The sequence below is a fragment of the Cynocephalus volans genome, chromosome 8, assembly GCF_027409185.1.
Source record: "Cynocephalus volans isolate mCynVol1 chromosome 8, mCynVol1.pri, whole genome shotgun sequence".
Taxonomy (NCBI): Eukaryota; Metazoa; Chordata; class Mammalia; order Dermoptera; family Cynocephalidae; genus Cynocephalus; species Cynocephalus volans.
Window position 1 is genome coordinate 152,537,884 of NC_084467.1, and position 144,179 is coordinate 152,682,062.

The 144,179-nt window shown below is 35.0% G+C and overlaps 2 protein-coding genes across 2 annotated transcripts; one reads left to right on the plus strand and one right to left on the minus strand.

Annotated features, from left to right (window-relative positions):
- The first annotated feature begins 1,612 nt into the window (after positions 1-1,612).
- CDC73 (cell division cycle 73) lies at positions 1,613-104,898 on the plus strand. Its single transcript, XM_063105020.1, has 17 exons — positions 1,613-1,984; positions 4,457-4,562; positions 7,975-8,044; positions 12,801-12,863; positions 12,948-13,000; positions 16,068-16,156; positions 22,467-22,683; positions 28,536-28,634; positions 30,524-30,602; positions 32,205-32,269; positions 72,084-72,141; positions 79,133-79,168; positions 79,473-79,560; positions 91,801-91,962; positions 95,084-95,184; positions 102,282-102,423; positions 103,309-104,898. Exons 1-17 carry the CDS (start codon positions 1,854-1,856, stop codon positions 103,343-103,345), a joined length of 1,596 nt encoding a protein of 531 aa, XP_062961090.1. The 5' UTR covers positions 1,613-1,853; the 3' UTR covers positions 103,346-104,898.
- On the minus strand, positions 48,366-49,634 carry B3GALT2 (beta-1,3-galactosyltransferase 2). Its single transcript, XM_063103680.1, has one exon. The coding sequence runs from the start codon at positions 49,632-49,634 to the stop codon at positions 48,366-48,368; it is 1,269 nt and encodes a 422-aa protein (XP_062959750.1).
- Positions 104,899-144,179: the final 39,281 nt, after the last annotated feature.

Below are 144,179 nucleotides of genomic sequence, written 5' to 3' on the forward strand. Positions count from 1 at the left end.
AATAAAATTATCATTTGAGGGGACTATAGTTGACTCTTGTATCACGGAAACTCGGCTTCCTTAAACTCACCCATCCATTTATTATTTCAACTTTTACTAGAAGCCTCCATCCATTTATTAATTCAATATTTACTAGTAACCTATTATGTACCAAACAATGTGCTAGACACTAGGATATGACCACACAAGTCTACAGACCTTTAGTTTTGTAGGAGGCAGACAAATGAACTAGTAAGGGAAGTCAAGGATTACTGTGTGCTCTGATACACTTATGAACAGAGCACAGAGTGTGGAGGATTCTTAGTCCTTTACGGCGTGTGTGTTTGGGCTGAGTTCAGGAAGATACCACAGGAGTGAGAACATTTGTGGAGCAGAAAAAATTTAACGAATTCACAGGTCCAAAATGGCTGTAGATAGGAAATCAACAACATACATCTATATCTGTTTTGTTTATTTGGTGGCTAGCCAGTAAGCATCCAAGCCCTTGACCTTGGCGTTATCAACATCACGCTCTAACCAAGTAACCTAACTCGCCAGCCCTTATATCTGTATCTGTAGCCCTATCTCTGTAGCCCTCTGTGCTGCACATAAGGATAATTGCCTCTTTTTTTTGGAAACAGGTCAGGGGATTTGTTTATTGATCACACAATTGCCTTTTTTTTCCTGATAGAGTAAAAGGGAAAAAAAATGGGACCTACAAGATGTTTGGTTAAGGTACACATGACATAGCATATTGAATTTATTTTGCCACTGAGCCTTCTAAATGCCATTTTAAAAACTGGGTAGTCCGAAAGTGTTCTAATTCAGTTTGGGGTTTCTGTTACAGTAACTTTCCCATTAACATCTTGGAACCGAGCCACTTGTGGTCCTTTGGGATTGGCAGGGAGAAGGCGCCAGGATGGAAAAAGTCACCATCCAAGGGAGGGAACAGTAAGATCCAAATTTATGTGACTCTTTCACCTTATTCTCGTATTAACCCCATTTACTGCATTAACCAGCTGCTGCTGTAAGAAGGTAGGTAACTTGACCAAAGTCAAACACCAGTGCCCAGAATGGTCCTCTCCCGGTCTTTTGTACTCTGCGACTCCACAGCACCCCCCCCACCTCCCCTTCCCCAAACAAAACCACCACCACGCCCCCCAATTTCACACCCCCAAGCCTCACCCTTCTAAACAGAGCTTATTCGGATCACTGAGACCTGGAGGCCTTTGGCTAGGCCTGGGTCCGATCTAGACGGGAAGGTAACTGTGGTGTTCCGGAAATCCTTTGCCGAGCTCTACCCTGTCCAGAAGAGTTATCCCAGGGCCCCTGACGACACAAGAGGTGGCTCGTTAAGCACTCGGCGCGCACCCTCGGGCCGCGATCACGGAGCCGCTGGGCAGGTGCGCGCGCACCTGTCGCCGCCGAGTGCGCGCTGCGGAGGACGGGGCCGTGCCCGCGCGCGCGCGGCCGGCAACGTTCTCCGTCCGTGCGCCGTCCGTGGGCGCGGTGTTCGTGCCCCTGCGTTTCGGGAAGGGAGTAGGCTCGGTGCCGAGTGGGAGTCTGGGAGGGCATTTTCCTGGGCGGTCGCGGCTCCCCCTGGCGGCGGCCGCGCCGCGCTGTTGGCGAGCAGTCAGGCGTTCTCCGCGGGCAGCCGGCGGCGGGGCCTTGCCTTCCAGCGCGGGGTCCTCGGCGGCCTGGGTGGCTCCTGCCCCTGCTGCTGGCGTAGGCGAGGACGGCTGGTGGTGCTGCTGCTGTTGGTTCGCGGCGGCGGCGGCGGCGGCGGCGGAGGAAGACGGCGAGGCGACGGGGGACGGAGGCCGGAGCGGCGGCGGCGGCGGCGCCTGGGGCCGGCGGCGGCGAGGGGGGGGAAGATGGCGGACGTGCTCAGCGTCCTGCGACAGTACAACATCCAGAAGAAGGAGATTGTGGTGAAGGGAGACGAAGTGATCTTCGGGGAGTTCTCCTGGCCCAAGAACGTGAAGACCAACTATGTAGTTTGGGGGTAAGTCGGCATGGCCGTGGTCCCGGGGTGGCAGGACAGAGGTGGGCGCCCTCAGGCGACCTCTTTACCAGCCCCTCCCCCCCGTTTCCCTTGGGGATGGGAAGAATGGGTGCTCCGGGGAAAGTTTCTCTTCAGAGCACAAGTTGCACTTGGAGGGTGAGGAGGGTCCTGGAGAGCTGCGTCTGGATCGGTTCATTTCTTTAAGTCTTTGAGAAGCCATTGGGAGCTTCTGACTGTTGCGGTTTGTTCTTACCTGTCCGCGTTGAGCGCGGTCAATGTGTGGGGCTGGCGCGCAGGTGTCCCTGAGCAGAGGTGCACGAGGGAGCGCGGCATCCGGCGCCGGAGCCGGCTTTTCCGTTTTGTCTTGTTTTTCCTGCCTCCGAGGCTGCCGTGCGTTGTATCTATCTCCGCTGGCCTTGCAGCGCCTGGTCTATTTACTCTTCCGCTGTTGGGGAGAGAGAAAGGAATCAGCTCTGCCGAGTTAGGACGGGAAAGGGATTTGTTGAATTTGGAGGAGTCGTTAAAATCTGGGTTAAGGGTGAAGGCAGGAGTTTGTCAGGGAGAAAGTTACTGGTGCGATGGAGTGAGCGTCACAGATCTAAGAAATTGATGGTGTGTACTATTTTGGGAAGTGTGTTTTAAAGAGAAATGTCGAGGAATGTTGACCCACGTGGAGTTTCGTGAATTTAAGTCATTCAGGAAGACATCTAGGGACAGGTCTAATAATCATGAGGGGCTTTTTAAACGATGTGACTTATCATTGATGCTTCAATTGGATACTTAGAACCTTGAGCCAGAACTTCTCTACTCCTTTTGTTTGATTGAATGGAATGAGCTTTCTGCAGAGTCGACGAAGAAGTAGGGCAAATTTAGTTTGTTGGCTTTTAGTGGTTTTTTTCTTTTCCCTTATGACTTAATTAGCATAATTTCTTCATAAAGAAAAGTGGATTAAATGATATTCTGAGAATCCTGCGCTTTACCCTATCAAGGAATTTTGCATAGAGAGGATTACATTTTATTGGATTATTAATTTTTTTCTTTAAAAAATGGTTAAATTGAATCTGAGAAGTAGAAAAATTCCTGATACCCTGGTACTTGCCTCAGAGGAGGTTAACTGAATAGAGGAGGTAAAACAGATAACTTGATGGGAAATGCTTTCTAGCTCTTAAGAGTGCAGTCACTTCTGGTTGGGAGTATTTGAGGGCGGTTCCATAGAAGTGTGTTTGGAATGTTTGCATCCAACAAAGTTTTCTGAATAAGTGACCGAACAAATGAATAAGCTTTAAAGAATGGGTAAGAATTTTGTGGGTGAAATGGGGGAGTAGGTCTTCCAGGATGAAGGAACTGTATGAAATACGTGAGAGCTGGAAAGGAAATGTTTTGACAGCAATTCAGTGAAGCCAGGAAAAAGGAATGCTTAGAACAGTAGATTTCAAACTTTTTCAACAGCGAATCACACCAAGAAGTTATTTTCATTTTCTCAATGTGTGTGTTTGTACACCTGTAAATATGTATATGTATAAACAATACTTTCGTTGCATGCAGTGCATTCTGTTATTTTTCTCTTTTCTATATCCTAAAAAGTCTGGTTGTTAACTCATGTATTGGATTTCATAGTACGTAATTGATATTGATGTGTGGACTGAAATATACGTGCATAGATTTAGAGGAAAAGTGGGATTAGAGGCTGGAAAAGTAGGTTTAGGGCTCATTATTAGTGGGCTGCATTCAGATGAGTTCAAATAATACATTGACATTTCTAGATGGGGAGAATGTAGGAGGACGGGTGGGATTGGACTCTAGATCATATATGTGCCTTCATTAGAGAGCTTGGACCCTTAGACCACGTTGTTTCATCGCAAAGATAACTGCATTTTGTTTTTGCATTATTGGTCTAATTTAAGGGATGTCATAAGAATCATACCTCAGAAATTCATTGCTTTGTTTACTGTAATATTGTTAAGCAGTATCTTGTTCAGTAAGATCCACAGAATAATTTTCTTTTAAGTTTGGCAACAATGATACTTGTGTTTCTCTCTCTTTTTTTTGGCAGCTGGCCCGCATGGGGATCTTCACCCTTGACCTTGGTGTTATAAGGCTGTGCTCTAACCAACTGAGCTAACTGGCCAGCTCTTCTCTTAAGCAGTTTATTTTCTCTATGGATCCATTCCAATCTAACTGGTTAGGTTTTTCTATTGACAAAGCCTAGAACCTTATTTCGGGCCTAATTCTAAAACAGTGTATAGTGCCTTCAAGTACGAATTTTGCTTGCTTTCCCTATTTCTTGCTTTTTGTAATTGCCTTCTTTTGCGTTCCTTTTGCCTTTATACTTTGTGTATATTTTTGATAGACGTGTTGAATCCATTGTTGGGATAGCAAATTGGTTATAGACAAATGAATACATATATTAATTAAGCCCACAGAGTTGAGTTAGAAATGCAAGTAAAAAAAGTTTTGTCTTAATTATTTCAGGACTGGAAAGGAAGGACAACCCAGAGAATACTACACATTGGATTCCATCTTATTTCTACTTAACAATGTGCATCTTTCTCATCCTGTGTATGTCAGACGTGCAGCTGTAAGTAGGATTCATTTTAAAACTTTTTTTTTTAACCTCATCCATAGTAGGTATCATTTGGTGAGGATAACTTCCCTCACAGATTTCAAATCAGAAGAATGAAAGGTTTATATGAAAGTCAGAAGATCAAAATTAGGGTACTGTGTCATTTATACTAATTTTTTAATCTGTGATTTTTTTTCTCTTAAAGTGTGGGTAATGTTTGTAACAACAGAAGTTTTAAAGGCATTTATAGGGATTTAAAAAAATTATAAGCCTATGGAAGAATCAAGAAAACTTTTTGTCATAAGAATCAAGATTAATACTTTTAAAATTATTTTTTAAGCAACTAATACAGCTATTTTCATACTCTGTTGATAAATACATTTGTTTTTAATTTTGCCTGCTTTCTCAGTATTAGAAAATTAATTTATTACTCCAAGGAAGTCTTTAGAAACAACTTGAAAAGAGCTGATTTCACAGAGACTATGATGATGAGATTCTTCACTTGTAGGGGAGCAGTGTATTATCATTGATAGGTAAATAGGTTTCAGAGCTACTTGGGTATGATAGCTGTAACACATGGCAAATTGCCATTAATGCCCAAATAAAATGCCCTAAAGAGATTATGTTTACTTTGTAAAATAAGACTCTCCCTCAGATTACTTTTGGTAGAGTCAAACATAAGATTTTTGGGAGGATATAATGGAAATAATCAAATGTCTGACTTTAATATTTGTTTTAACTTACTTAAAATTAAGTATGTAATGTATTAATTTGGTTGGGCGTGGTGGCGTGTGACTGTAGCCCCAGGTACTCTGGAGTCTGAGGCTGTAGGATCGCTTGAGTCCAGGAGTTCTGGGCTATAGTGTGCTATGCCAATCCAGTGTCCCCACTAAGTTTGGAATCAGTATGGTGACCTTCTAGGAGTGGGAACCCACCTGGTTGCCTAAGGAGAGGTGAAGGACCCACGTTTGAAATGGAGCAGGTCAGAAACTCCCGTGCTGATCAGTAGTGGGATAGTGATTGTGAATAGCTACTGCATTTCAGCCTGGGCAACATAGCGTGGTGGTCTCTTAAAAAAAAAAAAAAAAAAAGATATTAATTTGTAAGCACTGCTTTTTCCCATTCCTTATAGTTCTAAAAACAATTTCATTCAAACTTTTCACAAACATCATAATTGTGTCTTTCATCGCTAGAGCCACTTTTTGAGCTATCTAACACAGCTGGTAGATTGCATTAAGCTGTGTGAAATTTACTTCTATAACCTTCTCCTCCCTCTCCAGTAGTAATAGTTGAGGTTTCTGGCTTACGTTAGGTGTCTACCAAATACCAAACAATACCTTGTTATTTAAAACAATTGAGAAAGTATCCCGTCATCTAATGGGCTTTGTAAGTTTTAAATCATAAGGCTCCTGCTTTTCTGAACAAGAAATACATATTTAGTCTTAAATACTTAAAAAAAAATAAAATTTAGGGTAAAACTACGTGGGACATTGTGGGAAAAATAATGGCATCTCTCTCTTTAAAGTTACTTTAACTCATATTAGATCTTTAAAAACTGAATTAGGCAATTATTAGAGTGTTTTGTTTGATATATCCACTTATTTTGGGGTCATAAAGATGACAGATACTTGGTTTAAATTCCTCATTGTGTTCTTGGGGAACGATGGTAGCACATAACTGATAGCTGTAATTGTTGCTATGGACCCTAGGATACTCGGTCACTTAAGGTTTAACTCTTATTCTTCTTAAGTACTTGCCAAATAAGAAGGGCAGAATTTTATAATTCTAGATTCTACAAATTTGAGGTTGTTGTTTCCTCATTCCTTTGCGTTACTTGCTCTTTCTTGTGAACAGACTGTTCCTGAAATAAGTATTCCTGACCCATACGTCTTTTTTTTTTTTTTTTTTTTTTTTTTTTGTGACCGGTAAGGGGATCGTAACCCTTGGCTTGGCGTCTCCTGCACTGCGCTCAGCCAGTGAGTGCACCGGCCATCCCTCTATAGGATCCGAACCCGCGGCCTTGGTGCTCCCAGCGCCGTACCCTCCCGAGTGAGCCACGGGGTCGGCCCAGACTTACGTCTTTTTTAATTGGCTGTAATGTGTACATGACTCAACAGTGACCAAATGATGAAGTATATTATCAGGCTTAGAAACAATAATTAAAAAAAAATTAGTTCAAATATATATACATAATTATATATATATAATTATATAATTATAATATCATAAATATCAACTATTTATGATATTCCATGTAGCTGGTTTAAAAAAAGAATACAAGCATAAAAGACTCGTGTGCTCTTAAACTTTTGTACTCCTAAGGAGAAACTAAAATTTAGCCTTTTTAAAAAAAAAAAATTAATATTTAAGTGATTAAGTATAGTTCACCCAAATCATTGAGGAGTATGTGCAGAATGTTTGGTGCAGTGAAATGTAATCAGTACTCAGTATAAGGTAATTGGCCAACTATACTAAGGGTTCTTGATGTTACATCATTCTTGCTCATATGAGATAACAAAGTATTTAAAGTATATAATCCCGTAGCCACCAGTGTTTCTTGCACTCTATTGTTAGTTGACATTAGAAAAATGGTAAGAAAAATTGTGATATTCATTGAATTCATGACAATCTATGAATTCATTGAATTCATTCCAAGATGACTTGGTGCCTAATGTATATACTTTTGTTTGCTCACCTCTTAAGAAATTGCTAATGTAGTAGGTGATTAAAGGAAAATTATCCATTTTAGTGAAATGAATAAGCTTTTCAGGTTTAATTTTTAAATTTTTTTCCCCCGCTTACAGAATTTATACACACTCAAGGATAAAAAAGAAATATGTAATGTAGAAGGTAAACAACGACCATTAACATTTTTCTTTATAAATTCCTATACCTTTTCCCATGTCTAAATTACATGTACCTATTGTTAATTATTAAAATTTTGTTTTAGTTTATTTGAAAGAGTTCAGATAGAATATTTTGAAGAGATCTGATTTGTGTGTGAAAAAAGAGCACTTTGAAGACACTGCATAAAGTGAGAAAGCAGTGGGACTATGGGACTAAAAAGAAAATAGACTCACATGAGCAAAACCATCATGAGTGTAATTAAAAACATATGTAGAGTAAGCCAAGGGAAAAAAAGACTGGAACTGATAGTTTGGAAAGGGATAGAGTCATTGCTTCATTTCTAATCATTATCTTTTGTATATCTTCCTGGAATTTCAAAAATAAAATTACCAGAAATTAACATGCCTAAAAAATGTTCAAGATTTTTATTAGGTTCTTTTAGCCTTGTCATTTTTTACAAATGTGATTTTAAATATATGCTATCAATATATTGGAATAAAATTCAGACATTATATGATGCATATCTTTATCAAGTTTCATATAGTTGTTGTTCATTTGATATTTAAAATTTTATCTTCAGACTGAAAATATTCCTGTGGTTAGAAGACCTGACCGAAAAGATCTACTTGGATATCTCAATGGTGAAGCATGTGAGTACTTTTTAAATGCTCTCTCTGCTAAACAGACATTGTTTCTTTATTCCCCCTATGAAATAAGAAGTAGTGGGAAGAGAATTTATATTCTTACCAAAAAATTAATCTAGTTTCAGCTGTGTCATATGCTTGTCCTTCTTTTTTGTTATAGTGAATGTACTATCTTTGCTCCTAAGGCCAGTCACCCCTTCCTTTATGTATGGATTCCATCTCTTTTCACAGTCTCAAAGACTTTGTCTTTGTAAATTGATCTTTCTTGCATCATCAGTTTTCTCCTTTCTTCTGCATCATTTTCTTTTAGAATACATATGGTAAGATCTCTCATCTTTAAAAAGTGTTTTTGACACCACATTCCTACTGTCTGTTACACCATTTGTTTTCTCCCTGTTGCTGCAAAATTCTTTGGAAGAGTTGGTGTGGTATACTGCCTCTTCTTTATCTTTGATTTGTTCTTGAAGCGACTCCAATCTGGCTTTCATCCTCACCATTTCACTAAAATCTCTGTTTGTAAGGTCGACACTGACTTAAGGATTGCCACCTCCTTTGGTTTCTTTTACTTTACTTGACCTTCTAAGAGCATTTGATATTGTTGACCACTCTCTTTTTCTCACTTGGCATTCAGGACACCAGGCTCTTTTGGTTTTCTTCCAACTCATTGTCCACCTCTCATTTTATTTTGGTTATTTCTGTGCCTGACTTCTGGTTCTTGAAGTTTTCCAGGAGTTGACTTTTTTTCTCTTCTTGGAACTCTTAATCTCTAGTGACCTCTTCCAGTTTAATGCTTTAAATACCGTATGTATGCTGATAAATTCCAAACGTTTGTCATCATCATTAACTTTTTCCTGAGCTCCAGATTTATAAATGCATTGTCAACATCTTCCTTTGGATGGTTAGTAGTTATCTGAAATTTAACATATCCAAAATAGAATGTTCAATTCCCTCCATCCCTTCCCCCCCAGAAAAACCAAAAACAAAAACAGCAAGTCTGTTCTTTCCTCATTGTTTCCATCTTAGTAATGAATAATGATACTATTCATGAATTTGCTTAGACCAAAAATCCTAGGTACATCTCACATGCATTCTATCAGCAAATGCTTTTCACTGTCTTTAAAAGTATGACACTTCTTACTGTTTTACCTCGACGGTATTCCATCCTTCCTCTTTAGACTTTTGTATAGCCTTCTCATAGGTCCCACTCTTTATTTCGTACAGTGTAGTCTCTGCCTAGCAGTTAGCAGTAACCTGTTTTTGAAAAAGCACGTAAACTTGATTGTGTCACTCACCTGCTCAAGGACCTCCTGTGGCTTCCCAGCACACTTAGAATAAAGCTCATATTCCTTACCCTGGCCTACGTGACTTTGCTTCTGCCCAAATCTCTGTGACCTCACCTTCTATAGTCTTCCTTTGCTTATAGCAGTCAGTCTCATTGGCCTTTTAGCTGTTCTAATTTTAGAGCTTTGTACTTGTTATTCTCTCTCTCTGGAATTCTATTTCTCTACATTGTGGTATGGCTCACTGTCTCATTCAGATCTGTGCTTAAATGTTCTTCCAAATGTTATTCCATCAGGGAGAACTTCTTTGACTGCTCTAGCTAAAGTATAAAATAGCATTGCGTCTCACCATCCCCCTGTCTGTGTATAGTACCATCCTGCTTTATTTTTCACCACATCCCATACAGCAACATGAAATTTTATATATATGTCTGTATATATATATATATGTTTACTTCCATATTGTCTGGCTTCCCCACTAGAGGGTAAACTTCAAGGGGCAGACAATTGTCTTGTTGATTGTTAAATACCCAGCCTTTAGAATAGTGGTGTATTGTAGGTGCTTAGCTGAACAAATGAATAATTATTAACTTACTGTTTTACAGGGTACAATTAAATTGATATAACAGAACTGTTTGCTCTCACCTTCCCTGGGATGCAGTTTACTACCTTTAAGTCATTAACAGCTTTGTTGTCACATATTCTGCTCCATGGCTTTAAGCAGTAAGATTGATTTACACAGAGTCTTGTGCGTAATGGAAAGATCATCATCAGTAGTGTTTTCTTCCTGTGCTGTCCTCATTTAACAAGTATTTATTGAATTCTTATTCTTTGTTTGTTTGTTTGTTTGTTTGTTTTGGTGGCCAGCCAGTATGGGAATCTGAACCGTTGACCTTGGTGTTAACAGCACTGCACTCTAACCAAGTGAGCTAACTGGCCAACCCCAAATTCTTATTCTTAAAAGTGTTATGCTGAGTGCTGTACAAAATGCAGAATCCCTGTCCTAAACATGTTTACTGTTATGTAAGGGAGACTGATAACACAAAGTGTTAGAACCCTGGGGAGGATCAAGGAGGGATGCCAATTTTCCTGTGAAGAGGATGGGGTTGGGGAGGTCAGGGGAAGGTTTTTCTTGAATCAAAGCAAATTTAATTCTTTGGAGCACTGTTTCCATAACTTCTTAAATCATGAGAGTGATGTGGTATACTTGTTAAATATAGTTTTTTGTTTTTGTTTTTGATTCAGAAGATCTGGTATGGGGTCTAAGATTCTTTAATAAGCATCTCATGTGAGCCTGATAAATGGGCTAGTTTTGGGGGAGTACTTTAGAGCAAATGATTTTTCTTTTAAAGAATCCAAAAAAGGAGTTGCCCTTTACCCATCCACTTCATTTCCTGTAGTCTCTAAAGGACAAATAAATTTAGTCATCAAGTATATTGCTTTGCCATTTTTTAAAATTGTTAATGTAACGGTTTAATGAAAAAGTTGAGCAGATGTTAACACCTTGTTTTTAGGAAGGCATAATGGCTTGAAGATACTAGTTCTTAACATTATTTATACTTTTAACATGATCTCAGTAAAAATCCCTGCAGTTTTTCTTGATTGAGGGGTACAACTAGACAAGGTGATTCAAAGTTTATTGGTAAAAGTAAGTGTCCTAAAAATTTGTAGAAGAGCAATGTGAACAAGACTAGTCATCTAGAGTTTGGAATTTATAATAAGCCCCAATAATTTAAAAACTGTGAGCGAATAGATACACTAATAAAACAACTTTCTTATGTTAGATTAGAAATAGGTGTACGTATGTGATTTTAACGTGAGTAACATGTGAGTCATGTATAAGTAACACGTCGAATCAGTGGGGGAGGAAAGGTGGGATTATTCAGTTAATAAGTTGATAAAAATAAAAATGTTTTGCATTGTGGAAAAACAAAAGACATGACAGACTGGGAAAAGATATTTCAACTCATCACAGATAGAGGGCCAATCTCACTAATATATAAAGTTGTCCTGGAAATATATGCATAAAAGACCAACAGCTCAATGGATTATATTCATACAATTCACAGAAAAGGTGATAAAACCACATGAAAAATGCTTTCGTTAATTCATAATATTTAAACTGTGCAGAGATAGCTTTTTTTTTTTTTTAACCCAATAGTCAAAAATCTAGGAGTTTGATGGTATGCCCTGGTGAGGCTATGAGGAAACAGATATGCTACTACCCTGTTGGTTAAAGTGTCAGTTAAAACAATCAATTAAAAAACAATTGGCAGCAGGGGCCGGCCCGTGACTCACTCGAGAGAGTGCGGTGCTGATAACACCAAGGCCACGGGTTCATATCCCATGTAGAGATAGCTGGTTAGCTCACTGGGTTAGCGTGGTGCTGACAACACCAAGCCAAGGGTTAAGATCCCCTTACCGGTCATCTTTTTTTTAAAAAAAAAACAATTGGCAGCAGTTAGTGCAAACTTGACCTAGAAATCCTGCATCTTAGATTTTATCTTAGAGGTGTACAGTCATGCACCACATAATGACATTTCATCCAACAATGTACTTGATAAGATGATAAATGTGTAGTAGGCTATGCCATCTAGGTTTGTGTGAGTATACTCTGATGTCTACACAATGACAAAATCACCTAATGGAGCATTTGTCAGAGCAACATGTATGACTGTATTTGAAAATGTATGAAATGACATATACATTACGAAGTTATTGTGTCATTGTAATGACAAAACTTTTAGAATTGAACTGTTCATTAATAGGGACCTAGTTAAATAAATTATAATTAATCTATTTAATAGAATACCACTGTAACAGTAAAAGAAGAGTAAGGAAATGCTCCAAATATTGATATGAAGGGATGATGGAGATGCATTGTTAGGTTAAAAAGAAGGGTTCAGAAATGTGTATAGTATGCTACCTTTTGTGTAAAAGAGGGTAAAATAAAAGTATATATATATATATATATATATATTTTTTTTATCTACAGAAAGAAACTCTGGAAGGATATAAAAGAGACTAACAGTGGGTGTTAGGGTGGTGGGAACTAGGTGGATTAGGTTAGGTACACCACCCCTTTTTTATAGTTTTAATGTTTTGAGCCATTCAAAAATCAAGTGATTTAATTTTAAAAATAACTTAAGTTTTCTACCAATGTAACTTAAAATTGCATGCTAAAAGTGAATGCTAATTTAAAAAAAATACTTTTCCTTCTGTATTTATATACATTTATGTATTTAGTTCTTTATGTTAGATACATTTTCAGTGTATGACCAGTTAATTTCAGTCAGATCATCTCAGTAATTTGTAAGCTAAATCAAAATTGTTAAAATTTGTCCTCTTATACACTTTCTAATACAGAAATCACCATATAGAAATAAGAAACATAACAAACCTTGATCATTTTACTTGTAGTAATATCTAAAATATGTGTTTAAATAATTGATCTTCTCGTATAAATCTTTTTAAATCTTCAGCAACATCAGCAAGCATAGACAGAAGTGCCCCCTTAGAAATAGGTCTTCAGCGATCTACTCAAGGTATGTCTTTTCACATATTTATATTGAACTTATTGAAAACCCATTCCCAAACTACACATTTATTTGCTTCTCTTTTTTTAATAGTCAAACGAGCTGCAGATGAAGTTTTAGCAGAAGCAAAGAAGCCACGAATTGAGGTAATAGAACTTCATCTTAAAGGCAATTCATATTGTTAGTGAAATGGGGATTGTGTAGTAACAAGAGTTCTTTGTAGTAATCCTATGAGCTTTTTGTTCGTGGAAAAATTTTTGTAGTAGAAAGAACGGTTGATTAGTAAGTAGCTCGAGCTATAGTTTTAGCTCTCTTGTATACAAGCTATGTGATGGACAAATCATTTTATTTTCTTTGCTTTAATATTCTTATTGATGAAAATATTGGACTTGATTGGGGGTCAAAATTCTTTTTCTATAGAAGACCAGATAGTAAATATTTTAGGCTTTGTGGGCGTACAGTCTCTTGCTATTTCTTGACTCTGCTATTGTAAGGTAAAAGCAGCCTTAGATAATACATGAATGAACAGGCGTGGCTGTGTTCCAATAAAACTGTACAGAATGGATAGCAGCCCATAATTGGCCTTTAGGTTATAGTTTCCCTCCCCCTGGAATAAGGTGGTATGGGGATTTGCATTATTCTTCAGACCTGTGAACATGAAATGCTTATTATAGTTACTGTATTAAAATATTGATATAACAAGTCCCACATTTCTTATAGTATTTTATAGCCAGTAAGTGGAATATTAACATTGGTTAATAAGGATAGTTCATGTGCGATAGAAGCCACATAAGAAGTGCAATTACCTTTAGAAATCTATTGTACTACATGATGACTATGGTTAATAATAATGTATTATATTTTGAAAATCACTAACAGTAGATATTAGGTGTTCTCACCACAAAAACTTAGTATGAGGTAATACATATGTTAGTTAACTTTATTGAGCCATTCCACAATGTGTACATATTTCAAAACGTTATATACGATAACTATATACAATTTGTCAGTTTAAAAAAAAAGAAATGTTATGTTCATCACTTAGCTTGTATGTGAGACAGCTTAATGCAGCTAGTGTACTGCATATGACAATTAAACCTTAGGAATTTTAATTACATGATTATTTATGTAAATCAAGTCTTGAATCAGTTACATATAAACTCCCCTGAAAATGGAGCATGACATGTCAACTAGAGTTGCACTTAAAATCAGAGAAATGATTAAACTGGTCATATGTCAATTAAAACAAAATAAAGATAACACTTAAAATCATCACTAGTGTTAACATTGCTAGAAACCATGAATCTTTTCATTTTAAACTCATGTAAGAATCAAATAGTTATGCATATGGACTTTTGGTCTGCTACATAAATAGCAAAGCATTCACAATTAAGGATAAGAAAAGTAACTAGAAGGGACAGTGTTGGTTGGTACAGTATGTGCAGTAGAATTAGTAACAAAATTTGATGCTAAAATAATATAATTTTAATTAAGCCTATTCTGCAGTGTGGACCTGATATTAAGTAATGAAATAATGATAACTGGCTCATTGTTATTGCTCTGTGCTAGGTGATATTCTAACTACATATGTGTATTAGCATAGGTAATCCTCACCACAACTTCCTGAAGTAGTGGTATGCATTTGATAGTAGTACACATTTCATGTATGAGTCAACAGAGGCTCAGACAGAATAAGTGACATGCTGAGGTTTGTAGAACCAGGATTAGAACCCAGGCAGTCTGGCTCCTAACCATTCTACTATACTGGATATGAATCTTGTGGCAGTAAATCTGAGATTTTCCCCAGTTCTCACTGTTTGAAAGGAGATTGTGAACGACTATGAACAAAGTGAGTGAATTTAGGAGTACTTATAATGAAAAACCTGGACATCACAGTCTAATTATTTGAAAAAATTCTACGTGGCAGAAAAGCTAATTTGCCTGGGTTCCAATAACTTGAAAAATCAGTAGGAAATAGCATAATAAAATTCTTGCCACATCATTTGTAGAGTTAAAATGTGTCATGTAAACAGCTATATGCGTATTACAGGAAGTTTTCAGTTCAGCATGTTTATTCAGGACTTGTAAGGAGCTATGCTAGGAAAGAAACCTCGAAGTCAGGGTTTCTGATTTGGTTAAAATCTAGGCTAGCTGTCTTTAAAATCAGAAGTTTCTTAAGGAATTTGAATAATCTAGGTTATACCTTTGTTACAAATGGCAGAAAAATTAATGCATTTGCTGAAATGTTAACCCTGTATTCATTTCAGCTGATGTGTGATAGATTAATAATAGGCCATGAATTGGAGCCCAGCATTTTTTGGATCTTGAGTATACTGATGATTTTTATACAGTTTCATATTCCATTAACCATAGACATTGACTATGGTCCTCAGTTTTATTTGTTGAATATGGACATTGAACTAGATCATAGTTACCAAGTTTTGTTTTGTTTTGCCTTTTTAAGCAGCCAAACACTTTCCAGATTACGCTTTACTTGACATTTTAATATGTAAATTAGATAAAAGTTGAACTACCAAGGTTGAAATTCAGACAAGATCTTGAAGTGGCCCATGGGAAACTTTGTGGGAAATTCCTAATGATCTAGGGAACATGCTTTGAAAACCATTGAAGTTTCACTTCTAGTGTTTTGATCTATGCTGATCGATTTAGGACCTGTGGCAACAGATGAAGAAAAAAAAAAAAATCCAAAATGAAAGTTTTGACTCTGGTGAAGGCTTCTCATAAAATTTAATTGTAAGCTTTCTCAAAGTAAAGGAATTTACATGTTGTATATCTTTTTGAATAAAGGCACTGTGATATACTATGGTAAGAACACTTAATTGTAGGAAAAAGCGACTAAGCAAATTTTTTTGGTAAGCTTTTAGTTGGTTTCAGTGTTATATCTTCCAACATATACTTATTATTTTTTGTCTTTATATAACTAAAAGTGGTCCTTAGTTGATTTAAGGATGGTGATACCTTGAACTGTACAGGTGGGAATTCTGGTAAGGAAAAGTTATGAGCAGTGTTTTTTCTTTCTGAAAGTTAAATAGAGGCTGGCTGGTTAGTTCAGTTGGTTAGAGTGCAGCCTTATAACACCCGGGTCATAGGTTTGGATCCTTGTAGTAGCTAGCCACCAAAAACCAAAAATGACAACAAAAATAAAAGTTAAATAAAAATTTAAAGCGTTGACTAACCAGTTATTATTTACAGGATGAAGAGTGTGTGCGCCTTGATAAAGAGAGATTGGCTGCTCGTTTGGAGGGTCACAAAGAAGGGATTGTACAGACCGAACAGATTAGGTAAGGATTTTTTGGTAGAAAGGTAGTTTAGTTATACATAAATGTATATGGAAAAGGGAATATTAAAATGCAATTCACATTTACATTTTCCTTTTCTGTTCTTTATACAAAGGTACTTCACCAAGTTTGTAGAAAAATAGCATTAAAAGATAATATGTTTCCATGAATTTTGTGAAGTACCCTCGTAAGTTCAAAAGAATGTGTGTGGGCATGTTTTATGAAAAATAGAATTAAAAGATAATATGAATATTTCCATGAACTTTTTGAAGTACCCTTGTATGTTTCTGTTCCGTAAGTTCAAAAGATATACGTGGGCATGTTTTATGATAGAGATTGGAAACCGTTGTGCTTATTATGCTTTCTGGAAAGCCGCCTTCTTGATTCTATTATCACATTGGTCTTTTTTTAAAAATTACTTCATAATCTGAGATACTCATTTTACCATGTAATCTCTTATTGATTTATAGCACAGGTCAGCAAGGTTTTTCTGGCAAGTGCCACTTATTAAATATTTTTGGCTTTGCAGGCAATAGGTCTCTTTTGAAACTGAACTCTTGTGGTAGGAAGAGCAGCCATAGACATTACCTTAATGGATGGGTATGGTTGAATTTGGACTGTGACCTTCACTTGGTGACCCTTGATGTTTACTGTAATTAGAATCACTTCATAATATTTCCTCAGCACGATATAATCCTTTTGGTTTTATCCAAGTCAAGATAACCAATACAATATCACCCCCTTAAATTTCCTGTGTACCTTTGTAATCCCTCACTTCCATGCTTCCTTCCCCAGGCAACCAATGATCTGCTGTTACTATAGATTAGTTTGTTTTTTTTTTCTAGTATTATTTATAAACAGAATTGTGCAGAATGTACCTTTTTTTTGGAGGGGGGGGTCTGGTTTCTTTCACTTAGCATGATTATTTTGAGATTCATTATGTTGCTGGGTCTTTCAGTAATTTATTCCTTTTTGTTGCTGAGTACTCTTCATTGTATGATGTACCAGTTTGTTTACCCAGTTATCTGTCGATAGCTATTTTAAAGCTTATTGCCATTTATCGGCTATTACAGCTAAAGCTGCTGGGTATGTACAAGTTTTTGAATGGACATGTGCTTTCCTTTCTCTTGGGTAAATACCTGGAAAAGGAGTGGCGGGATCATACGGTAGCATAGGCTTGCTTTTGCTTTTTTCTTTTGCACCTGGCTGGTATAAGAATTGAACCCTGGCCCTTGGTGTGATCAGCACCATGCCCTAAACACCTGAGCTAACTGGCCAGCTTAGATTGAACTAAGAAACTGCCAACTTATTTTCCAAAATGGTGGTGCCATTTTACATTTCTATCAGCGGTGTATAAGAGTGAGTTTTTTCACATCCTTACCAATACCTTGGTATGGTCAGGCTTATAATTCTGGTGATTCTAATAGGTGTGTGGGAGTGTCCCATTATGGTTTAATTTTTCATTTCCCTCACGATTAATGATGTGGTGAGCATATTTTCATGTGCTTATTTGCCATTCTGTATCTTCTTTGGTGAAGTGTCTGCAATATTTTTTTCCTTTTTTTTATTGGGTGGTTTGACTTATTATTATTGAGTTTTGAAAGTTTGTTGTATGTACTGGATATAGGTCGTTTTTCAGACATATGCTTTGCAGACATTTCTCCCTGTCTGTAGCTTGTCTTTTCATTCTCCTCACCACCTTTTGAAGAGCAGAAAATTTTAATTTTTATGAAGTCTGGTTTATCATTGTGTTCTTTTGTGAATTGTACTTTTGGTGTCATTCATATTTAATTTTTCTTCTTGCCTAAGCAAGGTCAACAAATATTGTCCTCTATATTTTCTTGTAGAAGTCTTGTAGTTTTAGGTTTTACAATTGTCTATGATCCACTTTCTGGGTCTCCACTGAATTGCCTTTGCACCTTTGTAAAATATCAGTTGTCCATACATGTTTAGATCTGTTTCTGGACCCATTCTGTTCCATTGATTTATTTGTTTTTTTGCCAATACTGCACTATTTTAATTATAGTATCTTTGTAATAAGTCTTGAATTCAGTTAGTATTAACCTGTCCCGCGCTACCGTCTCGCCAGCAAGAACGACGCGGCACACAAAGGATCCTTCTGCAGATCAGCTTTAATGCATCTTGAGAGGGAGAGCATAAGCTTGCCAAAAATGGAGACCCGGAGCGAGGGAACCCGCGCCCTTTATATAGACTGCTCCTCGCCTAGGACGTGCTCCTACCTTATTGGTGGCTGCCTAATCGGCCCAGGCGTGTTACCGAGCAGCCCTGCCCTCCACCGGAAATCAGCGCCATCTTGTAATGGCGATTTCGGGCAGCTCCTCACATTAACCCTTCAACTTTATTCTGTTTCAAGGGTGTTTTTGCTATTTTATTTTAGGTCCTTTGCGTTTCCATATGAGTTTTGGACGTGATTTGTCAGTTTCTACCAAAAAAGCCTAGGGTTTTGATTGAGATTGAATTGAACTTATAGATCAATTTGGGGAGAATTTACAACTTAAAAACATTGAGTCTTCTGACTTAAGGTGTATTTCTCCATTTATTAATGGAGAGATATTTAGTTCTTTGATTTCTCTCAGCAGTATTTATAATTTTTAGTGTACAGGTTTTATACACCTATTTGTCATATTTATTTATAAATATTTTATATTTTTAATGCTGTCATTTTTTTAAAAATGTCAATTCCTAATTGTTGCTAGTATACAAATAGTTGATTTTTACATATTGCTCTTGTATCTTGTGATCTTGATAAACTCATTGATTAGTTCTTATAATTTTTTTGGTAGATTTTATTGGATTATCTACATGGACAATCATGTTTTCTATACATAAATAATGTCTTCTTTATTTTCAAACTGTATGCCTTTTATTTTTGCCTTATTTTGCTGGCTAGACTCTCATCCACTTGAATGGAACCAGTGAGGTCAGACATTTCTTGTTTTGGTCTTAGGGGAATGCATTCAGTCTTTCACTATTAAGCGTGATGGTAACTTAGAACTTTTGTAGATCGTCTTTATCAGGTTGAGGAAATTTCCTTCTTTTCTAGTCTGCTGAGAAATTTTTTTTTTTTTTTTTTAATCAGAAATGAATGTTGGATAGTGCCAAATGCTTTTTCTGATTCTATTGAAATGATCATAGGTTTTTCTTTTTTAATATGGCAAATTAAGTTGATTTTGTGCAAGTTTGTATTCTATGGATAAACTCTATTTCTCATCTTATTACTTATCTATTGCTGCAGAACACATTAATCCAAAACATAGTGGCTTAAACATATATATTACTTCACAGCTTCTGTGGGTCAGGAGTTTTGGCCTGGCTTGGGTGGCTTTTCTGTATCATGGTCTCTCACTAAGCTGCAGTGAAGATGTTGGCCAGGACTGTGGTTTCATCTGTAGGTTTGATTGGAGAGGATTACTCCTGTGTGTTATCATTTTTTTTTTTTTTTTTTTTAAATGAAATGTGTGGTTTTTTTCTTCTGGCTACTTTAAAATTTTTCTGTATTGCTGGTTTTGAGCTATTTAACTATGGTGTGACCTTGGGTGAGTTTTCTTCATGTTTCTTGTGCTTGAGGTCCATTGAGCTTCCTGGAAGAATTTTTGGGCTTATATTTTAATTAGATTTGGAAAATTTTTGGCATTGTTTCTTCAAATTTTTTTTCTGCTACTGTCTTTTGGGACTCAGTTATTCAAACTCAGCTGGAAGTTGCCTGACAGCTCACTTATGTTCTTTTATTTTTTTGGATTTTTTTTCTAGTTCTATTCCTTTTTTATTCATTTTGGATAGTTTCTTTTGTCAAGTTCATTAGTATTTTCTCTGTAATCCCATCCCATGCATTATACTTTTAGTCTGCAGCATTGTAGTTTGCATCTCTAGAAGTTATTTTTTCTCTTTTTTTGAAAAATATATTCCATATCTCTACTTGTTGAAAATATGGACCATAGTTATAATAATTATTTTAATATCTTTGCAACTGATATTCCTCTTCAGTCTGGCTTATATTATCCTGCTTCTTTGTGTTGCTTGTAGTCTTTGATTAGATATCAGACATTGTGTATTTTAACTTGTTCAGTGCTAAATATTTTTGTGTTTTTCCAAATCTTCTTTAGCTTTGTTTTTGGGACACAGAAATCACTTGGAAATAGTTTGTTATTTTGGGGTCTTGGTTTTATGGTTTATTTGAACACTGGTCAGTTAGACTAGTTATTCTTCACCAACTGCCCAGACAAGACCATTCTGAATATACTCTTCTTAATGCCCCATAAGTGAGAGGTTTTCATTTGACTGATGGTTATAGGTTTTCATTTTGGCTGGTTGTTATAGGTACTATTCTTCACCTTATGTGAGCACTGGACATTTATTCCTCTAATCTTCTTGGGTGGTTCTTTGCCTAGCCTTCTATAGTTTCCTCTCACGTGCTAATCAGTATTCTGCTGTAATACTTGAGGGGGATCTTTTGTGCAGCTCTCTCTTCTCATGTACCCTGGCCTGTGAATTCCCAGTCCACTAAGTTCTGCCCAGGTTCTCCTCCTTATGCCATGCCTTGGAAACTTTCAAGGCACTAATCTGGGCAGTCATTGGTCTCACCTTGTTTGTTTCTCATTGTCAGGGAATCACTGTCCTTCATTGCTTGATATCTAGTATCTAGTAAATCATTGTTTCATGTATTTTGACTGGTCATTTCAAGGTGGGATGGTTAATTCAGTCCCTGTTACTTCCATCTTAGCTGGAAGTTAAAGTTCAGTGTGGGCTTGATTATAGCTTGGATAATGTTTATTCATGTGGGATCTTTTCCAAGCCTGAAATCTTGGATAGTACCAGACTCTAGCCAAGGAACACCAAGGTCACCTTTTCACTTTAAGGAAGCACTTTAGGGTTTCTCTTTGGTGTATCCAAATTGCTCTTGCACTTCGGGGCCATTATTAAGTAAAATAAGGGTTACTTGAACACAAACACTGTGGTAATAACTGCGACAGTTGATTTGATAACCAGGATGGCTACAAAGTGACTAATGGGTGTATGTATAGTGTGGATACTCTGGACAAAGAGATGATTTATATCGTGGCGGGTGGGAATAGAGCTGGGTAGCACAAGATTTTATCTTACTACTCTGAACAGCACGCAATTTAAAACTTATGAATTGTTTATTTATGGAATTTTCCATTTAATATTTTTGGCCACAGTTGACTGTACATAACTGAAACTGCAGAAAGTGAAACTGTGGATAAGGGGGAACTGCTGTGTTTGAATTTGGCTCAAATACTCGTATATGTGGTATGCTTGTAAACTTTAGATTTTTAGGAGAAAGTTGCACGGTATTATACAAAATGATTCAAATATCAGATGCGTATTGAGCATCTGGTATAAAAGTGTTTTCATACCTAATCTAAATAAAATTAGTAGACTGTATAATAATACTGTATTTAGACCTGCAGGAATTTCTGTTCTTTTTCCAGATTTTTTTGTAAAATATTTCAAGATTTTCATCTTGTGACTTAAGTAACTTTTTTTGTCTACTGTTGTTAAGGTACCCAAACACTTTTTAATTCTTTTTCTCATTTTGCATTATAAAAAGACACTATGCTTAAGATTATCTATCATCTTATGAAATCTGTACTTTCAGTGTTAAGTCTTTTTTTATAGTTCTGCAAACATATCCTGTCTTTGCTGTTTTGTTTATTTGAAAATCAAGAAAAGGGAAGAACAAGAAAGCTGTTCAAAATATGGTTTCATCTTCCAGAGATAAAAGGAGTATGTGTTTTGTGGTATTTAAAACCTTCTGTCACCTATAGAATAGGTTGTACACTATGACATACAGGTTTGAAACCTTGACATAAATTTCAGGGAAGACCTAAGCTTTCAAATTCTACAGGATGAATTTTTTTACTCCCCTTCTAAGGAGGCCTCTGTGTGTGTGTGTGTGTGTTTGTGTATATGTGTGTGTCATTTCTGTCGATAGAGGTGGGTTAGCTAATAAAGTCTCAGATAATATAAAGAAAAGCACCCATATGAGTCCTGCTGTTTGGGGGAAGAGATGAAAAAACATGGAGAATTTTGTTGTGTTGATCCTTCTAAGAAGTTGCTGATTTGCTCAGAGTATATCTCTACTGAACTCTTTATCTATAAAAATCTTACACGATTACAAAATATCGAAAGTGTGTCAGTTTTACAGGTAAGAAAACCTTAATTATTGCCACTTAAAGTGTTTTTTACCAGAGACTTATAGATGTAACAAAATATATTTACGATGTGCTAAGGAATCCTTGCAGTGAAAGTTAAAATATGAAAATGCTTTTAGGTCTTTGTCTGAAGCTATGTCAGTGGAAAAAATTGCTGCAATCAAAGCCAAAATTATGGCTAAGAAAAGATCTACTATCAAGACTGATCTGGATGATGATATAACTGCTCTTAAACAGAGGAGTTTTGTGGATGCTGAAGTAGATGTGACCCGAGATATTGTCAGCAGAGAAAGAGTGTGGAGGACACGAACAACTATCTTACAGAGCACAGGAAAGGTAATTAAAATATTTTACTTATTCATTAGAGTCTGTGTGTGTTTAATCTGTGATTGGTTATAGAATTGGTTAAGAATTGCTATTAGGAGAAGGTTTCAAGTTATATGTCTTTGGAAGATCAGTAATAACGTAGATTTCCAAGTGGCCATATTTACCATTCCATTCTTGAATATGGTTGTTGGTCACTAATGAAGCTGATGGAAAAGTTGGAAACAAAATGTGAACCCCTTCATGCATCATTTGTAAATCAAAGAGTGGCCCGATTTTCTTGTTGATGAGATTTTTGCTTATACCTAATGAACAGGGAATATTAATGGCAAGCTCTCTGGTTATTTATATCATTCTTAATGTTCTTCCCCATAAAGTAAGGAACTTATGGAAATCAGTTAGCAAACATTTATTGAGTGTATGTTATGCATTATATTCTGTTGTGTGGATGTAGCAGTATTTTAAAATTAGTTCCTTATTAATAGAGTTTTTTTGTTGTGTTTTTGCTCTAGGATTGTGAGATTTTCCTCTCTCCCTTCTTCTGCCCCTATCTTTTTCCTCCTTGCCTCCTCACCACTTCTTCCTTTTCTCCTCCTTTTCTCCCTTCTTCTCTCTTTCTCCTTCCTTTCCTCTCTTTTCACTATTACAAATAATGCATTAATAACATTCTTGTATTTACACCTTTGTGCGTTTATGTGTTCATAGCTGAAGGATTAACTCTTGGAAATGAGTTGTTGTTCAAAGGAGACTTGCATTTTAAATTTTGAAAGATAAAAATTTGAAAGATACTGGATGACCGGTATTCTAATGGATTTCCAAAAAAGATTCATTAATTGTTTCACATACATATTTTCAGATATTTTCCTTCCCCCATCCCCCAGTTTTCTCCTAAATGTTAATTCTCCACTGACGCACAGTTGTTAATAGTGATGATCTGGTAAGAATGTTTGAAGAAGTGTGTGAGATTACTGATGAAACTGAACTTTAACATTTTTCTAGGCAGACTGGTTTTGGTGATAGAATTCTGGGATCTTAGCTTTACATTTTCTGTGCTAACGTTTTAGTTAGGGATAAAGCTACCAGGAAAAAGTGTATGAAAAAAAGAATTATTTCTTTTTCTTTTGTACTTTTACAAAGTACTTGAGGTTGAGATTAAGGATCATTCTGCAGATCTTAGAATTTATAGAGCAATCTGAGGATATGAGTAAACTTCATTTTCTGGTTTTGTTATTTACAGTAAAATGATCTGTTTATTCATTTTCACTGCCTGATATGACTAATACTTGAATAGTATTGTGACATATTGATCCCACCAGTGTTCATTATAATCACTGAAAAACCTGAAACTCATGGTAAAGGAATAAAATAGGTGATATATTGTCTACCTTACTTTTAGACCAAATATTACATTTTCAAATAACGGAGATGAACAATTTTCTTTGAGCTCTAGGTGGCAGGATTGTACCACCATTTCAACACTTAGTGTTCTAATTTAATTTAATATTATTGGTACCACTGTATCTTTTTTTAAAACAAGTTAATGATTTAAGAATTGTTTGAGAACTGAGGTTACCAGAGGTGGGAAACAGGGAGGGAGCAGTAAAGGGAGTAATTGGTAAAGGGTCTTGAAAAATGACTGCATTGTATAATGTTGAATATGTTAATTATCCTGATTTGAGCATCATGTATTGCTGTAGATATTGATATTCAACTGTGTAGCCCACAGATATGTACAACTCTACCTATACATACAAAAAAAAAAGAATTGTTTGGTAACTAGGTTTGTTTCTATGAGTATTAACATTTTTAAAAATCAGAAACAAATATTTTGACTGATAGTTTCTCTGTGTACTGTTTTCATCCACTACACTCTTAAGAATACTCTAAGGTACTGTAGTGGATTGAATTATGTCCCCACAAATTCATTGAAACTTGAATTGTGTCCCACAAGTTTTATGTGTTAGAAACTTAGCCCCCACTGTGACTGTTAAGAGGGTGGGAAATCCTATTATGGCAGTTGAAAGGTGGAGCCTTGAAGAGGTGATTGGATTGTAGGACCGTGCAGTAGTGAATGGATTAAAAATGGTGGTCATGGGAGTGTTTCTGAGGGCTTTAAAAGTGGAGAGTAGGTCTTTCTCTCCCTCTGCTTCTACCATGTTACAATGTGAGACCCTTGGGTCACTGTCACTTTCACCAGATTGACTTTGGACTTTCCAGCCTCACAAACTATGAGCAATAAATTTCATTTACTTATAAATTACCCAGTTCCAGGTATTTCTGTTATAGCAACACAAAATGGACTAATACAGGTACCTACAGTTCTATAGATTTGAGATAGACCTACATTGTTACCAGTTATCAGGGCCTTGTTATTTTATGAGTTTTAGGAACAAAAGACAGGTTCAAGATTCCATGAGAAACATTAATATGTCTTTTATTATATTCTTATTTTTGCAAATACTCCAGATAAAGCAACCTGATTTTATAATGCCGTTCAAAAATATACGTTTAAAGTTATATGAGTTAGCGTTATGTTCATTGTTGAAAAATTGAGAGATCAGTAAAAGGAAGATAATTATCACCTATAATTCTACAATGCAGAAAAAGCTGTTAACATTTTGACTGATTCTTCTAGAGTTTGTCTTTCTTAATACTTTATTATTTTTAAAGTAGTGAGATTTAATTTTCATATATTTTCAACTACGTTCATAATAGGGCTAAGATTATATTTGCATTTTTCACTGTGTCGATTTTTGCAGGGATGTTTCAAAAGCAGTGGCTGGTAAAACTGCTGGTACCATGGTGTGAATCAAGGAAGTGGCACCAAATTTTACTAGTAGCCATTATGTTTGTTCTTCATAATACAGTCTTTGATGAAGTTTTAAAATTAGTTAATTTTATGAAACCTTGACCTTTGAATATGTCTTTTTAGTATTTTGTGTGATAAAATTGGAATGTATAAAGCACCTCTGCATACCAAAATATGATGGTTATCTTTATGAACACCACTTGTGCCATTGTTTAAGTTGTGAGCTGAATCAGCTGCTTTTTCACAAAGACAACCTTTTTTTCATTTGAATAGCTATGTTTTTCAGAATTGGGTATTTGACAGAAGTTTTTAAAAAATGTAGGAAGTAAGTCTGTTCCTTCAAGGAGAGCAACTGACAATATTTGTTGCCAGTATAAGATGTGAGCTTTCATGAGAAAATTAGAATTTTGGGAGGTTTCTTTCTGCTACTGTGACCTTAACAGCTTTCTAATTCTCAAAGACCCTTTTGATGAGTCTTTTACAAATGACGATATTGACAAATGTAATTTGTTGGTATTATGTAATGCAACTTGCTAATATTTGGAAAATCTGCATAACTCAGTGATTGATATTTTCCTTATGGCCAGTGAATGCTGTTAGGAAATCATGCATGGGTGAAAAATCTATTTAAAGTGTAAGAGGGACTGATGGATTTTAAAGAAACAATGCAAAAAGTTTATGGATGTGGTTCCTACATTGTATTAACCTTTAAGAAATTACAGATTATATATTGAAAGTTTTGAGGAGTCAGTGTGCACTTTTCAAAGCTTTGTAAGTTGGAAAGTACTTTCATTGAATTTTATTGGATTTTGATAAGATATCACCATTATATCAACATAAGAATATCCACCATTATCGGAAAAGCTATCATAGTGTTCCTCGCTTTCTCACTGTCTTTATGAGGCTAGATTTTCTTTATATTCTTTGATCAAGTAAGATAGCAGAACAAAGAAGTACAGCTATCTTCTATTAAGCCAGACATGAAGGAAATTTGTAAACATTTAAAACAGTGCCATTCTTTCTTGTCACTACTTTTTGTGCATTTTAGAAAGCTTTTTCATAAAATGTCATTTATGTCTACGTGGAATCTGTTTTTCTTATTTTTAAAGGAATTATATTTTGTTAATTTCTCAGTTTTAATTTTTAATATGATAAATATTGTAACTTACACAAAGTGAAGCTGTTTGGGTCTTCAGTACTTTCTAAGAGTGCAAAGGGATTCTGAGACCTGTATTTGTTGCTATCAAGAATTATAGGAACTAGTTAGTACTGTAACTGGTGCGGTGGTAATAGTTATGTTTCAAGCCATCTCTCATTTTGTGTACATACTTATTTGTATAATATTTATTTAACACCTATAAATGAGGCAAGTGCTAGGCACTGACTAGAGATGCATTGGTCATAGCTCTCACAAAGATTATATTCTTTAGCAGAAGACAGAAAATTAAATAAGAAGTAATTGTGACATGCTTTATAGGGTAGACACCCAGCAAGGACAGCTAACTTAATCGAGAGTAAAGGGGAGAGAATAATACCTAAAGTGTAAAAACTAGTGTGGTAGGTGAAGGGGTAAGCTGCGAAGAGTGGTCCAAGCCAAGGAAACAAAATGCTTAATTATCTAGAGATGATAAATCATGTTACATTTGAGGTTCGTGAAGGAAGGGGCCATGTCTCCCCTGATCTTCATTATATCCAAGTGCCAAGCAAAGTATTTGGCTTATAGTAGATTCTTAATACATATTCCTTAAAATGTTTAGTGACTGACAGGCAGAATATGAAAATCCTCAGAAAGAACCGTTACACATTTTGGGGAAAATCCAAGAGAGAGTAGTGTCACAGAGGCCAAGTGTCTTAGTCCCTTTTCTGCTGCTGTAACAGGATACCACAGACTGGGTAATTTATAAAAAAAAAGAAGGAATTTATTTCTTACAATTCTGGAGGTTGGGAAGTCCAAGAGCATGGCACCGGCATTTGGTGGGGGTCATCCCATGGTGGAAAGGCGGATGGCTGGAAGTGAGCAGGTGAGACAGAGAGAAATGGGGTCAAACTTATTACCCTTTTATCAGGAACCCACTCTTAGAACAACAGCATTAATCCATCCATGAGGGCTCGTACCTTATCACCTCCTAAAGGCCCTACCTCTTAACACTGTTACAGTGGCAGTTAGATTTTAACATGATCTTTGGCAGGGACATTCAAACTATAGCATCAAAGAAGGAGTAGTCAAATTAGTTAGCTGTGTCGAGTGTTGCTAAGATTGTTAATGTAAAAGTTTATTTGTAGATACAGACAGTCCCCGACTTAAACAATGGTTTGACTTAACAAGTTTTCTGTTTTACAGTTGGTTTATCAGGATGTAACCCCATTGTGAGTTGAGGAACTTCTGGACTTTCTATGATGGGTTTATTGGGGTATTAAATGCATACTTGACTTAATGCTTTTTTCGGTTTACGATGGGTTTTTTTGGAACATTACCTCATTGTAAAATGAGGAGCATCTACATTTTCCAACTTCTAAAGCTTTGAAAAGTGCACATTGACTCCTCAAAACTTTCAGTATGTAATCTGTAGCAATCTGAAATTAGCACTGGAGTTTATTATACCTAGATGAGAATATAGGAATTGATTTTATTTAGAATAGGAAGCCTCTTTTGACAACAAGTTTGTTATATTTTTATTTTATTTAAATCTTTTATATATATTTGAATAGATGCAGAGTATGAATAAATTCGTAGCCAATTGTGCAGTTTAAATAAAATGAAAATAATAACGCTGGGTTTATAATAATTGATCTCCGGATCAATTTCCCAATAGTAGTTCGTTTTTACTTATGTGAATAATAATGATACATCATTATGATATGAGTACTTCAAAAAATTTGTGGAAAAGTAGAATTAAAAGATAATATGAATTTTTCCCTGAATTTTTGAAGTCTCTTGTATCATAGGGAATAATTTGTAGGAAGAAAACTTAGTATTAAACGGTTTATTGAGTAAACTTACTGTCTTTGTATATTTAATTTTAAGTGGGCTTAATTAAAATTATTTATATTTTAGAATTTTTCCAAGAATATTTTTGCAATTCTTCAGTCTGTAAAAGCCAGAGAAGAAGGGCGTGCACCTGAACAGCGACCGGCCCCAAATGCAGCACCTGTGGTAAGAATATTTTACTGCTTTATAGTAATTTTAATGCAAGTGCCACTTTTATTTCAGTGTTGTAATTTTGAAGACGTCTTAGCGTTTTTAAATCAGTACGTTCTAAACCTTTTGCTGCTTCAACGTACCTAAAGGATGTGAAATTCTCTCTAGCATTTAAAGTTACTTACTTCAGCAGTAATTCTTAACTGGAGGCATACCTGGGTCAGAGTCTGAAAGGGATTAATTAGGAAAAGCCCCCTAACTAATTATTTTAAGTACACTGTAGCTAGCCTACTCATTGTTGCTTGGAAGAATCGCTAATCATTAAAAATATAAATCCTTGTTACCTTCCAGTTTGGGGCTCTTTTTGACATCATTACTATTTATGACATCTTGGTGGATGTATTTTCCTTGATCTCTAGCCATGTGGCCATTTCATTGTGTTTCAGTTTCAGCTGCTGTGAGAGCTGACTGCCTTACTTTCCGACCCTCACAAAGTAAATTTTCATGTGTGACATATAGTCTTTATTTAAACTTGAACGTACCTTCTAGTTTTGTTGAAAATCCTTCCAGTTATTTTTATATGATACAACAAAAGAATCTTAAATTCTTTAAATAAAGTTGTTTCTATTTTATGTTGAGTTTTAAAAAGTATATCAAAATTTGATAGAGTACTAATACAGTCTTTGCAAGATGTAGTAGTTTTATTTGCTTATGAAATCATTGGTATTTAACTTTTAGAGATAGTGGATTTTTGCTAATAATTAGATAAATGCTTTGAGTTGAGCCTCCAGCAAGTATTGAAGTGCCTCCTATTTGCCGGACAGTATGCAAGGGATCTTGAGATACAATGATGGGAAAGACTCACAGTTCCTGACCTCTTTTAGCTTATAGTCTAGTAAGCTAGACTTACTAGATGTTAAAAAAAAAAAAAAAAGGTAGTAGAGGTAAGTGTTAGGATGGTAAAGCACAGGGTGCTTATAATTATGAATTGGTTGACATTTCGAATAGCACTTGGTGGGAAACATGTCAAACCTTAAAACAATTTAAACATTTATCTTTGTGACTGTGAATATTCTTTCTTTGTATTTATAATCATTAGAATACTTGAAAAATTTTAATGTTTGGCTTTTGACTATAGGAGTGTGTATACCTAGTAGCAGTCTTGATAATTATATTTTGTTTCGAGTAATACTTGGAATGGAATCCTGTTGAAACAAAATGAAAACTATTTCAGTTTTCATGAATTTCCCAAGCAGCTTTGAGAATATTCTTTAAATATACACTTTTAAATTAGAGCAGATACGATGAATTTTGGGTAAATGTGAATTAAATAATAAATCATTAGATTGACAGCTTTTTCTAAGTATTCTAAAAAATAACACCTATTACTTCCCCTATACATTTCCCTGTCTTACCCTTACATTTATAATGGATTTGTTGTCATAGTTTTCATGTTTAATTTAAGGATTAACAACTTGGTGGATATTTCAGTTAAAAGGCTCTGAAATATCAGCTCAATAAATTTTGACTAGAAAGTTTTTTTTTGTTAGAAGAAATCATTATTGGGGGAGAGAGTATTATTTCATAAAGGCATTTAAGTAACCAGAATTAAATTACTAAGCACACCCATTTTATTTCTGCAGTTTCTAAGAGTTTTGCTTTTTGCCTTAACATAAGTATACTGGAGATCCTTTTGCCTTTGCCCATTATAGGGCTGGTAATTTTCTAGCAGTAAACAATATCTACTAAATAAGCATTTAAATGATTAGTGGTCTAATCCTCACTTTTTGTCTTATTGGCTAAGAAACAAAATAAATATCCTTCTTATGGTTTGAATTATATAAGTATTAATTAAGTGATATTTAAAAATGTTAACATGTAACTCATAGTTTATTTTTCTACAGGATCCCACATTGCGTACCAAACAGCCTATCCCAGCTGCTTACAACAGATATGACCAAGAAAGATTCAAAGGAAAAGAAGGCAAGATGTTTAATTTTTATCTTCCCCTTACTCTGGATGTGCTGAACTTGACAGAGTATTGCCTCATGTTTAAGAGTGACACCTGCAGGCTAAATGTGGCCCACTGCATGTTTTTGTAAATAAAGTTTTGTTGGAACACAGCCGCACTCATTCATTTATATGTTATCTATGGCTACTTTAGCTCTGTGACAGCAGTATTAGGTTGTTTTGACAGAGACCTTATAGCCTGCAAAGCCTGAAAATACATTACAGAAAAAAATCGGCCAACCCCTGGTCAATGGCAGGTTCTAGATCCACATAGCTTAGGGCACAGTTACTTTTTGTGTGAATTTTATGTTACTCTGACTTTATTCTGTTTATTCCTGTGTATAATTATAATAATAACCATAGTAGTAGCACGTATCTGCTAGAGTTATTGTGGGGATTAAACTAGTTAATAAATATTAAGTCCCTAGAATAGTATACGTTATGTAATAAACTACGAATGTTTGCTGTTATTAATACTAGTTTTGTTTCTGAAAAGTTTATTTTAGTGGAGATTCTATATATCAAATTTTGTTTCTCAAACTATAAATATATACATAGAGAACTTGGGAAGCATAGGTTTGTAGCAATGATGTGAGTACTTATTTTGTGATAGCCTAAATGAACCATTTCCATATTAGTGAGCTGGAATTGACATCAGTGTAATTTCCTCTGGGGATCTTCCTTCATTTTGACTTGATTCATGAAAGTACAAGATAGAAGTGACTAGAAATTTCACATTCATGATTTTTGTTTACCTAATCTGAAATCTTAATGTAACCTTCAAAGAAACTTAAGTAGCCTTTAGATAGTGAATTTTGTGTGCTGACTTCATTAACTGCATAAAGGCACACATTGAATATGTGCCATCGAAAGACAGCGGTCCATTCTTTTATTCACTGCAATGTTTTTCTTGTGGAATGAATTATATAAAGTAGGGGTTGGATAATTACAGCCCACAGACCAAATCTGACCCTCCATGGGCCAAATCGGGCTGCTTCCATTTGTACACGTATATTGTTTATCCAGCTTTTGTCCTACAACTACAGAATTCAGTAGTTGTGACAGAGACTTTATGGCCTGTGATGTGCAAAATGTTTCCTGTATGACCCTTTATGGAAAGGCATATTGGGACTCTGTCCTGGAACTCCCATCATCATTTGTAGTATCACTTTCAACAAAATGTATTGCATATGCCTTATGATCGTTAACTTTGGAACACAACTTTTTGTAACTTCTCATATTAGATGGTTTTAGTGGTACTGTCATTGAGTATTAGTAGTAAATGATTTGCGGGTTATTAAGTATTCTATTCAATTTAATTTTTGATTAGATTAATTGTAGAAATAGTCTTAGCCAGCTTCTTCTACACAAAAGGCTTGATGTGTACTGAACATATTTTTGAGATTAGTGTCCTTTTTAAAGTTTCTGTCTTCACAAATATGTACTTTAACTTTACATAATAGAATTAAGGATTTGTTATACCATTAAACTGTCAGATATAATGTAGATTATTATTTAGATTTTTTATCGATAATGAAATTGATAAACTCTAAAATGTAACCCTTTTCTTTGTAGAAACGGAAGGCTTCAAAATTGACACTATGGGCACCTACCATGGTATGACACTGAAATCTGTAACGGTAAGTTATTTTGACAGCAATGTTCTTCTGTTCCAGGCGTTTTATGTGAGTAGCAGATGTTGAAGAAAATCTTTGTTCTTTAGTATTTCCTATTTCAAACATTAATCTTTAGTGATCTGTTGCGCTGCTGGATCTGTGTGATGGATCATTTCATTTGTGAGTGTCCTGTTTCTTTTTTTTTCAAACTGAGTTGAGTGTATGTAAATAAAAACTATTTTGATTAACTTGTGATGATGCTACCTGGTTAGAGTGTTTAAAACGATTGAGGAGTTATAAGGTCAGTTTTGTTTTTTTAAAATGTAATGCTTTTTTGCTCTTTAAAAAGACAGATTGCAGTGGTTGATGTAATGCTTAGAAAGTACATACTTGACAGAACCAAATGCTGGGAATCTCATTGCTCTTAAGACAGGACTATCTTAATTGGAAAACAAGAGTATGCACTCTTTCCTAAGCTTGTTTGCCCCTCCCCTCCCTTTTGTTGGGAATAGTCTTGAAAAGAACTAGTGTTTCATAGAGTGAGGTTAAGTTAAGTAAAGCTTTCTTAGAGTTAGGGGTTGGAATTAGGAACCATTCAGTGGGGGAAATACTTTCATGGATTCCTCTTGTGAAAGGGCCATCTTAGACTAAGAAAATGTCACTTGACAATGCTTTTCAGTACACAGTAAATGAGAAGAAATAATGAAGACCTGCCTTAGTCGAGTAGTAGCAAGGAACCTATTTATGGTTCCGCTGGTGATGTAATAAGATATAATCACAGTTCACTGTTGTTATTTATAGGGATTTGATAATTGTGTTGAGAACCATTTCGTTTTATCCTGTCTAGCCTGTTCATGTTCAGTTGGAAAGGTTACAAACTCTTACCCCTATTTGTTCTTTACTTTTGTTCTTCTTGACTATCATTGACTCTTGGTTACTGTCTTCATTTTTGAGGAAGCATTTTGCACCCTCAAATTGTACAGATTGAAAGCTATCCTGTAAGATCTTCACTTGAATCGATTCCAATAGATGTTGTACTTCTTTCAGTAAGTCTTTTTTGGGGATCCATTTTCTTGGTAGCAAACTCAGGTAGATTTCCAGTGTTTATGTTACAGATGTAGTAATATCACCACCAACTTTCACTGTCAGAAGGATCTAGAATCTCAGTCTCTTAACCAGATTATATTCTTAAAAGCAGGAACACATACATTAGTAACCTCCCTGCCCATCACTGTTTCTAAAGCTTCCATCACTGTCATTTTGTTGTTGATTAATTTGTTGTTCATCTCTGCTTGAACTGTTATGGAGTATTATAGTAGCAGTAATTTTTTGGAATTGGGTCTAGAGCCTAGGCCAACGGAAGATGGAGATATTTGCTTAAGGCTTTCTTCCTTAGGGCTCTCTTTCCTTTTCTTCCTTCTGTTCTCCTTTCAGCAAATACTTGTTGAGTGCATGCTATGTGCCATGCACTGCTAGGTGCTGGGACATCAAAGATGAACAAAGCCAGACATGTTCTTGTGGACTTAGTTTATGGTCAGGCAGGGGAGAGAAACAGTCACTCAAATACAAAATTGTGACTTTGCCAAATGTGTAGAGTATACATTGTTCCATGAAATCCTAAAATTGGGGGACTTGTTGCAGGAGTCAGAATACTTCATCAGGGAATTAGTACTTGGCGTATGATCTGAAGTTTGAATAGAAGTTAACTTGGTAAAGATGGCAAGAAAGCATATTTTAGGAACTGTGAACAAAAAGCAGGAGTAAAAGTTCTGTGATGAAAAGAGCATGGCAAGTAGAAAGACTTGAAAGAAGAATATTTGGTTATAGGGTAGATTTTAAGGATGCTGGCAGGAAAGTTTCTTCTTCTCAGAGTTAGATGCAGCCTGCCTGTTCATAAGCGTCATTGCATTGTCACCAGACATCTTGTATAGCATACTTCTGGAGTCATTCATTGTGCCAATCTAAATGTGGCGCCAGGTTTTATTAGGCATCCATTGTAATTTAATATTTTATTTTATTTACCAACGTTTAAAAACAAGAGTTTGTCACATAAACAGTTTGGATTTCCAGCTTCTTTGAAGAAGCTGTCTGGCTTGAATGGGTACTGGGTGCACAGTCTTGCTTGGCAACAGCCTAATGTGAGCAGTAGCTACCTTCTTTTGATAAGATGTTTTCTCTAGGTTACCAAGGCATCACCACTCTGTTACCTTTTCTTTAGCCCTCTTCACTTATTTATGCTACCTTCGTAGACCCTATTGGCCTTTCAGTTTGAAATCCCCGATCTAAATAAAGGCAGTGCCAGCTTTGTAAAGAGAAGTTAATCATTTGGAAACACAACAAATTTAAGGCTTTGAAGTCAGTCCTGGCTTCAGATCCCAGCACTGCCACTCATTCTGCTGCTGATAGGTTATTTAACCTTTCTATCGGTGGTCTTGTTTTTATTTTATAATGAAGTTAATAGAATTTACATTATTGTTGAAGATTAAAGGAGACACTGTGTGTAAAATGGTTGGCACCAAGAGGACTCAACAAATGATGACTACTTTTATTTTGAACTTACGATTCTATTTATAATCTCAATTTGACTTATGGTAGCTTCATTGACATATTTAATATTACCTGTTTAATGGTACAATTTTCATTCAAAGTTATAAAGACTAGTTTATTTAAATATTAAGAGAATTAATATTATAAATATTAATATTACAATTAATATTTTCGTCTTTAATATCCTTTAAGTGGAATATTCATACTACAGGGGTGTAAATTTATCTTATAATAGAGATCTTTCACCTGTGAGAGAAGATAACTGCAAAGAAGTTATTATATGAAGTGGGTGATAATTTAGCTAGGTTAGCCTTTTGCACCCACCTGTTGTGGTTCATATATAGAAATAAATGTATTTATTTAGATATAAGTTATTTACTTTGATATAAAAAGTATATAAAGTGGGATTTTAATATGTAGTCACAAAATTATAAGTATTTATATATTAAATAGATTTATAGTATGTGATTTTCTGCACTCTACACTTAGACTGGCATATTATTCTGTTTGAGAATATTATATTGCACTTGAAATAATTTCCAAAACCTGTTGGTTTGTCTTGGTATTTTAGAAAATAGGGTGGTTCTGTCCTATCCTATGTCAGCCTGAGCAGTAAGAGGTGTATCCCTAAACAAAACAAAGCTTTATTTAGTTTTATATATATGTAATGTGTAATAACTCATGTCTCTTAAGCTTTCAAAAGCTTATACATTTACTATGTTATATGAAGTAATACTTCAATATTAAAATATTAGTATTTTGTGCACAGTTTATTTTTTATTAGATCTTCATTTTCATAGACTTTTCTAAGAAGCCATCACCAACTTGATTAGACAATGTTTTTTTTCTCTGTACTCATAAAACTTGAAAACATCCCTTATATCCTCTTTATATTAATTTTCCTCTAATGATTTTTCTAGCTGCTGCTTTTTTTGTGTGTGTGCGTGTGTGTGTTTGGGGGTAATGTGGTGCTAATGGAGCATGTCTTAATATAAGGGAGATACAAGAAAGAACTTTCTGTTATGATTTGTTTGTTTGTTGCAGCAAATCAAGCATCAGTTTCCTTATCTGAAAAATGGTATAATTTCCTTAGGGATTTGTTTTGAGGTTTAAATGTGTACAGGTATATCTTGTTTAGCATTGTACCTTTCGGTGCTGTTTGATTGTAGCATGGAATTAATTGTAGTTATTGCAGAAATATTTTCATATTAAACATATGTAATATTTTGTAAACTTCTTTTACTGAATAGTACAGATAACACCTTTTTTTTCTAGTTGGCTAATACTTAGAGTGAACATTTATTTAGATGGGTGGGTATTAATCTCATGACACTGATATCTTTGTGGTAAGAGGTATTAGAATCTGATTTAACCTTTATATTTTGTTAGCATAATCAGCATTTTGATGCTAGTGAAGTTCAAGAAAAGTGAATTATAGCAACAGAACATATTAATAGGTATGAGGGAATTTTAGTATACATAAAGTGAAGGTTCTCTTTTTTATAATGTTCTTCAGCTTATGTATGTATTTTACTCAGATTTATTGAAAATCCATTGCACACAGGATGGTATTTTGGTGTAAGCTTATACAATCAAACTCAATTAATTTAGCTTTGCATTTCATTAAAGAGTAATTTTTGATTTACCCAAAACATCTTAGAGATTTTAGTAATATCTGTAGCATACCCTTTAATGTTAATCTACTAATTAATATACCATATAGTTAATGCCATGATCACAAACTCCTGAGACTTATTTTTGAACAAAGCATAGACAAAGTTATTGTTGGCACATATGTCAGGAATAGTCTGGCAACCATTGCGTAATTTTTAGTAATAAATTTAACATCACCTTTTGTCAAAGTGTTTTAATATTGATCTTTGTAAGAATAGGAGAAAATAGAAACCAGTTTGGGAATATGATGGTATTTTGTTAGCAACATGATAAAAATGTGTTATGAAATTTTGGTTTGATTATATATGTTCTCTTATAGTTTTGATGTGTAATGCTATAATTATTTATGACTGAGAATTGCACAAAAGTAGATTTTAGTTTTCTTTTAGCTTAATAGTCTCTCTTGAACATAATTTTAATAGTCTTTTATTTTTAATCCATTCAATTTTAACAAAATTAGTATCAGTATCAAATGTATGTTACTTTTTTAAAATTCTAATTCCTTTTCTGAATTTTAAGACTAACCACTACTGTTCTTTAACATAGAAATGCTTTTATTTTATGTATATCTCTTTTCATTATTTTGAAGGACAAAAATTAATCTTTAATATTTTCTTTAATTTCATGACATGATTTGAACCAATTTGTTCATATGAAAAAAACCTAGTATATTTAATATACTGTACTTGGGTGTTTAGATATGTCCTTGATGAGTACTTTTCATACTTTTTTGTTGGCTGCTGTTGGCTGAGCTTAGTTTGCTATATCAATTTCTAGATCTTCATAAATTGATGTAGATCTTCTCTGAATTTTCAGTCTTTTATATAATTTCTGCATTCAAATATTGTTTTAGTTGTCTTAGTATTCGTTGGATTGTCTAGTTAGTTCAGTCTTCACCTTTTCCCCTCCCCCATCCTGCCAAACCTCATTTGATCTTTAATTCTAAGTTTTGGTTTCTTTTCCAGGTCTTTTTCTTGATGGATGTTTCTTTTAGTGTTGTTCTTCTTGTCTTTCCTGCTTCTCATGTTCCTCTGTGAGTGACTGTTCCCATGTTTATTTTAAATACCTGTTTTTAAACTTGTATTTGCTTCTGGTCTGGACAAATCTTAGTATTTAAAAACTAAGTTATTTGGAATTTCAGAATGGGGTTTTGCTGTGAATAAGTTGAAGACATTCACTTGAAATGCTTAGAACACAACTTCTTAAGATCTTATTTTTGTTTTAATTAGAGACAAAAGTCATACCATATAACTCAGATAATTGTCTCACTGTTGAAGTCGTATTTTATGGTGTGATTGAAAAAGCTTTTGGTTCTTTACAGTTAGATATTTGCAGCAATATGTAAGATCAAATGTAGAATTATTTTGAAATCAAGTCAATTTAATATTTTTGTAGATTACATTGAGAAAGAATTGATTCAGTCTTTTATCATCATCTACAACAGTGAATTCTGGACACTATCAATCCTGCAATCATTTACCTGCCCAAATTTGGTATTTTTAGATGGATGCTTCAGTTTTCCTGCAGTGTCTTTTTGTCATAAATATTCTGGAATGGAATTCCTAATATATTTTAATATATCAAATTTGAGAACTAAAATTAAACAGCTCTTTGATCTTCCAGAATTTACTAATTACTAACTTCTGTTCTTTAAATGTCTTTTAGTTTTCTTTATAAAAGCAAAACCCCCAAAATTCAGTTTCTGATTTGATTATACTATTTTAACATTTTATCTTAAAAGCCTATACAGAATATTTAATAAGTGTCCTTAGGAATTATTGAGTTTTAAATAGGTAGAGTGACATCATAATAACCAATCATTCTGATAAATTTGTGGGTACATTATAATTCATCAAGAACTTTGGTAAATTTTGTCGCTCTTCCCCTATAAAAGTTACTTTAATAATTACAAGAAAAAAAACTTTAAAAACTTAATTATTTAATTTAAATACATTGATATTGGGAATTTTTTTAAAAATCTGGAATAAATGTAATAGATATAAATGATCAAATACCTTTGAACAAGTTGATAGAAGTCAGTTTTGGGGAGACCTGTGATTTACATTTGAATTATTTCTAACTTTTTTGAGTCAATATTAATATTTTTGAGAAGTTTGTATAATGTTTTTAAAGCTTTAAACATTAGTGTAAAGGTCATAGTGTAGTAGATTTTATAAAAACATGCTTCCATATGTTATACTGGTAGTAATTACATTTACATTTTATGTTGGAACACTCTTGTAGATCACTGATGACCAATCCATAGTCATAGAATCTGGTTCTAAGTACCTGAATAATTTTCATCACCATCTTTGTTAAGTAGCAGGTGAAAGGATAAGTAACTGCTGATGATGAGCAGCAGTGCAGAAGGTTATGTTGCCTTTGGGAAATCAGCTGTCTGGATCCCAAGTTGTCCCATAGGGTAGCATTACTTTGGTAATTTGCCATGGCCCAGAGAAAGGCTGAGAAACTTAATAATGTTAGTATACCATGAGAAATTGGTTCACTTTAATCAAGCTTATGTGAACAAGCATCTGAAATCAAATGCTAATTTATTAATTTACAGTGAGAAATGTAATTGTAAAGGATACTTTGTGCTCACATGCTCTTTCTAGCACATATATGTTCTCTGTGTAAGGAAGCTACATTGGAAATCACAGTATAGTTGCACAATGAGCACATAATAAATTATATCCTTTAAATTTTTAATAATGTCAAAGTAGCCTGATATTTGCATCTTTTCATTAAAGAAAGACATGTTGCAAGGCCAGGGCACCTTTCCCCTTGGCCATTGCTTAGACAGTCTTTGTCATCATTTGCCATTGTGACTTCTGTTTCTTGTTGTGTCTGACTAATCTCTCTCCAGATGGATATGATTTATTATTTCTTTAGATGTGTAGATTGCTGACTCAATTTTTGGACTACCATCTCATTCTGTTCTATTTGATTTACTAAAAATTGTTGATGAGGCAACTAGCTCTTTTGAATTTAAAGATTATACAAAGGATCTAATTCATCACTAGAGAGGGCAGTAGTGGTAGAATGACTTTGCTCTGAGCTATAGGCCTAGGATCAGTCCCATTTAGTTTTGTTTGTTTGGAAAGGGAGAGAAGAGCAAGGATTTCCTACTGGATTCTGGAAATCACTTATTTCTACCTTTCACTTATCACAGGTTCATAATCAAATTAATGAGGTTACTTAAATTGTACTCTCCCAATTAATTCGGTAATTTCTATGCAGGAAAGACACTAATTTAAGTGTTTTCTTAGCATTGTATAAAAAGTACCTAAGCTTTAGAGCGCAGTCAGAATGAGTACAGAACCAAATATAAAGTACAAATGGAGAAGTACTAATGTGAATACCATTGTAGAAGATTTTATGTATAAGTAGATATGTAATCATTCTGTGTTGTGATGAGCCTTTTACACAGTTTCAGGATGGTAACACTAAAAAATTCTACTTTAGTATATTTATTTGAATGATGTGAAGATATGCGTAGTATAATTGTAACGTATAAAGGATTTTTCGTAAGAATAATTGGTGGATTATGTAGAAAGATTTTATTCACATTTTACTCAGTTGGTTATACTTCTTATATAAAATTTATTTAGTGAAATTACCAGAACCATTTTCAGTAATAGGAGAAGAAAAGAATTTCTCTCTCTCTGTTTCTTCTCCCTCCCAAACATACATAATACTGATAAAATTGTGGTCAAGGTCTCCACTCGTACACTTAAACTAAGTATGCTAACATTTGTATTTGGTCTGCCATAAAAAACCTACCATTTTTATTTGGGCTTTATTTATTTATGCTATGTTGAATTTTGGTTGTTTGCCCATAAAAATAAGCAAGCCGTCTTTTACCACAGTATGAATTTTATATGTAAGCACTGTTTTGTCTTGTAGTTTTAGGTGGAATTCATTAGGTAACAATGATCAAATCTGTAGTGAAAGCTAATTTCTGAAACCTTCTAGTGTTATCTAAGCTGAACTCTTAGAAACTTTAGTACAAAATTGTTTTATAATGAGAATACAGAAATGAGAGTCAGGCATGAATGAAAGTAAGTAGTGCAGCAGGAAATTGTATGATTTAAGTGTGTTTTCACTATTGCCTTACGTTTTCTACTCTGCAATGATTTAAAAAGGTTTAAATGTAATGATTTAAATTGGAGATTGGCAAGTATTTTTTGTAAAGGGCCAGATAGTAAATATTTTAGGCTGTAGGTCAATAGACAAAATCAAAGAAATTATGTAGGTACTTATGTAACAAGACATAATTAAATTTCCATAAATTTCTAATTACAAATATAATAATAATAATATAAGATAATACTCTGTAACACTGGTATGCTAATGAGAAGAATGGAGTTTTTTTTTTTTTTTTTTTTTGGTGAGGGGATAACATTTTACTAAATTGGCGTTCAAAGTTAGTGTTGTCTGTCACCAAAATTGATTGCAAACATTCATCTATTAGTGCTGATATATAAGGAGTTTTTATGTATTTTCATCTTTGAAAAAAATCTTTTCATACAGACAGATATTGCTAAATACGATTACCAGTCCATGTACACAGAACATTAATTCAGCATATTTACATCATGGAAAGCATTTCTAGAATTCTACTAGATTATTTTCTTGATAACTTACCTTTTTGGTATGCCATTACATTGCAGATTTATCATTACCATTGGAGGGTTAAGTGGAACTTCCCCAATTCCACAGTTAAATGGATTTTGAAATAAGGAAATATCTTTTACATTTGTATTGAGATCTGAATGAGACCTGAACTCTAGTTTGAGTTGGAAAATATATCCACTGCAGATTTGTGTGAGAATGGAATTCTCATTTCTTATTTTAATTTTTGAGTACATGGGAAGCGTATGAAGCAGGTTGATATTACTTAATAATTCAAACCTTAGTTGTACTCAAAATGACAGTATGAGTCTCTTATATCATCACTGTTTTGTTTTGTAATTTAAGTTGAATTCAAAAAAGTATCAAATCTGTAGCAAAATCTAATTTTCAAAGCCATTTAATGTTTGATAATAGTGGTTGAGGCTGGATCTTCTTGTTCAGAAAAATTTGAACCTCGGCCCTGAGCTCAAAAATTCACAGTAAAACTTTACTACTGATAAATGGTTGGGCTGCTGTGTGATAGGACACATCAAGATTATTTCTAATAGAAATTCATGGACCTGATGATGGTTAAATTTATGAGACCAAATGGAGTTTGCTAATGCGGACACTAATGGCTCAGCAGTACATGATAAATACATATATTTTCTGCAAAGTACCTCCTGATGAATAATCACAAGCTTTAAGTGTAAACTTGTCCGTGTGTGCTGTTTTCCGCTCCACATGAGTGTACTTCAAAAAGCTCATGGAAAAAATGGAATTAAAAGATAATATGAATTTTTCTATGAACTTTTTGAAGTCACCTTGTATATTTATCACCATTTGTTGTAACACACTTAACAGATTCCACTTCAGGTTATATAGTTCATTAGGGTTTTCTGAACTACTTTGAAATTATTCTTGCATGTAATTGTTCCATTTAAACTATTCATAGAGGCTGATTCTTAAGTCACTTTATTTTTAATTTTTTAATTTTTTCATTGAATCGTAATTGTACATATTTTGGGGGTTTAACGTTGACATTTGTTGATCAAATCAATATTATTAGCATGTATATTATTACAAACTGTACTTATTCTTTATGTGCCTTGTCCAATTTCTCCCCATTACCCCCTCCTACCCCCCAACCTCTGATAATCCTAGATTTCTTCTCTCCTTCTGAAAGGGTAATGGTTACTCTGTTGATTTGTTGCCTAGATGATCTGTCCAGTGCTGAGAGAGGTACTTTTAGGTCCCTTACTATTACTGTAGAGTAGATGCTTCTTCTATCAATCTGGAATGGGCTTTGTGGAGAGGGACATCCTCTTCTTTACTTTGGTCTCTGCTGCTGACTCTCCTTGTGTCAACACATTCGAGTGGCTGGTGGGTCATCTGCCTGGTGGTTGTGGTGTCTGCCTGCTTTTGAGGCAGCTGTAGCTATTGTGGTTGCTGTGGTGGACTACCTACATGGAAGTGATGTTTTTGGTGTGGTCTTTGCCTGGTGGTGAGAGGAGGGGTCAGTCTCTGGCTCCATGCCTCAGGACCCTGGACAGGCCCCGTGGCAGTGGTGGTGTTCCCCAATGCGGGAGGAGGGGTCGGTTCCTGGCTCCATACCTCAGGACCCTGGTCGGGCTCCATGGCAGCAGTGGTATGCCTGGTTGTGGGAGGAAGGGTTGGTCCTGGCTCCGTGCCTCAGGACCCAGGTGGACACTGTAGCAGCAGCATCAGGCCTGGTTGTGGGAGGAGTCAGTCCCAGGCTCTGTGCCTCAGGACCTTGGGCAGGCCCTGTGGTAGTGGCAGTGTGGCTGGATGCGAGAGAATGGGTTGGTCCCCAGCTCCATCTGCTTTTACATTCTAAGATGTTGCACAGCAGTTGGGTGGGAGGAGGAGATCAGAAAGGGGAAGGAAATAGGGTAGGAGAAGGAGAAAGGAGGAGGGGCATAGTTGCAGCACCCCCCTCATTTCTGCAGGGGAGACCAGGGGGCTTCCAGTGGTGGCTTGGTTGTTTCTGGGCTGAATGCTAATGTTGGGGAGTGTGGCTGAAGCCCTTGGCCCCCAATGCTTTTTATACATGGCTCGATGGCCCTTTATTATGTTGTCTCTGGTGAATCCGCTTCTTATACTGTGTTTTTTCTCTCAGTAAATGGCACTGTCATCCTCTCAGTGTTCAGGCCGGAATCTTAGGCATTGTCCTTGCCACTTACTCCCCTCTCCTGTACTTCCAATACCCAGCCATCACGAGGGCCTTGGAGACTTTACTTCCTAAAATCTCAAATGTAGACCTTACTTCTGTCTCTGGAATCCCTTCTCTCCAAATCACTATTATTTTTCCTCAGTGTAGAGAAAAGTTAATTTGATACTTAAAAAAGTTTCCTTTCAAATAAAACAAAAATTCTTTAATCCAAAAGGGTGGGACTTTTTATTGAATCAAATTTCAATTCATTTTTCCTCATCTAGGATTTGTTTCTTGCTTTTTAAGTCAATCTTGAGAGAGAGAGAAAAAATAATTTTTAATGAGGCAGAAGGTAGGAATGACATCAAAAGATTGGGTGGAGAGATTAGCCTTATCAAGGAAGACAGAATTATTTATGGGCTTTGTAGATGTCCAGGGGGTTTAGAGATTTGGGTATTTATCCTGAGTACATTGGGAAGCCATTGAAACAGTGGGATAACATGAATAGCTTTATGTTTTAAAAATACCATTCTGGCTGTAATACAGGCAACGGATTACATGGATATAAGGAAACTGGTTATAAAGGTGTTGCAGTAGTGCAAAAGTGAGAGATGCTGTACTAAAGGGCTAAGATGAAGAATAGTTGATGGTTTCAGTAGGGATCCAGGTCTTTGGGATAGATGGAAAATGGGCAGTAACAAGAGAAGGAAGTGGCCACGATGATTCCTCTTATTCGTACGTGGCCAGTTCATTGGAGTTACTTGCTCACTGAGAAAGGGAGTGCTGAAAAAGTACTGAATGTTAGGATGAGAAGATGACTTCGGTTTAAATATGTTTTTATTATTTGTTTTTTTGGCTGTTGGCCAGGATGTAAATATATGTTAAAGGTACATATAAATGTACATATAATGTCTATAAGGACATTCAGATGGACATACAAATACTTGAAATTTGAAGTTTTAATTATGAACTTTGATTAAGAACTTTGTTTTATTTTTGTAAAAATCGAGTTTACTCATCTTCTTCTGCCAAGTAATAGCTTTCTCTCTTAAGTTTATAGGAGTCATTCTCTTCCCTCTCTTGTGTAAATTTTCCAGGAAGAAGGTTGTAGCACATATATATATACACACACACATATATATATTTTTAACCTTATCAGGAGATCAAACAGATCTCTGATAAAGGAATACAATTTTAAACAAACTTTAAAAACAAATTTTAAGCAGATGTGAAACAGTGGGCCAGTCCTCTCTGTTCATTAATTTCTAGGTTGATAACATTTTGCTTCATATGAGGTTCAGGCAGTCAGGTTTGTGGTTACTTTGAGATATATTGGCTCTCCTTCCTGGTGGTGTGACCTTAAGAATACAGGCTTCAAACATGGTTTTCCTGATCTCTTCCCAGTAATAAGGGCACTTATTGTGACATGGTTTTAGCTCCATTATGTTGTATACACAAAAACTACTTTGTTGCTCTTTCAAGGCTTGTGCATGGATACAAATTATGAATAGGTATGAAATTTTCAGCTTTTCTTCTCTGAGAGAAGTTGTTCTTGAATCTGCTTGTATCCCTGATTTGCTCAGGTGGCAGAACACACAGAGGGCAGGGTCTTAACAGAGCATTAAGGAATCATCATAGGAGCTAAGAATTTTATTACTGCAAAATTTGCTGGTAGTGGTCTTTCTGTCCCATTTTAGTATTTGATATGTATTACCTGTCTTCTGTGAATAATATCTAAGTGATACATTGATATTCTATAGAAATGTATATAGATAGGGATTTCTTTTTCTTTTTATATCTGTTAATTTAGTAGTCAGGTTTTCTAGTTAAGCAGCAAAAATGGGGAAATAAATATCTGAATAAGTCGGAAAAACAGGCTTTGCCATGTCACCACAAAATAGTAGGTGACTAAACAGTAAGTGAATAAATGCAGTGCCACTTTTGTCTATTAAAAATTGTCAGTGGTACTTCAAAAGAAGCACCTTTTATACTTTTTATTGCTTGCTTCCTGCCTACAGATATACCTCAGTGCCCAAAGGAGCAAGAGATAAGCAGTATAATATACATGCTTTTCAAGGTTCTGGTCAGCAATCAACAACAACTGAAAAGGAGGAGAGAAAATAGTTATATAGGGGGATCAGATATCCTCTTTTTTTCTCTCCTCTTTATTTGCATCTAACATTAGGTGACCCTCTGGTGTATGAAAATGGCTATGAAGCCTGGAGGCCCTCGCAAAGGATGAAGAATAAGAAGAGAATGGGGGAATAGAGGGAAAACCATTTTTGCTTAACTCTTTAGCCTTTTAGCAGCTGCCATATGTGAAATACATAGCAGAACAGTGTAATGGTTAAGAGCATGATCTTTGAAATTGAAACTTACTTCTTCACTAGTTTGTGATGTTAGGTATTTAACCTCTTGCAGGAGTCTTTCTTTCCTATCTCTTAATGTTGCTTATGAGGATTATATGAAATCATGTATATAAAGTGCTTTAACACAGTACTAGGCACACTGCTTGAACAATTAGCAAATAGTTCCTGTTGCTGTTAATGGTATTTTTGTAAGATTTGCTAGAAATAGATATTGATAAGTTGAGGTATGTGATTATGCTGTGTACAAAGAGGTGAGGAAAAATCTAAATTAATTGGTTGAATTAGGATTTTATCACCTCTAAACTTGATCAAAGTAAACTAATGTTATAAGTATTGAAAGTTTTGGTATTTTCATCTTCTAAAATACCCATTAACACTTTGAGCATAAATATTACATAGCTGTTCCTGTAGTCTTTTAGTCTAAAATGTTGTCATTTAAAATTATGTTTTTATATATAGGCAAAAATTACATAATATGAGGATGAAGGCACAATAAACAATTGGTGAAATGTTTAAATACTTTATCACCTTATTTTACTCAAGAAATTGGCTTTCATATTCTTGAGAAAGTTAAAAATAAATTAGTAGTAAAATATTATTTTAAAATAAAAACTTTCAGCAGTACTAAGAAACTTTACTATTTGATCCCGTCCCCTGTGAGGACTCTTAGAGTGTCATCAGATTACCATCATTTTTCAAGATAGCATTATCAGGAATATAGAAATGATTTTAAATTGATACCTGAGATAGGAAGAATTTAGGTGTCTGTTAAGAATTCTGTATTTCATAACTCATTTTTTAAACATGGTTTTTTGGAAATCACTGTCTTTTAAAGATCCTGCATTATCATTATAATTTGGACAAATAGCACTCGGGTTCTGTTTCTGTGTGCATACCTGTGCATACACACACATACTTTTCTTTTTTTTTTTTAAACTTCTAAAGTATAAATCAGAATTCCTTTACTATGAGGGAAGGATTCCTTTTGTCTTTTGTCAAACTTACTGAACTCATTCGGTATTTTCCTCTTATGTGTGACTTTTATTTAGTAATTTTGGTCATTCTGTAATCATGTAGAATAAGTGAAAAACCAAGAGCTGGGGGGTGTTATATAGCTCAGCTTTCAGAATTATTTGATGTACAGCACACTTAGGCCACTGACTTGAAAGTGGAAGGTAAATTGAATGTAATTAGAGTTCAACATATTAACAAGTACTTAAAACAGTTTTTGTGATTCTCAGCTTTAACAGATGTTATAGTTCCATTCTGGTGATTTATCCCTTCATAATAGAATCAGGAATAAAAATGGTCATTATTAAAATTAAGATAAGAAACATCCTAATGAAATTAAGGCTGATAATTTACATACTTGTATGGAATAAAAACACTGTTAAAGTTAGTGGGTTGGTATTTCTTGATTTTAAAATTGAGAGTGGAGCCAAACAAAATTACTGTGAAAATATTTGTATCATAACACTCAGTAAAGGTTTGGTTTTTTTTGTTGTTGTTGTTTACCTTTTTTTTTTATTAAAAACTTTGTAGAAGTGCATTGTATACATTGTTCATCCTAGAATCAAGGATTCTAACATTTGTAATTTCCCCCCATCCCTTCCAAAAAGGTTTTTAATTGGTGATGCAGAGTATTTGTCATCTACCAAATTAAAGACTGCAGGTTTGTAAACTTGGCACTCAGAGAATGAAATAGGTGCCATAAAATGATTAAGTATTGGCCTGTGTACACCTGCTGTCAGGAAATCAACTTCCCGTATGTTACAGTTTGGCAGACGTGCATCTTAAAAATGCATTGAATGAAGCTGCACTCTTTATCTTTTTTCAACAGTGTATCCTCTTTGTGCCTTTCAATGATTACTTTTGCTTCGGTTAGACGAATGTGATTTATTTTTACAGATATACTTGAAGTTAAATAGTGGTACTCTTTAAGAGTGCAGTAATTGATATAATTGAATAATTCATGGCAGTACTAGCTTGGCCCTTAACACCAATGAGGAAACAAAATTTGTCTATTTTGAAACATTTAATAACCTTTTTTATAAAAACTTGAGCCTGAGACACATTAATTTTTCACATTTTATCACGTCATGTCAAAATAATTTCCCCAATATATGTGAGTGTTAATAAAAGAAATTAAAATGAGTATCTCAATTATTTTTAAAAAGTAAATACTTAGATGAAAACTGCATTGATATCTGAACTTTATGAATGTGTTTATGAAGTAACTAAATCTTATTGCATGGAGTATAGTTTTTAGAACCCTAGAATAGTCAGCTCAGAAAATCTGTCCTTTGCACAAAGTTTCTTAAAATTGATAGTAATGTTTTATTTACATTTAATTATATATTGAAATGGAAAGCTAAATCTAAAATGAAGGATCTTTTGGCTGTCTTCATTTCTTAAATTAAAATTTATGTGAAAAATATATGCAATTACATTTTTTTTGGCCCCTAACATAAGACTTGAACCACTGATGTATGCATGCTTGTTATTGCATGTTAATATACAGAACCCCCTTATACAGTTTTTTATAGATTCTTTTGGGATACCTTTTTGTTGTATAATATTGTAGTTGTAAGAATCACCTTCAGAAATTAAAAAAATACTTTTTGATTTTCTTTATGTGATGAGTTTTAACTAAAACTTGTCCTATGGATGTAATCAGTTTTAACTATACATGCTTTTAGCAATATTTACAGATTGCACGTTTGAAAAAAAAAAATTGTCTTTTCTAGTGTAGTTTACGGTGGCGATATCTGCCTGCCTTTTCTTTTGCTGCGTTGGCACAGGCATTGTGCTTATTTTGTTGTAAATGGTTCCAGTATTTTATCAGTTCACTAGGCTGGAACTGATGAGAGGTAATTAGGTGGCTGTATTTACAGCTTGAATAAGAAACTCGCCAGTGATTAAATACAAACTCATTGGGTGGGGGCACAGGATCAATTCTCAACTTGGCAAGGCAGATCCCTACATACACATCTTCCAAGTGCAAACGACGGATACCTAAAGAAACTTTAAATATCTTTTCTGCCAGATCTCCAGAAAAAACATAACCAGTTCCAGAACAGAAGACAGGATAGCGCTCACTTGGGTAGAGGTCTGGTGGCATGTACCACTTGCTATCTTTGTTTCGGTTAGGTGCATATCCTCGCATTAGGTAACCAGTAAAATAGTTATGTTTAGGAGGCAGGTCTGGCTTCAGTAACTTATGTATTAAGTATTCAGTGTTGACAAACATGTCACTGTCAGTTTTCATAACATAAGGAATATGTGGACAGTATGTCGCAACCCAATTCATGCCCATTAGTGTTTTAATGGTCAAATTATAGTATGTATCTAAGTATTCCTGTTGAATTATGTCATGATATTGTCTGCTTTCTTCCAGTATTGCACGTTGAAGGTAACCATCTAGCTTAACACCGATGCCCAGCAAAAAAATTCTTGAGATTTGGATACCAGGTGCTAGACTTTCATTGCCCCAAGTTTGCCGAATAGCTCTTCTAGCTTCTATTTGTCCAGGTTCTGCAGCTATTAATAGTATTAAAAAAGGGCTTTTCTCCTGGCATTTTTCAGGCTCATTGATAATATATTTGAAATGGTAAGAATTTGAATGTCCAGTACCTTTTTCACTGTAAATACTTCCATTGGCACTAAGTGTATTTTCCAGCCCTGTAACTCCTTGTGGTGACAGGTCTGTGTCATTAGAGTTAGTTGCTGTTTGAGGCCTCAGAGTTTGAGGGACTGTTTCTTTCCAAATGTTCCGAAGGGAGCTGTGGTTTGTCTCACTTTTTGTAGAACGAAATCCTCGGAAAGTGTACATCACAGGGTTTTCTTTGAATCCTGCTCGGCCTGGCAGCCAGTCATGATGATTGAAAAACAGAAACACAGCAAAAAGAAACACTAGAGAGAGTACACCAATAAGATGGGTACGGAACAGAGACCTCTTGGCATTCCAAGTCATCTTTGCAAAGCAGCAGTGTCTTCTCCTCCACTGAAGCATGTTGTAAATATCCAGTAATGGTACAGGAATGGTATATGAGATATGGTGGCCACAGATGTTGTTCTCTTCTCCTGAATCACTACTATTCTTTGGTCATCATTTTCTAATTCGGTCATGTATCCTTTGCAGTCATTCTATAAAGATGAAGCATACAAGTTTACAAAATGCCAAATCTTACAAAACTGCCTGAAGGGAACTTTGGATGTTAATAAAATTAAGGCAAATAGGAATTTCTTAATCTGTGAAAATATGGTAACCCAGGAAAGAAGCTTATATTTTATTTCCCCTTGGCAGCATAACACCACTGAGAACAGGATTAATTTCTTTAAAAATATATCTTTGTAGCACAATAAACACTTTAAAGAGAAGTGATGGATGAATTTTGTTCTATTTCATTGTCTCAGTTCTGGTCATGTTGTACTTTTGACCCAATTAAAGATTTAAAAGTTGTATGCCTGTAGAAGAGAAAAACATTACTAGATTCCTGAGAAAGGCCATGTAAGAAGGCCTTGAGAGCAGATGGAAAATTTATTGGCATTAATTAAAATTGATTTGACATACCATTGGTGGTATGGTGCACAGTCAGTGGTCTTTTTTGTAAAATGGTCATGTATCAGTTGTGGGACAGACGGTGCAAGGTTGATTATGGCAGAGTTCTGTTAGTCACAGTACACTGCTTGGCATGTTTCCATTGGCCCCTACTGTGTTGAGGAAGTCAATGAGAAGATGCACCTGTCAAGATTAATTTTCAGGGTCCAGTAATTTCAGTGCAGGATTTTTAGACAGTAATAAATTATGAGCATTTTCAAGTACTCTTTTCTTATTTTAACCTTCTATTGCAAATATGAAGTATTCAGGAGATCATTGTACTTACTTAAACTTAAGATTGGTTTTTAAATATAGCACATAATTATCTTTATCTATGGCTTTGGCAGAACACTATCACATATCTCAGTTGAGTCTCCATGTTAGAATTAAATCAAGAACCACTTTGAAAAGTCTTTCCAGGCTTCCTACAAAATACAGGCAGTAACTATCCAATTATTTAAAATTTAAAATTTCAGAAAAACATATTTTTAAATATTCTTGAGTTATACTGTGTTCTAAATTTGTGTGCAGAGAATTTGTTAAATTTTTAGGACTTATGGTAACACAACACTTAGAGCCCTAGATTTTAAAATGGTTGCAAGATGTCAGACAGTAGGGGAAGTTCATGATGCCAAATATTAAGAACTGATTGTATTACCTTGCAAAGGTTTTTCAGTGCATAGCGCAAACTTGCTCATATTTATTCTCAGTTTTTTTCTGTTCTTAGTTTATCTGGACCAAGGTGTAGTGGTTGTAGAGGTGGACATAGAGCTGTAGTCTGAATTCTATTAAGAGAGAAAATACTTTTTGGGAAGGAGGACTAATATGTAATTTTAATTTTTTAAAACTTTTACTTGTGAAAATTATTTCTTTAAGCAAAAGAAAACCAATTAAAAATTTTCAACATAGGAACATTTATTTAAAATTATATCTGTAAATACATATATGTGTTTATTTAGCCTGTGATACTGAGAGATACATGGTTAGTAAAAAATTGGTTTAACCTTGATATGAAATTTAATTATTTTTTAAAGAAATATTTTTAAGGAAATAATAAGGATTTACTTATTGTACAGGATATATATAATATACATATTATATGATGATTTACATGGAAATCCTCATACAATTGAATAGTTATAGAGAGTTAAAATTCGTGTACATAATGTTAAATACTTTGAAAATATTGAATGAAGGTACTATTCTAGTAGTAGCCACTAGGGGGAGCAAGTAGGTGGGAATTTGAACGATTTTTCTGAAGTGTAACAGTACAGGCCACCAGTATTTGATAATTTCTAGTTTCTGTGATTACACAGTACTTTTACAAGTTATAATATTTCTCAGATGTAGAAAATTAATCATTTTTTTGTTATTTGATTGAGCAGTGTGATTTTTTTAAAGTTTTTATTTTAAGAACAAATCATCTAGTTTGCTATTAGAGATTTACTTACATGAATTTTAATCTCATGTTACTAGTGAAGACCAAAGCTATTCACTGTACCGATAAAACATAGTTCTGCTATGAAGTAAGCTGAAAATAATAGAGCTGAGCATTCTGATTTAGAAACTCAATTTTTTTCCTTCTTATACCTTCTACATAGTTGGCTGTTCTGTTTAGCCTAGGAAACTATTTTTAAGCTTTTGTTTCAGAATTGTATATTTGGCTAAAAGTGAGGACTCCCCCACCACCCCATAAAGAGACCATAAAGAGTAGATATAAGGGTTATGTTTGTAAATTTAAAAGCAACAAAAGTTGCTTTTAAATTTTGTTTGATAACCTGTTTTAAGTATTCCAAAGATAAATGTATGAGCTTTCTGTTGATTTAATAATGCTTGGAATTTGGTTGAAGTCCAGTCATTTCGATTTTTTGAAAGTGTGATTTGATAGTTTAAGAAGCAATTATAAATATGAGGTCCAATGATTGAATGAATGTTTTAATGAAAGACTGAATAAATAATAAAGGTAAATATCATAGTAATAATAAGTTATTTTTATGAAAACAGTATACCTTAAGTGTTGTCTCCAGAATATTTCAGTGTTACAGAAAACAGCAAATTATTGTATATTATAATCTAGCATAAATACATAATTTTGGTCCTAATATGATTTTGTAAGAATGTGTGATAGAGATGTGTTGTAATTTAAATTTCATGATATTTGTATGTTTGTAAATATAATGCTGCTGAGGCTTTAAGTCTGTATATACCAATTGTGGTTAATCTCCTGATAAACGAAGCACATGTGTCTAGCCTTAAAAAAATTCTTTATTAAAAGTTTCTCAGGTATTATAGTTTTTTTGTTAAAAAGAAAGTAAAATTGAAATATCCATTTCTCCTTTTATCAAATGATGAAATTATTATCCAGTTATTGCCTACTGTATTTTAATTCTTGAAAAGTGAGACCAGGACAAGAAAGTTAAAATATTGTAAGCAAAATTGTTTAGCATTTTTACATTTTCAGAATAGAAATGGCTTTGATTTATCTCTTACAATTCTTTTTTGATGGTGATATTTTCAAGTTATTAATGTGGATATATATCTTGTGGATTAAAGTTCACAGGGAGAACGTTACTATAAAATGCTGTTCAGTACACACACAAACACACTTAACACAGTTTTTATCATTTGGCTTTTAAAAGTGTTGATATTCGTAGCCTATTGGAGCAGTCCTAGGTTTGAGTGGTGCCTTAATAGAAAAACTTCTACACTTTAATTTTGAGACGTAGTTTATAAAACTGCTTCATTGGTGACTTTAACATTGAGAGGTAAAGGTACCAAGAAAGACTTGAGATTTTTACAAACATATTTTTTTGTTTAATGCTATCTGATTTCATTCTTAATTAAAATAAGAATTTATGGCTATGATTAAGAAGAGTTAATGTTGAGATGTAGTAGGGCCTGGTGAACTTGTTCTGTCTTAATTTTGGAATGCAGTGCTTACACATGTCTTTAAAATGTTTGCCTTTTGTGATTATTAAATAATAGGCTATTGAGTTGTGTGTGAAATTGAGGAAATCTCAGGATCTTTGATAGATTTTTAAAACGTGGATCTTTGAATTCTTGACCCCTGAGTTGCTATTCTGTGATTGTTGCTACGTTTATTTGATTTATCTATGCCCTGCACACACATGTAGTGGCAATCGTTTGTTACTACATATTAATATAGCTTGGAAGCACATTAGTTACACTTATATTTAATTTTTTGGCCTTGTATTTCCGTTTGTGGATATTTTTGTATCAAAATATTATTTCACTTTTTACGTGATCATGCCTTAGGTTTGATCATTAAGAATCAGTCTGTTACCTAAAATAAAAGCTCACTATTTTAAACAGAAGAATTTTTAGCAACTATTGATATCTCTTTGTTTAAAGTTGTATTCATGGACACTGTAATAACGTGACTACTGTGGTGGTATGCTGTGCATAAACTCACTACCTTATGTGATCCTGTGCTAATGCTTGCCTTTTAGTATCTTCTTGTAGGTCAGTAGTACTTAAAATTTGTTGATGCTCTCAGGTTGTGTTCATTATTTTTGTGTAAGGAGATGGATATTGGAGGGAGGGTTTCATTTCTAAAAGGGATATTGGAGGGAGGGTTTCTGTTTCTTATAACAATATATTAAGATTTTGTTTTAAGAGGACTTAGATAAAAAGCTCTTAATTTGAAGATCATACTTGGTTGTATTTAATATGATTTTACTGCATTGTCTCTTTTAATAGCCATTTTTAAGAGAGCACTTTAATATACTAAATAAGGATTCAATATGACCTAATTTGATAGAGAATTACTATGTTTTCTGTAAAGGGCTACAGATTTTTTTTTTTTTTTAGTTTAATTTCTCAAAGAATCCTTTAAGCACATCTTATTACTATTTGCCTTTTCCCTCATGTGTCTATATTCCATAATTATTCGAGGCTACTTATTTAGCTGAATAGAGCAGTGACAGTTTGTCTTCTAAACAATGACAAATTTTAAAATCATGTATTTAGAAACCCTTTCATAGTTTCAAAGGCAGTGAACTGTATGAACTTGTTTATCAGGTAATAGTGCGTCCAGGGCTATAAAAAGGTAACACATTTAAATGAATATCATACACAAGATATCAACGTACCTTCCTTGGTCAGGCCATTTATGTGGAGAGGATTATGCCCACTGAAAATACTTTTGGCACGCCATCACTTCAGCAAAAAAGATGCTATCGAACATGCGCACATCCCCCAACAGTCTGCCTCCTGCGATTGCTTTTCACAGTATCCAAAGTGTCCATCTGTCTGCTTCTCTTCGAGTTACCCTTCTCGTTCATATGGGTCCTAGTCTTCTGAGATTTTCCCTTTCTTTCATTTTCTCTCTCTTTTGTTAAACAAAAGAGCTGTAGTTGTCCGTTCTATTTGGAACACTGTTGACTCTTCCCGACAGTTGATGCATTGAAGCTTTTTACATCTGCTGTTTTCCTGGCTGGACAATGCAGTGCTGTGTTCTCTTCTCAGTATCCATATTTCTGGTAATAACACTGAGCTGCAATGTAAAGAAGCCAGAGCTAGAATGTAGTGCTTCGATTGTACTGGAAAAGGATAGGATTTACCTCTCTTCTTTCGTTGTTGCCTGGCAGCTGCAGGAAGGATTTTGAGCAGTTTTACTGGGGTTTTAGTCTATAATATGAAATCCACGGTTCCTCAGCTGCTGCACAGGGAGGCAGCAGTTTAAATGTGGGCTTGACAGATGCTCTCTCTGACAGAGCAGAATTTAACGTCACTGCTTGGCTGAATCCCACGTGATTGTTTGCATTCATTTTGACTAAAAACCTAAGGTAGGGAGAAGCTTAGAGATTTTACTTCCATGTGATAAATTATGTATATTCAGTACAAGTATAGTGATGAGTGAATAATATGAAAATGGGATGATTGTGAAATATATAGTTATGATTTTATTTTTCCAGCTTATTTCTTTTTATACTTTCTGCTTAAGCACAGGCTTTCTAAATGTCTTTTGTGTTAGATGTTGGTTTTCATGTTTCTTACATGCTTTTGTAGGGTGTAAGTAATATATAAGCTTTTACATGTAAGTTGATGTAAGTTAACTCCTTTAGTTCTGTCCTCTTGAAGTTTTTTTCCCCCCTCAAATTGCTCTGATTTTACTAATATCTCAGTAAGACTCATAGAACATTTATCTTTTATCTGTAACTTAGACTCCTCTCACCCCCCTGTTTTCTAGGGTTTATATAAATTGTCTGCCATGGATTGCTTTACTGATGCGTGATGTGATACAGCCCAATTCTTTTTTGCTCTTATGTGGTTTCTGGTGTTTTTGAAGGCAGTAAACTTTATTTTTAATCACTTTTAAATGTCAGCATTTATTTTTTATTTTCTTAGCACACTTGTGCAGGATCTTCTTGGTAAAGAATGAGATATTACTAATTATGTTTACCTATCCTAATATTTCAGGATGAATTAGTAACTTGTCAAGCAGATTTTGTAAGCACTATCTACTCACTCTTGAAATCTTTCTTAGTATGGTTAGTCTCCTGGACACTTTGGCACCTTGCTTCTTTTTCCTTGCTTTTTTTCTGCAGAGCACAGGAGCAGTGTTTTGTTTGTTTGTTAGTTTTTTAATTACCTTAATTATCAATTTTTCCTCTGAGATTCTAGGGATAGTAGTTAACTCCTAGAAATTTATAGTTTTGGCACTCAAGCTATCTATTTATGGTTATAGATAGTCTTCATCTCACTTGTCTCCCCCAATAACGTTTGTTATTTGAAATGAATATCGATTTATATTTTCTCTAATATTTTTGTCCTCATTATATTTTTGAGTTTTGCTGATGAAATGTGCTTTGTAGTTTTAGGAACCCCCTGACTCTCTTTTTAGGAGTGTATGTGACTTTCCTAGAAATGTTAGAAGGGAAAAAATGAATTTTATAAATGGGAAACCTAAGGCCTAAAGCATTGGCTTTGCTAGTTAAGTTTAAAACATTGGCTTTTGCTAGTTGAGAAGGAGAGAATTAAAACCCAGGTGTCTTAGCCTTTAGTCCTTATATCCACCCATACTACAGTGCTTACTACTTTTTTTTTTTTTTAATTAGGTAACAGTAATGCTTAAGAATCTACCTAAAATAACTTATTTTCCAAAAGTATAGGTGGATTTTTGTAGATTGGTTTTTGTAGATTTGTTGGTGATTTCTTATATAGGATTTGACTATGATGCTAGCAGCAATGACCATTTATTGTTTACCCCAAATTGGATTGTGTGCTAAGCCTATCTGAGCTGTTATGTAAATGACCTTTTTTCTCATAATAGTTATTTTATTGTAATACCGATTGTAAAGTTGATGAACCAATGCCTAGAGTTGTTAATTAGCCCAAATATCAGCTAATTAATGATGAGAAAGTGGCCAAGCTGGGAATTTAAGCAAGAGTATCTAAGTTCTTATGCTCTGTTCTTAAATATTATACTACATGGCACAACCGGAGAAATTGTAGGGATTTTTTTTTTCTAACTCTGTTATAGCATACCCAGGAATCATTAATAGAATTATAAACAGATATTTATATTTTTACTTTATCCGCTTTTCAACAAATACATAATTGGTAAACTACTATGTACCAACATTTACTTTTAGGCACAGCTTATTAAATGTTGGGAATACAAAGATGATTTAGGCATGTTTTCTACCCTGCAGGGAAGGATAAAACAATTATTTTTGCCAATTCTTTTGACTGGACTCTTTGATGTCCCACTGGATTTATTATGGATCTTGATTGTTAAGAGAGCTCCATCAGTAACCTACTCACTAGTGGTTCCCTGCAGTATTGGGTTGATACCCTGAATTTCTCAACTATGCTTGCTATGGTGCAAGTTACACAAGAGACTTCTAAAAATTACTAACAAAAGATTCCTGTTTATTTAACCAGAATTTATTTCAGACTTTTAAGTACATCTGTAACCTGTTTCTTAAGTTTAAGTTAAGGTGGTTAAGAACTTTACATAAAGTACAGAAAAACAGAGTAGACAATGAGATAAAAGTTTTTTTAGTGACGTTTTCTAGCAACCTGTGTATTTCCAGTCAAGAGAAACTGTAAAGATCTTGGGACAGGCAGGCTCGTAGAAGTTCTTCCTTTAGTCTAGTTTCTTTTAACATGAATTTCATGGTTAAACTAACTGAGTAAATGTGACAGGTTTCTTTGTCAGACTCAGCAAACTGGCAGCTATTTTGTTAAGTTTTATAGTTATAAACAGCTTGTAATTGTTACTTGCATATGTCTACTTTTTAATGGAAAAACAAGTAGCCTTTATTATGTGCATTATGACCAGAACTGTTGAGGCTGGTGTTAGGATTTTCCTGGGCATGTCTAGAGTATCCCTCAAGGAGCTAGAATTTAAAGACAGGATGCGGGGGCGGGGGTGTCGGTACAGGGATCGAACCTTGTTGTCAGCACCACGCTCTAACCACCTGAGCTAATGGGCCAGACCTAAAGACAGGATTTGCAATGCCTCCTAATTCTTAGTTTTTAGTGAGTATAGAAATAATTATTCCTTTGTTTAGGTAGTTAATAGTTTTTGAGCGATGATTACATGACTAATTGGGTGTAAATCTACTGTTCTCTTTATCTAATAGTAACTCATGGAGTTATATCATCTATTATCTCTGTATATAAATTCAGCTGTATGTCCTGGGTAAAAAAGATTGAGAGAGAGAGGAGCAGGGGGAGAACACTTCAACTAGGGCGGGTGATTTCCATTTAATGCGCATGAGCAGATATCCTTGAGAAGGGAGATGTGAATCTGGTCTTCCCTACATTGGTCTCCATTCCTGTTTGTGCTTTAGTATGATCGGTCGGCCCCTATATGGAAGCTATTTATTTCAGCTGGTGCTCACCAGAAGAACTTGCTATCTTTTCCAGTGCTGGACAAAAATCCCGATGTTTTAGATCAGGTGTAATTTATATCACTGTCATTTGTCACAGTTATTTAGAGACCAATTTTAGTTTTATTGAGATCAGTAAACAATTGTGCATAGTGATGTTTCCTTGGAGTTGATATCTCTTGACTGTTTTGATTTAAAAACAGATGCAGTTATTTTCATTACATAAAAGATTTGGACACATGGTTTATTTTTGGCTATTTAATATTAGTAAATAGTTTTCTCTTTTTGAAGAAAAATTGTTTATTAGAAACTTATTATTGGGCAGGCTGGTTAGCTCAGTTGTTTAGAGTGCAGCCTTGTAACACCAAGGTCATGGGTTCGGATCCCCATACCGACTAGCCGCCAAACAAAACAAAACAAACAATAGATGATTTATGAACCAGTTTTACTTTTCTTTGAACTCACAAAGCAGGAACTACCCTGTTTGCAAATTAGCAATCTCAGAATGACCACAAGTGTCAGTGTCTGCCTGCCTTATTTTCTCCTTTAGTTTTTACCAATTTGTGCACAGAAACTCACATTGTTTAAGAATTTATTTTGACTTGAAAACAAAGCTAAATGTAAGTGTCTCTTTCCTAACTGATTATAGACACCTTAAAAAAAAAAAAAAAACTCATACAAACTATTAATAATTCTAAGGGAAAATTAAGCATTGAAAATCAGTAGTGATTTGGCCAATACTTTTATAATACTTATGTATTTTTTGGTTTTTCAGTAACGTAGTTCTTTTAGTCAGGGATAATCTTGGTTCTCAGTGGGGGTAGTACTGTTTTCTGGGAGGTGTTCTAGAAGTTTGTGAGGGTGTTTCTGGTTAACAGAATAATTGAAGGGCATCTAGTGAGTTGGGGCTGGGGTAGATGGTAGTCCTGTAGTGCATGGGACAGTCTTTGTAAACAACAAAGACTAGTTCTGTGTGCTGCAGGACTTCTAAGTGTCCCATTGGCTATCTGTGTAGGTGAACGACTTTTATAGCTAAATGAATCTAAAACATAATTGAAATATAAAGTATATTTTTACAGTTTTAACATGCACTGAGTTTTCTAGGAATGTAACTATAGCGTACATCAAGAGAAACTTGTGTTTTACTTTGTTCCGAACTTTGCCAGTAGTTCACCATTTCGAAAAATCATGTTGCTTGTAGCATGATGCTCACGGTAATTGAATCGCTGGTACAATATACCAGTCTGTGGGCATTTGTAATTGTAATTCTGTATGATTTTATGTATAGGCATTAGTATCTGGTTAGTTCGTTATATGTTCTTGTGTAAACATGGCTGAGAGTTACATATTGAAATACATATTTTTATCATGCATTCTTTTATTTTTTTATTTTTATTTTTATTTTTTATGTAAAAGATGACCGGTAAGGGGATCTTAACCCTTGACTTGGTGTTGTCAGCACCACGCTCACCCAGTGAGCAACCGGCCATCCCTATATGGGATCTGAACCTGTGGCCTTGGTGTTATCAGCACCACACTCTCCCGAGTGAGCCACAGGCCGGCCCATCATGCATTCTTTTAAAAATTTCTCCTTTGTGTTAGCATGTTGATTTTTTAAAATAAAATGCATAGGTTGGTTATATTACCTATGCACTTCATTGCAGGAAGTTAGAGAGGTCAGTGTAAAGTATTTCTTATATAAAGGGGATATGTTGAATTCGATAGGGCTGTGAAGCCCACTGGGTCAGCATCTTGGAATAAATTATTTTAGGCACCTTACTCCTTACTCCCTACAAACCCAACACACATTGCTGGTATTTAACATTTTTAATATTATTAATTTGTTGCAAAGTATAACAAACTGTTTAGAAATTCAGATAGATGTAAAATAATGGAACTTGAAACTCCACTAAAACTTTCCTAAAAAGCATAGTTATCCACATATAAATTATTAGTATCAGAAAATAATTCTTATTTTAATAGCTGAAGTAGATTAGAAAAGAAGGCAAGTGCTGGAAGTAAATAGAATGTTTTTCCCAAAGGGGTTTTTTGAAGGAAGAAGCGAACACTGAGCACACTTTATTCCAAATTCATGTAGTTATATACAATATGATTGTTATATGGTCTGATTGGAAATAGGGACTTTTAGTACGAAGAAACTTTACAAAATTTCATTTATAGGATTAGGATTATACAAAGGTTATAGAATTATACGAAGGGGTAATGTTTGACGTTAGGGCTTGATTTTTTTTCCCCTCACCTTCTTAGATTGTGTAAGGGGTTCATTTACATTCAGCAAATACATTGAGTGTGTTTTGTATGCAAGTTAGAGAGGGATGTGAGGTACATCATTCAGTTCCTTTTTTTACAAGGAACTGATAGCCTTGATGGATATATAGGTCATATAAACATAGCAAAATAACTGGAAGTAAATATTATGTTATATAGGTATTTAATTTTTTTTCCTTCTTGTATAAGCTGTCTTCTGCAGTTCATCATGGCATCACTCAGTTTCACTGAGTTTTGATAATTTTGGTCTTTTCAGTGTATTTGGTTTGTATTACATTTTTATCCTTTTAATTTCTCATGCAGTTGCAATATTTTTTATCCACTTCAAATAAATAAGATGAGGTTTCACAGATAACATAGTAGCTAAGTTTTAAAAAGCCAAAATTAAAAAAATGAAAATTTTTGTATTTCTGTTTGTACCGCACATTTTCATCTCCTTGCTTATTTACTTATTAACATTGAATCTATTTTCTTTTTTATTAATTTCCTCATAGTTAACTTTGACTTCTATCTATGCTTCCTCTAACTTTTCACAGAATTTATAGTTATTAATATCTCTAAGAATTTATAATGTTCCAGAAGATTTTAGGTAACTTTTAATTTTTGTATTTTTCATGGTGGTGGTCGTGGTGGTAGTGTAGTGTGTGAGTGGTTTCAGGTAGTTAAGTTCAGACTTGTGTGTGTTTTAGTGTAGCTTCTTCAGTCAATATATTGAATCATATTTAATGTTTTCTTTTAAAGTTTTCAGTATTATTTCCCTTTCTACCTGTATTGCCAGTAACTATAATTCTGTTATTCTCTAAACCACCAAATTAATACCTAATTTTAAACACATACCCATTGACAGAAGGAGCAGGGCAGAGGGATACTATGTTTTTATTCACATGGAACAACAGAAGAGTGAGTTTATGTGGCTATACCATTATACCATCTTCTTTGAAGAAATCCATATTGGATTATGTCTTCAAACTTAGTCAGTTATTTGGACATTCAGGTTGTACTGTAATGGTAGTGTTCCTAGCGCAAAGGTGTCACTTACATTTGAATAATGGAATTTCATAGCAGAATTGGACCTTTGAGGTCATCTAAAAATCTATTTTCCTCATTTTGCAGATGAGGTAATCACAGCCTCTGAGAGGTTGTGATTTTCTAAGTTCCACACTTAATGTGATAGAGCCAGAGCTAGAACCTAGATCTCAAGACTTTTAAATCTAGTTTCTTTGCACTGATTAACACTGCCTCTAGTTACATCATTTGTTCTTTTAGTCCATGGCCATAAACTACACAAATTATCCTGTGGACCATCCACCTTACCCGTGTTTCTCTGCCACCATAAAAATAATTTTCCCAGTTTTGAGTGAAGAAAGATAGTACTTTTATTAAACCTCAGTGAGACGTATAAAAGAATTTCATTCATTAGTTCCAGAAGAAATGAAATCATTAGAGACTTTGATATTAAAGATCAGTGTACATGCTTTGGGTTGTTGCTAGTTGCAGTTCTGTGATAAAATATTTCAACTGCATTGGTATGGATGTCATTTTTTAATCAGTAGATAAATAAATGAAAGAAAAAAAAAGAATTTTTAAAATATGCCAGAGTACTTTTTAAAGATTTTGTATTCTTTCTAGCTTTCTTTTCCTTTCTTGACCCAAATTTTAATTGCTGGATTAGTCTGAGTTCTTCAGAGAAACAGAACCAATAGGATCTGTTTACTATTTATGTAATAAATCTCTTTATAAATGTATAAAATTAGTACATTACTATATTACACACACACACACACACATTTATTATAAGGAATTGGCTCACACAGTTATGGAGGCTGAGAAGTCCCAGGATCTGCAGTCTGCAAGCTAAGAATGCATTCTCCTGCCCTACCTTTCTGTTCTATTCAGGTCTTCAGTAGATTGGATTAGAATTGGCAATCTGCTTTACTCAGTCTACTGATTGAAATTTTAATCTCCACCAGAAATACCCTCACGGATACACCCAGAATGTTTAATCAAACATCTGGGTGCCCCATGGCATGGTCATGTTGACATAAAATTAACCATCATAATTGTCTTCATCCATCTTACTGCCAGGTAGAGGAATGTACTCCTGACTCAGTGACATGTGTAAAAACTGTTATATGTTAGCATGCCAAATATTTTAGAATGTGTTTAGTGAATTTGTGGAGCTAAGATTTTCATGATTCCCCTATTCTGTTTTAAACAATTTTTATCTAACTTTATTTATACTTCTCTCTCTTTTTATGTGATTCATTTATTTCTGAACCAGTTTAATTTTTAGTGAAGAAAGCAGTCTAAAGAATGATGAATGGAAGACTGATATTAATTTTGGTTTCTAATCAATGAATAACTTGCTTCTTTATAATGTTACCCATTACCGCACTGTATTCTAATTTTGTCTGCGACTATAAAGAAAATGAGAATATATTCCCAGGTCAGAGTTTTAATTACTGTGAGATTTGGGTTTGAATAGTATTTTTCTGTTTCTTTAATTGAGATTAAAATACTTATTTTAGTGTAGGCTTTTTGTGTTTCAGGTAGCAGAAACCCACACAAGTCAGCTTAAATAAAAAGAAGAAATACATTATAATGCTATAGGAATATTTCCTAGAACTGCAAGACTGAGAAGTGTAACTTGGCCTTTAAAAGGTCACAGTGAAAAATTGGAAAACTGTCAGGAGTTAAGGAAGCTTTTCTCCATTTCTGTCTTGTGCCACATGGTTACTTGTCACTTTTTCTGCACCTGCACACCAACCAATTTTCTGACCCATTGTGTACATAGTCATCCTCATAGCCAGCAAGGCTACAAGTAAATGTAGTGCAGCATATCTCAGTATGAATTTCAAATTCCCAGGGAGAGAAAATCTCATTGGGTAGGCTTAGTTCATATGTTTGTCCCTAGTAGGTAGGGTCTTGCACTTTTGAGAAAGGGGGAAATTGTGCTCTAAGCAGACATCCCTCAAAGAGTCTATTACAATGTATAATTGGACTTTGTTTATTCTTTTAAGTGTATTTTGTGCTTATTCTTTAAATTTTTTTTTTTTTTTTTGGCAAACGTATGCAAAATTTACTATCGTAAAACATTTTTAACGATACAATTCAGTGGCATTAACTACATTCACAGTAATGTGCAACCATTACTATAGTTCATCTTCAGAACTTTTTCATCAATTCCAAACTGAAACTCTCTAGCCATTAACCAGTAACTCCTCATTCCCTCCTGCTCACAGCTTCTGGTAACCACTATTCTACATACTGTCTCTGAATCTGACTACTCTAGGTATCTCAAATTAGTGGAATCATACAATATTTGTCTTTTTGTGTCTAGATTATTTTATTTAGCATAGTGTTTTAAAAAGGTTCGTCCATGTTGTAACATGTATTAGAATTACATTCTTTGTTAAGGCTGAATGACCGTTTCATTGTATGCATTGTTTTGTTTGTCATTCATTTGTTGATGTTGATATTTGGGTTCTTTTCCACTTTTTGGCTATTGTGAATAATGCTGCTATGAGCATGAGTGTATAAACGTCTGTTCAAGTCCCTGCTTTCAGTTCTTTTGGATATATACTCAAGAGCAGAATTGCTAGATCATATGGTAATTCTTTGTTTAATTTTTTGAGGTATTGCCCTACTGCTTTCACAGTGGCTGCAGCATTTTACGTTCCTACCAGCCATGCACAAGAGTTCCCATTTCTCCGTCTTCCCACCTATACTTGTTATTTTCTTGTGTTTTTTCTTTGTGTTATGTTGTTTTGTTCATATGTTTTGATAATAACCATCCTAATAGGTTTAAAGTAGTGTATAATGGTTTTTTGATTTGCATTTCCCTAATGATTAGTGATGTTGAGCATATTTTCATGAGCTTAATGGCCATCTGTATATCTTCTCTGGAGAAATGTGTATGAAAGTTTTTTCTCCATTTTTGAATTGGGTTGTTTGTTGTTGTTGAGTTGTAGAAGTTCTTTATATATTCTGGCTGTTAATTTTTTATCAGATATGTGATTTGCAAACATTTTTTCCCATTCTGTGGGTTACCTTTTTACTGTGTTGATCAGTGTCCTTTGATGCATAGTATTTTTCAATTTTGAAATCCAGATTGTCTGTTTGTTCTTTTGTTGTCTGTACTTTTGGTTTTATATCCAAGTTATCAATGCCAAATTCAGTGTCATGAATCTTTTCCTCTATGTTTTCATCTAAGAGTTTTATAATTTTAGCTTTTAAATTTAAGCCTTTGACTCATTTTGAGTTAATTTTTGTAAATGGTTTAAGTTAATGGTGTAACTTAATGGAGTTTTATTTTCTTAATCATGAAAGGGTGTTGAATTTTGTTAAATGCTTTTTTTCTGCATCCATTCAGATGATCATGAGGATTTTTCCTCTTTATTCTGTGAATGTGGTATATTACATTGATTTTTATATGTTGAACCATCCTTGCATTTAAGGAATAAATTCTATTTGGTCGTGGCGTATAATCCTTTTAATATGCTCCTGAATTTGGTTTGCTAGTTCTTTGCTTATTCTCATGCAGAGTGTTTCTTTGTGGAAAGAAGATGGATTAACAGTTATTAGTTTCACTTTGTTTGGGGTCCAGTATTAGTCCATTTCTGTTACTTATAACAAAATACACGGAACTGTGTTTTGTAAAGAAAACAAAATTTATTGCTTACAGTTTCGGAGGCTAGGAATTCCAAAGTCCAGGGAACATATCTGATGAGGGTCTCAATGGTGATGACAGTGACCCAAGGGTCTCACATGGCAGAAAATGGCAGAGCAGAGGGAGAGTAACTTCCTCATTCACTCTCCTTTTAAGGCCCTCCAAACCATGCCCATGACCACCATTTTTAATCTGTTCACTACAGCATGGTCCCACAATCTGATCACCTCTTCAGGGCCCCACCTTTCAGTACCATAATAGGATTTCCCATCCTCTTAACACTGTCACAGTGGGGGCACTGAGCTGAAAACATACACATACACACACACAGAGACAAACATATATGTTTGTTACGATAACTAAATAAATATGTAATTGTTTGTAATTTTAACTTTTATTTCATTTATTTATTTGTTTTTTACCTGTCTCTTCCATTAAGATGGCAAACCTCATGAAAGTAGAGATCATTTTGCTCTTGTTTATACTGTCACATTCCCAGTTTCTTATTTGGCACATAGTATGCTCTTGATAAATTTATGTGGAATGAATGAATGTTGTTTAATTCTCTTGATAATCCTGTATGAAAGTTATTTTTGCCATCTTGATTTAACAGATAAAAACAGTTTTCCCACTGTAACAGTGGTGAATCAGTGATTCTAAGGCAAATGGATTTGTTTTAATTAGCTAGTGTATGTTGACTGAACATTTGCCATTCACCTGGCTCTGTACCATCAAAGGAGTAATAAACAGTCTCTGACCTCAAGTAGCGGCAATGTGGTTGGAGGAAGCAGACAAGTAGATGGAGAATTATACTGTCATGTGCTGCATAATGACATTTTGGCCAATGATGGAACTGCATATACAATGTTGATTATAATAGAGCTGGAAAATGTCTATTGCCTAGTGATGTAACTGTTGTAAAGTCATAGTGCAGCACATTACTCATGTAGGAGTAATAGGCTATATACCATATAGCCTAGGTGTGTAGTAGGCTATTCTATCTAGGTTTGTGTGAGTTCGTTCTATGATGTTTGCACAATAGTATGGATTGAATTGTGTCCCCCCACCCTCCCAAAGTTTATTGTTGAAGACTTGGTCCCCACTGTGACAGTGTTAAGAGGGTGGGAAATCCTATTGTAGTAGTTGAAAGGTGGGGCCTTGGAGAGGTGATTGGATTGTGAGGACTGTACCCTTGTGAATGGATTGATCCTTTCTTGTAGTAATGGGAGTGGTTCTGGTGGCTTCAAACAGAGAGTAAATGAGGAGGTTAGTCTCTCTCTACTGCATCATTTTATGCCTGCATTGCTGTAAAGCTACCACCAAAGAGACTGTCCCAGATGTGTTCCCTGGACTTTGGACTCTTTCCCATCCTCTGAAATTGTAAGCAGTAAATTTCATTGTTTTGCAAATTACTCAGTTATGGGTATTTTGTTATAAGCAACAGAAACAGACTAATACACAATGAGAAAATTGACTGAGGATGACACATTTCTCAGAATGTATCCCTGTAGTTAAGTGACACATGACTGTATACCAAATGAGGTGTAATGGTCTTGAGTGTTTCCCAAAATTCGTGTGTTGAAACTTAATTTCCATTGTGGTGTTATTAAGAGTTGGGGCCTTTGGGGAAGTGAGAGCCTTAGGGCCTTTTGGGAAGCAGAGCCCTCAAGAATGGATTAGTGCCTTATAAAAGGACTGGGGGGAACTAGGTTAGGCCCTTTTTTTACTCTTCCATCTTCTTCCATGGAAGGACATGGTGTCCACTCCAGAGGATGCAACTAGGTACCATCTTGGAATCAAGATAGCAGTCCTTACCAGACTCTTAACCTACTAGCACTGTGATCTTGAACTTCCCAGCCTTTAGAACTGTGAGAAATAAATTTCTGTTATTTTTATATTACCCAGTCTGTGGTATTTTGTTATAGCAGCAAAAAACAGACTAAGACATGAGGGATTTGGTAGAGGTATACATGGAGAGGAACATTTGAATTATGGGAAGAGAGAGAATGAGGAAGGAGAGAATGTAAACTTTGCTGAGGGAAGTGTTCAAAGGAGAGGTAGTGAGGTGTAATAGTTAGGAGAGTAGGTTTTGGAGTCAGAAAGCTCAGATTTGTTTTGCTGCTTAGTAGCTGCATGACTGGAGTATGTCACTTGCTTTTTTTAGCTTAATTTTTCTCATCTGTAAAATAGGTATAACATCTACCTTCACCAGTTTGTTTTGAGGTTGGGTGATGAGAGAGAACATGAACCAGCCATTTAAGTAGTTATTACTTCTCTGGAGAGAGTTGCTGGACAGAGGGGTGAAAAGAGAAGGTTTATTTATTTTTAAATTCCAGAGCCCTTTATCTGTATGTTTAAAGGGAGGTAAGTGCAATGCTTTATCCATATGTTAACCATTTTCTGTGTTAGCAAACATTGTGGACATGTGACTCTGGGTTATAAGTCTAAAAAAAAAAAAATCATGCTTACTGTTTTTATTAAAGCGTTTCACTTCTGAAATCTTTTGTGTTTTTTAGCCTCAGTGTAATTTGTCCCCAGAGTTGCCATTTTCCTTTTCTACAAAAAGTTTTCCAAAATACTCTTTAGAAGGAAAAAAGGGGGGGGGGGGGCTCATTCAAATTACTTCAGAAATTCACATGCTTATTTAAACATTCTAATATTTGGGAATTCTAATTCTCAAATCCAGATTTTATAGGAATATGTTACTTCTCTATAAAGGCAAAAGCATGCAAGGGTACAATTCATATTTATTTTAATTTCTAAAACGTGACTTTTGCTCTCAGTAATACAAAAGTCAAAAAGGAAGATTATAAACTCCTAGAGTCTGTACATGTATATGTTTTCTTTATTAAGAATTTTCAATATTTTATTTGATGTAAGTAGAACTTTTCAAAATTAACTAAATATAGTGTATTCTTTTTCATACTGACACTTGCTATGATTGTTTTTGTGGTATTATATATTATGATATTTTTCCTACTTGTATAAGCAGCAAATACTGGTATTTTGTCCCCTAGTACCAGAAGATTTTAGATTATCTCATTCGCTAAAATAAGGCAAACAGGGATAGCTTGTAAACAGCACACTTTGTTTTGTCTTGTTATGCTAAGCAAATATGATTCTATCACAATTTCCCCCTTTCATTTTAATTCAGTTATTTCTTTTCCAGAATGCCTCATGTCTTGGTGAAATTGTAATGCTTCTAACTTTTCAGTGGAAAGCAGGTTTTCCTCTTCAGTTAGCACAAGTTGTCAGCTCTTTTGTTTTTGTGCTGATACCTTTCTTTTCTTGTCTGGGTAGTATTTTTTCCCCCAGTCCAAATATCTTTAAAAATACAGAACTGTCAGTCTATTTCATATTACTGTCAAATTAATACATTCCACATAAACTGCTTGTGTAGACTTCGAAAAACTACTTTACCTTTGTCTCTTCATCTTTAGGGTGGAGGGTGCTGGGATTGGGTTATTCTGAGTTCCCTTAGGCAATAACTTTTACAACTTTATTTCAAAATAATGGAGATCAGAATTGAATGTGCTTGTAGCTCTTAGGTAGTGTTGCCTAGGGTGTCCTAGAAATGGCCATAAACTAATGGCATCATTAGTAAGAATCTTCCTAGTTTTCTTTAGATAAGTTCGTTGTCCGCTGTTGTGTCATAGCTGTATAACTTTGTGTGTGTGTGTGTGTGTGTGTGTGTGTGTGTGTGTGTGTGTGTGTGTACTAACTGAAAAATTAAGCAAAGTTATAGTACAGTAACTTGGACAACTGAAATTTTCAATAAATTTGAGAAGACAAAATTAGATAAAATTCTTTTTTTTTTTTTGTAACTTACAAAAATTCTGCTCAGTTGCTTTAGGCCAAAAAAGGTGTATGTGGGGTGCAGGGAGTGGTGAGGTGGGGGATTTAAAAAATTTTTTTAATTGACATGTAATAATTGTACATATTTATGGGATACTGTGTGATATTTCAGTACATGCATGCAATGCGTAATGATCAAATCAGGTCAATTAACATACCCGTCACCTCAAACATTTATCATTTCTTTATGTTGAGAACATCCAGAATCTTCTCTTCTTGCTAATTGAAAGTATACAATAAATTGCTGGGTTTTTTTTTTTTTTTTAATTGCTGTTAATTATAGTTATACTGAAGTGGTATATAGAACACTAGATCTTATTGCTCCTGTCTAGCTGTGATTTTGTGTTTATTAACCAACCTCTCACTATCTCCAATTCCCCCTACCATTCCCCACTTCTGGTAACCACCATTCTACTTTCTACCTCCATGTGATCAACTTTTTTAGCTTCCATATATCTTATATTTAGAAAGCCCTAAGAGCTTCACCAAAATTCAGAACTGTTACACCAATTCAGTAAGTTGCAGGATACAAAATCAACATACAAAAATCAGTAGCATTTCTATACACCAACAAACAATGAGCTAGCAGGAAAAGAAACCAAGAAAGTAATCCCGTTTACAATAGCTACAAAAGAACCCTCCAAAACAAAAGCTAGAGATGAGGGATTATAATGGCTCATACAGTCAAGAAGTGTTGGGGATAAAGTAGGCTTTGCAGGCCACTAGAACTAGACAGTAGATAATATTATAAGGGGTGTGACATTCCACCTGTTTTCTCACATTTTAGCTTCAATTTCTCCTTCTACCGATGTGTTTTCTCCATGTGTCAAGAGACTTGATCATCAGTAATTCTCAGCTTATCTCCTCATAGCCTTGTAGGTTGAGGTCTTACCAGCTAGCTCTAGTTTATGAAAAATAATACTAGGTCTTGATTGACCTAATCTAGTACACATGTTTTGACTTAGTCTAGTACGTATACCAGAAAGGAGTGATTGGGTCATCAAGCAAAGATCGTTTACTGGACAAACAGAAAACACCCGTTATTGGCATTTAAAGAGATCAAGATTTGAACTTATTCAAAAGTAGACCAAAAAGTCCTAGGGATCATAATTTTAAAGATTTTTTTCGTATTACTTATATATGCTTGCACCTTTTGCCTGACGCACGTTATAACAACCATACTCTCTTTGTTCATATATTATAGGTGTGTTTCAGTAGTTAGTTGGATTAGTTTTGATTTGGGTAGTTCTCTTTATGTGCACAAAATGCTGTATTGAACTTAGTTCATTCTGTTCCAAAAGAAGAAGGGCTTTCATTTGGATCCAAACAGCCTTATAGTCAAATGTAGACAGAAGGTATCTGCATATGTATGAGCTCATTGTTGTTTTTCCTGTGTTTTTAAATTTTTTTTCTCTCTTTCTGTTTGTACTTAGACCACACCCTAATGAGTCAGTATTTACATACTAAAATCGATAAGTAATATGATTAAAGTTAACTCTTGTTATTTTATTATATAATGTCTAGTTGATTCCTCTTCCTGCAGGAACTTGGGAAAAGGGCTAATATTCCTTTAATTTGACTCCTATTTAATGATTATTCCTTGGCTCTGATTCTTTAAAATCTAGATTCGGTTCAGTTCAGCCAACATTGTTTGTACTATGTTCCTACTTATGCTCTCAGCACTGGGATTATAAAGAAGAATAGAAAGTTATTTTCCCCAGCATGAACTTACAGACAAATATGAGAAAATTTCACTACATTATAATGATGTTAATTATTTAATTTGCTCTCCACCTTAATTATGATTCACTTTTTTTTTTTTTTACATTTAATGTTTTCCTTGAATATAATTTACTTGGAGAAAGATGACCTTATCATAAGTGGGCTTGATGAATTTTCTTAAACTGAATATGTCTGTGAAACCAGCATCCAGAATGATTGTTTTAGATACACCAATATATAACTAAATGCATAATAGTGAGAATATTGGAAAAGGATATTTTGCTTTTGTGTGTGTGTGTGTGTGTGTATGTTGTTACTTCAGGGAGTTTTTGCTAGTTGTTGCTGTGACTACTCTTTCTTTTAATAAGGGATGGTTTCTGTGACATTCTAACTGAATGCTAGAATACCACTGTATTGAATGAAGTGAAAGCATTTTCTCTTTCTCTTGGTGTTAATTTTTGCAGTCATTTATTTAAAAAGAAAAAAATGCAGTGGGATAGCCTGCTATTCCAGATGATTTTACCATGTAAAATTTCAAATTTTGAAGAGAATATGGTATAATTAAAATAAACATTATTGAACATTATTTCTTTGGAAATGTTTCTTGTGATGCTTATACTGGTTTTTATTATTATGGGGTTCATGTAACTCCTCTGATATTTGTCATACTTCATTCTGTTGAGTACTTCTAGAGTAAAATCTTTATGAATTCATAGTTGTTATGGAATTTACATTTGTAGCTTTCTGTGAAGAGAAATGTGTTATGAAAAATTAGTGTGAATATGATTGAAACTATTGCACTAGAAACAGACTTTTTAAGTATCAAACATTTCATAGGCATCTATTCCTGAGTATGTAATTGATATATTTCAACATTTAGCATATTTCCTTGTACATATTACATGCTCAGTAATTGAAATTCATTATTTAGATTTTAAGATATTCTTATCCGGTTTTAATTCAAATATAACAAATCCTCCCAATGTGAATATTTTGAAGACATTTAATTATTTGTGTGTGTGTTTTTAATCACCTCAAAGTAACATTGTTTACATCTTTCTAACATGAGGATCTATATCATTTATTCATTTTGAGACTCTAGGAAAAAAGATTGACTTGATTTTGAAAGATAATAACATCTGAGAATGTTAAAATTGTCAGCAATTAAACAAATAAGAAATATTACACGCTTATAGTAACTACTCTACAGTAACAATTTAAATTTATTTTCCACTAAAGGTCTGTATTACTGTCTCATGACTAATAGCATAAATAAGGAGAGGGTTTTAAAAACAAACAAAACAAAAAAAAAACACCTCAGGGTCTTAGCACGTTTGATGGGGTAACTGATTGAATGAGAGAAGCTGGATGAGAAACAGAGATATGAGATTTCTTTGCAGTAAAGTGTTTAATTATTATGTACAGGAACTTTAACATCATATATTGATGTTTATTCTTTTAAAGGAGGGTGCATCTGCCCGTAAGACTCAGACTCCTGCAGCACAGCCAGTACCTAGACCAGGTAAAAATATAAGACTTGGGTTTTTGTTTTTTCCAAATGATCATAACAGTGAAAGTTGTTTGATATGTATAATGCTTTTAAGAAATTGAAATTTTACTTAAAATACATTGAAAGGTCATTTTTCTTCAAATAGACTGTCAATATTGCTTAAGCAGATGTCTAAACTGATAATATGAATTAAATGCTTGTTGCTAAACTTTGGTCAGCATCATTAGTAAATCTTTATATTCGTAGCAGAAAAACATAAAGAAGTTAAAATGAAAAAGCATGTTGAATTACTTATTTTCCTGTAGTCCATTTAAACAGCCTAACTGGATTTTGTAGTATTCTTTACCATAATAATGTTTTCCCCAATTTTATTCAAAGATCATTGATAAAATAGGTTATATAACACTATGATTTTGAATAATGAAGTTATGCCGTAAGGATGTTTACTTGAATAAATAGGTATAGTTGAAGATTTGAAAATTAAGAAAATGTGTTTTATTTTTTAGAAAATGTTTTAAAAGGCTATTTATGTGTAAAGTTCCATATTAGTACGTGTAGGTGTGAATTTTTTTCCTACAGAAGCACAGAATTATAATTTTAGTAGATTTATGTGCAGCTTTGATGCTTAAAATTTCAGATATATGTGTTATTGAGCACATAAAGTTGTGTGATCATTTTTTAAAAATATATGTTAAGCAAAGGCAGTATTGAAGTTGTTTTATAAAGATTTCCCCCCCCTTCCTAGTACCTAAAAAGATTAATTTTTGTAGATGCATGTAGATACCAACACTATATTTATTTTAGGTGTTTTGGGGTGGTTTGTTTTATTTTTACCTTTAGTGTAATTTCAGTGCTAGGCTATACCACCTGTCTTTTTTTTTTTTTTTTAACCTCATCTCTGCTGTTGAAAGTGACTAGGAAGAAAATGAAAAGGATTGGAAAGACACAGTTAAGAATTTAACTGCATGATCTTCCTCATAAATTTGGCAGTATTAATAGTGCAGCTTTGGTTATCTTTTCATTCATAGTATGCTTAAAATTGTGTAGGTTATAAATATTAAAAATCCATGGAAGCACTTCAGAAGTGTGGTATTAAGATACATGGAGCTTATATTGGGATGATTTTGCCAGCAATTTCACTGTGTCCTGGGTCCATACTCCCCTTCGATGTAGCTACTATTTCTTTTCTTTTTTTTTTTTAGTTACAGCAGTTTTGTTTGAAATCTTTGTCATTCCTGTTTTTGAGGAGGAGTGGAGAAGGGTGTGCTCCATCAGCTGTGTTATACTTGAAGCAGATTGGATGTAATTTGTTTCAAATGTCAGGACTGTTTTTAAGTAGAGATGACCATACCAAAAGCCACTGTGAGAGCATAAGGAAGAACAATGAAATTTAACAAATATTATTTGAATGCTTCCCATATACTAGGCTCTTTGCCAGAAACTAGAAGAAGCTAAAGGAGCTTTTTTCAGGAAGGAAGAAAAAAGTGAAGGAAATAGGGACGGGCAGATGGGATTGAGCCCAAAGAATACTACCTATGAAGTATAGGAATGTTGTGGAGGAAATTGAATCACACATACAGAATTGTTTTGTTTTTCTTTGGAAGGGAGGGATGGAACGTTCTGTTTGGTCAGTCTAAAGAAAATCACATGAGAAATTCAAAAATGGAATACAAGGGGAGAAATCACCACCTGAGGATTCTAACCCAGTTTTGTTTCCTATGATGTAAAACTGTCTCCATTTCACCTTTTCTCAAAATCAATATAGAAAGGAAAGGGATGGAGGGAGGCACTGATATCTAAACAAACCGTTTTCATGTGTGCCTTGTGATAAAATGAAGTTAATGGGGCTGGATTCTACTGGCCAGTTATGTGATCTCAGGGAAGATCTGTATGTAAAGTAAGGGGTTCTGAGTATTTTCATCTCTTACTGTCCTGTCATACTTTTTCAATTGCTCTACCAAGGTGCACGGGGGTTAAACTGATGGAAATTATTCTGAACAACTGTCTTGTAATATATCTTGTATTCTGATGCCCATCCATGTGAATTTTTCTCTTTCTTCTTCCACTTAGCTGCTTGGCACCCATAGGTTCACAATTCTTACCCACCATTCTAAATGAAATTAAGTTTTTAGCTCTCATTTGGCAAAAGACTGGTTTGAGTGGATGGGTAGCAATTTGAAGTTTTTATTCGTCCTGATTAGTGTTATGTATTTTTATTTTGCTGCAGAAATGTTAAATGTATTTGCTTATGGGGTGCAGCCCAGTTTCGGAGAGATATTATTGTTTAATATTTGACATGTTCCACCTGCATTGTCTTTTTAAAATCTGAAAAAATATGAATGCTCAAAACATACCTGGCAATGTAATATGATAGATGAGGGATTATAGAATCATATTGTTACTTGTTGGGGAGAATTTGGATCATTTAGAAATGGGAGGTTGTACCACCTATTCTCTCCTTGATTGAGACACCTCAAGGATGGAGTTCCATTTTTGAGCATTTTAAATTTTTCATCATCAAATATTTATTTAGTACTATTGTGCCAGCAAGTCCCTGGGTAAATTTACCATTTTAAAGTGTTTACAATTAAACAGTTTAAACCTCTAAAAATTCCCAGCCTCTAAAAATTCCTTTAGGGAATATAACTAACAAGAAGCACATGTTTTTCTGTGGATTCAGAAATACAAGCGTTTGATAAACCATAGTTCATTTCCTTTTTATAGGCAGATTATCTCTTGCACATATTTCTGTCTTTTTTATGCATACACAATACATACGTTACTTTTCCAGCTTTAATTCTTTACTTCTAATTCATAGATCTTCTGAGATAGGTAGGTGGCCTATGATGCTAGTTTATTTGCTTAATATGGCTCATGTGCGATTGAGAGTTAGCCCCTGTATATTTTATACAAATTTCTTATGCTATTCAGTCATCCCATTTATAACTTAAGTGATGGTTGGAGTATCACACTCATTCCACAGTTTATAATCTATGCTAATGATTTCCAAATTTGTATCTCCAATTCAGACATTTCTTTTTACCTCTGGTGTCTTACATTAATTGTCTGTGTAACATTTGGATATGACATAGGCATGTTTAAAGCAAATTAAAAAAAATTTTTTCCCTGCTATTTTTCTCAAGATCTCTTACTCTACACTCTTCTGCTTCTTCATAAGTGGCACTACCAGAAACTTTATTACTTAAGCCAAAATTTTAGGAGTTATTCTTCATTCTTCACATTTTCTTACTCCCTTCCTTATTTAAAATGTCAGTGGGTTCTGTCAAATTTACCTTTTCTGTATCCCCAATTCATCTAATTCTTTTTATCTTCACTACCCGCATCAAGTCAATACCGTCATCATTTCTCTTCACCTGTGTATCTTAAAGTGTGGTCTGCAGGCCAATATCAGTCTGTGACCTTTTTTATTTCTGGTTCCCAGTAAGGTACATATAGAAATTGAGGGTAAAATATTGTCATAGCATCTCAGTGCATGATCATCTTTCTGGTAATTCATTGTTACTGTATTTTATTCAGTTGGCCTTGGATTGGAATTTTTTTAAAAAACCCAACAAAAAACAACTCATCCTTAACCACCTGTAGTTTGAGTAGCACCATTGTAAACTTTTGCAGTAGTCCTGAGTTTTCTGCTTTCGTGCTTGTACCACTTTTGGATTCCTTGTCTAAATCTGTTGTTTTTCCCTTAAAGAAGGTATGACATGAAAATCAAATCATGTCATTTTTCTGGCTGAAAAGTTATAGGACTTTCTGGTGGCTGTTAAATATAAACTTCACATTGCATGAAAGGACCTGTATGAATTGGTCCCTGCATATTTTTTTGATCTTCATCTCCTGCCATTCTTCCTTTCTTTGTGGTCTACACATTTGTCTTGTTTCAGTTCCATAAGCAAAGCAGTTTCTTTCTGCCTTTGACATCTGCCCGCAGTTCTCCCTCTTGTCTGCACCGTCTCCCACTTGCTCTGTGCCAGCTAGCTTCTTTCCATCCTTCCCATTTCAGCTTAAATGCCACCTTCTTTGAAAGGCTTTTTCTAAGCGTTCTATCTAAAGGACACTTTTCTGCCAGTATACACTCCTTTTGTTCCTTAGTATGTGTTATACATATAAATATAAATTTCTTCATATATGTGTTTGTATATTTGTTTATGGTATGGCTCCCCTGCTCTACCGAAAGCTTTTCAAGGTCAGGGTTTACTTCTGTTTTATTTGCTATTTAATAAGAACTTAGCAGAGTGACTTGTACATAGGCCCTGAGTAGATATTTCTTAAAGTGAAGAATACAATCATATTTGAAAATAAACAAAGCAACAATAATACTTTTTCTTATGGCTTTTTCTCAGCTTTCAAATTGGCAATCGGTACATTTGCTTAAGTAGTGGCAGTGGTAGTAGAAGCAGCAGCCATTATTAGCATCAGCTGTAGCTACAGGGTTCAGTGTATGGTAAATATATGCCAAGACCTGGCTAAGGACTCAGCATGCATTATAGTTTTTAAAATTCTCACAGCAATATCAAGATGTAGATACTGTTATCTCTGTTTTACTGTTAAGGAAACTGGAGGTTGAACAAAATTAATCAGCTTGCCAGGGTGATTTGCCTAGGGAGTGGCAAAATGGAGATACAGACTTAAATCACCTTATAGACCTTTACTATTGATCATTCTGCCATACAGACTCCTTGTGTTACTCTGCCTCCCCTCCTTAAAATCAGGCTCATCATTAGCATGTTCATCGCAGTGTCCCCACCTTGGACCTTAACGCATTAGGGAACCTGTTTATATTCTGTGTAGTTAGTTTTTGCTTAAACCTCTAAACTTTGTTTTTAATGAAGGTGTGTAGTTTTATATTTTGCCTTTTTCTTATATAGAGACTTCTCAGCCTTGATTTTAGTGTTTCCCTAAATTTCCGAGCCCATTTGTGGGTTCCCTTAACAAATCAGTGGTATTTCAGTCACAGATTTCTTTTTTGTTGTTGTTCCTTTTAGTCATTCTCATAGCAACTCCTGTCTCCTGTTTATCTATCCATGTCTCTGTGTATCCAATCATCCCTTTGTCCTCCAATAAATATCAAGTATTTGCTGAAACTGTATTATATTTCAGATGACACTGTTTAGCTAATCAGATTTATCCATGAACTCCTATTTCTAAAAATGATTTAAGAAAGATTTTATATTTTTTTTCAACAAGGGGAAAGATGAGAAAACTATAGTAAATATGTGTGTGTGTGAGCTTGTATTTGTGTATATAGTTTTCTGCTTTATGTGAGTAGAAAGATCATACTGCTGAATTCTATAATATATAATTTTGTCACAATGAAACAGCTCTACAAAGAATTAGTTAAAATGTAGCATTTTGCTGTCTTTAAAATGGAACATATTCCAAAAATGTATGTGCTGTCTGATTCTCTTTAAAGGTGGTATCTGTTTCTGAAAACTGACGTTAAATTAAAATTTTAAATCTTCTAATTTTTATTTATTTTTGTGATTAAAAAACAAAACCCGAGCACAGCCTGTGGTACATGAAAGGCAGTTGATAAATTTGTATTGTACGGATAAATACTGAAAATTGAACTTGTAGCATTTTTAATGCTAAAATGTTTTCATCCTGAATTAAGTTATTATTACCATTATGCCAAAAAATACTTCTGTGCATTCATTATAAAGTCCATTGTATATACACATAATAAAAAGATACGAATATTTGTGTTTTTGTAACATCACAGTTATTAATAGTATGGTCATTTGCAGGTAATATAGACCTTCACGTATACTTGACTTACTGCATCTAATGCTCTCTTCCTCTCCTAATAAAAAGCAAAAAACAATTTTTAAAAGGCAAAAAAAAAAAGTAATATTTTAGGTATTAGCTTCCAGTAACACTTTTCTCTTCCTTCTAAAATTGCTTCCTCCCACTTCTTCCATCAGTGTCATATACTGTTATAGTACTTTGTTTTTACATTTATTACAGTGGTAATCAGTTTATTATTAAATTATTTTCTTCTTTTGCTAGACCTGAATATCCATGAATGTAGATACTGAGTGCCTGACAATGTAATACACAGTAGCTCCCCTTACCTGTGGGGGCTATATTCTAAGACCCCTAGTAGGTGCCTGAAACTGCGGATAGTAACTCACCCGATTGCCGTCAGTGAGAACAAGTTTCTGTTCATGTCCTTCATCCACAAGTGTAATGCATTTTCCATCTTATCATGCATTTATCATGCGCAGTGGCCCTAACTTTCAGTTTGAGGTGTGACAGCAAAACTATCAGAAATTTTTTTTTCCTTCTTCACAGTTTCATGGATAGAAGATTCATTCTTACCAAAGATCTTAGCAGCCTCAACATTCAGTTTTTTCTTTTTTACAAGTCCAGAACTTTCACCTTTTTACTTAAAGGAAACATTTTATGGCTTGTCTTTGGCATATCTGAATCATCAGCCTCACTTCTCTTGGGCTTTGGGGTCATTATTGAGTAAAATAAGGGTTACATGAACACAGGCACTGTGCTGTTGCTACAGTTGATCTGAGAACCAAGATGTACTAAGTGACTGACTGACTGACTAACTGGTGAGAAGTGGATACAGTGTGAATAAACTGGACAAAGAGATAGATTCACAACCTAGGCAAAATGCGGAGTGGAGACAGCAGTAGATTTCATCATGGCTGCAACGTTAAACTTATGAATTGTTTATTTCTGGAATTTTCCATTTAATATTTTTGGACCACAGTTGACCATGGGTAACTGAAACAGTGGGAAGTGAAACCATAGGTAAAGAAGAGGGGACCTACTGTATATCCACTTCCCTTGTGACTGTAGATTGTTGAACAATGCTGTCATTTAAATAGTTTTGTGAATTTGAGAAGATAGCAGCACTTTTTAACTTTTACAACTGAGTTGTAGGTGAATACAAATAATTTTTAGGCCTTATTTGTAGGTTTGAAAATAAGAATATTGTTTTTATAACAATTGTGATTTTCCTCCCTTACAGTTTCTCAAGCAAGGCCACCCCCAAATCAGAAGAAAGGTGAGGTTGTGCATGATTTTAAACCTAACTTTAAGAACTAAAGTGAGTGAACAAGATTGCAGAATCAGGGCTGATATTATGCTTTGTGCAGCTGTATCAAATGTTTGTGCTTGGTATCCTGATTAGTCAGTACGTAAGTCACACTGATTATTAAATATTTTTAATGTCACCAATGTCTTAAAATATTTTTTAGCTCAAAAGAAAGTTATAACTCTACCAACTTTTAACATTTAGTAGGGAAAATAAGTATATTTCCTTTTAATATTAATAAATATTCACTACCTTTAAAATTTTGTCTTTATAGGATCTCGAACGCCCATTATCATAATTCCTGCAGCTACCACCTCTTTAATAACCATGCTTAATGCGAAAGACCTTCTACAGGACCTGAAGTAAGCAATTTGTTAAACTGTTCTTTTCATAAGACACTGAAATATCATTGAGAAGTAGTAGTTACTGATTATTATTTATTTGGAAAAAACAAAATTTCAGTTTCGGAGCTATAATCTTTACAGATAGTCTGAAGTATAATTTTTAAGTGGTTTACATGTTTTCTAGCAGCATTTCTCTTTATATTAATGAGTATGAGTAGGCATGCCACAATTAAGATTATGACTATTTTTTGAATCTTCATAGTCTTTTACAGAAGAAAAATGGCAATGTTACTATTGTTTTAAATAATTTTTAATAGTTATGCATTAGCAAGGTTTAAAATGAACCATGATTAAGTGATTTTAGAATGCTGTCAAGTTTATTAGACCCAGCATGGCAAACAATGAATTTTTCTCAATAGATTAATTTTCAGTCAACTAATTATTAAAATGGGTAAATATTTCATATATTCAGTTAAGCATTGCTGGGTGATGTAGGGTTTTAAGATAGTTCCTGATGTCAGAATGCTTTTTATCCAATAGAGAAAAGAAAATAATTATAATTATAGAAATTGTAATCAAAATTATAGTAGTAATATTATAATTGTAATAAATATAATCAAGAAAATGTAAATCAAAATTGTAATATATAATGTTTTGGGGGATAAGAGAGGTGGTGGTGTGAGCACTAAGTGGAGAGAAGGGGGTTCGTATATTCTGCTACAACATTTTTGTAGCACTTGGTACTTTCTTAGGGTATTTCTTATAGTATTTTGTATTAAATTGAAGTTGTCACATTGTCCAATTGTGTTATGTACCTGCTGATTTAATCTTGGTGTTCGTTGTAAATTGGAATGTTGCTCACTAATCTTAACATGGCTTTATTTGAAGAAATCCTGGATTGAAGGCATGCTCTTCCAGGGTGATTTTGTGGTTACTTTTGCCAGGTGCTCCAAGAGTATCCCAAGTCTTAAGTTGGTTTTTGTGTTCAATTCTCAACTTGAGGATTTTTTGTGCAGCAAACTAGTATAATCAGACCTAAGTGGCAGTGGGGTTGGCCTTTGGCTAACAAATTAGGGAGCCCTTTTTCTTCCTCTTCTCCAGAGCTAGATCAAGATGGATACACACTTCCTTGACACTTGATTGGTAGCAAATTTTTTCCTCCTACTTCATCCTTTCATTGCTTGTGTGGTTCTTCTATGGTTCCAATTTTAGCTCCTTTGTGTCTCTCCTTTGTGTGGGTGATAAAAACCAAGTCTTGAGAACGCATATACTTTCCTCCCCTGCAACACCAGTGGGCTTGATTGATTGTCAGTTTTTTCTTCATTTGTAGTTCATGACTGTTTCCCTTCTAGCTCAACTATGCATTTCCGGTTTATGTTGCATTCTAGCATTTCTAGGTGTTTAAAGTGGGAGGGTTTTATACTACCTGGTATACTGCATGATTAAAACTAGATGTTTATAAGTATATTTAATATATTTTAGTAGTAAGTTATTAGTCTGCCAAATGTACATTAATCTGTTAAAGCAACAACAGATTTCTCAATTCATGTTTCTTAATTGTTTGAGTTGTACCTGAGGAGAATTAAAAATGCAGTATATTTCATAAAGTATTTTCTTACTTGGCTGTACATAGGTTGGGTGTGGGATACACTTAACATTAGAAGTAGGTTTTAATTTTTATCTAATCAGTCATGCTGATGCCTCAGCTGTGAGACAGATTAAGAAGAATGTAGCCATAATTTTCATATGGGGAGATTGCTGTGTATATTGACTTTGTTTATTCAACAAACATTTGTAAAGCAATAACTAAAAAACAAACTGCTACCACAAGCCCAACCTTGTAGGAAATCACATGATAGTGGTTAGGATAGTGTGTTAGGAGTCATAAATTACAACTGATGAGAAATAAAATTTCTTCTAGAACTTAGTGTAATACCCAGTTTAATGCCTTATTGTTCAAAGTACAGTGAAAAATATGTCCTTTGACAGTTTACATCCTGATAGGTTCAAAATCAAAATTAGACCTCAGCAATTATCAGCCATCAAAAGCTTTACCTAGCTCCTCTCCCAAATAATGTGGTGTTAGGGAGAACATACATAATAATGATTTTTTTGTAATCTAAACAAATGCTTGAAATTTATTTTCTTTTACAATTTGAGACCTAAAAAGGATGTAAAATACTCGTAGCTTAAACCCATTCTTTTTGGATGAAATTACTGAGAGAAAAAGCCTTAAAGGCTATTTTAGCCTTTCATTTTTAACTCTGCTTGTTATAGAGCAGAAAATAAAACCAAGTCTCTTGATGACCCATTTAGTAGCCTTACCCTTTGAACAGTGGAGACATTCAGATTAAGAAATTGGGTTTATTCTGACCTTGACAGTTGTGTGATACAATCAAGAACAAAACAAAACTCTTCTACAAAGTTCAAGCCCTAAGTTTAGTGTTAGAATAATTATAATATTTTGTAATGTGAATGGTCCAATGTTGAACATTTCTTGTTAAATATTTTTAGTGGTAACTAGGTGTATTAGGCCATTTTTGTGTTGTTCTAACAGAATACCCGAGACTGAGTAATTTATAAAGGAAAGAGGTTTATTTGGCTCACGGTTCTGGGACAGCTCCATCTGGTGCGGGCCTCAAGCTGCTTCTGCTCACAGTGGAAAAACGGCAGGCAGCAGGTAGCCGGCAGGTACAAGCGGATCACATGGTGAGAGGAAGCAAGAGAGAGGGAGGTGCCAGGGTCGTTTAAACGACCAGCATTAATCCATTCCTGAGGGATCCGCCCCCATGACCCAAACTGCTCCCAGCACTGCAACACTGGGGATCAGATTTCCACGTGAGTTTTGGGGGGACAGTAACATCCAAGCTATCACTAGGAAAATACTTTTATTCATCAAAATAATTAATATCCAAAAGAAGAATGGAATGCTTTGGCTTCTTTCTCACTAAAGTTATTATGACAATTCTTTAAGAAAGAAAAAGCAACTTCACCTCTAAAAGGAAAATCATACCATTTTTAAATAACATGACAAGCAAAATAAGTTGCAGTACTTGCTGATTTCACGTTTTACTAAAATGCAGAATTGAGTTTTAAGTGCCTCCAACTTTAAATAGCTTTCTTTGTAAAATCTAGGTATCCTGACACATAAAAGTCTATTCATACATTGTTTTGTTTTTGTTTATAGTACTTTCTTTTTTTTTTTTTTTTTGTCATTTTTTCGTGACCGGCACTCAGCCAGTGAGTGCACCGGTCATTCCTATATAGGATCCGAACCCGCGGCGGGAGCGTCGCCGCGCTCCCAGCGCAGCACTCTACCGAGTGCGCCACAGGCTCGGCCCTATAGTACTTTCAAATGACAATTTTCAATGAACCTTTTTCCATAAGGAATTTTTGTATTAGGCTTTTATACTGAAGTTTCAGTGTTCTTGCAGATGTGGGTCTTTTGATTGAATGTGCCACCTACTGAGATGCCTCAGTAATCTATAACTGGGTAAATAAGAAATATAATAGTTTTGGTTCACCTCTTGAAATAGATTTGGTAATATAACTGAAACTATCAGACCCATGCAAAAATGGATTGTATTAACTGCTTTTAAAAAGAAGTTTAGTTTTTGTATGAGCATTCATGTATCTCCTTTCCATCTTCTAATGAATATACAAATACTTCTTTATCATTTGTAATCTGAAATATGATACACATCTTTTTAAAAATTTTTTTTGATAGTTTCATGTGTTTTGCAGTCTATCACCAGTCTTTCCAACTAAATTATAAATTTCTTAGAGATGAGGTCTTATTATTTTATTGTTATTTGTAACTCCATTGTTTAAAACAGTGTTTGCCTAATAATGGATATTAAATAAATGTTTGAGGAAAGAAAATGAAAAGGAGGAGGGAACACATTGAGAAAATTGGAGAATGGGGAATTTGTTTACCTGAAATTCAGAATTTGTTTTTTTTGGAGGTGGAGATGTTCTGCAACCTGAGAACTTTGTGCATTTATCTCTCATTTTTAATTCCTTTTTTGATATGTAGCAGTCATATCTACACCTGGGACTCGATTTTAGTTCCCATGTAGCTTCATTACATTTGGTATTGGGTTTTTTTTGTACTTTAAGGCTCTAACTCATTTTTATGATTTGTGAATTTGGTATTATTGAATTCTCACAATTTTTAGTAATTGACAACTATTTATATTTTTTTATAAATATGTTTGGCTGGTTACAGATATTCACAGTAAGTTTGTGAAATGTTAAAAAAGAAATTCTGTCTTCAATTCTCCATTCTCCAGAACCTTCGCAGTGTTCATTTGAATGTATTACAAGTCTAATACTGAAACATTGTTTTACAATAGAAGTTAGTAAATAGTGCAAAAAAATTACAAAGTAAATTTTAGTGTCTTTCTCTTTAGCCTTATAGAAGCCAGGCAGTTAAATAGACTACATTCTTAGGATAGACCATGCCTAATTTTTCTTCCAAGTTTAAAACACTCCCTTCATTGTTTAACACCTCATTGCAACTGACATCTCCCCTACAGTTTGAGTCAGCTGGAGGCTTTGCTATGTAATTAATGCATAATTGAAACTCCTCCACACAATTATAGTACTGGCTATAACCCATAGCTCAAGTTGGCATAGACTCTATTTGGTTTTATCTAAAATTGAAGATTTTTCAATTTTCTAGCCCTTCAATAAGTAAATGAAACAAACCAAAGTAAAACACAGCTTAACCTTTAACATCCCAAATAACAAAATTAAGGTTATATTATGGAAGTATTAAAAAATACACTTGTATAAATGTAATCTTGAGAGAAGTTTAGTGGGCTGTAAGGCTATTTAAAATAAACTGATGGGATGGAACTTCCTGATTCTGTCCATGATGGTAGCTTCACAGGGATGAGTTCCAAAGAGGAGAGATTACACACACAGTGCTCAAAAAATACTCAGAGGGTTCCCCTTGCATAAGCCAAATATTGTTCAGCACATGTGTGTGAGGAAGCTACTTGAGGCCTGGGAAGCAGCTACTGAGAAATAAGCAGACAGAAAAATTACCAGAGCTTATGCTAGATTGAGAACAGTTCTTGTTCTCAACAGCCACAGGCAATGCAAAATGATACAGCCCCTTTGGAAAACAATATGAGACTTTTTTATTTCTTTCTCTTCACATGGAAGATATTACTGCATTATCTTCTAGCTTCCTTTATTGATAAGTCAGCTGTTAGTGTGATAATCAGTCCTGTGAAGGAAATCTGCTCTGTGTGTTTATTTTAAAGATCTTTTCAAATTTATCTGCTGTACCTAGATGTGCATTTGTTTCTTGTACATTCCACTGGGATTTATTAGAATTAAATGTACAGGTTGTTGTTTTTCATTAGCTCTGAAAGTCTTGGCCCTTATCTTTTTAGATATTACTTCCGTTACCCATCCCTTTTGTCTCTCTCTTCTCTTTCTGGAACTTAAATGAGACATACTTTAGACCTTCTTATTCTATCTTCTGTTTTTCTCTATTTTTTTTTTTTTTAATGGTGGCTGACCAGTACTGGGATCTGAACTGTTGACCTTGGCGTTTTGAGTATCACTCTCTAACCAAGTGAGCTAACCAGCCAGCCCTATCTTCTGTGCTTCTTAAGCAGTTCTATTTACTATCTCTTTGTCTTTCTGTTGCCTGCATTCTCGATCATTTCTTTAGATTTAACTTATAGTTTATCTTTTCTTTGGCCATGCCTTAGTTTGATCGTAAGCCTATCCTTTGGGTTTTAATTTCAGATATCATATATTTCACTTTTTGTTGTTCTGTTTAGTTCTTTTTGAAATCTTTTGTCTGTCTTTATAATTTCTTTTTTTTTCATATTTGCAAGCTTGTTTTACAAGCTTTGATCTTTGATAATGGCAGCATTTGGAGTCTTTAGTTATCTTTGTCTTTTGAATATTGTTTCATTTGCAATACTTTTCTTGTTTTTAGGTTTTTACTGTTCATTTTACTGTTTTTCATTTTGTTCATTTACTCATTTATTGTTCATTTTTCTTGGAATTTTTTCCTTGTGGAAATTCTTGAGCTCTAAGTTTAGAGATTTGCATTTGTATCTGCTAAGCAACTGGGAGCATTACCAATTTACCATCACTTTAAGTTAAAATCTCAGTTGGAAGTTTTTAACAATCAGATACTATTGTTAGCTCTTGGCTGCAAATCTAAATAAGGTCCAGCTTACAGTTTTGAGACATTTGATTTTCCTTGCAATTGCCAGGGTAGGAATTAGGGCTGGGGCTAGGGGAGGAAAGATGGTGGGCAGTGGGTGTATTTCTAGTTTACCATTACATTGAACTTAACCTTTGAGAGTACCAGCTGTATGAGGAAAAGGACTCTTTAATTAGATTCCCTACCTTGAACAGAATTTGGGCTTTGTTTCCTATTCCAGGAGCTTAGTGAAGTAAGAGGGTCTTCAAAAAGTTCATGGAAATTTTGTACTATCTTTCAATTCTGTTTTTCCGTGAACTTTTTGAAAGACCCTCATGTAGTGAAAAACAGTGTTATTCTTACTTCTTTGAGTTCCCTTCTTTAGTACTAAGTCTCTGACTTAGTCCTAATCATTCTTTACTTCTTGCTAGCTAGCTCAGAGATGCCTTTAGATTTTTTTTATACTTTATTCATAATTTTTAGTTTTTTTTGGAAGTATTGTTCCAGTTACTTAGGGGGTCTGCCATATCTTCCTACCAGAAACAGAATAAAACACACAGTTTTAAAAGTCATACTTTGTTAGTACTGACTCATGCCATGGTTCTTTACATTTTTTTATAAACATATATAAAAATATAATTGTCATAATTCATGATTGGAGGTCTCAGAGCACTTAGAAATCTTAAATAACATGGTTTTATCTAAATAATTTTTTCAGGCTGATTTTTTAGTTCAGTTGGTATTTGAGGATGTTCTAAATGCAGTGCAGCACAGTAGCTGGTGTGAGTGCCATATTTCTGAGTGCCTTCAAGAAACCTGAAGTCTAGTAAGGACATGACAAATTTTGTAACTTACCGTAATAAAAAAACAAAGATTGCTGTAAAATTGTAGAAAATTGAGTCCTGACTCTGAATAAAGAGGATAAATTAATAGTGAAAGAATTATGGCTTAAATTTAGAATTAAGAAAATGCTTAAATATATAGAAATTTACATAGAGATATATGTAAAGTTTGATAGGCTGGGAAACCAAAATTATCTCATTTATCATATTTGAACGTCAGATGTATTGTCCCTTCATATGCCACCTTATAAACTAGACGACTACATTAATTTTATATTGGTAGACCAGAACTGACTCGTTCAAACTTTTTGTGCAAAGGAAGATGTAGAAATAAAATGCAGTTGTGTGTTATTTTAAGACTTAGGCTTAATTTTTGCCCTTTTCTTTAGTACCCTAAATTTTATTCCATCTGGTCATTGCTGGCATTAGCAGATGCTTCTGTGCTGAGAGTGGAGCTGTAGTGGAATAAGATACGTTGATAATTGACAGTTCACCTAGAGTAGCTGAAATGATAGTGCTGTAATACATAGCACTATGGTCATAACTTTAATTAAGTTTAGTTGGCTAGCGCATTATATACTTTATTGATTCTGAGATACACATTTATTTTTCATGATTTCCAGAATTGGAATATGTCTGATAATTGATGGCATCTTAGAGTTGCTGTGACTAAGTGGCAGTCCTGACATATTTTTTTATTATCTGTACGTGCACAAAATAGTGCATGTGCAGTTCATAATTTCATCAGTTCTGAGATATGTGCATAGATGGTACTATAAGTATTGAATTTAAATGTAGTTTAAAATGTCTCCAGAAAGATAGGCTGTGATTTAGCATTGAAGCAAACAGTTATTATGGAGGAACAAAGTAGGAGGATTCACACTACCTGATTTCAAGATTTATATAAAGCTCCTGTAATCAAGACATTGTGGTAGTGATGTAAAGATAGACAAATAGATGAATGAAAGTAATGCAGAATGCAGAAATGGACCTACACTGTTTTTGTCAAAGACTACAAGGCAGTTCAGTTGAGGAACAAAAGAAAGTCTTATTTTTTTTGGTCATTTTTGTGACCGGCCGCACTACGCTCAGCCAGTGAGCACACCGGCCATCCTTATATAGGATCCAAACCCGCGGCAGGAGCACCGCTGCACTCCCAAGTGCTGCACTCTCCTGAGTGCGCCACGGGGTCGACCCTAAAAGAAAGTCTTATTAACAAACGATACTGGAACAACTCCATAAGTGGATGGCAGTGGGGTGGGGTGGAGAATGACTCTCAACCATTACCTAAAATCATATACAAAAATTTATTTAAGATGTGTTATACACCCAAACATAAAAACTAAACTATAAAGCTTCTAGAAGAAAGCATAAGATAATGTCTTCATTATCTTGGATTAGACAAAGTTTTTTTTTTAAGGATGAATCATAAAAGAAAAAGATAAGTTGGGCTTAATTAAAATTTAAAATATCTGCTTATCAAAAGACACTATTAAGAAAATGAAAAGGCCAGCCACATACTGGGAGAAAATGTTCTCATTGCATATTTCTAACAAAATATTTGTATCTAGAATATGTAAAGAACTCCTACATAATGCTATTAAAAAGACGATTCAATTAAAAATGAGCAAAAGACTTAGACACTTCATGAAATGTCCAATAAGCACATGAAAAGATGTTCAGTATCATTAGTCACTGAGGAAAACAAAAAGTTAAAATTATGATGAGATACTACTTCACACCTATTAGAAAGACTAAAATTAAAAAGGCTAGAACTCTCATACATGTGAGAGTGTAAAATAGTAGAGCTGCTTTGGAAAACTTTCTGGAAGTTTCTTACAAAGTTAAACATACCCCATGATCTAACAGTTCCACTCAAAGTTTTTTTTGTATAAGAGAAATGAAAGCATATGTCCACAAAAGTATTTATATAAGAATGCTTATATTAGCTTTATTTGTAATAACCCAAATTTTGGAAACACCCTGCTGTAGACTGTTTGTGTCTCCCCAAAATTCATATGTTGAAATCTAAGCACCAATTTGATGATATTAGGAGGTAGGGACTTTTGAGGTAATTAGGTCATGACAGGATTAGTGCCCTTATGAAAGAGACCTCACAAAGCTCCCTTGCCCCTTCTGCCATGTGAGGACACAGCAAAAAGACAGCTGTCTGGAAACTAGGAAATAGGCCCTCACTAGGTAACAAATGTGCCAGCATCTTGATCTTGGACTTCTCAGCCTCCAGAACTGTGACATAAATTTCTGTTGTTTATAAGTCACCCATTCTATGATATTTTTGTTATAGCATCCCAAATGGGCTAAGATTCACCCAAATGTCCACCAGCAGGGTAATGTTAAGCAAATTGTGGTATGTTCATATAATAGAAATCTATTCAGCAATAAAAAAGAATGAACTACTGATCCACCCTGCAGCATGGATGAATGTCAGAAACATTAAATTGAATGAAAGATACCAGGTACAAATGAATACAATCCTGTATGATTCTATGTGTGTGAATTTCCAAAACAGGCAAAGCTAATCTATGGTGATGGAAAGCAGAACAGTGGTTGACTATTGGGTGAAGGGAGATGGAGATTGTCTGAAATGTGCATATAGAAACTTTCTGGGTTGATGCAGATGTTCTATATCTTGATTGGAAGGGTGCTTCCACTGGGCATACATTTATCAAAACTCATCTATTTGTACATTTTACTGTATATAAATTTTATGCCAATAAAATTATTGTTGTATAGGTAGAAATACACTGAGATGAAGCAATGGGGTATAAATTTGATTTTTGTGAATTCCTCCTTGTTGGAGTAATGACCTCAATCCTGTATTTTCTTGCAAAGCAACAACCAAACATTTTATGGAACCTAAGAAAGGAAGACACTAGCAGTAGAGCTGTGTTGTTTTTTGCTACTAAGATATATATGAAAAGGATTGCTCTCACACACATCAAGCAATACAGTCCCAGCCAGGAGAAATAGTCAGTTCCTTCTCTGGGATGATTGCTCTGATTTCTGTATGGTATTATTAAGGCATTGTCATGGTTTAATTGGCAGTATTTTTTCTTCTTTCATAGTGGTACAATATAATGGTGTATCTCACAGTCATTGGTGTCTTAGATTTGATGAACTGCAGTAGGGTGAACAGGTAAAATTCATATTGACTAGATGTGAATAATACTAATCTTTTTAGTGGACATAAGTTTAGGAGAAGTGGTCATCAGTCTATCCTTATGTTCTCAAATAAGATCAAGGCTGAAAAGCATTTTGAAATAAAGCTGCTTTTTACTGCTAACAGAGAAGGCTACTATTCTAAGGAAATATCTAAATATAATAGAAATTAAAATACAAGAACATGTAAAAATTCTAGGACTATGGTTAATTAAAAGACCATTTTAGTGACTCTGTTAGTAAAACATCTCAACCAATGTGTTAACATGCAAATGCTATATAACTCATTTCTCAGGCATCAGAAGTAGAATTAGGTATTTAATAGACTTTTTCATTAGTTGGGTATTCTAATAGACAATTCATTTGTATGTATTTTATAATTTATTCATTATTAAAATTCATAAGTAATTTTTTATAAGTATATTTATACTTTCACACTATTACAATTTCAAAAGCCAGAAAAGAGGGAGATGCAATATCATATTTAAGAATTTAAACTTTTTTAACCCCATCTAGGTATAGACTGATTGGAATAAATTAAAGCAAAGCATCTATCTCTTGGCAGTTAAGATCCCTTTGTTCTGTGTGTCTGGAAAATAAGTTCAAAGGGACAAGGAATTGTGTTCTGTACAACTGTGTATATTGTATAGCTTATAACACAATGTATTGTACATACTGTTTACTTAAAATGTCTTTGTCAAAAAAGAATTTTTTTTGTCAGTTGTAGCCTTATATTAGAACTGAGTTTCCAGCAATGCATGTATATTAATTTTTTTAAATAATATGTTTTATTATTCAGAGTGTTAGTATTGCATTTGGCATATTCTAAGTGAGTCTGACTATAAATAAAATAACCAGACTCCATAAGGAGCAAATGATTATCTGGGGGAAATTTTTAAATGATACAGAAAGCTTAAAACTTTTTCATCAGATGTAAAATAGATGTGAGAACAGTCTGCTCAAAAACAAATTTAGTATTATCATTGTGTAGTAAAAATTTTCAAAACTACAAAATTAATATTACTATACAGTGAATTTAGCATTTGGTATTGAAATTTTTCAAGGTACTGTACCATGTGGAAGCTTTCATGCATCTTTATCCTTTCATCTCTCCTAAACTTTAGAAGCAGAATAATACTCAAAGCAGTTATTCTATTGCTCCCATTTAATTGGAGGGGCTAGACCATAGCCAATAAAATATGCTAACAGACTATGTTAGGATTATTTATAATTAGAAAATAAGACTTTTAAAACACTTTGTGAACACTGGGAAATTCTAACTAGCTGCTAACAACTCTCTACATTGCTAAATTATTTTTGAGAATCTTAAGAATTGAACCACATAAGTCGAGTTGGTAAATACCACTAGTATCATCAACTATTTTATTAAAATAGACTATTGGCGTATACCAATTTAATTTTCCTACTTTAAAATTTTCAAAGCAACTTTGATATTTGATGGCATTTTTGTAATTTTGCTGAAGCATAAAATGTGAAAAAAGGTGTTTTGTGAAGCTTCTGAATAGGCTAAGTCACCCAGTGAAGAAGTATAGCTAGCTACAATAGCTTCCTCATAGTGACATTTTGTTTGTTTTGTTTTTTTGATGGCCAGCCATATGTGTTATAACAACAGGCTTTGACCTGGGTGTTTTAACAACAGGCTTGAACCACCTGAGCTAACCGGCCAGCCCTCGAGTGACCTTTTGATTTTTAATCAAGTTTCTCCCTAATAGCATTTGAGAAATCAAGGGTTAATGTGGAGAATGCTAAGTGCTATTTGGATGAATATAAATTGTGTGTTTACACACACACATACACAGACACATACCCTAACACATCAACTTAGGGCCTAAGTGAGCTTGAGTTCTATTTGGCATACAGAGGAAAGACCCATACTCTCCAAGCTTTATGATCTGTACATGCAGGGCAAGTTTATTTAAAAATAAGTGCATTTAGTTTGAAACTATTAATGTTTAAAAAATTATTTCAAAATGTAACTTATTTTCCCATTTTCATCCCATAAAATACATTTGACTTTTTCTCATTTATATTTTTTCGAAGATTTGTTCCATCAGATGAAAAGAAGAAACAAGGTTGTCAACGAGAAAACGAAACTCTAATACAGAGAAGAAAAGACCAGATACAACCAGGGGGCACTGCAATTAGTGTCACAGTACCCTACAGAGTAGTAGACCAGCCCCTTAAACTTATGCCTCAAGACTGGTAAGATAGTCAATATTTTTAAAATATTTATTAATTTTTTGTATATTGTTGATTTTTTTTTTTTCTTGTGTGAACAAATATCAAATTTTGTCAGGGATTCTAAATAGGAACTATCCTTGAAAACTTGAATTTATATAGATCTAATTTGGTCAGCAATAATGTTAACATTCTAGTAATACCTAAATAACCTTATATTTTGAATAGGTAAACCTTATTTTACTTATAAGAAGAAGCACCCTAACTTCTAGAAAACTTTGAGTATAAAAATTTTTTTCCACTTGATCATCCGTACTGGATCAGCTATTAGAACAGAACAAATAGACTGATATTTTAAAGTCCTATATTTTAGATTTTTGATTTGGAGAATTCAGATTTTCTAGTAAGAAAAAATAGTTTTATTGTAAAGGAATAATTTAATAAAAATAATACAGTCAGTTTATTATGGTTTAGCTCTTTTATTGCATTCAATTATTCTTTAACAAAGTTTTAAGCTGTTTCTAATATAAAGTACCTATAAATTAAGATATATGAATTATCTTAAATTATTTTATTAATCTAAACTGAAGTAAAAATTCAGTGTCTTAGAGTATCTCTGATATAGAGAATGCAAGACATGGTGCATTAGATAAAATTTACCCTTGGAATACTTGTTAGTTTTCTGACCTGAGGAAGTCAAGCCATTGAGAATATTGGTATATTAAAAATTAGCTAAAGAATAGAGGATTCTTTATTATAATTCTCCCCTGGTACCTAACAGATACTTTGAGTAATGTATGAGGGGTTGCCAAAAAGTTCATAGAAAGATTCACATTACCTTTCAATTCTCTTTTTCCAAGAACTTTTTAAAGTGCCCTCATATAAAATGAATAAGATGAGAATTTCAGATATCAAACTTAAAATGAAGTTGGAATTTTACACCACTTGTATTATGTGTTTGCAGTTATTTGCGGAAAGTGATAATACAGTGTACCAGTGCCATCACTATGCTGTAAAATATTGCTGTGTATGCTTGTATTAGCTGGGATTTCCAGCCTGGTCTCACAGCTTAGGAGTAATATTTTCTGGGGTTGTTTTTTTTTTTTTTTTTTTTTCCCTACTTTAATTGTTCTTTCAAGAATTCATGGGAAGTAGCGTTTACAGCAAACCCTTGAACAACGCAGATCTGAACTGCGCGGGTCCACTAACAGGCAGAGTTTTTTCAATAAATATATTGGAAAATTTTGGGTTAGACTTGCCATGAATGCCTGATATACCTAACCTAACAGTGAAGTATCCTACCTAATAGTGGCTATTTATTAGTAAAGTACTTCAGAAATGGAATCCCCCTGATGGATTGTCTCATGATAATTCCCTCCCCCCTGCCCAGCCCCATCCAGAGCTCTGGGTGCCCTGTGAAACTTGGCTACCTAGGGAAAAGCACGGGACATAATTAGGTTTTTGGAAAATCAGAAGTTATACATGGATTTTTGACTGCATGAGGGGTCTGCACCCCTAACTCCCCCCCTTTGTTGTACAAAGGCCAGCTGTTTATTATCCTGCTCCATTGCTAACCCTATGAGACCCAGTAGGATCTAGGTGACCTCTGTTCAGCAAATTTCCTTTAGTTTGGCAGGGACCTGGGGTTTTCAACTGTTACATGGTACAAGTTACATCATAAAATTGAGGGATTATTTAATAGTGTACTGCATTACCAAAGATGGTTTTGACCTTGGGGCATGTTTCCCATGAAAGGGGGACATTTTTTACTTAAGATTTAATTTTAGCCCCAGATTTTGAACAGATTAAGAATTTTAGGCTTGCAGTTTTTCACAAACTTTGATAGCTGCTGTAGAACTTTTACTTTGAATAGAAGGTAACCCTGGTTTAATGGGTTTTTTTTGGATGTATAGAGTCTTCATCTAACACAGTAGTTATCAAAGTGTGGTCTCTGGACCTCTAGACATTCTCAAGACCCTTCCAGGGGCTTGCAAAGTCAAAACTGTTTCCATACCAATACTGTGATGGTTGTTCTCATGATTTATCAGTCTTCAAACAGGGATAATAGTTTACCCAATCTCCAAGATTAATAATTTATTCTCCTCCTTTCCTCCCTCTTTTCTTTTTCTTCCTTTCTCTCTTCCTCCTTTCCTCCCTTCCTTTTCTGTTCTTTAGTATGCCCATGCACTTCTGTTTCCTCATCTCTAAAGTGAGGGTATTAATAATATTCACCTCACTGGATTGTTTTGAAGATTAAATGTGTTAACATAAGTAATGCATAAAGTGCTTAAAGCAGCACTGGCACATACTAGTAAATGTTATTAATGTTAACCATTATTGTTAATGTTACTGTTTTGTTCCCACCTCTTTGATTGTAGGCTTAAACTGTTTATGGCACCACTTACTATAATTTCTCAGTTTAACTGAATAGTTTGTGAAATAATAAAATAAGGGGGCCTAGAAAGAGATTTGTTCATTCCAGGAAAACTAGATCGAATGGTTGAAAAAAATGTTGCTTTAAAAAAAACAAATACAAAAAACAACTTACACAATTTAGGGTGAGTGAAACAATTGGAAAGATTGTAAAACAGCTGGAAAAATTATAAAAGCCTAGATAGTTTTAATACTCCAGTTACTTCCCAAGTAATCAGAAGAACTCCAAAATAAGGATTTCGTAAAATTGTTGGTGAGTTACTGTAATGTAATGTTTTTAATTAAAGTAAAATAATTAAGATGCATTTGAATTTTAAATAATTTGCTTTTAAAACCAACTTTTTGGATTAATAGATCAACCACTGTTCCCTGTTGCATTGGAAAAGTGAGTCCTACTCGAATTAATAGAAGGGAAGGGGAAAGACTAAAAAGGTTACATAAAATCATTGTGTATATAATTATATTTAAAAGATTTAGGTGTAAAAAACAGATACATAGGAAGTATAGCAATCATTAATGTACTCTAATGGTAAGTAACATTGTATTGAAAAGTTAAGGTAATGTACTTACTGTATTTGTCTCAGAGAAGAATTGATAGGAGACTATATCACATAAATAATTATGAGACCCTTTTTTTAGGGATTTACAGTAACTAAAGCTCAAGTTTGAGATATTCTCTCTCTGTTCCCCCCACCCCATTTTCTACTTGTAGGGACCGAGTTGTAGCAGTTTTTGTGCAGGGTCCTGCATGGCAGTTCAAAGGTTGGCCGTGGCTTTTGCCTGATGGATCACCAGTTGACATATTTGCTAAAAGTAAGATTCTCTTTATATTTACTGCTTATCCCATAAAGAAATGTTCTTACTTTATTTAAGAGAAAGAGCCATATATGGTTTTGCATATATGAGGTGTACATCAAAGGATTGCCATTAAGTAACATATATAATGTTAATTTTTAAGCACCTACGAAATGTTTTCAAAAGGCTTTTGTACATTAATACATTATGTGTAGTTAAATCTAAAAATGAATTTTGCCTATCCCATATTAATAATTATTTTTTAGGTTGTTTAAAATTATTAATATTGTTGCATATCCATACATTTTAATTAAAACTGATGACCAGTTTTAAATGGGTTTTTTGTTGAACAGGAATGTGTAACTGTAACTTAAAGTGCCATAGGACCTCTACCAGCATTCCCATCATCTGGAGTGATTGCAGCATGACTGGCTTTTTCTCTTCATTCAGATCTCAGCTCAGATGTTCCCTCTTCAGAGAATCCTTCTCTGACTGTCTTGTTTGAAATAGCCATCACCTCCTCCCAGTTGCTTTCTAAGCTGTTTTATTTGCTTGATAGCACTTACTATTGCTTGACGTATAACTTTTATATATTTATTGGAACTCTTCCCTGGCCTGAGTCAAGTTCCACAACAGAAGAGGCCTTTTCTACTTTATTCACCTTTGTGTCCTCAGCATAGAAAAGTGCCTGGAATAGAGAAGCTCTCAATAAATATCTGCTGAATGAATTATTTCATGCAGCTGATATCTTTTATTAAACATATTGGTATAAATTGATGTAATAAAAGTAGATTAAATTAACCTGTTTATTTGCTGAAAAGGATATTTCAACAATTATTGGAGTACTCAGTTAAAATAGCAATATTAGTAATTAATTATGTCATTTTTATGGAACAAATATGCTTATTAGAAATGGCAACTTAGTTATTATGAATATAGATTATACCACTGTGCAATCCAGCCTTTTTAGCAATCCCAGTTTTTGTTAGTGGTACCACCATTTTTTCATAGAAGCTGCCCAAGCTTGAAAGTTTTATCATTTGTTTTTCTGCTACCTTCATTCATTTTAAAAAGTGAATTCTAATATTACTGATATTATGATAGGCTTTTATGTTATTTCTGAAACTTGAATAATGCATAACGAGTTGGTAAATAGGAGTTAATGTAGAGAGAGAATGGAAGTTTTAATGAAAATAAAATGTGAGTGCTGTCTTGTATCTACTTGTTTGCCTTGTTGAATAGTATAACAGAGAAACGTTTAGAATAGTCAGGATGTAAATGCTTTTGAATTTCATTAAGAATATAGCGATGTTTTTATTATTGTTTGTGTTCTCTCATTAAGAATTTAGAGAATTTTAACAGTAATCAATGACTTTCCTGCATGAATTATTCTTTCCCTTTAGCCTTCTTTCTGTGCTGGCTCCTTTTTGTCAGCTGCTTCTCTTTTTCCAACTACATTTTTGAAAGAATTATCTCCACTAACTTTGTATTGAATTCTCAATCCACTGTAGTCTGGCTCTTACTCTCAACTAAAACCAAACTGTTCCCACCAAGGTTACCAGTGACCCAAGAATTGGATACTTTTGACCTCTTATTAGAATTTGATTCTGTTGACTTATTCGCTCCTTTTTAAAACATTATTTTCCAAGTTCTTGTTACACTTTATCTTAGATTCCCTTACTTCTTTTCCTCTGGCTGTCAACTGTATGTTTATGTTCCTATTTTTCTTCTCCTTTAATTCTGAATACCCTCTCAGGGAGATCTGATAGCTTTCGATTACCATCTGGGTCCCCTTATTCTGGAAGTTATGTCTCTAGCCTTATATTTTGGGCCTACATACCTCACTGACTACCAGATAACTCCTCTGTGATGTTCCATTGGTACGTCAAACTCAACCTGTTGTAAATGGAATTGATCATCTTATTCTTTTCCTCATTCTCAAACTATTTCTTGTACTCAATTAGTTTTTTCAATAATTTGCCTAAGCCAGAAATTTAAGATGGTCTCACTGCTTTCACTCTTCTGGCTTCCCACCCTTTCTCCATTTTAATACACATAGAAAATGTTAATATCTGTATAGTATATGGGAAAAACTGAGGGTATTTGGGAGCATCTATATGGACCTTGGTAAAAACTTTTATTATATTTTCTTAATATTGCATAATTATAATACTGTGCAAAGTTTTAGAGAAGATAGCATATGTTGAATTGCATAAAATTGTCAAATAAAATCTTTTCAAAATTATGTTTGAGGTTGTAACTGGATATAACTTTATTTATTTACTGATGTTTTGATTTTTATTGGTTATGAATATTCATGGGGTACAAAGCAAACTGTCACCACTTGTGCCTAACATGTGATGGCCAGAGCCATACTGGCAGCATGCCCATAGCCACAAATTGTGATTATACCCCGTGTCCCCCACCCAATTATCCCCTCAATTATCTCAACCTCCCTCCCCATCCCCCTTTCCCCACTCCACATTGTATTCCTAGGTGTGCTCTCTCCCTCTGCAAGTCCAACGCACCTCTATGGTCTTTCTTTCCTTCTTTCTCTCTTAGCTCCCACTTATGAGAGACTGCATACGGTATTTATCCCTCTGTGCTTTGCTGATTTCACTCAACATAAGTTTCTCCAAGCTCATCCATGTTGTTGCAAATGGGAGAATTTCATTCTTTTTTTATGGCAGAGTAGTATTCCATGGTATGCATATACCACATTTTCCTTATTCAGTCATCCATCTATCGATGGACATTTAGGTGGGTTCCATATTTTGGCTGTTGTGAACAGAGCTGCGATGAATGTGGGAGTGCAGGTATCTCTTTGACATAATTAATATCCATAATATACAAGGAACTCAAGCAATTATACAATAAAAAAAAAACCCAGTTAAAAAATGGGCAAAAGAACTGAATAGACATTTTTCAAAGGAAGGCATACAAATGGCCAACAGGTACATGAAAAAATGCTCAACATCGCTAGTCATCAGGGAAATGCAAATTAAAACCACTTTGAGATATCATCTCACCCCAGTTAGACTGGCTATAATCAAAAAGAATGAGAATAACAACTGCTGGTGAGGGTGTGGAGAGAAGGGAACACTCCTACACTGCTGGTGGGACTGTAAATTAGTACAACCACTATGGAGAACAGTATGGAGGTATCTCAAACAACTACAGATAGATCCTCCATGTGATCCAGCAATCCCATTTCTGGGTATATACCCAAAGAAGTGGAAATCATCATGTTGAATGGATATAACTTTAAAAAAAAATATTTTATGCTTGATCAAAGTTTTTAATGATAATTTCTTCAAATTCATGCTAGTTACCATTGAGAAAAATTTTTTATTTAGTGATCTTCTGTGTTGTGTTGTTCTTTTGTCATTTGTCATGCCAAAAGTGTATCTAAATAGTATTCATATGGACACCTTTTGTTTTTCTTTTTGTTTCATTGTTCTCCCCCCAAAATTGTAACAGGATTTATGGAGCTTGCAAAAATGAGCAATTCCGAATTGTGTGAAATATTTTGCTTTTGTATTCATTATGCCACTGTATAACTTGCTGCTTATAAAAGAACTTTGTTTCTTCTGATTTTACTTACAGAGGCTCACAAATTTTAAATCTTTTTCTAGATAAGAAATGGTAATGTGTTGGTGTAAGTTTGCTTGGCACCATTGCTTCATGCAAATAAAGTATTTTGTCTGATGAGAGAAACCTCATTATGTTTTCTCATTACTGACATAACTTTTTGGACTCTAATATTCCAGCTTTGATTTAAAAAGTTGTTTATTCTGGTAGAAAATTAAATATCAATAAAAATTAAATCTGTTAAAATTATTAAAAGAGACTGTAGGCCTTTATGGCTTCAGATGTATTTTTAAAAATATAACAAGTATTTTAAAGAATGATTTAAAGTAATCACCGAGCAAATTAGAAAAGCAAAACATGTAGTAAGCAGAATAGAAAATATTGAAATGTTGACTTACGTTTAATTCAATAATTTAAATATTTTAAAAATTGACAAAATATTTCTTTCACACATATAAAAAGTAAGTATTTTGAAAATGGGCTTCCGAACCCCATAACATGTATCCCCTTTAATGAATTTGTTTAATTATTTGTTTAAAATCAAAATGAATAACTTATGTCCAGTGAAGAGACTTTTATTTCTAAGAGCAAATAATTTAAAAGTAACATTAATGTTATTATATATTAAACACAAATTATTCATTTCAAATTTTCATCAAGAATTGAACCTTGATTAGTCGTCAACGTCAAAAGCTAATATGCCAGCAAACAGTATGTAACAAGCAATTCATAAAGTAGCTACCAAAAAATTTTAGCAAAGTTGGTTGATTTCTTTTTAGAAACTTCTGTTAGCAGTTGATGGTACCGATAGTAATAATCATAGGCTAGTAAGAAAGTCAAAACTTGGAAAAAAAAATCAAAAACTGAAGAAAAATAAAGCTACACATTTTACATGTGCACATGCAAAACAAGCTCCATTGATGATAAATGGATTGCAAACATGATAACAAACTAGGTGGGATGATTTAACTGGATTATCAGGGAGAGGAAAAAGATTGTAAGTCAATATTTTATCCCCCGTCCCCCCAACCTGTTTACAGTACACACCAGTTCGGGAAGTTTTGCCCTAGAGTCTGTCATCAACCCAACACCCAGAGTTATCTTTTAAAAATGAAAATCACATTTGACCTTTTGCTCTAAACTTTCCAGTGGCTTAATATCACGTTTGGTATAAATTTTAGATTTCTTTGCACAGTAGCTGAGAAAATTCTACATGTAGGTATTGCCTACAAAAAAATTATACTTGTTCAGAGGACATTCCAAACTTGCTCCCATCTTAGGACCTTTGTGTGAGCTGGTGTTTGAGCCTGAAATCCTCTTCTGCCACATCTTTGCAAGATTTGCTTTTTCAATCACCTACTTCTAGGTAACCTCCACAAGAGGCCTTCCAGTAACTTTCTATACACTTTTATTATCTAAACTCCTTATGCTCCTTTTATACTTTCTGAATATTGGATATTTATCTGTTTAACTGTTTGTTGACTATTAGAATATAAGCTCCCTGAGCGCGGAGACTATCTTGGTCACTGCTGTATCCTCAGGGCCTAGAGTAGTACATGATATGTGGGAGGCACTCACTAAATGTCAGATATGTCTTTGTAATTTTTTTCTTTTTCCCATTTTGTCATTTCTGACCAAGTCTCATTAGTTCTTTTGAATCTTTCTCTTACTATCTATGTCTTCTATCCAATTGAAGAACTTCCTGTCTGTCCTCTAGATTGCTAAATTGTATCATTAATAGTCTCTGCTAACCACTTTGCAGTGATTCTCCATGTTGCTTAGATAAAAGTTCAAACTCCTTAATGTGGCCTACAAGTCCAACATTGCTCTGAACCTCTGTGGTCTTATCTCTTCCCTATATTACTTTGCATGATACAGATCTGTAAATTTCTTCAGTTCCTAGACTAAACCATTTTCTCTTTGGGCATGCTCTTCTTGACTTGGGTCACTTTTCTGTGCTTGCTTAATTCTTACATGACCTTTAGGTCTCAGGTTAGACATCATTGCTTGTGCAAGCCTTTTCTGACTGCATTTATGGTGTGGGTAAGGTACTTTTGTGTTTCTATGATACCCTACTACCCTTAACATACAGTATGTGAATAGTTTTTTTCTTATTGTCCTTCACTGGACCATATGCATTTTATCTTACCTTATTCCTCATTTCAGTCCCTAGTGGCTGACATGTATAAACCCTCACTAAGTATTTGCTCAAGCACTTGAAGTTTGAATGATCCATGTGATGTCCATTGATTAAAAAAAATTTTTTGACAGTTTTTTTTTAATTGAAGCATAATGATTGTACATACTTGTGGGGTACAGATTTGAATATCAATACCTATGTCCAATATGTAGTGATCAAATTAGGATAATTAGTATATTCGTGTTTACAAAACATAGTCAATCTTTGTGACCCCTAACCAATTCCTGGTTAACACCCCTCCCTCTCCCTGTCCCACCTCTAATCGCCACAGTTCTGTTCTCTCTTTTATTAAGAGCTCAATGTATTATTGTGGTGGTTGTTTCTTTCTACCTTCGTTAGTTTGTTTCTTAATATTTTTAGCTCCTATTTATGAGTGAGGACATGTGGTATTTCTCTTTCCATGCCTGGCTTATTTCACTTAACATAATTTTCTCTAAGTTTATCCATGTTGCTGCAAATGGCAGAATTTCATTCTTTTTTTTACGGCTGAGTAGTATTCCATTGAGTATATACCACATTTTCCTTATCCAGTTGTCTGTTGATGGGCACTTAGGTTGGTTCTAATTCTTAGCTGTTGTAAATAGAGCTGTGATAAATGTGGGAGTGCAGGTATCCCTTCGACATTATGATTTCCATTCCTTTGTGTATATTTACCCAGCAGTGGGGTTGCCTGGATCATATATGGTTGTTCTATCTCTAGTTGTCTGAGGAACTTCTATACTGTTTCCCACAATGGCTACCCTATTTTACAGTCCCCCCAATAGTGCAGGAGGGTTCCCGTTCTCCACATCCTCACCAGCATTTATTATTCTGTCTTTTTGATAATACCTAGTCTAATTGGGGTGAGATGATGTCTCAGTGTGGTTTTGATTTACATTTCCCTGATGCTGAGTGATGTTGAGCATTTTTTCATGTGTCTGTTGGCCATTTGTATATCTTCCTTTTGTAAATGCCTGTTCAGCGCCTTTGCCCATTTTCAATCAGGTTACTTATTATCTTACTGTTAAGTTGTTTGAGTCTTTGTATATTCTGGATATTAATCCCTTGTTGGATGCATAGTTTGCAAATATTTTCTCCCATTCTGTAGGTTGTCTTTGTTGAATTGAATGTTTCTGAGGATTCTGTAGTGCTTAGCATGTGTTATTTAAAAGATCACTGTATAGCTTCAGTTGGTGGAAGAAAGATTTTTTTAGGTTTTCTGGTTAATATCTGTTGGATGTATTTTTTATTCTTATTTTTAAAAATATTTGTTATTCTCTAAAATGTTTTTATAATTTTGATTATAGTTGGAATAAAAAAATTACTCCCCCCACTTCCCATATAGTTAAAGCCTTCCACCTCAAGTATGATGAAGTTCGTCTAGATCCAAATGTTCAGAAATGGGATGTAACAGTGTTAGAACTCAGCTATCACAAACGTCATTTGGATAGACCAGTTTTCTTACGGTTCTGGGAAACATTGGACAGGTAATTCCGATCCTAACATATACTTACCTATGCTTTATTGTAGTAATTTTCTTGTCTGCTCAGTTAGATTTTAAGTTTCTTAAAGTTGCAAACCATATTCCCCAGTGTCCTTTGAACATTGTCTAGTTTGCTGTTCTACAGTAGAAAATTAACAAATATCTTTGATATATCTACTTTAGAAATAGATGGAAAAGGGCTGATAGCCTTGTTTATAGCTGTGGTTTTGTGATCTGGCTCTAATGAACTGTGTGACCTTTCTGAACCTAGTTTTCTGTCTATCCAAGGAGTTTGGATTAAATGATCCCTGTGTTTTTTGCAAGCACTGAAAGGTCTCTGACTGATTTATTTGAGTTCTGGGTAGCTCATGAAAGGAATTTAGTTTTTAAATTTATTTTAATTACTAGTATAAGTAGGATTCTTAAAGCCCTTTACATTAATAACTTTTGTAATCGGCAGATTTAAGAACAGCATATAATCACACTTAATACCACTGAATTTATTGTTCTCTTTGAGGTTCTTCTTAAAAATCTGTAATTTTCTTGGTATAAGTTTTTCACTAGATGTTATAGGTTTCCTCAAAGTCAGAGGTGACTAAGGTAACCCAATATGATTATAACTGATAATATATTAAAGCGAAACATTTATTCTAGCTAGAAGCACTTAAATTATAGAATTTAATAAGAGCAATGTTTCTTCTAAGTTACTTCAGAAATACTTATATTCCCAAAGGTTACACTATTAAGTTTCTAGTTACTTAGAAGACAGAACATTCTGTTTCACTGTTGATTTAAGTTTTAGGAAATGTCAACTTATTTTTACATGTAATGTTCTAAAAATTCTACAATTTCTATATTCATTATAACCTATTATAATATTTTTTTTCAGGTACATGGTAAAGCATAAATCTCACTTGAGATTCTGAATTATTTGGTTCCCCCATTTATGGAAATCTGGATTAAGAAGTATGGATATACCTTGATCTAAAGACTGAGACTCAAGCTTTATGAATTTATCAGGAACTTATAAATGAAGAAGGTCACAGATTGATCTTTTATAAGACCTTATTTGATGCTTTGTGCTTCAAAGGGATGATGCCTGTCATCCATATAAGCAACTTTTTGGCTTATAACTATTTTTTTAATATTAGCCTTGTAGTCTGTAATGGAAATTGTATATTTTGATAGAAGTTTTTTCTCCATTGGTTAAATTAGCATTACTTAAAATTTGTTTCTTTAGAAAATAAATACAGGTTATAAATGTGTGTATATTTAGAGGTTATAAGGCTCTCAAAGCCATCTCGCTTCTGATTTTTCATTGCTCTATAATTCCTTTTACTGAAAATACTGTGTTATGAATGGTATTAAATTTTAGAGTCTGGAACATGCAGAACTGAGCAAAGGGATGTGACTATTTTGAATGAATCAAAATGTCAACCTGTATGTATACTATACCTACACTTACTCTTTATTTTAAAAAGGAATGGTGAAAAATCAAGAACAATTTTCGGCTTTGGTTGAACTGTTCAGCCTTTTGAAGACTTCTTTACTTATGAATGAATACATTTAATGAATGTACATTATTTTCACTGACTTTGGTGATTTTAAAATTTAGAGTGATATATTTCTGTGATATCTTTCCTTTTGAAAAATCTCAAAACACAGATTAAAAACATAATAGGCTCTAGTACTTTCATTTTGGGAGCCAGAGTATGATTTGGGGGAAAGAGTATGTATCAACTTTATTGCAGTGTAACTTTAACTTCTTTATCTTTTCTCATAAGTCCAGCTTTGATTCTTATTTTATATGGTATAGTATTTTGAGTCTTCTGTTTCTGGGCTTGTCAGTCTTGGAGTTCTTATCTTTTGTTATCCCTAAATATTGATAAACTCCCAGGCACCAAAGAACATGTTTGCTTACTTAAGTGTCTGAACAGAAACAAGATAAAAACGCTGGTATTTTTATGTGCATATTTAATAGGGTATAAAATACAAAACCTATATTTTAACTTAGTAAACTATTTTACTATTTCTCTACTTTAGACAGAATGTTTCATCCAAGGTACAACGAATGACCATTCTCCTTGAGTATTAATTTCACCTTTTACTACTTAAAAGAAACTAGGAACCTATGCTCCCCTACATTGTTTTTTGCCATTAGAATTTTTGCTGATCATTAAGTCCTATTGTCATTTTTTCCCCCCATTTCTTCCCACCATGATTCTCTCTTAGGTTAACATGTTTTTAGTAAACATCTAACACTTTCATATGTTGTTAAGCTGACATTACCTAGCCTCTTTTTGAAATTTAATGCTATCATAAAAATGAGAAGCAATTATTTATTTTTTAAGTAGCCACAAAAGTTCTTGCCAGTAGTAAATAGAAAAGATATTTATTCACATGGAATTCACAAGGCTCTTCATAAAAAAGCAATCAGCATTTAAAAATATTAGATTTTAATATATTTATAAGATTTGAACAGATCTTGCCCATTTTTTCCTTCTTCTCTGCATCCCTCTTCTTGAAGATAAAAGAAAACAAATTTGTTTACATTAGAATTTGTCAGCATATAAACCTGTTTTCAAAATAAATTATGTATTGTGTAAACTTTCTCCATGATGAAATAGTCAAGAACTAAAATCTGTAATATTGTAATGTGAGATTACTTGTTAAGACTACTACAAATGGACATGAACTACCTTTCCATAAAGATTTTTGGTATTTATTCTTATATATATATAATTTACTTGATAAAGAGTATGAGTTAAATTTGGGAACATCTACTTCGAACAGGATTTATTTTTTTATTTTGAATTTGCCTATGTATATTGAAAGGCTTGTGGAAATACTGTATGGAACATTAGGAAAAATACAAATATGCTATACCCTGTATTTTAAAATCAGACTTCTAGTATGTATTTTTTTTTCTTCGTTTTGACAGTTTAGTTCCATATTTAGGTCCATGTAATTAATTTTATAACCATTAATTCTAAAAAAAAAAAAGTCCCAAACTTTCAGCCAACCACTATTTATTCTCCCATGACTCAGTTCTACAGCAGCACCTAACACAGCACCTTGCGCATAGTAGGCATTCAGTAAATATTTGTATGCATGAATGAATGATGTATTTTCAGTGTAACTGATTTATTACAAAGTAATTTAAGTATACTTGGTCTTGGAGTTTGAGAATACAGAATTTCAGGAAGTGAAGAGGCGTAAGTAGATATTTTGATGGAAACAAAGTGTGTATTAATAACTTGACTTAACCCCTAGTTACTATTAACTGGAGACCCCCTTGTTTGCCCTGCCTATGAAGGAAGCTCTGTTTCTTTATTCATAGGACACTCTTCTGAGTCAGGTAACAGTAAGAAATATGTAAGTTTCAATCAATACCTCTCCACCCTGATTACACATCAGAATCATTTGAGGAGTTTTTAAAAATACCCATGTCTGAATCCTGATTCTGATTCAGATTGTCTGGCATGAGACATGGTCATCACTATTTTTAAAAAAGTTCTCCAGGTAATTTTAATGTGCAGGAAGGATTGAGAATCACTGGTTTAATTTGTTACTGAAAACAGTACCAGTATTAAATGTAATTATACCTCCTTTTCTTCTACTTTTGTGTGGTTTTTTTTTTTTTTTTCCTTTCTTTTTTTTCTGTGGGCACCCTTTGCACTAGACCATCCCCATGATTTGGAGGTATTGGCCTCTTTTCCCATAGGACAAATTTAGATCTTATTTATTTAATATAGAAGGTGTATTTTGCTGTTTAATATTTAAACAATGTTTAATATATTTCATTATTAACTAATATTATAGTTTATGGTTTTTTCCCGATGTGTTCATATCCTTTACTAACTTTTCATTTTTAGCAGCAGCACAATAATTCATACAGAAATAACATTCATAATGAGGAAAATCTCATAATTGATTTTTAAGTTACAAAGAAGTAAAGTATTAATTTCTTATCTGCCATGCAGAATGAGACAAATACAGTTTGCTTGTTAAAGGAAAGAGGCATACTTTTAAATTAGTCTGCACAGAAAAGTATAAGTAAACTATTTCATTTAAATAAAATTCATTATCTAATAAACATTGAAGGGAGTATTTTTCCTAAATAAAAACTTTTGTGACTCCTAACAAAATTAAAGTGATGACATTGTTCTTTTTTGGAGGGTGGGAGGGAGTATTTGTTGAACTAATGTAGTACATAAAATTCTTTGAGACTAGCAGCATATTTTGTAATATTACAAATATAACAGTTTCAAAACCTGGTCAACGTTAATGACTTAGAAAGTGGCTTAAAACTGTGTTTTGAAATTGCTTGTTTAAATGCAAAATTACAACTAAGGTAGAGAAGGGTTTTTTTTCCAGAGAAGTTTATTAAAGATTTCACACATATACTTTTTTTAAAAAGATTCTTCATAAAGAAATTGTTGGTCTATCTTGTTACAGTTCACATGGAGTGCTGGAATTTGTAAAATAAAAACTATAGAAATTTGTTCTCCACTGAAAAGTTGGCAGTTGCTGTTTGTCAAAAAAAAAAAAAAAAGACAGGAAAATTCAATTTAGTTACATTAGCCTTAATATTACTAGACTGAATTTCTAGTATTTATTCACTTGGGTTTGAGATTCACCTGAGTATTCTAATAATAGTATATTAACTTTAGAAATAAAAAAGGGAGAAGTGACTGAATTTGAGTTAAATTAACCATGTCCTATATTTTCTGGCATATTCATTGCCACATCTGCAAGTATATGCACCCCAGCATTGTTGATGTATTCACATGATGGAATAATAACTAAGGAGACATTGAAAATGTATAATAGATGTATAAAGAATTATGTTTAGTAAATATAATACATAATACTTTCAGGTTATTGATCTCTTTGGATTTGTGTGTATTATTCTAGGTAGAGTTTATAAGAGTATCTTGGAAGTTTTAAATACGTGCCATTTACTGAAATGCAGGAAGCATTTTTCTACAAGTACAGCTAATTAAATAAAACTAGTTTTATTGCCAGAATTCAAAAAGTGGGGTGGTCCTTTGTAAAACTTAAGCAAATGATCTATCTTTCTGAGGATTTTGTTTGCCATTGAATTCCATTTGTATCCACTTTAAATTTACTAAAAGCTACTAAACCCCCAAGTTTGATATAATGCTTAATACGTGATACAGGTCATACACACAGAGTAGGCATTATAAATGTTGGTTTAACCACCAATTGGTACTATTTCTCAAGCAAAATGGTTCTTAAATAGAGCTTAAGTTTGGGCCAACTTGTGACCTAATAAAAATGTTCTACTCATTCTTATTCCATTTCTGTGTAATATTAAATTTCAGGTTTAATTGTAAATAAAACATTTTTATAGTACCTAACACTGAGAGTCTTGAGGACTGTTTCCATCCTCTCCCGTTGCCTACCAAAAAAACATTTATACCAAGAAGGCAGAACCTGTATTGTGGGCCGGGATGATGTTATCTTTACATGAAGTAATTTCATGAGATTTGTCAAGCATAGTATTTCTCCATTTTGGGAATAAATGATAAGTTTTCACTTGAACACTAATGAGTTAAATTCATTTACAGTCTCTTTTCCTGTTAATGAGTTAAATAATGTAGAGAATCATAGTTCTTCATAAAGGTAGCAAGCTCCATGCTCTGCTAAACCTACAGTTTTGATTATGGTCAAATCTCCTATGTTGTTATTGTAATAGAATTAAGAGTGTATGCTGGTAAATTACACTACCGTTGCAGTTTGAACATCCTGATTTTAACATTTTATAGTTTTAAAACAAATTGTACTCTCATGTAGTCAAATCATTAATCATATTGTTAAATCAGTGATACCAATGTCCAAATCTTCCATAACAAAATTTCTTTAATGCAGAGTTTAATGGACTATATTCAAACAATTTTCATTCAATTAAATGTATATTTTATTCTGCTGTTCCTTTGATCATCTGCTCTTGGGTGAGCATCTGCATAACTAAAATAGATAGAGCATAAGTTGTAAATGCTGTTGATTTTTTTAAGGCTCAAAGGTGATAGTATATAAATAACAGCACATTGCCAAATAAGTTTTTTTCTCATTTTCTAAAACACTTTTAAAAATATTTAATCGTGTAATGATCAGCATTTATGGTGAGTTGTGAGAATTTTTTTTTTTTAAATTTTCTTAAATAGTCATAGAAAACATTTATAGTGGCTCTGGAGCAGGCTCTGTTGTTGAGTCAGTCTAATAATTATTTGTAGATCCTTTGGCACAGAATTATTTATAGTTTATAATTCACCCCCATCCAGAGAATGCTGATTTATATTACATAAGTATTGTAAATAGGGCTGAGACCATAGTGAAGCAGAAGAAATCTGAGAGATTCTGTTTATTATATTTGGATATTTTATTGGACTGTGCTTTGTTTGCCCACAAACTCCAAGTGGAAACACATTGGGTTACACAACACAGTGATAAAATATGGCAGTGTATACTCACAGAAGATTGGCCTTCATGGAGTTTATAGTGTTAAAAATGTAATGGCATCTATTTCTTTTTTAAATTGGTAAATAATATAGACATTTTTCTTTAAAATGGAACAGTTTGAAAGTGTCTGTCAAGTCAGTATGTGTATAACGGTTGAGAGAGACCAAGTGAGCTTTTCTCATGGCTCGTGCAGTTACTGTAACACAGTTGAGCATCACTGATGTTTATGGTGGTTTTGATTAAAACAGTTTTAAAATATTTGTTTTCTTAATGTATTTTTATTCCATAATGCACCCTTCAGTACAAAGGAAGTGTAAAGTTCACTGATGATGAAATAAAATAAATTGAGGAACATTAAAATAGCTTAAGGTTAAAGCAAGTAGGTGGAGGAATGTGAGGAGAAAGAAGGAATTATGTGGGAACTCCAACCTAATGCCAAAATATAGTATGATTAGGACAGTGTTGTATACTTTCTGTGGTCATGAATTTCGATGATGAAGCTAGGCAAACCTATAGTGTGATTTTTCTCTAGCAACTTTTCTTTAGCTGCTTGATTGCAGGTACAGAGAATTGCAGTTAGATTTTTAACTATTTTGATGGAAGTAGAAGCAGATCAGGGAGTTGGAGGTATTTGTAAAGTGATAATTGTAATACCAGAGCATGGAATTTAAACTATTCAAGGAATAAATGATAGGAAATGATAGATGGTAAATGATGAGAAAGTGGTACTGTCTTGTGAGTGGAAAGCTGCTATGAAAGTGAGCCTGAAAGATGAGAGACGGTGATCAGAGGATGCGACGTGTGAAGTCAAGATTTCAAAGATCTAATATTGATGAGAATAAGTCAAGACCTTGGAAGTGGCTGAGATAGGAGGAGGTGACCTTTGAGATGAAGAATCAGGGATCTGTGAGGACGTGGTTATTCATGTAAGTGTTGAAAAAACTGAGAATGAGAAGAAAGGGGGTGACAAGGAAGGTGGCACCAAGGAGGAGGTGGATGGTACAAGGTTTACAGGGTCCATGCTTTAAACAAAAACTTTGGCTTTATATCAAGAGATCATTGAATGTGAATGTACATTTAGATTTTCTAAGATGAATTAATAATACATAAGCAGTACAGATCATTTCAATGCCTCCTCTGACATCCAAATTGTTAAATTATATATTTGTCCCATTAGCACAAATTATGAGGGATTTTCATATACTAAGACAGCTTTCCCACCTTCTCTGAGTCTTATGTGTCTTTCCCAGTTTGCTCCCCTGTTTGGCTAGTTCTTACTACATTCTTTGCCTCTTCTGGAGCTCGTTGATGCTGGGGGGGTGGGTAAAGCCTTTGCTGGAATACCTGAGCCCTGCTCTCTCTCGATGTTTCAGTAAGTGCCAATTCTGGGGTCACTCCCCCTAATTGGACACACATCTTATTACTAAGAACACCCTGAATGGTTCCCGTCCTGGTGTGTGGTGTTGGAAAAAAGGAATCTCTGGAGATACTGGTGGTAGAAGGTTCTGCATTCTCAAGTATTTTTCTCTGACTTACTCTGTAGGACTCTTATTTCCTCAGTTTGCTTTGTTCTGGATTTTGGGTGAGAATTCTTAGGATATTGTAAACATTCTTTTTCTACAGTGAGGTGCGTTACGTGCTATTTCAAGCCATATCTAAATCTTGCCTAAATCCGTTTCTTTCCTTGTTAGCGTTAAGTTGTGTGCCTTTTCTTCTTTGATGACTGATTTTATTTCTAGTTTTTCCTCCTCCCTCCCTCCCCTGTCCGTTTCTTACTTGTTAAGTCGTGATCCAGCTGTGATCCAGCTTTACTTCATTGTCTTCATCCAGAGTGACCTTACCTTTTCTTGACAGAGACAACAGAAGCCATGAACTTCTCAGTACTGTATCTTACAACATATATGCGTATAATAAGCATTGTTTCTTTCTTTCCTTCTATTACAGTGGTTTAAATGTCCTGCCGCCCATCAGGGACTTATCCATTCATATGTATTTCTCCTTCCACCTCTCCTACTCTGTCACTAGTTTTGCATTATTACTGTTTCCTGTCTTTCTTGTATCTTCATCCTGTCACCCTATACTCTTTTCACCCACATTTAAATTTGGTTGCACCTTTCATCTTAAACATAAATGGGTTCTAGGGAGATGGCTTGCTTATGTCTTTAACTCCTTCCCCTGAAACTTTTTGATACCATCTGTCAACTGAGTCTCTTAAACAGCCACTTTGGGGCTGGACCTTTTGGGCAAGCAGAGTGTATACAGTGCCCTGATTCTACCAGAAAAAATATGGAGGGAGAGCTTGTATTTGATTTTCTTCTTCTCTAATCCAAATGGGGGCCTATAGACCAGCAGCTATGAAGCTGCTGGAGCCGAGTTCCTGAGAGCCTCACTCTCAAACATCCATGGAAAAGTTGTGCAGTTTGCTTGTGTGGTACTAGGAAGACTATAGCTTCAGAGTACCTATTCGGTTGCTGCGTGGTGGGCTTTTCACTTCTCCCCATGAGGCTGGGAGAGGGCAAATAGAGGAAATAGAGGAAGCAAGGTAGAAGATTTTCCCCCTGTTGTCTGTGATGGGGAATGGCGACTTGCTGGTTAATACTTTAGCAGCCCACAGAAGCAGAATAATTGGCTTCTATTACCATGGGTTTTTTGCCATTCAAAGTATCCCACAGTTTGACTTGTGCCAAAGGGGGAATGAGTGGCGAAAGGAAAATAGTCTAAGGAAAGAAGGAAAACAGCCAGCCTCTAGAGATAGAACACTCAGAAATGGATGATGAAACAGAATTGCTGGTAGAGGTGGATAACAACTTTAATTTTGAAAAAGCACCTGAGAAAATTCAATCATAGCATAAAACAAACTTTCTGGAGGTTAAAACAATACATATTAAAATATGGTAGAAGAAGAGGGGGATGGCCACTATTAAGGACCACAGGGAGAAAAAAGGAAATAGGCTTAGGAGGACTTAATTACTAAAATTTCACTAGTTTGAAAGAGCTCTCACTATACAGGTTCTAGGCAACAAGGAGGGAGAAAAAGACACCTAGACAGGTATTTTATTCGAATGTTTATTGTTTACTTTGTGCCAGTGGCAAGCGCTGTTTTAGTTGCTGGGGATATAGGATGAACAAAGTGTTGGCCATGCCCTCATTGAGTCAGAGGAGAGACAGTAAAAGATATGTCTCAGATGGTAATAAGTGATACAGGAAAAAAAAAAAAAAAATGAAGCAGAGTGACTAGGCTATTTTGGGATAAGGTAGTGGCAAGATTACTATTTTATGTGGGTGGTCAGAGACATCACAGATGAGATGACATTTGAGCAGCAGTTTGAACTAAGTAAGGGAGCTAGCCTTGTAAATATCTGGGGAGAAAGCAGTCCAGAAAGGGAATAGGAAGTTTGAAAAACCCGAGGCAGGATCATACCTGCTCTCTCAAAGACTGGCAAGTAAGATGAGGGCAGAGAGGCAACAGGACCATGTAGACTGTTGTAAGGCCTTTAGCTTTATTCACTGATACATAGGGGAAGTCATTTGAGGATTTTTAAGAGCCACGACATCATGTGATTTTGGTTTTAAGAGAGTCACTGACTGCTATTGAAAAATAGATTATGTAGTTAGCAAGGGCAGAAACCAGTACATGAGATCATCAAATATTGCAATAATTTAGGTAAGAAGTGATATGGGCTTAGACTGGTGTGGTATCAGTGGATGAATGACAAATGATTAGATTCTGGAAATAACTTTAAAAATGGATTGTGTGGTGTGTAAGGTAATACAGTGAAGAACATCTCAAGTTTTTGTGTTTTTTTTTTTTTTGCCTGAGTAACAAAGTATGGAGTTTCTGTTCACTGTGATGATAAAAATTGTATAAGGATTAGAGTTTGGGATGGTAGCAGCTGGGGGAATCAGTTTAGTTTTAGAATGCTGAGTTTGAGGTGCTTGTTAGACATGCAGTTGGAGATATTTAAATCCTTGAATTTCAGGGTAGAGAGAGTAATTTACAAAGGAGAAAGAAAAAAATCACATCTTCAGACTTAAGACTGCAATCAAGAATCCCTCTCCCAGGTAAGATCCTTCACCTTCAGGATATGCAAGGATCCAAAGAAAATCTCCCCTAAGTAACCTCACGTAAGGAAAATGCTCAAAGAACTTTAAATATAAACAACAAAGTAAAACAAAGACCTGCATTCTCTGTATAGCAAGTGGGAATTTTTAATGTTAAGTAAGTATTCTTCAAAAAGAAAAAACATACTACATGGAAAATCTCCCAGCAGCAACTGTCAGTACTAAGCTATCTCAGCAAAACCTAAAAGTGAGGGCTGAGCAAGGGAGTAAAGTGAATAAAAGCATTCCAAATTTCTCATCCCTGGTGAGAACAAATGTTTGACTTCATGGCAGATAAGCAACATTTGTTCTTGCAACTAGTCATGGAGTTACAGTGTATATTTTTAACAAACAGCTTTCTAGAACCCACAGAAGTACTTAGGAATATTTTAAAAAATAACTCGTTTTGAGGTTTTGGGGATTTTTAAATAGGTTAGGAAATTATTTCCAAGTTGTTAAATTGTGAAGATATGAAAATTTTGATAAGTAGTATGCTTATGTTTTCAGCCACAAAAGCACAAAACAATGTTTTCAATAGCCACTTTTAAAAATGTTCTTTTCATGACACAATTTTTTTTTCTAGAAGTAATTACTTATTCACAGACTTCCAGTCATCTGATTTCATTTTTAATCTTGTAATTTGGCAAAGCGCTAATATAGGTTTAGGAGAAAGGTCAACTCTTCCATTTTCTTGTTCCCACATGCTCGTGTTACTACTGTTACCTTTAATCTATTGATAGGTGGTTTTTTTTCCCTAGAGATTTTTTTGTGCCACGTTTCCGTTTTGTGAAGCATCTGTAAACTGTTGTCTGTCACAGTGTGCTGGATGAGGGAATGAGGACTTCACTGTCAGGTCCTGTTCTTCCCTCAGTTCCCCTTGTATACAGATCAAGTGACGGCATCTGTATCAATCCATATACTAACTATTAATAAAGCTTAATTTAAATGCAAATATATGTATTTTAGTGTCTTTTTTCAGCACTGTGCTGCATCATCTTGCATGCTCCTTGAGGTGTGTATGCCCTACTTTAGAGACCTATAGCACGAAGAAAAAAATCCTTATTAATACAGTATTTATCAAGTAGTGGTGTGTGGATCATGGACATTAGTATACTACCATGGTGCGCAGAGATTTTGTGATTGTGAAAATGCAGATTCCTTGGCCCCTGTCCTGACTTACTAAACAACAGGTTTCTTTTTGGAATACAGCCTAGAAATCTACATATTTAGCAAGATTCCCAGCGGTTCGTGGATGTGCTATTTTGAGAGGTACTAACTTTGAAAACCTAAGGCCAAATTATCTTTTTAACCTCATCTAAGGGTTCCTTCCCAAAGACAGGTATATACTCCAGATATACTGCTTTGCAGTCTCCCAACATGTCGTCTCTTTTCACAACTCCGTACCTTACTAAGTATCCCTCTTCTTGCCTGGAAAATGTGTTACCCTTGACGACTGAGCTCAAATTCACATCTGTGAAATCTACCTTAGTATTTGTGTGTTATCAGATAATAGGCGTTTCTGTGATTCTTCTGCACATTATGAACTCCATAAGGTAATTACCATTGTTAGTATTTTCTCATATGAGGAGAAAAAAATCAGACCAGTATTAATGCTGTTAAAACCAATTGAACAGAGATGTGTTTGCATCACTGTTATTCAAGTATCAACTAAAGAAAAGAAAGCCGTCTTCATTTCCCATACATACAATACTACAACTCACTTTAAAACCTTAAAGAAAGCTACCTATATGGGGATTATCACAGATTGCTTCTGAAGGAATGAAACAGTAAAGATGAAATATATACAGAAGAATAAGCAAAGACATACAATATCTACTAAGGAGTACTTAAAAATTGACATTTTCCCTCTTTTGTACTTTCATAGCATGAGCACACCCTTCAGTTATAGCATTTATCACACTGTAATTCATCTTATTTCAAGATTGTAGTCTGTCCTAATTATCAATTTGTCATCTCTCAGCTCCAAATCCACTCTTCTTTGCCCTGCTTTGTAATGTGGAAACTGGACCCTGTACAGGTAACTCCTCTGCCACTGGGCTCAGTGTTTGCTTTGTCACTGGAGGGACCCAGTAAAGCAATAGCAAGGGGTACTGCTTCAACAGCCTTCCCACATCACCTGCAGCCGATAAATTCCTGCAAGTTTCTCTTCTGCTTGGTGAGCTGTTCCTATAGAGCAGACCATCTGTGGCCCACCCTCAACCTCCAGTGATTCTGTCCCCTGGTGAGCTGCTCTGACGAGACCACCTCTGGCCTTCCCCTGCTGGCAGGTTCCTCCCATCTACGGTACATGTTGCTGGGGCAGCCATGGCCACTCTGATGAGTTCTGAATCTCAGCCCTGGGGTAGGGGTTGGCGATGACTCTTACAAGTTCTTAGTTTCTTTTTCACTCTCCCACAACCAAAGACGGAGTGGCTTCTTTCCTTAGTTGTTCCTAAATCCATTAGTCATCTTTGTTACTTTTGCTAAACCATCTTTTATTAACAATTTTCTATATTTTAATTTTCTTTGTTCAAATTACCAGTGTGGTTTTTGTCTCCTGGTTGGATCCTGACTGATATATGAGGTACACTGTTGGTTAGATTTCTTTCAGAGTGGTGAATATGCTATGTCCTAGAAGCCGTATTGCATTAGGAAGGGGCATGTGTTACTATTATGGTTACATGAACATATACCTTGTCAGAAGGAGCAAATGAAAAGAGAAACAACATTGTGGGAAAGTAGTTTATTAATATTAATTTGATAGAGTTTTGATGTCTGGCTTGAGTGTGAAACCATGGTGATGATAGTGGGAATCTTTAGGTCAATAAATACTGGTTTATTCACATGCTACAAAATTCAAAAGGAACCCGATTTTTCTTTCTGGAGGTATTTACTGTGTGCAGATTCCTGGGAACCTTCTGGGGCTATTCTGTAGATAAATGAGCTAATACATAAATACACTTCTCTCCCCCCTAACACAAATATAAGCATTCTTCTGCATCTTGCTTTAACTTAACAGTATATCTCGGAAATTATCGTGTATCCATTCAGTTTTTTTTATGCCTTGTTTTTTAAAAATAATTTTTAAAAATTTAGATAATCACTCATTGTACAGTAAATATCTTGTTCCTCTTAACTGCCTGCATACTATTTCACACTGTGGCTGTGCCAGCCCTGGAGACAATCTGGGTTGACTGTAGTCCTTTACCATGTAAACAGCATTGCAATAAACATCCAAGTGTATACATCTTTGTACACATGTATGAGTGTATCCTGGATAAATTCCTAAAACTAACACTTCTGGGTCAGAGGTCATTTTTCTTTAACTTTTAAATTTGAAATAATTATAGATTGATAAAAAGTTACAAAAATAGCATAGAGAGGTCCCAGGTCCCAGTTGTCCCTCACTGTTTATCCCAATGGTAACATAACTAGTACAACAAAGTACAATATCAAAACCAGGACACTGGTACACTCTGCAAGCCTTATTCAGGTTTCACCAATGTTACATGCCCTCCTTTGTGTGTGTGTGTGTGTGTGTGTGTTTCTATGCAGTTTTATCATGACTACATTTGTGTAACCGCTGTAATCAAGATGCAGAACTGTTCCATCAGCACAAAGATCTCTTGTGCTACCCCTTACACTCACACCCACTCCTCCTTTCACTACCCCCCCATTCCAAACTCTTGGAAACTTGCTAATCTGTTCTCCATCTCTATAATTTTGTCATTTCGAGAATATTTTATAATTGGAATCGTGCAGCATATAACCTTCGAGATTGTCTTTTTCATTCACCATTATTCCCTTGAGATCCATCCAACTCATTGCATGTATCAATAGTTGCTGCTTTTTATTTCTGAATAGTGTTCCATGATATGAATGCACCAAAGTCTGTTTAACCATTTACCCACTGAAGGACATTTGGATTGTTTCCAGTTTTTGGCTATGACAAATGAAGCTGCTATGAACGTTCATGCACACATAAATATGTGGGCATAGTTTTTATTTTGCTAGAACAAATGCCCAAGAATGTGGTTTCTGGGTTGTATGATAACTGTATGTTTAGTTTTTTAAGAAACTGCCAAATTATTTTCCGCAGTGACTGTACCACTTTACATTCTCACCAGCTGTGTATGAGATCCAGTTTCTCCAAATCCTCACCAGCATTTGATATTGTTACCATTTTTTTTTTAAGTTTTTGCTATTCTAATAGGTGTGTGGCAATATAGCATCATGATTTTAATTTGTCTCTAACAGGTAATGATGTTGAACATATTTATCTTCAGGCACTAATTTTCTATCTGTATTTTCTTTTTGGTGAAGTGTCTGCTCATATTTTTGCCCATTTTCTAATTTGATGTTTTACTGTTGAATTTTGAGAGCACTTTTTAGAGGCAGTCTTCACTTTGCGTGATTCCAATATGCATGACTTTCAGTTGTCATGGCTTATTTATAACTAAATGGTTCAAATTTCAGATACCATGTGAGTGATTGCATAAAGTACAAACTAACTTTGCTGCTAGCTCTTCATTCCACAAATTACAACATAAATAACAGATGTGCATCATGATCAATGATCAATCACTTCTTTCAAAGTCTGTTGGTGCTTGAACATTTGCATATCTCTTATTCAGACAGAAAGCAAAATGTGTAATTGTGTTGCCTCTTTATCTCCTAGTGATAAACTGTTTTAGTCTGTTTCTGTTGCTTATAGCAAAATACCTGGAACAGAGTCATTTGTAAAGAAAACAAAGTTTATTGTTTACAATTTTGGAGGCTGGGAAGTCCAAAGTCCAGGAAACACATCTGGTGAAGGTCTTGTTGGTCGTGACAGTGACACAGGGGTCTCAGATGGCAGAATGGTGGAGCTGGAGCAGAGAGAGAGAGAGAGAGAGAGAGAGAGAGCTCCTCATGTGCTTTCCCTTTAAAGCCCTCAGAACCCCACCCAAGACCACCATTAAAAAGTTTGCTATGGCAGGGTTCTCACAATCTAATCACCTCTTCAAGGCCCTTTTTTCAATTACTATAATAGGATTTCCCACCCTCAACAGTTACAGTGAGAATTAAGCTTCAGTTATTTTGGGGGCCGTTCAATCCACTGCATAAAACCATATGACATTTTTAAAAAACGGACAATTGAAAAGGGAATTGGCCAACAAGGATGAAAGTGCAACAAAGAAACAAAATATCACAACACTAGAAATGAAATTCGAATTAACCGTAAATGGAGGTTTAGGCAACGTAGTTGACTGTGAGAATGTTGAACTGCTGGATTCCAGAGACTCTAGATATGCAGCCAGAGGAATTTAGTGACAGCGAACCTATTCACATAAATAAAGGGTGAAGATATTCCAGAGGAAGTGGCAAAAACCCTCGCCTTAAAGGAACTCTCAGAGGTGTTTCATAACATTATAACACAAAAGGTGATATCTTGGAAGCTGATCCAACATGATGGGCCGAGCCCGTGGCGCACTTGGGAGAGTGCAGCGCTGGGAGCGCAGCGACGCTCCCGTGGTGGGTTCGGATCCTATATGGGAATGGCCGGTGCACTCACTGGCTGAGTGCCGGTCACGAAAAAGACAAAAAAAAAAAAAAAAGAGAGAGAAAGAAAGGAGCATGACAATTCACCACAGCACAGAAAAGATGCTCGCGCTGTTGTGAGTTACATCTCGAGAAGAAGGCACTGCTTAAACTATTCTTGATGTGTTTTACAGACATAAAGCACTTTAATTCTCAATGTTTCTGATGCTTTAAATTACAGCATACTAAATAAATACTAGTTTTACTACTTTTTAAATTTCTCTCTACATTTATGACCAACAATAAGAAAATTTTGACAAAAATTTTTAAAGGTCACGGAACAATTGTAACTTTTCCCACTGATTTTTAAGATTGCTTTGTGTGGGTTCAGCTTGCATGGTCATTTTTATGATCCCACACTACTGTGCAAAGCAAGGACTGCCTGTGTATTCTAAATAAAAGTCCTTTGTTGTGATTTGCAAATATTTTCTCCCAGTCTGTAGCTTGTTTTTTCATCCCTCTAACAGGATGTTCTCCATTCACAATCCTTCCTTTGCACCTTTGTTGAGAATCAGCTATCCATCTATGTGTGGGCCTATTTCTGGGTTCTCTATTCTATTCCACTTATGTATGTGTTTATCCCTCTATCAATACTACACTGTCTTGATTACTGTAGCTATATAGTAAAATGTAATCTTGGGTAGAATGATCCCTTCAATTTGTTCTTTTTCAAAATAATAATAGCTAATCTAATTTCTTTGCCTTTCCGTATAAATTTTAAAATCAACTTGTTTATATTTACAAAAAAAATCTTGCTGAGATTTGGATAGAAATTATGTTAAACTTACGTATCAATTTGGGGAGAATTACATGTCTACTATGTTAAATCTCTTAATCCATGAACACAGTGTGTATCTTCACCTATTTAGGCTTTCTTTATTTCATTAGTATTTTGTAGTTTTCAGCATATAAATTTTTTATAGGTTCTGTTAGATTTATAACTAGATATTTTTCTTTTTGAGCAAGTGTAAAGCATTGTGTTTTTAATTTCAGTCTCCACATGTTTATTTCTAGTATATAAAAATACAATTGATTTTTGTATGTTAGTTCTGTATCTTTGCTAAACTTGCTAAACCTTACTAAACTCATTTAATAATTCTAGAAGTATTTTCGACAATTTTTTTGGTAATTTCTATGCAGATCATCTGTAAATAGGACCAGTTTTAATTTTTTCCTTCTTAATTTGTGTGCTTTTATTTTTCTTGCCTTATTGTGCTGGTTAGGACTTTTATTACTATGCTGAATTAGATGCATTACATTAAAAAAAAAAAAAAAAAGACCTACAGTCAGAATCTACACCAGGGATTGCAACCTGAAATACCCCTAGGACCAGGCAAGTAACATATGTATAAATTGGGCTGATGAAAATAGTAGGAATTGGTGGGAATGTAGTATACTGAAGTACATCTTGTAAAGGTAATCAAATCCAAAGACTTTAAAAGTACTGTTTGTTTGCTAGACAAATGTATTTTAAGGCAGAATTTGGCTGAACATAGATAGCCATTGGTCTCTAGTCTCTGTACAAAGTTGCATTCAAAGAAAACATAATTTCAATTTCACAAGCCTTGAAGAGTAATTCAGATTCTATACGTACCAAGTAAGGGCCCTGCTCTTGAGGGATTAACAATCAGAATCACATTCTTGAATTAAGGGTTAAGACTAAATTCTCATGGAAGTTATATTGTTTAGCTATTCATGCATAACTTTGCCACCCCCAAAGCATTTATTATTGCTTTTGGGTCTGTGGGTCAATAGATCTCTTCTGGGCTTGCTCTTAATCTGGGCCCTGTTTCACTGATGTTGGCTGGGCTTATGCATACACCTGCAGTCAAGTGGCAGGTTGCCTGCTGTCTGGCTAGTCTAGGATGGACTGTTCCTATGTCTGGAGTTTGCTCGCTGACAGCTAGAACAGTGGGTAACTAGGCTGCATGTCTCATTATCTAGTGGAGATCACAGGCATGTTCTCATGGCAGACACTCAGGAACCAAGAGAGCAGAGGCCGGGGCCCAGAATCGCCACACTTTGACTTCTCCTGCTTTCTGTTGACTGGGGCAGTCACAAGTCAGCCTGGATTGAAACAGTGAGGAAATATATTTCATTTCTTGAAAGGAGGAGCTTCAAAGTCACATTATGAGATGTGTGGATACAGGGAAGCCATTAATTTGTGCCATCTATCAGTCAGTCTACTGCAAGCCCGTCAGGCCTCCTTCCAGTTACAGGTTCTTGTTCATCTTCTCATTTCCTTATCTGGCAAAGTGCCTTGCGCATGGTAGTATGTACTCATACGTACTTGTATGTACTTACTTGCTAATTCTTATAACTCTATGAGATGAATCCTCTTACTGTCATTTTCAGATAAGGAAAGTAAGGCACAGAGATGAAACTTGCCCATGGTCACACAGCTAGGATTCACTACATTTTCCATGTGTTGTCCATAATTATTGTCATATCTAGTGAGTATTATAATGTTATGGATAATAATTGTTATTTTCCATTTCCATTTCCAAATAGATGCCATTTGACTGGAAGAGTTGCTCTTCTGTTGTGAAAGTATAAGAGCTTAACTTGATTACTTGCTATCTATAGCTTTGCATTTTGGCAAAGAAGTATCAACAAAGATATACCACCAAGTATGATGTGTATTTTCCTCAAAAAATATAGCTGTGAATCTGCTTAAGTACTTGTATTAGTCTTTGGTTAAACCACATATAGAGGTGGAGTTAGAATTAGCTTAAGCTATTTTAAGGTAACTGTTTACAGTTGACCTTATTACTTATAAAAGACTTCAAAATGTATACTGTGAAATTAGTAAAACTTCTAATAGAACCTTGTGAATAATGAAACTGTAAAAAGTATCCCAAGTTAATGAGTTCATTGGCCTGGTGAATGTTTATTTAAGACAATCCATTAAATGTTGGATAATGCCTACAGAATACAGTGATTTTAGTTTGGGTGAACTATAACCTTCTAACACTAGCTATTTAACAAGTCCAATTGCACTTTATTTTTAAATTTATTTATTTACTTTTTGGTGTCTGACCAGTACATCCAATTGCATTTAAAAAGCCCTTTCTTGTCATAGTCAAATCATAACATTAGTATAGAGAAATAAGGTTTCCTGCAATATTTGAACTTGCTTCCAATTCACTAACTATTTTGAGTTGTTCGCTGTAACATTAAAAACAAGTACAAAGTAGATTGTGAATTAAAATACAATCCCAGTCCTGTATGAGGGCACTTCAAAAAGCTAATGGAAAGATTCGTATTGTCTTTTAATTCTGTTTTTTCACGAAGTTTTTAAAGTACTCTTGTAAGGTATCAAACCTAATTCCTCTGATACCAAGCAGAAATGCAGTTTCTAATCTGGCTGTAGCAAGAGTGTGTTGGTAGAGACTCCAAGGAGGCCCCATACTGCAGTGAAGCCCCACACCTGATTGATTAATGTGGTTCCTGCCTATAAAATCAAGGAGTGATGAAAAATTGATGAAAGTTCCAAAGAACCTTAAATATTTTCTCAGAGCAAAGCGTGCTACAGCAGTGATGACTACTAGAATTATTGTGCTTGAGCCTCTATTTTATACTTGAGAGGGAAAGAGAAAGAGGTTACAGTTGGTGAAGGCAAAATTTAAAAATGCTGTTCAACCTTACACAAATTTCTTGCAAATTACTAAATCCTTCTTCTCTACCTATTTGTGTGTAGTGTTGTATTCTTTTGCTAGGGCCGCCATAGCAAAGTACCACAGATTGGGAGGCTTAAACAACCAAAGTTTATTTCCTTATAATTCTGGAGGCCAGAAATCTGAAATCAAGGTGTCAGCAGGGCTCGTTTCTTCTGAGTTCTGTCTGTCTACTTGGCTTGTAGATGGCCATCTTTTCCCTGTGTGTTCACATGATCTCTCTCTCTTTCTGTGTGTGTGTGTGTGTGTGTGTGTGTGTGTGTGTGTGTGTGTGTGTGTGTGTGTCCTAATCTCCTGCTCTTATAAGGACACAAGTCCTGTTGGAATAGGGCCCATCCTAATAATCTCATTTATTTATTTATTTTATTTATTTTTAAATTTTATTTTGTCGATATACATTGTGGCTGATTATTGCTCCCCATCACCAAAACCTCCCTCCCTCCTCCTTTCCCCCTCCCCCCCAACAATGTCCCCTGTGTTTGCTTGTCGTATCAACTTCAAGTAATTGTGGTTGTTATATCTTCTCCCCCCCACCGGTTTTGTGTGTGTGTGTGTGTGTGTGTGTGTGTGTGTGTGTGTGTGTGTGTGTGTGTGTCCTAATCTCCTGCTCTTATAAGGACACAAGTCCTGTTGGAATAGGGCCCATCCTAATAATCTCATTTAAACCCTGTCTTCAAATATTAGCTGCATTCTGAGATACTGGGGGTTAAGGACTTCAACTTATGAATTTTGGGGAACACAATTCAGCCCATAGTAAGTAAGTGTTGAATAGGAGAAAGGTACTGTACTTTTCTACATGTTAGAGGCCTTTCAAATCTAAATTTCTGCAAAATATGTTTGCATAAGTAATCTATAAACTGGACATTATTAGTATAATCAGTATGTTAAGCAAGCCCAGTTTGTGATGTTGTTGAATTGCAATTTTTCTTGTCTAATCTGTTTTTCTTCAGATGAAAATTTCAACAGGCTCTTTATTTTTCTGTTCCCTCTTAGATAACAATAGTGCAGTTAATTTAAGTCATAAATACGGTCTTAGTTCAGATCTTAAAATGTACAGTTAATTAGAACTCTGGAACTTGAGTTATTGTCATATTCCCAGTGCCATAGTCGGGGGGGCAGTGGTTGGCATCTTCTGTATTTCTCTATTCTTTCTTTCTCTCCTGACTCTTTCAGGTCTGGAGTTAGGAGAAGGAAATGGTAAGGAAATAGGAAGTTTTTATGTGAACTGGTAGGTACCCCTGGGAGCTGACTTCACACTCTTTGAGCCCAGCATTGGTGTAAAGCAGACTTTGTTTTCTTCTGAGTGTTTGCTGTCAACTCTCAGAGGTCTTCTGTGGACTGTCTCTAATGCCATCCACACGGCCTGGGGAACTGCCTGTCTCTATTCCTGGGAGCCTCTTGAAATGCTTTCCTCCACTCCACGGAATCCAGTGGTCACCTCTAGCGTCTTGTTTCCCAGGGTCACTCTGCTGCTTCAGGACACCCGAGATCACCCACACCAACTCCCTCTCCTGTGTTTTCCACATCTGGTCTGCACGGCTGTGGCTCAGGCCACTGTCTGTGTTGACCCTCTTGGGCATGAGGTAGCACTAGTTCTTGAAGACCCGCAACTGCAAGACACGTTGCTCTAGTTTTCCTTGGGGTTCCATGAGACACCCCTTCACTATGCCTGAAGTGAAAGCACCTCCCATGCACATCCTACATTTGCCACCCCTCAGTCAGCACAGGGCAGCCAGCTCTCTCTAAAGGTGATCATCTCACAAATATTTTTTCTCCTCTCTGCAAGTCCTTTTATATTCTCACTGGCTGAGACAGTTCAAGACTTGAGGAGCAATCTCTCAATACTGCCCTTGGAGAATATGCAAATGGTCATTGGGTTTTGCAATTTCACATCTATCGTGTCTTCTGTCTCAGTCAAAACTTTAATTTTAACATCTTGTTACATTTTTTTATGATCTGTCCTCCTCAGAAGAAAGTCCTCAGAATTTCTGAAGTTATCAGTGTGGGAAATAGGAGCTTATCTGAGGTCTTCTAGGCTACAATAAGCGAGGCATACGATACAATCTCTTCTGGGTTCTAAATGAGAGAAAAATCTTTTACTGAAAAGCCCAGAAAGTGTTATTAGTGGTTTGTATTAGCTTACATTCTGCATGGTCATGCTAATATTTTCTCCTGAAACATTGGAAAATTACTTTAAATTTATTATTTGGCCTGCCTGATAGGGTGATGGAAAAAACTTAAGTCTTTTGCCGAATAGTGCCATTCTTTTAGAACTACTTCTCAGAAAAGAGTCTGATTTCTTGGTCACTTGAGAAAACAAATCCTGCCTTTTATCAGTTTAGAAATGTGGAGATTAATAGTCAGTTTAGCATAATTTTTGATAGTACTGGCCTTTATGTGCAATATATTTTTTCATAAAAATATACTTACCTTTTTTAAAAGAAAGGCTATTTTGATTAGTCCCTTAAAAAAATTGAAGCCCTAGAATTTAAAATTAAAATCGAGTCATCTTATAAACCCCTCTCCAATTTATTACTGTAATTTTCCAGTTATTTTATTTCTAACTTCAACTTAAAAGATTTCTCACTGCCTCCATATTGGGGATGCTTTTAGTCCTATTATCAAGAGCTGCTATTTCAGAGGAAGAGTAGCTTTTACTGGGTAACAAACCATGCCAAAACTTAGTGGTTTAAAACAATAAATATTTATTATTTTTATGACTCTGTGGGTTGGCTGGATGGTGCTTCTGCTCTGCACAGCTTGGCTTGGGCTGGATAGTCTCTGATGGCATCACTCACATGGCTGGCTATTGTTTGTTGGTTGGCCTTGGAAACTTGGCCTGGTTGAGGGGGTACGTCTCAGCTGGGACAGCTTGTCTCTGTTCCATATGATATCTGATTTTCCAGTAGACTAACAAAGCCTTCTTCACAAAGCAATTATATGTTCTAGAAAAACTTGAAGAAAGTGTGAGCCCTAAGCACAAGCACTTTTCACACATCTGCTTACATCATGGATGCTGATGTCCCATTGGTCAAAACAAATTCCATGGCCAAACCAAGATTTAAAAAATGAAGATGCAGGGAACAAGTAGGCACCGCCACTTGACGCCCAGCCCAGGCCAGTCCGCACTGCCCAGAGAGGCCTGAGAGCCGCTGGGCCCATGGGCCCACAGGCCCTGATCCACCTGTGCCAGAACAGGCAGGCGCTGCTCCATGGGACTCCCAGCTCAGGCCAGTCCTCATGGCCCAAAGAGGCCTGAACCACTGGCCCACAAGCCCCAAGGCAGCCATGCCAAATTGGCAGTCCCTGCAGGATCCTAACCAAACACTAGGGTTGAATGAGTGGACTGTGAAATCCCCTGCCACAATGACTAAACACCAAAGGAAAGATACCAGAAATATGAAAAATCAAGAAAGTGCGACATTACAAAAGGAAAATAATAACTCTCAAGCTCTAGATCTTATAGAACAGGAAGTCCTTGAAATGACTGACAAGGAATTTCAAGCAACAATTCTAAGGAAACTAAATGAGATACAAGAAAACTAAGTTAAACAACACAATGAAATGAGAAAAAGTACATAGGACCTGAAAGAAGAAGTGTAAAAAAGAAATCAATGCCCTGAAAAAGAATGTAGCAGAGCTTGCAGAGCTGAAGAATTCATTCAGTGAAATAAAAACACAACAGAGAGTTTAATCAGCAGGCTAGAACAAGCAGAAGAGAGTATTTCTGACCATGAAGAGGGGCTATTTGAAATAACACAGGTGGATAAAAAAAAAAAAAAGAAAGAAAGAAAAAAGAACTTAAAAAATTGAAGAAAATCTAAAAGAGAGAACAGACAACCCTAAGTGCTCAAATATCTAAATCATGGGTATTCTAGAAGGGGAGGAAAAAGGAAATAACATTGAAAACATATGCAATGAAGTAATGGCAGAAAACTTCCTAGGTATAGGGAAAGACACAGATCTTCAGATTCAGGAGGCTCAAAGATCCCCAAAGGTCAACCCAGAAAGGTCCCGTCCATGACATGTTACAGTCAAATTGCCAAAATTGAAGGACAAAGAGAGAATCTTAAAAGCTGCAAGAGAGAAGCATCAAGTCACCTATAAGGGAGCCCCAGTCAGACTAACATCAGACTTTGCATCAGAAATCCTAAAAGCTAGAAAAGGATGGAATGATATATTCAAAATACTAAAAGACAAAAATTGCCTACCAAGAATACTTTACCTAGCAAGGCTATCCTTCTGAAACGAAGGACCGATGTCAAAATAGTGCTGATGTGAGAATAGTTCTGATATAAGAATAGTGCTGATGTCAAAATAGTGCTGATGTCTGAATAGAGCCGATGTCAGAATAGTGCTGATGTGGGATTTCACTACCACATGACCTGGCTTACAAGAAATTCTCAAGGGAGTACTGGGTTTGGTACCTGAAAAACAACCACCACTGCCGTAAATACTCAAGAAAGAAAAAAACCCACTAGTAAAATAAAAATGCTAACAATAAAGAGAAAAAAAGTTTATCTACCACCCCAAGAAACCAACAAACACAGAAGACAAACAGTAAATCAGAAAGAAAGGAACAAAAGATACTTAAGACATCCAAAAAAATCAATAAAATGCTAGGAGTAAATCAATACCTTTCAAAAACAACTCAATGTAAAAGGATTAAATTCCCCATTCAAAAGACACAGACTGACTGACTGGATTAAAAAGGGGGACCCAACTCTATGCTTCCTTCAGGAGACTCAACTCACCTGTAAAGACACACACAGACTAAGAGTGAAAAGATGGAAAAAGATATACCATGCAAATAGAAATGAAAAATGAGCTGGAGTAGCTATTCTCATAGCATATAAAATAGACTTTAAACCAAAAACCATAAAAAGAGATAAAGAAGGCCACTATATTATGATAAAAGTATCTATCCACCAAGAAGACATAACAATCATAAATACATACACACCCAATGTCAGAGCAGCCAGACTTATAAAACAAACACTATTAGACCTAAAGAATGAGATAGACACTAATACCATAATAGCGGGGGACCTGAACACCTAGCTCTCAATATTGGACAGATCATCTAGGCAAAGCATCAACAGAGAAACACTAGATCTAAACAACACCCTAGACCAATTGGATTTGGCAGATATCTACAGAACATTCCATCCAACCACCTCAGAATATTCATGCTTCTTATCAGCACATGGCACATTCTCCAGGATAGATCACGTTAGGTCACAAATCAAGTCTCAACAAACTAAAAAAAAATTGGAATTATCCCATGTATTTTTTCAGATCACAATGGATTAAATTAGAACTCAATAACAAATGACACTCTGCAAACTATACAAACACATGGAAATTAAGCAACATTCTACTTAATGACATATGGGTCCAAGAGGAAATTAAAAATGATATCAAGAAATTTATTGAAACTAATGAAAGTAATGATACATCATACCAAAACCTGTGGGATACTGCAAAAGCAGAACTAAGGGGGAAATTTAGTGCATTAAATGCTTACGTCAGAAGAATAGAAAGATGGCAAGTAAGCAAACTAACACTTTACCTTAAAGAACTAGAAAAACAAGAACAATCCAAACCCAAAGTTAGCAGACAGAAAGAAATAATTAAGATCAGAGCCGAACTTAATGAAATAGAAAACCCCAAAATGATACAAAAGATCAATGAAACAAAAAGCCGCTTTTTTAAAAAGATAAATAAAATTGACAAACCATTACCAAAGCTAACTAAAGAAAGAAGAGGGAAGACCCAAACATCAAAAATTAGAAATGAAAAAGGTGATATTACACTTGATATCTCAGAAATACAAGGAATCATTAGAGACTACTATAAACAACTATATGCCAACAAATTTGAAAATATTCAGGAAATGGATAAATTTCTGGACACACACAAACTAACAAAACCAAGCCAAGAAGATATATAAAATCTGAACAGACCAGTAATAAAAAAAGAGATCAAAGCTGTTATCAGAAGGCTCCCAACAAAGAAAAGCCCAGGACTGGATGGGTTCACTGCAGAATTCTATCAAGCCTTAAAAGTGGAATTGATACCAATTCTCTACAAACTGTTCCAAAAGATTGAAACAGAGGCCATTCTCCCAAACTCATTCTATGAGGCAAACATCACTTGGATATCAAAATGAGACAAAGATACAAATAACAACAAAAAAAGAAAACTACAGGCCAATATTATTGATGAACAGAGATGCAAAAATCCTCAATAAAATACTAGCCAACAGAATACAGCAATACATATCTAAAATTATACACCATGAACAAGTGGGATTCATCCCAGGGATGCAAGTTTGGTTCAACATATGCAAATCAGTAAATGTGATACACCACATCAATAAAACCAAAGACAAAGACCATATGATCATCTTTATAGTTGCTGAAAAAGCATTTGACAAAATTCAACATTCATTCATGACAAAGACCCTCTACAAGTTATGTATAGATGGAAAGTATCTCAACATAATTAAAGCCATATATGATAAGTCCACTGCCAATATCATCCTGAATGAGGAAAAGCTGAAAGCTTTTCCCTTAAGAACAGGAACTAGACAAGGATACCCTCTCTCAACCTCCTGTTCAACATAGTGTTGGAAGTACTAGCCAGAGCAGCCAGAGAATAGAAGGAAATAAAGGACATACAGATTGGAAAAGATGAAGTCAAACTGTCCCTGTTAGCAGATGATGCGATCCTATATGTCAAACAGCCTAAAGCCTCTACGAAAAAACTCTTAGAGTTGATAAATGATTTCAGCAAAGTTGTAGGATACAAAATCAACACACAAAAATCAGTAGCGTTTCTATTCTCCAACAGTGAACATGCAGACAAAGAAATCAAGAAAGCCTGCCCATTTACAATAGCCACTAAAAAATAAAATGGTTAGGAATAGAGTTAACCAAGGATGTGAAAAAAAATCTCAACAATGAGAACTACAAACCACTTTTGAGAGAAATTAAGGAGGACACAAGAAGATGGAAAGATAGTCCATACTCTTGGACTGGGAGAATTAACATTGTGAAAATGTCCATACTACCCAAAGTGATCTACAGATTCAATACAATCCCCATCAAAATTCCAATAACATTTTCCTCTGAAATGGAAAAAACTATCCTAACATTTATATGGAATAACAAAAGACCATGAATAGCCAAGCAATTCTGAGCAAAAAAATAAAGCTGGAGGCATAACACTACTTGACTTTAAACTATACTACAAAGCTTTAATAATGAAAACGGCATGGTACTGGCATAAAAACAGATACATGGATCAATGGAAAAGAATAGAGAATCCAGAAATCAACCCACACACCTACAGCCATCTGATTTTGACAAAGGCACCAAGTCTACACACTGGGGAAGAGACTGCCTCTTCAGAAAATGGTGCTGGGAAAACTGGATATTCATAGGAGAATGAAACTAGACCAAACCTCCCACCATATACCAAAATCAACTCAAAATGGATTAAATAATTAAATATACACCCTGAAACAATAAAACTTCTTAACGAAAACATAGGAGAAACACTTCCGGAATTAGGACTGGGCACAAACTTAATGAATATGTCCCCAAAAGCATGGGCAACCAAAGGAAAAATAAACAAATGGGATTATATCAAACTAAGAAGCTTCTGCAGAGGAAAAGAAACAACAGAGTTAAAAGGCAACCAACAGAGTGGGAGAAAATATTTGCAAAATATACATCTGACAAAGGATTAATAACCAGAATATACAAGGAACTCAAAGAACTTTAAAGCAAAAAAACAAGTAATCCAATTAAAAAATGGGCAAAGGAGCTGAATAGGCATTTCTCAAAGGAAGATATATGAATGGTCAACATGAGAAAATGCTCAACATCACTCAGCATTCAGGAAATGCAAATCAAACCCACTTTCAGATACCATCTCACTCCAGTTAGGATGGCTAATATTCAAAAGACCGAGAATGATAAATGCTAGTGAGGTTGCAGAGAAAAAGGAACTCTCATACATTGTTGGTGGGACTGCAAAATGGTGCAGCCTCTATGGAAAATGGTATGGAAGTTCCTCAAATAGTTACAGACAGATCTATCATATGACCCAGCTATTCCGCTGCTGGGAATATACCCAGAGGAATGGAAATCATCAAGTCGAAGGGATACCTGTACTCCAATGTTTATTGCAGCACTATTTACAATAGCCAAGATTTCGTACCAGCCCAAATGTCCATCATCAGATGGGTGGATAAGGAAAATGTGATATATCTACACAGTGGAATACTACTCTGCTGTAAAAAAGAATGAAATACTACCATTCGCAGCAACATAGATGGACTTTGAAAAAATTATATTAAGTGAAATAAGTGAGGCACAGAAAGAGAAATACCACGTTCTCACTTATTTGTGGGAGCTAAAATAAATAAATATGCAAACAAACAGTGGTGGGGGCAGGGAAGAAGACACAACAATCAACAATTCCGAAAACTTGTTAAGATGAGTGAACAGATGCGATGTTGCTGGGGGGAGGGTGGAGAGGAGGGGGAAGAGGAATTGGTAAAGGGACACAAAAATGAACTATATTGTATATTGATAAATTAAAATAAAATAATAAGAAAAAAAGAGCTTAAAGGCAAAAAAAAAAAAAAATGAAGATGCAAACCCTATTTCTTTAAAGGGAGGAGCTGCAAAGTCACGTCACTAATTGGTGTGCATATGGGAACAAAAGAATTGGTAGACATTTTTATAATATACCACAGATGTCTTGGCCTTGTTTTCTGTCCTTAGGTTTTTCACAAGGCTGCCATTGAAAGCAAATGAAAAGTTCCTAGTAAAGCAAATATACTCAACTTTAAAATTTGTGTTTTGTTATTGTTTTGCCTTCTAATAAAGTTGTATAATCTCACTACTTCTTCTGTGCTTCCCTTTATATTCATTCTTAATCAGTATAGCTCCTGAGTTGTGTGGTTTGGAGCACACAATCCATTAGTAATTATGATAACTACAATGAGGCTGTTTCTTTTTTCCCCATATATAGTATGTGGGGTGGCAAGAATAAAATTTCGATTTACAGTTCAGTTAGAAAATGAAAATTAAAATTGTAAAAACTGGCAAATATGCTTGAAAACTACTGTTTTAAAAACTGTATTTTGTATCTACCCAGCTGAGTTTAAGTCAATTGAACAAACATGTGTTGAGGCTGCCTATGTCCTACAGTACACACTGTTCTAGAATACAGTGAACGAAGTAAACAGTGACTCTGTTCTCACAAAGCTCATGCCGAATGGGGGAAGGACGATGACAAAGAACTAAACAAATAAGTGAGATAGGTTTTAAAAAAATGTTTTAAAATTGTAATATAGTCAATTATACATATCTGTGGGGTACAGAGTTGAACATCAGTGCTCTTGTGCATATGTGATGCTCAGATCAGAGTAATTGTCATATTCAACAGTATACACGGTCATTGCTGTTCGTGGCCCTTTACCCATTCCTCCCCCGCCCACTTCCCACTTCTAGTAAACTCAGTTCTCCTTTTGAAAGTTGAATGTGTCATTGTGATCATCGTGTCTTTCTTTGTTTCTTTCATTTATGTATTTATTATTTTAGCTCCCACTTATGAGTGAGAACATATGGTATTTCTCTTTCTGTGCCCGGCTTATTTTACTTAATGATTTTCTTTATATTTTATGTTTTAAAAACTAAATGATAAACATAACGATGGAGAAAATAAGGGTATTAGGCCTCACTGCCACTGAATTGCATCAGTTGTTCAGTAAATTACTAGTTAAATTGCTAATTCTATATAAAGTTGAAGTGCACAAAAATCAATTTTGAAGATATACAAGTAAAAAAAGGCTCAGGGAACAGGGGCACACAGTTCTGAAAATGATAAAGCAGTTTCTTACTCCCGTTTTAGAAAATCTAATGAAATAAAAATACAAGTGCATATATATAGTAAGCATATTTATATGAACTTCAAGAAAACTTACATTAGTGTTTTTTAGTTGTATTCAACCAAAATCCATTTTTAATTAAGATAAGAAAGGGAAACAATTGGGGGAGGTTATGGGAGAGCTCACAGAACTGAGGGGAAGGGTAAAGAACTAGAATTAGAAAAGAAAAGCAGAAGAGTTGAGTGGGTTTGGGGTGGTGCGTGTAGCAGACAGATTGCATTAATGGCTGGGATTCGTCATGTCGTCCTGCGTCTGTCTAAGCCCTTTGTCATGCAACTGCAGTATTCTTCCACTCTTGATGGGTCTTTCTGCCCCAGTCCTTGACTCTGTCAGTTACAGGACATGTTTTAGTCAGTGGGATGTTAATAAATGTGACACAAGCAGAAGCTTGAAATGCTTTTGCACAGTAGTGCTTATTTACTCTTATTACTGTGTCACCACTCTGAGAACATGCAAACTAGCCTATGAAAGTCACAGAGCCCAATCTCTGTCATCACAGTTTCCTGCCAAACACATGGGTGAGATCAGCCCAAAAAAGAACCACCCAGCTAAGCCCAGCCTAAATCACTGATCTGCAGATTTGTGAGCCAAAATAAATGCTTATTCTTTCAAGTGACTGAGATTGAAAGGAGTTGGTTACATAACATTATTGTGGCGTAAACCTAACTGGTGTGGAAAAGTAACTCATGGATGCCTATTTTAGGCATGACTATTTTCAGTCCTTTTGTCATTCTGCTCAGGATTCAAATTCTATATATGAAGAGATAAATCGCCCTAGCTTGGGTCACGTGCCCACACCTCGGCTAGAAGAGAGCACATTACCCTGATTATCATTCCCACTAGGCTTTATTCATTAGCATATGTGCTAAACCTCCTTAAAAAAGGCAAAATATATATGAATATTGGTTTGCCAAAAGCAATTACTAGGACCTTTACTGAATAACACTGAATATTTGTTTAAAAAAGTGTGTAATGATATTGACAAATATCTAAATGTTAGGATGTTTAAATACAAAAAGAGACGATTCCTTATTTTTCTTAAGAGTCACTCGATTAGGAATTCATTTACTCATTCAACAAGCAGTTATTGACCAGCTACCATATATAAAGCTCTGTACTAAGGCCAGAAATCCATAAATAGAAAATTTGTATTTTTTCCTGTCCTCAAGATCATCGTCATTTGGAGAGATAGTCAATGAATTATATGACTATAATTGCAGGAGAATGCTAAGTTGAAATATGTATGGGTGAGATGACAGAAGGAGGGACCCCTAAGTCAACCCAGGGGTCTCAAAGAAGAATACAACAGAGGGTGATGCTCAGACTGATCTTGAAGGTCTATGAAAACTGAGAAGATGGTTGCAGGCAGAAGGTACTTTGTGTGCAAAGATAGGAAGGAATGAGAGAAAATGGTGAACTGAGGGAATTACCTGTATGCATTATAACCAGAGTGAGGGGAACTGATTAGAATGAAAAGCAGATGGTGACCAGATCGTGAAAGACCTTGCTTGAAATGTTAAGGGGTTTTGGGCTTTATCTGAATGTGATAGAAAGCTATTGAGAAATATTAAGTAAAGGAATTGTATGCTGATTTTTTTTATTGTGGTAAAAACAGCATAAAATTTATCACTTTAACCATTGTTAAGTGCACACTTCAGTTGTTTTGAGTACATTCGCATTATTGTGATACAGATTTTCAGAACCTCTATGTCTTGCAAATCTGAAACTCTATGCCTGTTAAACAGCTACTCCCCTGTCTCCCCTTCCCCCAGCCCCTGACAACCACCATTCTACTTTTTATTTCTATGAGTTGGACTACTTTAGATACCTCATATAAGTGGAACCATACAGTATTTGTCTTTTTGTGACTGGCTTGTTTCACTTAACATAATGTCCTCAAGGTTTATCCATTTTGTAGCCTGTGACATAGTTCCCTTCCTTTTTAAGGCTGAATAATATTTCATTGTATGCATATTGCCACATTTTTTCTATCTGTTCATTCATCAATGGACAGTTTGGGTTGCTTCCACCTCTTGGCTATAATTAATAGTAATGATGTGAACATGGGTGTGCAAATATCAGCATGCTCTTTTTAAGAAAGCTCTCTGGCCACAGTCTAGTTGGAGGATGGATTGAAGAGTTTGCACCAGGTGAGATAAGTTCTTTACTCAGATGGGGATGCGCAGCTGGGACAGAATTTAAAAGGAGGCTTATAGAATAGAAAATACTTCCAAATTAAACACTTGGATGTGATGAGAGAAGAGAGAATGAGGGAAAAGGAGAAATTACATTTAGTTTATATGTAAAGGATGAATGAGGCCATTTGGTATGAAGTCTATGTTAACAAAGGGAAGGATTTGTGAGAAGAGGCTGTGCCTGATGACACGAGAAGAAGAAAATGCTGGAGAGAAACAAGGGGACCTATGAATACTTCAATGTCCACAGCCAATTCATGTGCAGAATAAAATTTAGTTATGAGAACCGAAGACATTTCTTTTTACAGTTTTATAATTCAACACCATATCAATATTTTATGTTGCTTGTCAAATTCTTCCATCTGTGTCTTTTTATTTCACACTGATGCTTCTCCTCCTAACACATTTTCCTGTCAACTTTGGCTACAAGAAACAAAAGTTATAGAGATCAGAGATCCTTGTTAGAGGTCTTATTTTAATGGACATATCCCTTGTGCCAAATTATTTGAGAGGCATTTGGAGTCAGTTCTTTAGGGAAAAGTATCTTCTTTGTGTGTGTTATTCTTTTTAATTTAGTTCATAGCACCCTGAATAATTTTCTAATTGCATCAAAATGATCAGACATTCAATAGCATGCTCTATTAAAATATAGTTAAAAATTAACTCAACAATTATTTATAGAGTACTTACCATGAACTGTTCTATTCTAGGGCATCAAAAAAGTTCTGCAGTGTTTATTTCCATAAAAAGCTTAAGTCTTTTGGGACAATATAAGATGATCGCAAGAAATGTTAGATGATAGTACCACTGAGAACCACTGGATTAGGGCTGTCTACTACTTTGATAGGGCCATACTTTAAAACATTCTCAGAAGTACTATTTATCTATCGCTGTGTAAAAGTATCCTGAAATTTTGCAGCTTAAGACAATTATTTTCTCACACAGTTTATGAAGGTCAGAAATCCAGGAGTGGTTTAGCTGTGTGGTTCTCGCTCAGGCATATTGCCTATTCACTGAGTTCCATGAGATCTGAAAAGTGAGTAGTAGTTAACCAGGCAAAGGGCAGGAAAAGAGACCTCCAGGTAGAGGGAATGGCATGTGAGCAGGCCCCAAGGTGGGAAATATCATCATGCATTTGAAGAAATTGAAAACTTGCAGAAAGAGTGAGTGATTTTTATGAAGCTAGAGCATGTTGTAAAGGACCTTGGAGGCCATGTTAATTATGTTGACCTTTAGTCTTAAGACTAGTATTAAATAGTATCATGCCATGATCAAATTAGTATTTTTTTAATAGTAGACTTAAAAAGATATTTATTTTTATTTGCATCAAAATTTCCACTGATTTAGCTCACATTTTAGAAAGTCAACCCCTCATTATTATCTATTTCTACATATCACAATTTCTAATTCCAAACATGAAGAAGCATTAACCTTTTGTGGGGAAAATAGGATAACTTAGTCAGGCTCCCATGGCTCAGGTCTGGTTGGGGGGTCCAGCAGCACATTTCTTGTAAACAAGTTGTGTGTGGGTAGAGTTAATGCGCATATGCACCCATGTATCTTTTTAGTTAATTGCTATTGTGTGTTCTTCACTTTGTGAAGCAGAGCTAGCAGGCAGAGCTCGAGTCTAAAAATAGAGCATGTTTACTCTGCTGGCAGCTGCTCAGTTTTTCTTTGGACTTTGCTGGCAGCAGTTAAGCTTTGAAGTTTCTCTTTAGACTTGTGTGTGCTGAATAAAGACTATTCTTTCCTCACCCAAGCCTCCAAGAACCTTTTTGTCAGTTACCCAGCTCATAGACCTGTGTGAAGGGGTCTGGTGACCCAGCCTGGCATGTGAAGGGTTTGTGACCCAGTCTGTGAATGGGCTTGAGGGGTCTGTGAGTTCCAGACCCTAGCTCTAGCTCTACACCTTTACTTACAAAAAAGTACTTCCTCCACAGATGAAATCAAATTTAGACATTTGCAATTATTACATTTTTACCAAATAGAAAAATAAATTAGCTATCTAATCTCAGAATATTCCCTTCATGATTTGCTAAGTAAATTATTTTATTTCATTTGAACAGATCTTTGTTTATTTTTTATTGTAACATAGATGATTGTACATATCTGTAGGGTACAAAGTTGAATATTAATACCTGTGTGCAATATGTGATGCTCAAATCAAGATAATTAGTATATTCAGCATTATGCAATGTAATCATTTTTTGTGTCCCTTTACCAATTCCTCCCTTACCCTCTCTCCTCCTCCCCCATAGTAGACATTTTAAGTGTAACATATGTAGAGAAAAGAACATAAATCATAAGTAAGCAGCTTGATGAATTTTCACAAAGTGAAAATCCCCATGTAACCAGCACCCTAGAATTCTGTCTTCCAGTCATTATCTCCCCCCAGGATTATCAGTATCTTGTCTTCCTACATCATAAATTGATTTTACTTAATTTCAAACTTTAATCATATAAAGTATGTACTATAGGTATGTATTATGCAGTATAAGCATGTATTTCTTTATGTCTGTTTCATTTCACTCAACACCATGTTTGTGAGATTCATGCGTGTTGCTGCACATAGTTGTAGCTCATTCTGCATTCCTTGCCATGTGGAATTCCAGAGCATCCTTTCTGCTGTTGTGGACATTTGAGTGGATAGTTTGATACTACTAGAAATAATGCTGCAAGGAATATTCTTGAACATTTTTTTTGTACACGTATATGTGTGGATTTCTGTTGCGTATAGTTAATGCTTTAAAAAGGTCATTGTAGCTTCTGTGGGATAAGGAAAGAGAAGGAAGGCAAGAGTAGATGGGAGAGGCATGGGGGATCTATTGCAGTAGTCCAGGTCCCGGGGGGATGGTGGCTTGAACTGAGATCATAGCTGTGACGATGACACACTGAAGAATCCTAGAACTATTTAAGAGCATTGAAAAGCCTTAGTTACTGATTAGATCTAGGGGATGAAAGAGTGGCAAATGTCAATAAAACCTCCAGGATGTCTGACTTGTTCAGTGTGGAAATTGGCATTTCATTCATCATTAGGCCACTCTGGTCTTACTGACCTGGAAGCCGTTAGTGGAAATGTATGAGTTATCATTACATGAGTTCAGAATTTTGAATTAAAAAACTAATAATTTTAGAGAGTCAACTAAAGCAAGGTATGATTATCTGCATGCAATTTTTACAAAACCTTCATTACACTAATGTTAAGCTTACAGAGTAGATATTTATATATTCTCCCTCAAGTGGTTTTAAATGTTCTCTTTAGCAATATTCTAATTAAAAAACTGTTCAAATAAAAACATAGATCAATAGGAACTAGATTTCTATCCCAAGGGAATTCAAGCATTGTTTTTTTTCACTTTGGTGATGGCTTGATAGAGATTGAATTATATTACTTGATGGCTGGATATTGTGTAAAATGAATTATTCTCAATTCAATTTTTTATAGACCAATGCCTTTATTTCCCAAATTGCTATTGTAATAGCTACCTTATTGGCAGACTTAGCAAGCAGCGGCTGAAGCTGAATGAGCAGAAACTCAGTTATTGATTTATCCCCGAGTCTGGATTTGGGTACAAGGTGAGATGCTTAAGAAGAAAGCAATGGGAGAGCTTCCGCTCAGTTGTGAAAACAAGGATTTGGTTTTCACAGCATCAAACTAGTTTTGGTCCTTCACTAAAACTCAGGTTAATAGAAAATGATGTGTGTTGCAAAAGATTCCAAGAGTCTTGTCTTATGGTTAAATTTTTCTTTTTCTTTCTCTCTTCAAATTATAGTAGATTGTCTATGAAAAAAGAAAATAGCTAAATTCAAATCCAGGTATAACCTGTGTTTTAGATATCAATACTTTTATAGTCTTTAAGAAGAGGGTGAGATTAACCTTTGAATATAGCAATGTGGACATCACTGGTGGCATTAACAAAAGTTGTCAAGTTCTTGAAGATTGGTTGGTTCAAGAAAGAATGCTGTTTCAAACAGTTCTGCAGTGAGTGTCCTGATATGTATGTGTTTGGTCGACCATTCTGCTTCCTGAGGATCAACTCATAAGTTCAATTGCTAGACCGAAGAATACCTGTACATGTTGTCACTGAGAATCTAGAAAGATCATGTCATAGCTATCCCACTACAGGTATATACATATTTTTTCCTTTCTTGTTTGACTACCTTGTTTCCTGCCTTCTCCTTCTACCAATATTAGTCACTCCCTGCCCCAAGGTAACCCGAATTAAAAGCTTAGTATGTACCCTTCCATTTTTATAATAAAAAAATTAGAAATAACAGAAAGGGTAAAGAAATTATAGTATATTCATTCATTAGAACAGTATGAGGTTGTCAAGATGATGATGTAGACAAATAAAAATTATATTTATTCAAAGTGTACAAGGTAATGATGTGATGTACTCATACATACGCACTGTGAAATGATTACCCCAATCAAGTTAATTAACACATCCAATACCACACAGTTATTTTGGGTGTGTGTGATGAAGACACTTAAGATCTCCTCTCAGCAAATTTCAATTAAACAATACAGTATTATTAACTAGAGTTGTCATGCTGTACATCAGATACCCAGAACTTATTCATCTTATATCTGAACACTAGTACTCTTTGACCAACATCACACTTCAATAAAGTGGGGGGGGGGGGATTTTGATGTATAAAAGTATTTAATACATGGAAGTTTTACATGTTATAGTAAATGAAAAAGTAGTTTATAAAACAGTATCTATTAGAGATTTATTTAAAAAGTGGAAAGATAAATATCAAAAATTTTAACTGGTTATATTTGGATTGAGGACTTACGAGTTGTTTTAATTTTTTTCATCGCGTTTATCTGAGTTTTTCAACATTTCCCTTCTGAACATACCTAACATTTGTTAGTCAGAGAATAAAGTTTAAGAAAATAGGCTGTTAAAGAGAAAATAAAGACCTAGAGCCCAAAGATTAAGTGCAGAGTGGGAAAGCTTTGTACAGAAAAGCAAAGAACCGAATCTGCAGTCCAGAGTCTTCAGGATGAGGTTTGGACAATGGGAACCATCCCTGTCTTATCTAAAAACAAAGTCTCTGAGTGCTGCCGATTGGCTGGTGATCCCTGGGCTTATTGACTAGGGAAGGACCGTGCTGATCGGAAATGGTTTTTGCTGCGTGTGTGAAGTGTCTGCCTGTGCATCACAGCATTCACTGTCTTTGGTCAAGTGAGGGTCCTGATGCAGGGTTATGGGCTCAGGAGTCATCTCAGCAAGAGGATCAGGTCAGTGTCCTCAATTGCAAACACACATTTTTATTTTAATGGATCATTTTTCCTCTGTTGACATGCATTTCAGCTCAAAAAAGTTTAGTTACGTATGGCCAAACTATTGTTGAAGCTGCTCCCTAAAATAATTGGCTTGACATTTTTTTAAATGAAAGTGGACAATGACTGGAATGTTATACAGAATTATAGTGCACTGCTTTGAATTCTAGCCAAATATGGTCAGATGTTTGATTGCAGTTTTCTGTGTAGATTCCAATTGGGTAGGAAGGGCTTACAATCAAGTGAGAATCCTTATTGGGGCTTCAGAGCTAATCTTTTCTACGTGGACAATACGGACTAGTGTCAAGTGTAGAATGGTGGTTATCAAACAAACTTGTGGAGGGCTGGCTGGTTAGCTCAGTTGGTTAGAGCGTGGAGTTATAATACCAAGGTCAAGGGTTCAGATTCCCATATCAGCCAGATGCCAAAAAAATTAATAAAATGTGGAAGTCAAAGGATTCTACCTTATGGATTTCAAATTGAGAAAAGTATATATATCATCATGAGAGAAGTGCGTGTGTGTATGTATATAAGGGTACTTCAAAATTTGTGAAAAAAATAGAATTAAAAGGTAATTTGAATCTTTTTATGAACTTTTTGAAGTCGCATATATATTCTACTCTGCTTCCTACCAAAAGTAACTAAGAATATGGAGAAGAGTGAAATAAGAGTTCAGGTAGATTCACAGAGTCATAGAAAAGCTATATATTTATTTGCACATGAGATTGAGTAAACCAGGTGTAGGTTATTTGAGAAAGAGACATATGGAGATATGGTTCCAAATGCAGATCAAAAAAAGAGAGGATGATGGGTGCATGTCCCCTAGTTAAAGGTCCAGAGCGTTGCCCACCCCAGTAATAGATAAAGGCCCAGGTAGGCAGGTGCTTGGCTTTGTGGCATCCAGCTAAGGAGTGGTGGTTCCAAGAGTTAAAAATTCCAGCTGCTAGGAGCATTGGGCTGCTTATACTCAAGACTCATCCAGAAGCGAACAAGACAGTAGGCCAGTTACTAAGATTCATTGTTCAGCATAGGGACCTCACAACCAGGACAAGACCTTGACCAGCCACAAGACAAGTTCTCAATCATATGGAAAGCATCAGTATCAGAGTTTACAGTGAGGCTTAAATCTGTTGGTATAGGTTAAGTAGCTCCAGTTGGGCAAGTTTGAGGTGAACTAGGACAATATAACTAATAAGGACAGAGTAATAGTACCAGAGTACGAATAGCACTAATGCATTATTAAAATGTAAACAATTAGTGTTCTAATAAAGTTCTCCAACCCCAAACTGTCAAAATAGATACTGGGAACAGGGCTCTGCAAGATGCAGTGTACAATTAGGTGGAGGTCCTAGGCTTTTGTTAGGGATTTAATTGAGGTAGACAAGCCAGATATGCATAAAACACTAGAATTACCTGAAGAGTGTTTAAAACTCCTGATGTACTAGTGTATTAGTCAGGGTTCTCAAGAGAGACAGAACCAGTGGGATATGTATACAAATATATGGGAGGGGATTCATTAGAGGAATTGGCTCACGTGATTGTGAAGGCTGAGAAGTCCCACGATAGGCCATCTGCAAACTAGATGCCAGTAACGTGGCTTAGTCCAAGTGCAGAAACCTCAGAAAAGGGAAGCCCATGGTGTGATTCTCAGTCTGAGGCCAAACTATGCTGCTGGAGGAAGTCCTAGAACCCAAAGGCTGAAGAGTTTCAAGTTTGGAAGTCCATGGACAGGAGAGAAGAGTGTATCCCAGCTCCCGCGGAAATAGAGCGAGAGATTTGCCTTTTCCTCCATTTTTGTTCCTCTCTGAGCCGCCAGTGGATTGGAGGATGCCTGCCCATATGGAGGGCAGACCTTTCCTGTCCATGTCCACTCAGGCTCACATGCTAGTCTCTTCTGGAAACACCCTCACAGACACACTCAGAAATAATGCTTTACCAGGTTTCTACATATTCCTTAAATAGTCAAGTCGATGCCGAAAATTAACCATCGCAACCTGGCTCACCACAAACTAAATAAAATTATAGTCTTTGGTGAGTTGGTCCCAGCAGCAGTTAGTTGGTTTTTAAGCTCCCAGGTGATTCCCATGTGTAGCCATGGTTGCAAACAACTCTTCTGGGAGAATTTAGCTTATAGGACAGAAGTGTTGGGAGCAATGACTATAAGGAATTAGATCTAAAATAGGGGATAGGTTGTTGGCCATAATTAAAACTGTGTTGTATCGGGCCGAGCCCGTGGCGCACTCGGGAGAGTGCGGCGCTGGGAGCGCAGTGATGCTCCCACCGTGGGTTCGGATCCTATATAGGAATGTCTGGTGCGCTCACTGGCTGAGTGCCGGTCACGAAAAAGACAAAAAAAAAAAAAAAAAAAGATTAAATTTTGGGCCGGCCCATGGCTCACTCGGGAGAGTGTGGTGCTGATAACACCAAAGCCACGGTTCGGATCCTATATAGGGATGGCCGGTTGGCTCACTGGCTGAGCGTGGTGCTGACAACACCAAGCCAAGGGTTGAGATCCCCTTACCAGTCATCTTTTTATAAAAAAAAAAAAAAAAATGTGTTGTATCACTAAAAGTGAATAGTTTAGATTAAGGTAAAGGAATGCTACATCATTAATGAGTCAGTTTTTAACCCAAAATAGGTAGATGTCCCTGTGATTCTGGCTTCTTCGGATTTCTGAATGAAATTTCCAAATGTCTTGCCTCAGATTGTTGTTTGCAGTGATACTTCCCCGTACAACCAACTTTACTTGTTGAAGCATCAGGGAAAAGTATTTTTCTAATTTGTTTTGTTTTATGAAGTGCTCTTATTTGTGAAGAAGAAGATTCCAATGGAAGACAAAGATGGGCAAAGTAAGACAATTGGGATTAATTCATTGATAACCAGGCACAATTACTTGAGTTTTAAACACTTTTGGAGTTATTTCAAGATTTTGCATTCAATGTATGTTGCAAAAGAGGTATGCACTGCATGTAAAACGAGACCAATTTGGTAGTAAATTATTGATATTTTGCTTTGACATAACCTTGATTTACTTTACTCATTGACTCATTCAATTAGTCAGTTCCTTGACTTACTCTGCCTTGTATTCCCAGCCCCTGACCTGTGCCAAGAATCACTATGAAGATGAAGATGAATAAGGATCTCCTTGCCCTTTTGAGAAATTGGTGGGGGAGACAGAAATATAGAGAGTCATTAAACAATATAGAAGAGCGGTGAGAGAGAAATACACAGGGTGTTAAAGGTAGGACGGAGAATCTGGGAAGGCTTCTTGGAGGAAACGTCAGCGTCAGTTCAAAAGGTTAAGTCAAAATTAACCTTGAAACTACAGGAGGGAGGGCCATCTCAGGTGGCAGAAAGGGAGGACTACCTTTTGAACGATTCTCCTTACATTCAGGAAAAAAGAAATTGCTGAGGGCGTATACACAGAGAAAAAATTTATGACTTCTGTCAGTATTGGAATCACATATCAACGTATAATACTATAGAAAAAATGGAGTTAGAAAGTTACTGTTCAGAAGTTATGTGTTTTGAGATGTGCTTTTTATTAGTGTGTTTTGCATTTTTTTCTTTTATGCTTTATGTACACAATAGAGCTTTCCAGGCAGTTTCAGATATATTTTAATAATAATAATAGTGAACATACATTGAGTGCTTACTACATGAAGGCTCTGCTCTGAGTATTTTGTAAGCATTAACTAACTTAATCCTCATGATAAGATACATAAAACACTATGATATAACACAGCAATATAGCCTGATCAAGTAGATTAAGTAGACAATGAAGAATTTGAACCAAGGAAGAATTTTACTGCTGGCTGTCATTGACAGTCTTTATTAAAGCTCCCATGAAGAATAATAGAACATGATCTTAAAAGTACTAAAACATCAAATTCCAATCTTCCTCTGTGTGATAATTTTGCCATTTCTCTTTTCTGACAATGATAAATGCATGGAGAAATCTTGATTGGAAGGAAGGCTCTTGGTGGGAAAAAATTGAAGAGAAAGTCCATTCAAACTAATTTTAAAGGAGCATTTGAGGGGCGGAGAGCAGTGCTGTCTCTTAGCACAATGCTTTTCAAACTGCCTGTCACATAAAACCTCTTAAAGGGACACGTGGGGGAGGGCAGAGGGAATACATAAAACCTGTGGTCACTCTAACTCCCTTACCAAATAAGAGATGGATCTTGAGAGCTACGGCATATCAGATGCTTGTCAAAATATTAGCCCAGGAGGGAGCTTGCCAAGAAGGAACTTGACAGCTGGCAGAAGCACAGGAACTAGGTGCTGTCATGCACCAGCATGCAGACAGTTCCAACAGAGACTGAAACTGTGTTTCACTTAAGAACGCCCACATGAAAACAAACAGATCAACAAGCCAGTATGTCTATACACTACATATCTCCCAAAGGAAATAGTGCTCTGAAGTATTCACCAATCACATGGATTCAGAAGGGAGAAGGT

Excerpts from the sequence above, each read along its gene's own strand:
- B3GALT2 (XM_063103680.1), bottom strand. The coding sequence starts at position 49,634 with ATGCTTCAGTGGAGGAGAAGACACTGCTGCTTTGCAAAGATGACTTGG.
- CDC73 (XM_063105020.1), top strand. The coding sequence starts at position 1,854 with ATGGCGGACGTGCTCAGCGTCCTGCGACAGTACAACATCCAGAAGAAG. Across the intron at positions 22,684-28,535 it reads TCTTACAGAGCACAGGAAAG|AATTTTTCCAAGAATATTTT; the intron begins GTAATTAAAATA and ends TTTATATTTTAG. Across the intron at positions 91,963-95,083 it reads AAACTTATGCCTCAAGACTG|GGACCGAGTTGTAGCAGTTT; the intron begins GTAAGATAGTCA and ends TTCTACTTGTAG.